At 44.0% G+C, this 144,179-nt stretch overlaps 1 protein-coding gene across 3 annotated transcripts; it reads right to left on the reverse strand.

Moving 5' to 3' along the window:
• Positions 1–29,087: 29,087 nt before the first annotated feature.
• On the reverse strand, positions 29,088–84,041 carry LOC122945765 (lipopolysaccharide-induced tumor necrosis factor-alpha factor homolog). Of its 3 annotated transcripts, none has more exons than XM_044304942.1 (5): positions 83,950–84,041; positions 38,832–38,900; positions 35,635–35,694; positions 31,654–31,816; positions 29,088–29,806 (listed from the first exon to the last, which is right to left on the reverse strand). In XM_044304942.1, exons 2-5 carry the CDS (start codon positions 38,884–38,886, stop codon positions 29,698–29,700), a joined length of 387 nt encoding a protein of 128 aa, XP_044160877.1. In that variant the 5' UTR covers positions 38,887–38,900; positions 83,950–84,041; the 3' UTR covers positions 29,088–29,697. The 3 variants fall into 3 exon arrangements, with proteins under 3 accessions (XP_044160877.1, XP_044160878.1, XP_044160879.1); XM_044304943.1 differs by lacking the exon at positions 83,950–84,041 and adding an exon at positions 72,419–72,519; XM_044304944.1 differs by lacking the exon at positions 83,950–84,041 and adding an exon at positions 46,901–46,963.
• Between the last annotated feature and the right edge of the window lie 60,138 nt (positions 84,042–144,179).

Here is a 144,179-nt window from a genome sequence, read left to right on the forward strand (position 1 = left end):
CTATAAATCCGTTTAGGCGATATGCCCCTTTCCGAGAGACAGGCACAGCTACTGCAGAACACCAACCTCCCGAACTGGATACAAAATAGCACTCCAAACTGGAACCTCGCGAGTAGCTGTCAGCAGGCGAACAGGAAAAGCGTACAGTCAGCTTACACTCCTGGCAATCAGTCTCCAACAGCATACAGGGAATCCCCCCAATAACGAGACAAGGCTCCGTGTTGAGGGTCAAGCAGTGATCTGAAGTGCTGGCACACCCAGCCTGGTTTTTATTACAGTTTGTTGCAGATACAACATATCCCCACAATGCATCATGGTTTCCTCCCCTCTGTCCCGGAGACGACCAAAGACAATCCAATTATCTCTCAGGACAAAGGGGAGATCACCAATACACATGTGGAGACAACAGGACAGGAATCACCACCCAAACACACAATGGCACACCCCCACAGCAAACACAGACATTTAACATATCCCCAGATAGCTCAAGTCTGAGTGCATATCATTAGGTGAATGGCACTCAGAATACACGAATACAATACTATTAGCTATCTGGGTGCCTCACATAACATACAATTTAACCGAACGCATAATAACATAAAATACAATTCTACAGACAGATTTAAGCTGTGCGGCCGGTCTGTTTTCTCCTTTACAGTTACTATGGGCCATAATCCTGAGGCAAGAGGCTTTTAAACAGTCCTCTCCAAAACCCAGTGGCGAGGTTGGTTTCGCCACAATATATATATATATATATATATATATATATACTGTATGCATTTTTCTATCCTAATCACATATGGATATATATACAAGTAAACTAGTACTACTATCGAAGTCGAGGTCAAAACTCTGATTATAATCTGTAAATTATATGTAAATCTACAGTTTTATACACACATACCATGGTTCTTTCCTATCAGTATATTTTAGATGATAACTTATTTGTGACAATTTTTTTTTTACGTTATCAGTGTATTACATATTTTAGATAAATGTATCTGTATTTATATTTGTATTTATATATTTATATCTCTATATATACTCATATATCTATAATTGTATTTTGATTTGCATCTATATCAATTTCCCCATATATGTTTATTTTAAAGTTTATTTAGATTTTTATCTTTATTCCCCTCATGTATATTCTTCAGAAGCCCCTATTCCCCTCAAACTTGTTATTCATATCCTATATACCTTTCCGATATACATATCCCACTAATACAGGGGTTAAATGTGTTGAGTCCAGGAGAGCAATGGCTGGTGACCCGCATTAGCGTTCCACGCCTCCCTCTGACTCTCTTCTGTATCCGGTGCATTCCAATTATGCGGTACACGGACTGGAAGTCAGTCTACTTCTGGTGCGCGGCCGCTGCCCCATAGCGCTACATACAGACACTCCCTCCCCCCCTGCTTTTCTATCCGACCACAAGAATCGGTGAGTGGTCGATTAATGTTGGGTAGTCCTATCTTTTATTTATAACTATTATTTTTATATTTAGAAAAACAAGTGATGTTATTCGTGCACCTCCTGGCACTCATTTTTTTTATTTTCACACCTGTCGGACATATATGTGTATATAAACCCCTGTTTGTTGTACATTTTGTATTATTGCTCCTGAGGAAGGGGTCTACAATAATCCCGAAACGCATTGAGTGGACCTATTTATTAAAGGATACCTTACTTAATAGTTGGAGTCCACCGGGTCATCTATTCGCAGGACTGCGAGGATATCTAACATTCTACAGGCGATCTCGGCGATAGGGGGTTTATGGCGTCAAGTGTCTTGAGCTTTATCTTGCGCCAGTGCACGTAAAATCCTGAATATCATTCGGGGTCATTGGCCATTGTTAAAAAAAGCATAACCAGAAATTGAGGAATTCAGTAACCCGATACTGCCATGCAACCGTAGGCCAAAAAACATGCGTGATCTGCTGGTAAGAGCTGATATAGGTTTAGCCAACCGGTGAAGTGAGTAAAAACTTATATGGATGCACACTTTTAATTGTAGCACAATATTGTGTTAGTAATATATACATTGTTTTTATTCATTATGCGCATCCATAGAACAACTGCGTAACAGCACCTCATTTTAATCCTATTTTCACAATATCATTTCTGATATTAGTATTTCATTTATCAAACGTCCACATCACCATTTGCTATCTGGCGCTCCACTGATCTTTTCATTCATCCTATTCAGCCAACAAGCTAATCTCCTGGCTCTTGAGGCTTCTATGCTTTGGCCTCTATGGGCACCAGAGCTTAAGGTGCTCTGGCTGGCGTGGGCACGTCCGGCAAAGACCCTGCACACCCTTCTCCTAGCTAGGGGTAAACTAGTTTTTTCTTAGCCGCTGGTGACAGCAGCGCCAATACCTGTGGTACTTCTCCTGTATAACATTCCCAAATATCTGTGACATTGACTGTAATTATTTCTTAATAACAAACTTTGTCGCTCCCCGTCTTTTATGCTGTTTATAGCGTTCCCATAAATCACAGCAGAATTTTGCTTCTATTGAGTTTGTATTTTATTGCTCGGTACATACAATTACGCGGCAGTGTGTGAACGTTTTCGGCTTGCAGCCCTTTATCAGACACTGAAGTATAAATATAGAAAATAAAGAAATAATCATAATTTGTGAAAACAAAATGAAAAATAAGGTACAATGGCTGATGTAGACGTGAGGATTACATATAACATATTGTAGAATGGCATCCCCTTTCAGGCTATCTCTTCTGGAATATAGATCTAAACTCCAGACTTTCTAATTGTGACAGCATTAGATTTCTGCAGAAAAACTATATATCGAACCCGATGTGCTTATACATCTATATATTGATGTTAAGGTACTTATAAATGTAACTGAAGCAACCATTATAGTATAACAATCTCTAAACGTATTATGCATTGTGGTCATCTGCATCACAACAGGTCGAAATAAGTAATACCATGACAAAATAAGATATCAATGGCCGAAATATACCGACCAGGACTCACCTGTGCCGCAACTGGGATGATAAGGCAACTTTCACACTAGCGGCACTGACCTCCGGCAGGCGGTTCCGTCTGGTGAACAGCCTGCCGGATCCGTCCTGTCGCTACTGACCGTGTGCCTCCGGACTGCCGTTCTGTCCGCATTGACTATAATGGGGCGGGGGCAGAGTTCTGGCGAGGCATGGCAGCGCACGCCAAGAGGCTGCCAGAATAAATGTCGGACATGTCGTAGTTTTACTCCGGCAGCCTCTTGCCGTGCGCTGCCGTGCTTCGTCAGAACTCCGCCCCCATTATAGTCAATGGGGATGGAGCGGCAGTCCGGAGGCACGCGGTCACTAGCCTGGAGAGTGGAGGTGTGAGGGAATTATTGCTTGTGCCCCTTTAAATAGGGCTGATAATGCGTCCATGTGAAGGGGCGTGTTGGAGACCGCGCCGGTCCATGTGTGTTCCGAGCGGCGTCCGGAGTGCATTCACATATCTATCTATATATATATATATAAAAATACACACATACGTGGACGCCGCCATGGGTACCAGGTTTGCCCCCAGTTATGCCAATTTATTTTTGGCACAATGAGAGGTCAACAACATAGACCCGGAACTGGGGGCAAGCCTGGTCCTATGGCGGCGATATATTGATGACATTATTTTTATCTGGAATGGGACACAAGAGAACCTGGATAGATTCATTATCAAAATTAATGACAATACAAACAATCTGACGTTTACTTCCAGCATTGGAGAAGAAAGGGTAGAATTTTTAGATATTTAAATTACACGAAAAAATAATAAATATGTTTGCAACACATTCCAAAAACCCACGGCTAAAAATGGTTATATTCCCTTCTCAAGTTGCCACCTACCAAGGTGGCTAATGAATGTACCCTTCGGACAGTTTTGCAGACTCAAGCTAAACTGTACCGAGGATAACAAATTTGAGGAGGAGGCCAATCTAATGAGTAACCAATTCAGAGAAAAGAATTACCCTGAACCAATTATTAATGAGGCCCTAATTAAAGTAAGGAACCTAGATAGGAAGAAGTTTTTCGAACAGACACCGAAATTCAAAAAAGGAGACAACCCAAAATTTAGAATTATTCTCCCATTTAATACTCAGGCAAAACATAGAATCTATCATTAAATCTCACTGGCATCACCTACATAATGACGAGATAATAGGGATGCTTTTGCCCCCAACCCCCAGTATTACTTATTCAAGGGCTCCAAATTTGGGGATCCAAATAGCCCCATCATTAAAAGAGAAACATAAGGGAGGTCCGACATCTAACTGGCTTCAACCAAAAGGCTTTTTTAGATGCGGCAAGTGTCTGGGTTGTAGAAAAACCAAATTCCCCAGAAAAACGACAATGGTCACTTCAACACAAAATTCTCACTCCATGACTATTAAACATTTCCTCACATGCAATTCCACTAATGTTATCTACCTAATCCAGTGTCCATGTTCGAGGCAATACATAGGAAGAACTAAACGAACCTTGAAAGTCAGGATAGCAGAACACCTGAATAACATAACAAAAGGTTATGAAAAACATTCGCTATCCAGACATTTCAAGGAGGTACATAATCAAGACCCAAGGGGTCTCTCGTTCATGGCACTGGAGAGGGTAGAGAAGCATTGGTGGGGAGGAAATCAGATTGAGAGATTGTCAAGAGCCGAGTCCAGAAAAATATACAAATTCTGCAGCCTTTTACCAAGGGGATTAAATGCTGAACTGGAAATATTCGGTTTTATTTAGGGTGGTACGTTTGGGTGTCGATGCAGAGTTGCATGTCAGGTTGTCATGTCCAGCACTGCAACTCTCCCTCTACCCCACACGTCCCCCCCCCCCCCCCATTCCACCTTTTATGATCTGAAGAATACCTTTTAGAAGTATCCAAATAAAAGTTCCCTAAAAAATAAAAGATCTACAATATGAAAAAGAAGAATCAGTCAGTGTAGGTATAAAGACAATGTCATATTAAAAAATTCAGCCATATTGGAATAGAATGATGGATGTGTTCAATTACTAGGAGGACCCGTAGGAATTTCCTTTTGATGTTACATCCGGCCTGCACATTGTTTATTTTTTATATTACTTTTTATATAGGGCATTTATTTTTATATATATGTGGTTTTAACTTATATACTAAGTGTTTATATTATATTGAGATTGTATATGCTATTATATTTTCATAGACATATGACTAAATGGAAATACGAATGGTATCCTCCCATAAAATATATTAATGCAAAAATATATATTAATGCAAAGTCTAAGACAATGTGTTGTAGTCTGCTGTTCTACATATATAAGACTGCAAACATAGAACAAAAAAACGCATCATAATATGGAAAACAGCATTGTAATCGCAATTAAACCGCAATGAAAGAACAAAAGTAAAAAACATGCACTGTTAAGATCCGGACCAGATTTTGTATACAACCAGGATCCAGAACGGAGTTTCAAAAATACCGATGGAAACTATAAACCATACACATAATGGAATCGGGGTAGTGCCACTGAGCAAGGGGACAGCGTCTCTCCGAAACGCGTTTGGTGAAAATCCTGGCAATAATCCTGGACTAGATACCCCGAACCCTATTTGGAGCAAAGTGCACTTTCCCACAAAGAGAAGGATTTCCTAAATACACATCAGAAAGGATCTGACATGTCATCCCACCAGCGCTCAGAAGCAAGTAGCTGCATACCTCACACAGGAACATCACGTGATAAACAGCGGTGAGAAACACGAAGGACGCCAATACCGCAGCCGGGACGCCGGCACACAGAGCGGAAAGAGAGACTATTCAATCAGTCCCATCGAATAGAGCGCAGGTGGAGGTAAGCCCACAATTATGGGGAAACATATAGGAGGTACAATATACCTCTATGAAAAGGTAAAACTTGTTCACGGTGAATGCCGCTATTGCCTCATGAGGAATGAACCTGCTTGATAACCGATATCACATACGGCAGTGTACTCGTGCGCAATAGGGTACAGTGATTGTGCTGTTATCCCTCCACTAAGGACTAACTTTGTTGGCAACTACAAACAGTAGAGTATCTGTTTGCAACAGTGTAAAGTTATTGCGGACATAGACACATTGTTTTACTGAAAGCACTGATTACCCGGCTATCTTGGAACTCCGTGGATACGGGACATTTCTATTACATAGAAGACCTATGGGGTGTAATCAGTTGCTGTCTGCGGGAGTAGTACATGGAAATTGGATTTTTAAGAGGAATACCATTTAGGGTGGCAGAAACCGACAGCACCATTGTCTCTCCAAGACAATATATATAATTAACATCCAGGACCACATACATCAGGTGCATAGCATAATGCATGTATTGCGCAAATATGCACATCATTAGTGCCGATTTGTGCAATCGCAAAAATTATGACTGGAGATCACAAATTCTTGTAAAATTATTTTATTAAAGGTTTTTTATATAAACAATCAAATAAAACAAAGAACGGTTTTCTACTTCGATTGGAGAACATGAAAATGACATATTGATTAATCATAATCGTATTTCTCCTTAATTCTATGTGAAAATTTAGGATTATGAAAACCAAAACCAACAATTAACATATTTAACGACACAAAAACAAACTATGCAGGGGTGCATCTTATGCCTGAGAAAGATAGTATTTACTTTTCAACCATATGTCCCATCCATAGTGAAATGTTGTAGATCTGTCTTGGATCCTCGCTACCATCTGTTCAAATGAACATGTAGTATTCACAGCTTGCCACACCTCCTTAATATGTGGAGTATCTAAGGATTTCCAATGCCTTGTCACTACTAATTTTGTAGCCATAACTACGTGCGCTACGATTGATCTGAACTCATTTGGAAGGTCATCCAATCCTAGTAACAATAGAGCAAGTTGTGGTGAGAGTGCCTTTGGCCCCACAAAGCCTCCAACATCTGTCTGACATATCTGGAAATATTAAATGCAGTTTACTCGGTGTATAATACCATCTTAAGTATGTTTTGTATAGGACCTCTTTATGGTTAGTGCTGTGGAAGAATTTGTGTATGTTGGAGAAAGAGTTATTCCAATCAGAAGAGTCTATCTTGATTTGTAGATCATGCTGCCATTTGTCTATGTGTGTGTTAGTCGATATGTTAAGTGAGTCTGTCAATTGATTATAAAAAACGGAGATACCTTTTTTCTTTTTAAACAGTGCCGAGAGTGGGGACATGTGTGTTGAAATCGTCCTGTCTGTAATGGAATATTTGTTGACAAACTCTCTAACATTCAGGAACCTGTAAAAATCATCTCTTTCCAGATTAAACCGGGTCTTAATATATGAAAAAGATGCAAACACGCCATCTACATAGAAATCCTGAAGGGAAGAAATACCTGCCACCTTCCATTCCTGAACTGGGATAAGGTCTACCCGATCTTGTAAGGCCTCTAGGTTGAAATCAGAGAGTGGGAGAAACAATTTGCCTTTCCTTAATCTAATAAATTCCTTCCATATCACATCAGAGATCTGTATTACTTTGATAGGAGGTGGAGGGAGCTGGAAACCTAGTAGTGGGGCTAATAACCTGGTCTTCAATGTATGTAGGCCACAGATATTTTTTTCAATTTTGACCCACAGCTTATCTGGGTTATCCAACCACCAGTGGGACAGCTGATCTAATAAGGTTGAAAAGTGGTAGAATTGGATGTGTGGGACTCCCAATCCACCTTTTTTCTGATGTCTAATTAGGGTCTTAAACGCCACCCTAGGCTTCTTGTAGTTCCATATGAACAGTCTTAGTTTAGCATTCAGAGACACAAAATATGTATGAGGTATTTCGATTGGAAGTGACCTGAAGAGGTATAGTAGTTTTGGCAGTAGCAGCATTTTGTAGGCCGCTATCCTGCCTAGCCAAGAGATGTTGTTTTTGGAATAATCAGCCATGTCTTTATTCATTTCAGTAACTAGTCTAGGAAAATTGTTTTCAAATAATTTAGATGAGGGATGTGACACCTGTATGCCCAGATAGGTTATCTCTGACTGCTGCCAGTCAAGTTTGTATCTTTGTTTAAGATCTTGTAGAAGAGTCATGTTAATATTAATTGGCAGGGCTTGTGATTTGTCCTGATTGATTTTGTAATATGACATTTTTCCAAAGGTTTGTGCAACATCAAAGAAGGTTTTTAAGGAAATTTGAGGATCAGTTAATGACAGTATAATGTCATCAGCAAACAAAGCCAGTTTATATTGCTCACTGCCCAGGTTTATTCCACGTATGTCTGCGTGATGTCTGATTGCCATAGCCAGTGGCTCTATTGAGAGAATGAATAGTAGGGGTGAAAAAGGGCAACCTTGCCGGGTACCATTAGTGATATCAAATGGGTCTGACAGGGAGCTATTAACATATACAGTGGCAGAAGGATTACTGTATAGGGCCCCAATCCCGGAATATATGTGTCCTGTAATACCAAATTTCTCCATTACTTTGAAAGCATATGACCAGTTGATGCGGTCAAAGGCTTTTTCTGCATCTATTGTCAGGAAAACTGATGGAATGTTGAGTTTTTCACAGTACTGGACCAGTGAAATGATGCGCCTGGTATTGTCAGGTCCTTGTCTATGCTTTAGAAAACCTACTTGATCCCTGTGTATTAATTCGGGGAGGATATTTTGAAAACGGTTGGCTATAATTTTGGCATAAAATTTGATATCAGCATTCAATAGAGATATTGGTCTATAGTTTTTCACATTTGACGGGTCTTTACCTGGTTTCGGTATTGTAACTATTGTAGCCCTCAGCATGTCTTTAGGGAATGTGCCCGTGGAGAAAGCCAAATTATAAGTTTTATGCAAATAGGGTAATAATATGTCTATGAATGTTTTATAATATTCTGTCGAGAATCCATCTGGACCTGGAGATTTTTGATTGGGAGAAGTCTTTATCACATTTGATATCTCAACCAAAGATATTGGGAGGTTTAAACGTTGCAGCTGCTCTGGGCCAATTTTTGGTATGTCCAATTTGTCTAGAAAATCTGCAATATTTTCTTCAGCTACCAGTTGATGTGGTTTTGAAGCTAAGTTATATAATTCTTCATAGTATTGTTTAAAGGCATTCGCTATATCCCTAGGGGCTAGTTTGAGTTGGTTGGTATTTGGGTGTGTCACATGGCGGATCTTAGATCTCTGTACTTTGGCTTTCAAGCGCCTTGCAAGGAGAACGCCTGCTTTATTATCATGTGAATAAAAATTGAGTTTAGTTTGTCTAAGGGATTTTTCATATCTATATAATAGTAGATTATAGAGTTTAAACCGTATTTTTTGTAACTCTTCAGTGATGCTATATGACGGGTTTATCTTGTTTTTAGCTTCCAGATCTTGAATAAGCTTCAAAGCTGCTTTAGTTTCTTTTTCCCGTTGTTTCTTTATATAGGAGCCAATAGACATAAAGGTGCCTCTAATTTTTGCAGCCCAAACTGTAAAGGGGTCTACATCAGGGGTATCGTTAAGTTCAAAATACTCTTTTAGGTCAGAACTAATTTTTTTGGCCGAGTTTTCATTCTTTAAAATGGATTGATTAACTCTCCATACGTAGTCATTAGTTTGGCGTTGATTTTTGGCAATAGTCAAAGTAACAGGGGCGTGGTCTGACCAAACAATGGTACCAATCTCAGTCTTGGATATTAAATCTATTAGAGGTTGCTCAATTAAAAAATAGTCAATTCTCGAGTATGAGTTACATTTGTTGGAAAAATGGGTATAGTCCCTTTCTGAAGCGTGTTGCAACCTCCATATGTCAAAAAGATCATTATTTTCTATTATCTTCTGGAAGGCCGAATCTCGGTATCTGCTTCCATGTGTGGAGTCCAGTGTAGAGTTGGGGACAGTGTTAAAATCACCACCTATTATTAATGTTCCCTTCTTCATAGAAGTCGTTTTTTTCAATAATTTCCTAAAGAATTTTGATTGCCCTACATTTGGAGCATATAAATTAACTAGTGTGTATAATTTGTCATCTATGTGGGCTACTAGAATTATGAACCTTCCTGCCGGGTCTAAATATTGTTCTTGGATATCGACTGAGATGGTGTCTTTAAAAGCAATTAAAACTCCCCTTTTTTTCTTTTTATAGGTGGTATAGATTATTTTAGGGAATTTCTTGTGCCGTAACTGTGGAGTGCTTTTTTCTGCAATATGAGTTTCCTGGGCATACAGTATGTCACATCTTCTATCAATTGCCTCGTTCCATAGCTGACGTCACTTAAAGGGGGAATTTAATCCCCTTGCATTAATCGAGGTCAATACAACAGCCATGGGTAAAAACTAGACATTGCTGAGTTATTCCATACCTTCAGGTCACTGTACCATACAAGTAGATTCAATAGTGGGTCCCTTTCCAAATGCGCATGTGAGGATCCAAGACAGTACAGGAGAACATCGTATTGAAAGTAAATGCAATTCCCTGCAGTGAGAACAAAACACAAACAAAACAATGTTAAAACTGAAACATATAAAGCACATGTTGCCTTGAGTAGCCCTTGAATTAACAGGGCAAAGAAAAGTAGATGAACCGGTGTCATCTACAACAATTACTGGGGCGGGTAAGTCCAGCAAACATGAAGAGAAGTCCTCCACAGTGAAAAGCTCTCAGTAGGTGCCTCAAGCGTCTTTCCTTTGTCTCTGGTGACTCATCCTTCTTTTATGATCCTGTTGTTCAGTAGGGTGTCGTCTCTCCTGAGGCCTTCTGGAGCTGCCATCTTGATAACGTGGCGGTTGCTCAATCTGTAACTTCCATTCTTTCAAAGTGGCTAGAGCTAATTCAGCGGAATTCAAGACGTGTAATTCGCCATCTTTAAAGATTAGGATTTTTACTGGGAACCCCCACCTATAGTTTATGCCGTTAGCAGCCAGGGTTCTGGTGACGGTAGCAAAGTCTCTCCTGGCCCTGATAGTGGCCGCAGATAAATCCGTGAAAAGCTTCACCCCAGCAAATTGGTCTGGGAGTTCAGGGTTTTTCCGCATTTCCCTCAACATTTGTTCCTTTACATGGAAAAAAGTCAGTCTGGCCAATACGTCTCTTGGTATATCTTTGTGGAGAAATGTTGGTTTAGGAAGTCTATGGGCCCTGTCGATACTGAGTTCGTATTCTTTTGCATGTGGGACCAAAAACTTGATCATATCTGTAATATATGGGGCTAGGTCTTTGTTAGAGACCGATTCAGGGACACCTCTAAATTTGATGTTATTTCTCCTACTACGTTCCTCCAGATCTGTAATTTTAGCTTGCAGGGATTCAATCGTATCTTCGACTATATTATGTCGATCGATTATTTCATTTTGTGAGGCAACAAACTCCCCCATTTTATTTTCAACATGAGAAACTCTATCCCCGATTTCTTCAATAGCTTGCTGAATTGGTACAATCGAAGATTTAAAATCGTTATTGATGGAGCATTTAAGTGCCAAGAGCATGTCTTTGAGCAGCCCCGCTGACAACTCTTTATCAGCCGCTTGAAAATTTTCAAAAGCGTCAGGGTTTTGATCGGATGCTCGATCAGTACTCACTGTGTCTTGTTCTCGGCATTGCTGTGATGTGTCGCCGGTCTTTTGTGGAGAAATATTCGGTGGAATAGCAGTTAAATCCATAGTAGTATGGTCGAGTTCTCCCTGTTCTCGATCGCTTTGTTCCGCTGAATCAGATGAATGGGGATTCTGTTTCTTATGAGCCATCGCGCCTTCGATGTTTTTTCCTTTGTCCAACTTGGGTGCGGTCACAGCCGTGCCGCGGCTCTCCTCTCCCTCGATATTTCCCTCGATTCTTTGACCGATTTCCCCCTTTTAAGTGGGGTACAGGGAGGCAGTTGTTTGATCCTTCGAGTAGAACTGATCGGTGTCGAATAAACTGATCTCTTTTCAGTTGCTGGGGCTCTCCTATAGCTAGAGCCCGATGAAGCGCCGGACGCTGTCCCAGCGTCGTCCCGGTCGTCCTGCTCATGGCTGGAGAAAGATCTGCTTCTTCTCATCGAACGATCGGATTTTTTCGACGCCTTCATTCTTGAGTGCCTAGACCTATTAATATTAAAGAAATGGCCCATTTTGAGGCAAAATTAGCGTTGAAATGTCGCTTTTAGAGCTATTCTGTGGAGGAGCTCCTTCCTCATGCGACCATCTCCTCCAGCAGTCAAGCCACGCCCCTGGAGATCACAAATTCTATCATTCGCAAATTTATTGCAAATATTATGCAAAAAAATTGTGAAATATCGCGAAAACTAATATTGCCTATGCCGGTCATCACTAATAATGAATGACTACATAGCATAATGAATGACTTCTATTATATAGTAGCGATCTGATGTGAGAACTAGTATAAAGGCTAAATGGGCATTATAGTGAACGCCCAAAAATTAATATGATCTACAAAAAACTGGACAGTGTCAGTGTGTATAGACCAGCCTTATGGTAATACCAGTGGTGCATCACCAATGAGGCCAGGTGAGGCAATCACCTCAGGCAGAAGCAGGTAGGGGCAAGAGGGGGCAGCCTAAGGCCTCATGCACACGACAGTATTTTTTCACTGTCCGCAAAACGGGGTTCCGTTGGTCCGTGATCCGTGACCGTTTTTTCGTCCGTGGGTTTTCCTTGATTTTTGGAGGATCCACGGACATGAAAAAAAGTCGTTTTGGTGTCCGCCTGGCCGTGCGGAGCCAAACGGATCCGTCCTGAATTACAATGAAAGTCAATGGGGACGGATCCGTTTGACGTTGACACAATATGGTGCAATTGCAAACGGATCCGTCCCCATTGACTTTCAATGTAAAGTCTGGAGTCCCTTTATACCATCTGATTGGAGTTTTCTCCAATCCAATGGTATATTTTAACTTGAAGCGTCCCCAGCACCATGGGAACGCCAGTGTGCGCCCCCCCCCCGCCCCCCCTCCCTCCCTCTATTTTAATAATAGCATTGGTGGCACAGTGTGCGGCCCCCCCCTCTATTGCATTAACATTGGTGGCAGTGTGCGCCCCCCCGGCCCCCTACCTCCCTCTATTGTTTTAATACATTGGTGGCAGTGTGCGCCCCCCCCTTCCTCCCTCTATTGTTTTAATACATTGGTGGCAGTGTGCGGCCCCCTACCTCCCTCTATTGTTGTGCAGCACCTGAGGGGTTAATTGTACGGATCACGGCCCCCTGTAAGAGATCAGGTGCTGCCAGGCAGCAGGGGGCAGTCATGTACACAGTTCGTTGTATATTCTAACTAGAAGCGTCCCCATCACCATTGGAACGCCTCTGTGTTAGAATATACTGTCGGATCTGAGTTTTCACGAAGTGAAAACTCAGCTCTGAAAAAGCTTTTATGCAGACGGATCTTCGGATCCGTCTGTATGAAAGTAACCTACGGCCACGGATCACGGACACGGATGCCAATCTTGAGAGTAACCGTGTTCTTTCACGGACCCATTGACTTGAATGGGTCTGTGAACCGTTGTCCGTCAAAAAAATAGGACAGGTCCTATTTTTTTGATGGACAGAATACACGGATCACGGTCTTGGCTGCAAAACAGTGCATTTTCCGATTTTTCCACGGACCCATTGAAAGTCAATGGGTCCGCGAAAAAAAACTGAAAACGGCACAACGGCCACGGATGCACACAACGGTCGTGTGCATGAGGCCTAAGGGTCATGGGCAATGAGCGCTTTCATTCTGGTGAAGCAGTTAGGTTAAGTTTTCGCCTCAGGCAGCAGAAAGGCTAAGTGCACCCCTGGGTAATACTTGTCAGTTTCTTCATACATTTCCAGGATAAATAACAGAAGAATTGTACAACATTACGTTCTAAGAAAATAGTTGTATTATGGCGAATACTTAGCATTTTTTTTCTTAGGTGAGGAAATTGACCTGCCGTGTGGATTTCGAAATCAGCAGCATGTCAATTGTTGTTGCATTTTTCTTGTGCAGAATTTACCCTTTTCAGTGGAAGGGTGAGATCTGCAGAAGATCTGCATCAAATACGCACCAAAAACCGCATAAAAACCCACACATTTATAAGCCACCAGTTTGTTGCAGATTTCATGCTGATTTTCTAGATATAAATCTGCACCATGTGCAGCCACCCTTGGCAAAACGCTTTTACATCACTGCGTAGAAAAAGGGGGTCAGTCAGCACATCCCAGGTGCGCGCTGCTATGGCTAGAAACACGATGAAAAAAATACAATGCAACAGCAAACTACACTGAACAAAAATATAAACAAAACACTTGGTTTTTCTCTCATTTTGCATGAGCTGAACTCAAAGATCTGAAACATTTTCTACATACACAAAAGACCCATTGCTCTCAAATATTATTTACAAATCTGTCTAAATCTGTGTTAGTGAGCACTTCTCCTTTGCCGAGATAATCCATCCCACCTCACAGGTGTGGCATATCAAGGTGCTGATTAGACAGCAGGAATATTGCACCGATGTGCCTTAGAGTTCCCACAATAAAAGGACACTCTGAAATGTGCACAGTTTTGACTCACGGGGGGGGATTAGAAAACCAGTCAGTATCTGGTGTGGCCACCATTTGCCTGACGCAGTGCAACACATCTCCGTCGCATAGAGTTGATCAGGTTGTTGATTGTGGCCTGTGGAATGTTGTTCCACTCCTCTTCAATAGCTGTGCGAAGTTGCAGAATATTGGCAGGAACTGGAACACGCTGTCATATACGCCGATCCAGAGCATCTCAAACATGCTCAATGGGTGACATGTCCGGTGAGTATGCTGGCCATGCAAGAACTGGAATGTTTTCAGCTTCCAGGAATTGTGTACAGATCCTTGCAATATGGGGCCATGCATTATCATGCTGCAACATGAGGTGATGGTCGTGGATGAATGGCACAACAATGGGCCTCAGGATCTCGTCATGGTATCTCTGTGCATTCAAAATGCCATCAATAAAATGCACCTGTGTTCGTTGTCCATGACATACCCCTGCCCATACCATAACCCCACTGCCACTATGGGCCACTCGATTCACGATGCCACGCACGCTGTCTGCCATCTACATCTAAACAGTGAAAACCGGGACTCATCCGTGAACAGAACGCCTCTCCAACGTGCCAGGCGCCATCGAATGTGAGCATTTCGCCACTCAAGTCGGTTATGATGACGAACTGCAGTCAGGTCCAGACCCCGATGAGGACGACGAGCATGCAGATGAGCTTCCCTGAGACGGTTTCTGACAGTTTGTGCAGAAATTCTTTGGTTATTTACAAAACAAGCGTAGCATTAGCACCAGAATATGTTCTATAACTGTGGCATTATTGTACTTTATTTGGAGTGCTGTTGTATTGTGGTTTTTTTCTTCACTTTTACATCAGTTATAAAGAAAATGGCAAAGAAAAGGGACATATTGTATACATCAACATATTCAATATAGTTGCTCGGAGACCCTGTGGCAATGGTGTCAGCTGCCCAAACTAGTTCTTGGTAACCATTACACATGGATCTGCTATAGTGGGGAGCAGTTTGTTTGCCTAGTGACAAACCAGTCACACCTGATCCCTTTGTATAAGGGCAAGAACATGTTTGTTATGTAAGAGGATACAGTAAGTTACCCTAGAAATTCTGACTTGTAGGCAGTGAAAGATGACTTATGAGCTTAACTAATACAGTAGCCATACCCCATGAAATAACATTTCTGGAGTATATTTTCTTTGAACTCTGATTCATGCTATTCCTATATTATTCCTTCAAATTTGTCAGCTGAGCATTTTCCATTCCCCTTGTCAGTTAGGCTATTCATGCCGGAAAGTTGGAGGACCCTATTACAGTGAATGGGATCCTGCGGGTCCAGCTATGGCAGATGTGGCAGAATATCCAGAACAGAATACTGGAATGTCTGCCGCAGAGGTGGACTTAGCCTAAGCAGTGTCTGTACAGTTTGACACCGTTAGCATTGACTGAAAAAACGTCCGGGTGTTTGGAGATTTGCCTAATTCATTGAAGGGGGATATTACATTTAGTAAATGTATCCATACAGAGGAATGACATAATGCAGAGTTCTAAAAAATATGTTCCAGAATGTAGAATTCTTAAATACAAGAATTTACTAAAGCAGTCATTTCAGGAGAGTTTAATGATTGTAGGGTCACACAATTCCATTTAATAGAGAATGGTGTAACCAGAAAAAATCTAAATCTCTTCATTTCAAAAATATGCCTGCATCCACCTAAAAAAGCTGTAAAGTCATGGCCACTAGGAGTCTCACTTCCGCCTAAGATGCAGTCCATTGCCTGTTGTCCGGCAATATCCAGCTGAGAGGAAGCAGGGGCATGTGTGAGCTAGCTGAGATCCTGGCCCTGATAAAACAACTGCTTCTACACTGTTTCTGAAGATAGGAGCCTTCTTATCTGTTCTGTGAGCTTTGGAGCTGAAAATAAACATAGTAGGAAGTAGGGAAAAGATGTCATAGTAGTACAGTGCTGGTAGAAGGGAGACGTTGCCTGCTTCTGAGTGAAATGCATCTAGCTGTGCAGCTGAAACAGTAAATAATAAGGCTGAAAAAAAAACATTAGGGAAGCACAAACATAACTGCTTCTTAACAGTTTATTATTGTACAAAGAAGCACATCCATTGTTCAAACTTTTTTCTGAAAACTCAGGTACGCTTTAAGGCCTCTTTCACACGAGTGATACGGATTGTGTCAGGATCTATTCAGGAAATAACTGATGGTTTTGCATGCAAGTTGAATAAGTTTTTTCTGCAATTGCATTTTTTTCTGTCCGGATTGTATCTGGATTGCATGCGTTTTTCGTACACGTAAAGAAATACTGAAAAATAAAATGCATAATAAAAACAATCTACATCTCTTAGCAACCATCAGTGCAAAACACATTACATCCAGATTCCATTTTTCACTCAAGCCCCATTCACTTTTATGGGGCCAGGGCTAAGTGAACAAACACTTTTTTCCTGAACGCAGAGATGATAAGTGAAAAATTACACACGTACACAAACTAATTGAAATTAATGGGTCAGCATTCAGTCCAGATGCTAAGCGTTCACAACACGCATTGCATCCAGACGGAATCGCTTGCGTGAAAGAGGTCTAAAGGTACGTTTATAAGGTTCAAATTCACGGCAGAAAAATATGTAGTAGATCAGTAGCTCAAAACAGGTCATTTTTGGTTGTGTTTTAGTAATTTGGTGGCCTTTTCAGAGGAGTTTTTACAAGTGTTTAAGAAGAGTTTTTGAGGGAGGTTTTCTGTTTCCACATTGACTTCTATGGAAGTCCACTATCAAATCTGCTTCAAAGATCTAACATGTCACTTTTGAATCGGATTTGAAACCAGCTATGGGAAAAAAGCACCCCCTTGTACACATGATGGCAGTTTTTTCTATTAAAGTCAATGAGAAGCTGTTGGTGGTGTTTTTTTGGGCGGATTTACTATGTGTGACCCGAAATATCCTATTCTCAGGCTTTTTACTGGACAATGTAAATGTTGTGATTCCTCAGTGGGACATTGGAGGAACAATATTGTTAGTGTTTGGAGTCACTGAAAATATTCTGCATGATTTGTGGGTCGTGTGCTGCAATGATATTGACGACTTATCCTCAGGATAGTTTAAAAATATCAGATCGGCAGGGGTCCAACTCCTTGCACCCCGCCAATCAGCTGTTTAAATGGGTTGTGACACTTGTGCAAAGGCTACATCCCCCTCTATGATTATCTGCACATCATCTAGATTGTATCAGTGGAGCAGTATACAGTCAGGTCCATAAATATTGTGACAGTGACACAATTTTAACATTTTGGGCTCTATACACCACCACAATGGATTAGAAATGAAACAAACAAGATGTGCTTTAACTGCTCTGCCAGGCCTCTATTGCAACTGTCTTCAGTTCCTGCTTGTTCTTGGGGCATTTTCCCTTCAGTTTTGTCTTCAGCAAGTGAAATGCATGCTCAATCGGATTCAGGTCAGGTGATTGACTTGGCCATTGCATAACATTCCACTTCTTTCCTTTAAAAATCTCTTTGGTTGCTTTTGCAGTATGCTTCGGGTCATTGTCCATCTGCACTGTGAAGCACCATCCAATGAGTTCTGAAGCATTTGGCTGAATATGAGCAGATAATATTGCCCGAAACACTTCAGAATTTATCCTGCTGCTTTTTGTCAGCAGTCACATTATCAATAAATACAAGAGAACCAGTTCCATTGGCAGCCATACATGCCCACGCCATGACACTACCACCACAATGCTTCACTGATGAGGTGGTATGCTTAGGATCATGAGCAGTTCCTTTCCTTCTCCATACTCTTCTCTTCTCATCACTCTGGTACAAGTTGATCTTGGTCTCATCTGTTCATAGGATGTTGTTCCAGAACTGTGAAGGCTTTTTTAGATGTCGTTTGACAAACTCTAATCTGGCCTTCCTGTTTTTGAGTCTCACCAATGGTTTACATCTTGTGGTGAACCCTCCGTATTCACTCTGGTGAAGTCTTCTCTTGATTGTTTTGACACACATACACCTACCTCCTGGAGAGTGTTCTTGATCTGGCCAAGAATTCTTCAGTCATCCACCACAGTCGTTTTCTGTGGTCTTCTGGGTCTTATGTTGTTGCTAGGCTCACCGGTGCGTTCCTTCTTTTTAAGAATGTTCCAAACAGTTGTTTTGGACACGCCTAATGTTTTTGTTTATGCTTCACTGATAGTGACAGATCTTTGAATCTCATCTTGAGAGTTGACAGCAACAGATTCCAAATGCAAATAGCACACTTGAAATGAACTCTGGACCTTTTATCTGCTCATTGTAATTGGGATCATGAGGGAATAACACACACCTGGCTTTGGAACAGCTGAGAAGCCAATTGTCCAATTACCTTTGGTCCCTTAACAAGTGGGAGGCACATATGCAAACTGTTGTAATTCCTACACCGTTCACCTGATTTGGATGTAAATACCCTCAAATTAAAGCTGACAGTCTGCAGTTCAAGCACATCTTGTTTGTTTCATTTCAAATCCATTGTGGTGGTGTATAGAGCCAAAAGTCTTAGAATTGTGTTGATGTCCCAATATTTATGGACCTGACTGTAGTTACAATTTTTCTCATTCAACTGTAATCAGCTGATTGTCAGAGGTGCTTAAAGTTGGACCCCCGCCGGTCTGATATTGATGACCTATCCTGAGCTCTGATGGGACCTGGGGACAGATGATGCTATACTCTGGTACAGACCTTTTTGTTCCTTGGAAATAACATCACATCTTTTATGTGACACTACTACCATGCTTAGCTACAATAAAAGTACTTATGCTGTTAATGCATTAATACAGTTCAGATTCCTATGGTGTAGGGTCCATTCCTGATTGAACTATTGTGCTCCTGATCTGCAGCATCACTCTACCATGATGTTGCCTGAAGAGATGAAAAGAAACTCAATGGGGGTCATTTACGAATATTTTTACACCAGTTTTTGGCATAAAAAGTCATAAGACCCCTTTTTTGCAACTTTTAAATCCCCATATGACTATATTTGGTCTAACCTGTGTTTTTCCACTGTCCTCGCCACTTAGGAGTAACAGGGGCGAGAACATCGGCCCAGCTCGCCTCCGCACGGACAGGCGGACAGCTGAACGCTGCTTGCAGCGTTCGGGTGTCCGCCTGGCCGTGCGGAGGCGTGCGGATCCGTGCGGATCCGTCCAGACTTACAATGTAAGTCAATAGGGACGGATCCGTTTGAAGATGCCACAATATGGCTCAATCTTCAGGCGGATCCGTCCCCCATTGACTTTACATTGAAAGTCTGGACGGATCCGTACGAGGCTATTTTCACACTTAGCTGTTATATGCTAAAAATAATGCAGACGGATCCGTTCTGAACGGAGCCTCCGTCTGCATTATTATGATCGGATCCGTTCAGAACGGATCCGATCGAACGCTAGTGTGAAAGTAGCCTAAATGTGGGCGAATAACAAATCAACTCAAGGGTAGATGCGCCTAAGGCCTCATGCACACGACCGTTGTGTGCATCCGTGGCCAATATGCCGTTTTACGTTTTTTTTCGCGGACCCATTGACTTTCAATGGGTCCGTGGAAAAATCGGAAAATGCACCGTTTTGCAGCCGCATCCATGATCCGTGTTTCCTATCCGTCAAAAAAATATGACCTGTCCTATTTTATGGACGGACAACGGTTCACGGACCCATTCAAGTCAATGGGTCCGTGAAAAAACACGGATGCACACAAAATTGGCATCCGCGCCCGTGGTCCGTGGCCGTAGGCTACTTTTACACAGATGGATCCACAGATCCGTCTGCATAAAAGCTTTTTCAGAGCTGAGTTTTCACTTTGTGAAAACTCAGATCCGACAGTATATTCTAACACAGAGGCGTTCCCATGGTGATGGGGATGCTTCAGGTTAGAATATACTACGAACTGTGTACATAACTGCCCCCTGCTGCCTGGCAGCAGGGGGCAGACCCCCCCTCCCCCCCTGTAGTTAACTCATTGGTGGCCAGTGCGGCCGGCCCCCCTCCCTCCCCTGTAGTTAACTCATTGGTGGCCAGTGCGGCCGGCCCCCCTCCCTCCCCTGTAGTTAACTCATTGGTGGCCAGTGCGGCGGGGCCCCCCCTCCCTCCCCTGTAGTTAACTCATTGGTGGCCAGTGCAGCCGGCGCCCCCTCCCGCCCCTGTAGTTAACTCATTGGTGGCCAGTGCGGCCGGCCCCCCCTCCCTCCCCTGTAGTTAACTCATTGGTGGCCAGTGGGCCCCCCCTCCCTCCCCCTCCTTATTAAAATATCCCCCCCTATCATTGGTGGCAGCGGAGAGTACCGATCGGAGTCCCAGTTTAATCGCTGGGGCTCCGATCGGTAACCATGGCAACCAGGATGCTACTGTAGTCCTGGTTGCCATGGTTACTTAGCAATTTGTAGAAGCATTATACTTACCTGCGAGCTGCGATGTCTGTGTCTGGCCGGGAGCTCCTCCTACTGGTAAGTGACAGATCATTAAGCAATGCGCCGCACAGACCTGTCACTTACCAGTAGGAGGAGCGCCCGGCCGGACACAGACATCGCAGCTCGCAGGTAAGTATGATGCTTCTACAAATGGCAACCGGGCTGCAGTAGCGTCCTGGTTGCCATGGTTACCGATCGGAGCCCCAGTGATTAAACTGGGACTCCGATCGGTACTCTCCGCTGCCACCAATGATAGGGGGGGAGATTTTAATTAGGAAGGGGGAGGGAGGGGGACCCACTGGCCACCAATGAGTTAACTACAGGGGAGGGAGGGGGGGCCGGCCGCACTGGCCACCAATGAGTTAACTACAGGGGAGGGAGGGGGGGCCCCACTGCACTGGCCACCAATGAGTTAACTACAGGGGAGGGAGGGGGAGCCGGCCGCACTGGCCACCAATGAGTTAACTACAGCAGGGGGCAGTCATGTACACAGTTCTTTTAGTATATTCTAACCTGAAGCGTCCCCGTCACCATGGGAACGCCTCTGTGTTAGAATATACTGTCGGATCTGAGTTTCACGATCTAACTCAAATCCGATGGTATATTCTAACATACAGGCGTTCCCATGGTGATGGGGACGCTTCAAGTTAAAATATACCATCGGATTGGCGAAAACTCTGATCCGATGGTATAAAAGGGACTCCTGACTTTACATTGAAAGTTAATGGGGACGGATCCGTTTGCAATAGCACCATATTGTGTCAACGTCAAACGGATCCGTCCCCATTGACTTGCATTGTAATTCAGGACGGATCCGTTTGGCTCCGTGCGGCCAGGCGGACACCAAAACGACTTTTTTTTCATGTCTGTGGAACCTCCAAAAATCAAGGAAGACCCACGGACGAAAAAACGGTCACGGATCACAAACCTACGGACCCCGTTTTTGCGGACCTTAAAAAAAACGTGTGCATGAGGCCTAATTCACACCATTTCCTAAATTCATGCACATCCTTTGGCAGCTCTTAAATACCAGTGTATACCAGGAATTAAAGACCAGTGTAAAAAAAAATGACCACCCGCCCCAACTGTCTGGTATCAAAAGGAGATGTCCATGGACTGAACGGAATAGTGCCAGAATACCTTATACACCGTATGTCTTTGCGCTCTCTCCTGTGGGTGCGGAATATGTTAATGGAGTGTAGGGTAGATGGGTCCTCTAAGCAGGCCACTCTGAGTGGATTTATTGGTTTCAGGAACAGAATTAGGAAACATTATCAATAAATCCTCACTTCTAATTTCCAAGCATCATACTCTGCATCTAAGGGTCCCGGTACACGGCCACAGCAAGTTGCACAACAAAAAAGGGGTATGGCTACATGGCACAATGTGTCACATAACATTTGATAGAATCTATGACGTGTTGCAACTTGGGTAGATTTTTGCGACTGTTGCGTCACAACGTGTGGCATTTCGCATTGCGACACCATTGAAATGCATCACATGAAATGTCACCCTGTAGCTGGACCCTAAACCTAATATAACAATAGCCCTGTCTCTAAATACCACGGCAAAGCAGCTTGTAGATGCCTCTCTTTGCAACAGGTACAGGCACTGCCAGACCCTCCTTCAGATACATACTGTAGGCAAGACACGAGGTCACAACCACTACTATTTCATAGGGATGAATATATTCACATACACACATGGTAATGGGGAGGGTTGTAGAAATTGGCAACCATATTTGCCCAGAATGCCTTTACAAACAGTATGTGGAGTGGTAATACACACATTAGGCACCACATGCACCAATGTTTTGTGCCTCCATGTGGCACCGTTTCCATAATGATTTTTTTCTAGCACAAACTCTTGAAACTCCAGCATGTGTGCCTTCTGAAAGGCCAGAGGCATATTATGGGCCTATAAACAGGGTAACAGTGCTGTTTTTGAATTCTGTGTTAGAAAAAGGCTCCAAGCACAGTCCTGGTCCTAGGCAGGGGGGTAGCTAAAGAGGAATCAGAGGAGGTGGCTGCTTTGGGGCCCTTCTAGGATGAGGACTAAAAGATTTTGTAAGGGTCCCTCAACAGTATTATACAATGACATTATATACAGTGACACTGTAGGAAACGGACGGCCGTCTGACTAGCCACAGGAGTGAAGGCTGCGAAGAAGTTGCGACAGGGCCCCCCTTGCCAGTAGTACTGTACTTTTCCCTTTATAAGATGCAGTGTATCTTATAAAGAAAATACTAGTGAGCGCTTCCATAATCGAAGCGCTCACTAGTATGCAGGAGGAGGAGGTGGGGGTGAAGCGCTGTACTCACCCCTCCTCCTGCTCACTCTTCTCAGGTCCCATGCTGCTGTATCCTGGCTGCCTGCAGCGTCAGAACGTACAGAGCGCACTCTGACCTGATGCTGCAGGAGGTCAGGTGACTGCAGTGAGGGACCTGAGAAGAGAACCAGGACAGCGAGAGTGGTGGCAGGAGATAGGAGAGGTAAGTTATTTTATTATTTTACAGTCTGATCTGAGGTCTGATATGGAGGTCTTATTGGGGGTCTGGAGAGGTTTAATGGGGAGTCTGAAGGTCTTACTGGGGGTCTGAAGTGGTCTGGAGAGGTCTAATGGGGGTTCTAGAGGTCTCATTGGGGATCTGGAGTGGTCTCACTTGGGGGGTCTGGAGTGGTCTGACTGGGGGGTCTGTAGGTCGGACTGGGGGTTTGGAGAGGTCTAATGGGGGGTCTGGAGGTCTGACTGGGGATCTGAAGAGGTCTAATGGGGTTATAGACATCTGATTGGGGGTCTGGAGAGGTCTAATTGGTGTATATATGTCTGATTGGGGTTCTGGAGAGGTCTAATGGGGGTCTGGAAGTCTTACTGGGGTCCGGAGAGGTCTAATGGGAGGTCTGCCGGGGTCTGAAAGTCTGTCTAGGTGGTCTGGAGAGGTCTAATGGGTGTATAGATGTCTGATTGGGGGACTGAAGAGGTCTAATGGGGGTCTTATATGAGGTCTGATATTGGGTTGGGGTCTTAGATGGAGGTCTAATGGGTGGGTCTGATATGAGGTCTAAAACTGGGGTCTGACATCTGTGTGGTACCAGTATTTTCAGGTGGACTGTTTCTGCAGGATAACATTGGGGACACAGTGGACACAGTATTGGGGGTGGCAGAATGGGGTGTTGAAAAGGCGAGGAGGAGGATGGAAAAGTATGAAAGTAATGTCTGTTTATTAAACTCTGCAGAGACAACACGAGGCTGAAAGAAGTCACTATGACGGTCTGGTCTGAGAGCAGAAGAAGAGAAAAGTGAATAGCTACATCAGAGAAGAGAAGTCACTGGATGGAAGAGGTACATATGTGGGGCTGTATGACCCTGTATGTTCTGTAGCGCTGTATGTAATGTTTTCCATGTATGTCTTTAAAGGGGTTGTCTGCTTTTTTTTCCGTACGAGCGCTGCCTTCTCTGCTCTGTTTACCTGCTTACCACTGCAAATGCTACAGCGAGCAGGTGAACAGAACAGAGAAGCAGCTCTCATATGAGCGTTGCCCTCTCTTCAAACAGCTGATTGGCAGGGGTGCTGGGGGACCCTGCCAATCTAATATTGATGACCTATCTTGAGAAAAGGTCATCTGTAGTAAATAGAGGACAACCCTCTTTAACAGTAGGACTGGAGGGAAGGAGTTGAGGTTGAGAATTTGGCATGGATGGGGGGGGGGGCATTTCAGTTTTTGCCTCGGGCAGCATTAAAGCTTGGTGCACCAGTGCTGAGTAAAGGTGCGGAGTCAGTAATTATGCTTTGGGTGGAGTTAGAAGCGTGGCCTGGTATTGCGTGCTGCACATATTGTTTCTCTTTGCAATTTTCAAAAGTTGGGAGGTATGTAGTGTAAGAAGGTACCTGGAATCATCGTGGGTGGAAGGTATGTGTCACTGAGGTTGCTGGCCTCCGTGAAGCAAGAGCCGGTATTTTATGTGTCAACAGCAGCTATAGCTGTCTATAATGGGGTTATAGACATCTGATTGGGGGTCTGGAGAGGTCTAATTGGTGTATATATGTCTGATTGGGGTTCTGGAGAGGTCTAATGGGGGTCTGGAAGTCTTACTGGGGTCCGGAGAGGTCTAATGGGAGGTCTGCCGGGGTCTGAAAGTCTGTCTAGGTGGTCTGGAGAGGTCTAATGGGTGTATAGATGTCTGATTGGGGGACTGAAGAGGTCTAATGGGGGTCTTATATGAGGTCTGATATTGGGTTGGGGTCTTAGATGGAGGTCTAATGGGTGGGTCTGATATGAGGTCTAAAACTGGGGTCTGACATCTGTGTGGTACCAGTATTTTCAGGTGGACTGTTTCTGCAGGATAACATTGGGGACACAGTGGACACAGTATTGGGGGTGGCAGAATGGGGTGTTGAAAAGGCGAGGAGGAGGATGGAAAAGTATGAAAGTAATGTCTGTTTATTAAACTCTGCAGAGACAACACGAGGCTGAAAGAAGTCACTATGACGGTCTGGTCTGAGAGCAGAAGAAGAGAAAAGTGAATAGCTACATCAGAGAAGAGAAGTCACTGGATGGAAGAGGTACATATGTGGGGCTGTATGACCCTGTATGTTCTGTAGCGCTGTATGTAATGTTTTCCATGTATGTCTTTAAAGGGGTTGTCTGCTTTTTTTTCCGTACGAGCGCTGCCTTCTCTGCTCTGTTTACCTGCTTACCACTGCAAATGCTACAGCGAGCAGGTGAACAGAACAGAGAAGCAGCTCTCATATGAGCGTTGCCCTCTCTTCAAACAGCTGATTGGCAGGGGTGCTGGGGGACCCTGCCAATCTAATATTGATGACCTATCTTGAGAAAAGGTCATCTGTAGTAAATAGAGGACAACCCTCTTTAACAGTAGGACTGGAGGGAAGGAGTTGAGGTTGAGAATTTGGCATGGATGGGGGGGGGGGGGGCATTTCAGTTTTTGCCTCGGGCAGCATTAAAGCTTGGTGCACCAGTGCTGAGTAAAGGTGCGGAGTCAGTAATTATGCTTTGGGTGGAGTTAGAAGCGTGGCCTGGTATTGCGTGCTGCACATATTGTTTCTCTTTGCAATTTTCAAAAGTTGGGAGGTATGTAGTGTAAGAAGGTACCTGGAATCATCGTGGGTGGAAGGTATGTGTCACTGAGGTTGCTGGCCTCCGTGAAGCAAGAGCCGGTATTTTATGTGTCAACAGCAGCTATAGCTAATTGACACCTTGAGATTTAGCATGGCTGTCATAGCTGATCCTGGACGGCTCTTACTGGAAGTAGTCAAAGTGCTGGGTGGGTGACTACTCCTCATGTTCCAGGCTGGGTTTTGCCAGGCATAAAAAACAGCCAGCACTGCCAGGTGGGTGGATTTACCTCCCTCTGACAGTGGAGCTCAGGAGTCTGTGTGCTCTGAACTGAGGGCTATGCTAGGATTTGAGGCTTGAGCTGGGCTGGAGGACTCAGGCCCCTCTAAAGACGAACAAGCCGCCTATCGATTATCGAGCTACTATTTGAGAGAATCGCTATGGATCTCGTAGGCCCAGTACCGAAGTCCGCTAGGGGGCACCAACACATCTTGGTCATCTTGGACTACGCCACTCGGTACCTGGAGGTAGTGCCACTGCGACATACATTGGCCAAACTAAAAGCAAAAGAGTTAATTGAGATGTTTTCCCAAGAGGGGATACCCAAAGAGGTTCTGACTGACCAGGGGACTCCTTTTATGTCCAAGGTCATGCGGGAGCTCTGTAAGTTGCTGAATATCAAACAGATACGGATATCCATCTATCACCTGCAAACTGACGGCCTAGTAGAAAGATTTAATCAAACGTTAAAAACTATGTTAAAACAAGTAGTAGCTAAGGATGGAAGGGACCTCCTTCTGCCCTATCTTATGTTCGCATTGCGAGAAGTGCCCCAGGCCTCTACTGGGTTCTTGCCCTTCGAACTACAATATAGCAGACATCCATGTGGTCTCTTAGACATAGCCAAAAATGCCTGGGAGCAACAACCCACACCATATAAAAGTGTTGTTGAATGCGTCACCCAGATGCAGGAATGTATGGAAACTGCCTTGCCACTAGTAAAGGAACATATGGAGGCAGCTCAGCAAGCTCAATGTTGTGTGTATAATCGGCAGGCTCTGGTCCGGATCTTTAACCCGGGAGATCGGGTTTTGGTTCTGGTACCGACAGTGGACAGCAAGTTACTGGCTAGGTGGCAGGGACCCTACGAGGTACTCGAAAAGCTTGGAGAAGTAAACTACAAGGTACACCAGCCAGGGTGGTGGAAGCTGGAGCAAGTGTACCATGTGAATTTACTCAAACTGTGGAAGGATAGGGAGACCATTACTGACGATAGCCCACGGCCTAGTTTTCTAGAGTGAGAGGTTCCGGACCCTAAGTCTGATGTAAGGGAAGCAGTTGCCACAGCAAAGATTGTTGACAGTCTCTCCTCTAAACAGACTCAGGAGGCCAGGGAGTTCATCAGCAGGAACACAGATGTGTTCTCAGACCTCCCTGGACGCACTTCCATAATCCAGCATGACATTGTCACTGAGCCTCCGACCAAAATCCAGTTGAAACCATACCAGGTACCCGAGGCTCGGCGACAGGCCATCTCTGAGGAAGTGCAACTAGACGTCATCGAGGGCTCTAGAAGTGAGTGGGCCAGCCCTATAGAACAGATACCCAAACCGATTTTCGAAGTTTGACGCATATGCCCCAGGTAGACGAGCTGATTGAGAGGTTAGGACAAGCTTGGTATTTTTCTGTTTTGGAGCTCACCAAAGGGTACTGACAGGTAGACCTTAACGGAGGCTGCCAAAGAGAAAACGGCCTTCATCACACCGGAGGCGATAAGAAATTGGCCCCGACCTGTTACCACTAAACAAGTAAAGTCGTTCCTAAAAATGATAGGCTATTACATGAGATTTGTTCCCCACTTTGCCACTTTAGCCGTGTCCTTGACAGATCTCTTGAATGTACGAAAATCAGTGATGGTTCGCTGGGATGAGCGGGCGGAAGAGGCTTTTTCCACTTTGAAGTTGGTCCTGTGCAGGCTCACCGGTTTTGGTGACGCCCGACTTCAATAGGGAGTTCGTGGTACAGACAGATGCCTTCGAAGTAGACATCGGTGCTGTACTCTCTCAGGAAGTCAACTGGGAGGAGCATCCCAGCTGAAACCAGGTATAGTATAGTGAAGACAGAGTGCCTGGCTATCAAGTGGGAACTTAAGTCTCTCAGCTACTATTTCTTGGGGAGAAAGTTCCACCTGGTGACTGACCACTCCCCTCTCAAGTGGACAAGCCAGGCCAATGAGAGAAATGTCCGAGTCACCAGGTGGTTCCTGTCCTTACAGAACTTGAAGTTCTCTGTGGAACATAGGGCAGGCCAGTTGCACGGAAACGCGGATGCCCTGTCCGGGGTATACTGTATGGCAGGTGTTGACCCCCTCAGGGTTTAACAAAGAGGGGGGTATATAAGAAGGTACCTGGAATCATCAAGGATGTAAGGTATGTGTCACCGAGGATCCTGGCCTTGGTGAAGCAAGAGCCAGTATTTTATGTGTCAGCAGCAGCTATTGCTAATTGACACCTTGAGATTTAGCATGGCTGTCATAGCTGATCCTGGATGGCTCTTACTGGGAGTAGTCAAAGTGCTGGATGGTTGACTACTCACCATGTTCCAGGCCGGGTTTTGCCAGGCATAAATACCAGCCAGCACTGCCAGGTGGATGGATTTACCTCCCTCTGACAGTGGAGCTCAGGAGTCTGTGTGCTGTGAACTGAGGGCTGTGCTTGGATTTGAAGGTTTGAGCCGGGCTGGAGGACTCAGGCTCCTCTAAAGGCGAACAGTCCACCTATGGACTTGATAAGGCTGAACTGCTAACAGGGTGTGTTTTAACACCCAGGAGAAAAGGTCGCTTTTATTGTTTATGGACTTTCCTTGTGTGTGAACAAACACCAAGTTAACTGCGTTTTGTGATACACCTTATCTGCATTTTGTTATACACCAATGTGTGAATAAACACCGCTGTTTGATTCAAGAACTGTGTACTTTGCCTGTATACTGCATCCGCTAGTCCTAACTACCAGAGCGAATCCCCACAGTAGTTATAAACTATATATGTAACATGGTTATTTTTTCCTAATTGCAAATTACGTCACAGTGTAATAATTATAAGCAGCATATGCCTTTAATAATAAATTCAAATCTGACAGCAGAGTTAGAGATAATACTTTATAAAAGCTTGAATTTTTTTATAAAAGAACATGTAAAGAGATATAAACAACGAAAACTGAAAAGTACACTTTAACATATAAAGATGCACTCAGACAAAAGTGTTATCTTTTGTTTCAACTGTAATTTTCTCTTCAGTGCTTTATTTCTAAATTAATCAGCCTCTGTTAAATTCCATGACCAACAGCCTGGCTCTCCAAATCCACAGCTCTTTAGTCTGGACTAGTAGTCAGTTTCACTCAATGCGAGTTTCCTAGAAATGCATCCAGAGACTGAGTCCTGATCCACACTGAAGTGCGGGCCACATGGTACAATGGAGGAGCAGAACACAGGCTGATAAAGAGCACTATCTACCTGATGTGCATTACAAAAGGACTAAAAGTGCTTCTTTAATACATGATCCACTACACATATGATTATTAAGCCAGATCATATATTTAAGGAGCTCAGACAAGGTAATCATTTATATACTGAATATGTTGGTGTAAAATCTTCACATTATAGTGCATTCTTTTTATTTCCTGCATAGCCAAGGAATTTCATTCAGAGCCTTTTATATTTTGATAGGTGATGATTGCAGTTGGGGCAATAGTGGTCGACATCCTTACAGCTGTCCAAGCAGAAAGGAATCAGGCAGCATCCTAACCAGCAACTATAGAAGAAGAGACAATTAGATAAGAAATAAATCAAGAGTTCACAGAAAACAAGCCGCCCCAATCCTGGATGGGATTCATGACGGGTTTGAATGTATGTCACTTATTGTTGATCAGATAATTTGCAATAATGTCATGAGTGAAGTATTTAAAAATTCGAGTCGGCTGCTTCGCCAAATTTTACAAAAGAAAGAGCATCTCTTTGTAAGGAGTAGTTGCAATGATTGCGATTGATCAGCTCCTTGACCTTGTGCCCCTCAGATGCCGTGTTCATAGCTGATCGCAGCATCTGACAGTAATAGAGTGTGAAATTAAAAAAGAAAATCATCCATTTGATTGCGACGAGCCAGCCACCCATATCTTGATTGAAGATCTAGCGGGAAATCTCTTTTGGCCTGTGATGACATCATCACGTCAGCCAGCATGGTGACATCATAAGTCATCACGCACAGAATTTCATGAGAGATCTTCAAGATGGCAGCGGAAGCGGACAGCTCTTCGCGATCAAGTGGATGAGGCAAGTATGATTTATTTCTTTTTTACCGCCATTCAGGGAATAATTCAACTTTGGGGTGAATCCAATTTTCTATGAAATTCGGGTCTAAGTCCACTTTGTGGACTTCGATTCGCTCAACACTAGTAAATGTAGCAAGGCTAATTCTGAGGAGTTGCTATACGGGGTGCAGAGGTAGCAGTCGCTGCCAGGCCCTGGTCCTTGAGGAGGTCCAGAGGTTCTTCTACTCCCATTTGTATTAGTCAGAGGTCTTATAAAAGATTTTACATTTGGGAACTGGATCTGAGCTCAATCTACCAACAGAAATAACATTTTGGGATGTGTATGGTTTGATTGGATTCCAGAAAATTTGGCTTGTCCAGGCTTTAAGTACGGCTTATATAAAACCTCCCCGATAAATAGGCAGCCCTGTCTGGTTTGCCCATGCCCAAGGCAGGGCTTAAATGCCTTGAAGTTACCAATAGAAATGTTGGCAAGTACGTGAAATACGTCATACATTTGGGTATGACTTTTTTGTTTTCAATCAGCCCTGAATTTAGCTCTGCTTTGCATTTTTTTTTTTATTGCACCAAACCTGCCCAGTTTCTATAAAGCATTGAAAGGGTTGTCCGTTTTTGGGAGTAACACACAGCACTTGGGATGCCCCTGCAATAAAGTATAGATGATCACTTACCTGCAGATCCCACGCTTCCTCCCTGGGCCAGGCTTTTAGCCCAACTGCAGCAGTGACATCACATTGACAACATATGACCACTGCAGCCAATCACTGATGGTGGAACAATAAGGCCATTTATTGGCTACCGAGGTCACATGTTGTCGATGTGATGTCACCACTGCAGCTGGGTAAACAGAGCCCAGGGTGGGATTTTATAGGTAAGTATTCATCTATTCTTTATTGCAGGCACATCCTAAGTGTTGTCTTGTTTCTTTCTAAAACCGGACAACCCCTTTAAATGCTTTAGATGCTTTATTTTTTCCATTTTTTTTTTTTAAGGATTTACTAGGGTACAGCCAAAGGTAGTGAGTTGCACTGAAACAGGCTGTTGCTGCAGTGGCAATTCTGCCAGGATCACAGCGGGTCTTCGGCTGCATTCAACATTGGCATTGCAAAGTCTGAAGGCGGTGGGAAAAACGCAAAGCATAAGTTGACATACTGCGGATCGATAACCCAGGACTTCTCAGCAGTGCATGGATCAGTTACTGCAATCTCATCCACATCGCTGGTACTGTAAATGCTGCAGACTTTCCACATGAACTTCCACGGTGGAGAATCTATAGCATTTACGCTGCGTGCAGCCATATGTTAATATTCTCTTTCATTAGAGTGCTTACCCAAGCAGACAGAGGATGCCAAAGATCAGCCAGACAAGGAGTCCAGTGTTATATTCTATACGCGTCACTATGTTCTGCCGACAAACAGGACAGGTGCATGATGCTGGCGTGTCCGTGAATGATGTTCCCATGATCACTGTTGTGGTTACAGGGGCCATAACCACTGTGAGAGAGAAGATTAAAAAAAATATATAAATGTAGAGTTATAGCAGAGGCAACAGAGCTGGGTCCAGCATACCAACATTAAAGAAGCCACTCAAGAAAAAACACACCGCCGTCTCACATATACAAGTAAAACAACACATAGGAAAAACAGGTTTACATAACTTACATTTTTACTACAATAACCTATCTAGGCACTGCAGTATATTATGCACTAAATCAGACAAGTGTGAACATATCCTTAGGCAGCAAAACTGCAGCGTACGCAATGATAGTAGATTTATTAAAGCAGGTCATAAATTTAAAGGTTATGGTATGGACACATTTTGGTGCAATTTTTTGTATTATTGCATTCTACTCATTTTAAGCTAAAATTATTTTTTCAAGTGGTCTATAAGTTTTCCTCTACAGCTTTCAATTTCAGTGCATGTGCAAGCTAGCAGGCTCTCTGCTCACACTGAATCCATCAGAGAACCGCACTGATGGCTCAATCTGTAATCCTTATACCTGAAAGGGGTTATACCATGACTAATGTAAACAATGAAAATCAGACATCATATAGTACACAACAATCTCTTTCTAACAAAGCCAGAACCAGCCCTGTACCTCACATGGATCCAGAGATCTCCCCATTCATTTCTCTGCTAGATTTATATCAAGCTGGCTGCTCAGAGGGTGTGTCTTTTCTGCTGCAGCTCAGGGGGCGTGTCTCAGCTCTCCCTATCACAGCTCAGGGGGCGTGTCTCAGCTCTCCCTATCACAGCTCAGGAGGCAGTTGAAGGATGACACTGAGCATGTGCGACCATTTCAGTGAGCAGGATATAGAAATAAGAAAAAGCAAACAGGTGGCGCTATACAGGTACATGTTATTGAATAACTCAGCGGTTGTGCTAAAATTTTTATTACATGAAATTACAAAAGTGTTCAGATCCAGGGGCTGTTTTGAAAACTGTAGAATACTTTTCATGGGACAACCCCTTTAACTTCTGACTGCTCATAAACACCTTTTTAAGCTAAATTCTTATGAGTTTAAGAATTTAGTTATAATGGGTGTTTATTAGCTATTAGGAAAACATAGGTAATGGCTACAGATCCAGCTGACAGTAGTTATCTGACAAGTTAGTGTAAAGATAGTCTATAAATGCATTGAAAGTAAATGCTATAGAGGAAAACTGTTGAAATTTTTGAATAAAGGCCAAATGGAAAAAATAATCTTAATTGTCTTAATGGGACAACCCCTTCATTCATGCTGTGAAATATCCATGTATGTATATGTGTGGCCATAAGAGACACAGCTGGAGCCTATTAACTAATTGCAACTACATTGTTTCTTCAGTCTTGATTGTTAAAGGGGTTGTCTGGCTTCCGGAGAAAAGTAGACAATCCCCGGCATCCCCTGGAAATAAAGAACCGGTACGTGTGTACCTGACAGATCCTGCACTGCCTCTCCAGTTCTCCCAGCCAGGCTTTATTTACCAGGCTACAGCCGTGATGTCATATCATCAACACATGATCACTGCAGCCACTCACTGGCCTCAGCAGTGATGTGCACAGGCGTGGGATTTCAGATGTAGAAGAGAGTGACATCAGGAAGATACTGGGCTGGCTGAAAGCTAAGCAGGGGAGGAGTTATCCACAAGTAACGCCAGGCGGCCTGAGTACTTGCAGCAATGGGCACCTCCCCTGGGCACTTGTGATCCTCATTTGCATATACCTTCAAAGTTCATTTTTTTGGAGCTTTAAAGACACAGAAAAGCCAAAGAAAGGTACCAGTTGTTTCCTGTATATGTGTCCACAAAGCGTTGTGAGCTGTTTGAGACATGTAAAGTTGCTGACAAACTCACCTTCAGAGATGAGGCTGGGAAGATCAATCGCTGCAACATTACAGAGGTCGTCTCACTTCAGCCAGTGGCATTTGTCATGTAGAGAAAGTTAATACAAGACACTTACTAATGTATTGTTATCCATATTGCATCCTTTGCTGGCTCATATTATACACTGCTTGTTTCCATGGTTACGACCACCCTGCAATCCATCAGCAGTGGCCGTGCTTGCACACTATAGGAAAAAGCACTCTTGTAATCCCGGCCACCAGAAAGGCCGACGCTTTTTCCTATAGTGTGCAAGCACGACCACCACTGATGGATTGCAGGGCGGTCGTAACCATGGAAATGACCAGTGTATAATGTGAATCATGCCATCAAAGAAGGCAATATGGACAATCACAATACATTAGTAAGTGCCTTGTATGTACTTTCTCTACATGATAAATGCCACTTGCTGAAGTGAGACGACCCCTTTAAGAATCTGGGGCTCAGCAACCCATGTGTCCTTTTAGAGCACATAAGGGACTCACGTAAAGTGAACGTGTCCTGTCACAGATATAGGAAGATGGAAGATCTGCCAAACCTAGGCTATAAACAGGACGGTGCTTCTCCTTTCCAGATCGATGTTTATCGATACCTGAATGAAAGTTTACCGGAACTTTGGATCAGCCGCGCTGTAGTAAACGATTAACCAATGTTGCTCTGGCCTCCATGATCACCAGATCTAACACCCTGCACCTTCTTAGGCCTCTTTCACACGGGCATCATGTTTTTTGCCCGGATAAGAGGCGGGTGCGTTGCGGGAAAATGCGCGATTTTTCCGCTGCGAGTGCAAAACATTGTCATGCGTTTTGCACTCGCGTGAGAAAAATCGCGCATGTTTGGTACCCAAACCCGAACTTCTTCACAGAAGTTCGGGCTTGGGATTGATGTTCTGAAGATTGTATTATTTTCCCTTATAACATGGTTATAAGGGAAAATAATAGCATTCTGAATACAGAATGCTTAGTATAATAGTGCTGGAAGGGGTAAAAATAATAAAAAAGTTAACTCACCTTCTCCTCTTGTTCGCTGTAGATCCCGGTCTGTTCTTTAGCTGTGGGCTGAAGGACCTGTGGTGATGTCAGATCACATGCTCCAATCACATGGTCCATCACAATGGTGATGGAGCATGTGATCTGACATCACCATCAGGTCCTTCAGCCCACAGCTAAAGAACAGACCGGCATCTACGCGAACAAGAGGAGAAGGTGAGTTAACTTTTTTATTATTTTTAACCCTTCCAGCACTATTATACTAAGCATTCTGTATTCAGAATGCTATTATTTTCCCTTATAACCATGTTATAAGGGAAAATAATACAGTGAATAGACTGTCACCTAGAACCCATGCGTGAAAATCGCACCGCATCCGCACTTGCTTGCGGATGCATGCGATTTTCACGCAACCCCATTCATTTCTATAGAGCCTGCGTTACGTGAAAAACGCACAAAGAGGAGCATGCTGCGATTTTCATGCAACGCACAAGTGATGCGTGAAAATCACCGCTCGTGTGCACAGTCCCATAGAAATGAATGGGTCAGGATTCAGTGCGGGTGCAATGCGTTCACCGCACGCATCGCACCCGCACGGAAAACTCGCCCGTGTGAAAGGGGCCTTACTGTGGGGCTACATCAAGAACTCAGTCCCCCTTCCCCCAGCCACAGAATCTGGATGATGTTTTACTAAAAAACTGCTTTCCATATCCAAGGATATACTGGAACGTGTCTGGCAGAACTGAACTACCGCCTAGACATCTTCTGTGTCACCAATGGAATTTTGCACCATTCTATAATATAATGCATTATAGCGGACATGCTGGACTACTAATTGCTGCTCTCCCTCTGCTTTTCTTTCAGACCACCAATTCTGCTATTGGAAACTTATTGCAAAGTTATTCTGTTTAGTATATTTGCTAAATAAAAACTGATTTAGTGTGAGTATTGCACTCTACCTGTGGGTTGTGGTCCTCCAGCTCCATAAGGTGGGGGGGGTGGATAAGCTCCGCCAACACCTATATGAAAAACAAAACGAGAGATACTCACACTGAGATATGGAAAAATGTTCTATGAAACAGCATTGTCTAAATGTAACAATGACATTTTAATATTTCCATAACATGATAAAGGTGTCACCTGGCTGGGAATATTTGTCTCTTTTTTCTCTTTTCGCCGAACATGCGAACATATGGAGAAATTTGCGCCCGCCATATTCTTTTACATTGTGAAGAACTTTGACCCATGACACATCCAGCAGGTGGTACAGGACAGCCAATTGAGACATTTCAGCACATGGACAAACCCCCTACCTTATAAATAAACCTGACCTGGCCGCCATTTTGCATTTAGTGTTTTGCCAGTGTAGGGAGAGGTTGCTGTGTGGAGCAGGGACAGGCTGTTAGGGACACCAAATGCTAGCTAATAGGGCCACAAAAGTCCTTTTAAGGACTGGTATAGGTGTGCTATCGATAGGTGTGATACACAGAGGGGTGCGATATACTTATAATATACTTTTATAATGAGTCAAAAACACATAGATCTATATAGTGATCACCTGGAAGTCAGGGGCCTGTGGTCTAGAGGCTTACTAGGGCCATTTATATATAGGGTAAAGTTCCGGATGGGGTCGCTCTTATCAGGGCAGGTGGTCTGTGGTTAGGCTATCAGGGCCAGAATAGCACCCCCCCCCTGTAGGGCAATATCAGGGGCGGTTCTTTGCCCACCCTGTCCTTCAATACCACATAATCATTTAGCCCAGGGATAGATGTTTTTTGCTTTCCCTCCTGGATTCATCGATGTGCACTGGAACCCCCCGGATTGTGGTAGGACATATGGTTTCTGATTTGGTGCCGCCGAGCACTTGTTATTGCGACCACATCTATGCTTTTTGCTTAACTTTAATATTTTTATTTATTTTCATTTTGAGGGATATCTTTTCCATTCACACGTCTGCAAAATGGGTCCGCATCCGTTCCGCAATTTTGCGGAACGGGTGCCGACCCATTAATTTTTTATGGAGCCATAATGTGCTGTCCGCATCCGCAATTGCGGATCCACATCCGCGTCTGTGCTTCCGTTTCCGCCAAAAAATAGAACATGTCCTATTCTTGTTCGCAATTGCAGACAAGATTAGGCATTTTCTATTCTAGTGCCGTCTATTTTCTGTCCACAAATTGCGGAATGCACATTGCCTGTGTCCGTGTTTTGCGGATCCGCAAAACACTTACGGACGTGTGAATGGACCCTCATAGTAACATTATTAAAGGTTACGTTTTATCTTTATGTGTATTCTAATGGATTGCCTTCCTTGTACAATGTGATAATATACTTTCTATGTCAGAAAGTATATTATAGTGCATTTGTATTGTGCGGCAGTTGTGTGCGGTTCTGCTGCGATACTGCAGGTATATAGAGTGACAAGCGTTATTGGAACAAATAATTTCTACTGGTGTGATATACCCGTCGTCTCCCCAAAAAACTGATTGAAGCGGGGTGTTATATACCAATATACTTTCTTTATAGTGCATTTTGGTACTGTATAGTGCATTTGCGCATGTGCGTACACGAAAATGATATTGCCGATATTTTGCATAATTTTTTTTTTTTTTAGGGAGATCGCTACTTCGAATAATACATCTGGTATGTCACTGTCCATGTTGTGGGACTATTTGTGCACTTCTAGTAATTATTTCTTGGCTGCAAATATGAGCTGAAGGTTTTTCAGGTTTGCATGATATTAAAAGGAATGGGACCCGTCGCGAACTTGCGGTTCGCGAACATTTGATCGCGTTAGCAAACCGTCCCAGCAGATGTTCGTCCATCACTACTCATTTCACCGATAACACTCCCAGAAAATGACCACTCAGCCAATCACTAGCCACAGTGGTGGCCTACTTCGGTCAGTGACTGTATGAGTGGACCAGGAAGAGGAGACCAGGTGGAGTAACGTTTTTCATAGGTGTGAAAGATATAAAGGGGTTAAAGGAGGATTTCCAAATTAGTTATAAATGTCTGATAGATACAGGTACAATAGTTGCCAACAGTCCTGAATTTGCTGAGACTGTCCCTAATTCTCAGAGCCAGTTCTGACCATTTTGGGCTGTCCTAGGGCCAAAAAAGGTGGGCCGTATGTAAGCCCCACCAGTATATGGGTAGTCCCTGTGGGACTGGGTGTTTCTGGGGGCTTGGCGCTTATATGTCCAAATTTTACCAACTGCAATGTTGGTTTGGATGGGGTCCTACCTCTCGGACCCGCACATTCCTCCATCCTGGCTGGTGAGCCAGTCTTAAGCCATTGCACCCAAGCAGAGTAGGAGTGGAGAAGTGGTCATGCAGGTTTCTGGCTTTCTGCATTCACTACTACAGGAATTACAGAAAAATATGAGCAAGCATGCGCAGCTGTTTCCTCGTCTCCCATAAAAGGGAGTGGAGACGCACATTCACAGCCGCCTCTCCATTAACTCCCCGGTTCACCAGGCAAGATGGGGGTAGACAGTTCTCACCAACACTCCATAAAATAATACTGACGGAGAATCTTTTCATATAACTCTACACTGTGCCATTCCTCTGTTATTCCTTCTGGAGGAGCATGTAGAAATTGAGAATGACCACTGTCAATTGGTCTTGTTCCTACTCATTCTAAAACCGTACAATCAATGCTGACTGTATTACAGTGTGGACAGATGACCCCCACTGACAAGCTGAAGGAAACGCAGAGTTGTCAATTTATTTATACATATTCAGTAGGAAATTCAAACAAATCGAATTTACTACGATAAGCTTATTACCAGATAAGTGGCAATTGCTCATTGTTATGAAAGTCTTCTGCACTGTCTGCATGATGCGTCCATTCTCAACATGGCTGCTGATGGAGAAGACCTGTCCACCAGCCTCCTCCATTGAAAACCACTGCGCATGGGAAACTAGCGCCTGTGCAGCGTGAGAAAGCTAAGGAACGAGTCTGGTCACGTGTCCTTCTCTCAGCAGCCATGTGAGGAATGGGAGCACTGTTCAGACAGTGCAGAAGGCTTTAGTGACAAAAGATTATCGCTGAACTGGTAATACGTTTATATCAACATTTCTCAATATAGCAGTAAAAATAAGAGGCCAAGCCCCTTTAAATAATCACTTGATGAAACATTGGTAAACCCACCTGGTTGTGAATAAGCTGGAGTGGCAGTTGGGTACCCCTTATCTGGATTATACATGATTTAATTTTCACCTGCATCAGAAAAGAAAAGGAAAGAAAGATCAGAATTTGAAAAATTATTCCATGGTTTTCCCATCTCATTAAAAGGTCATATATAGCTCGGATAGATCAATACTATCTGATAAGTATGGGTCTCTCTAGGACCCCCACCAATTCTTAGAATGAAGGAGCTGCGACTATCATCTAACAGGCCTTTCATACTCAGGATTGGTGGTAGACCCAGAAGTGGGACCTCCGCTAATCACAAAGTGATGGCATATTGCTAGAATATGCCATCACTTTATGCATTGGAAAGACAGATAATTACTTTATTGTTAAAGGCTATTGACATTGGACACCTGTAGGGAAATCTTTTTTTATGATTAGAATTTTACTCATTTCGGGCTAGAAATCACTATTTCAATTGGTCTTTATTAAAATGTTCAGCCCCTTTTGAGATACAGGGGTTACAAATCTGTCTGTTTGCAGAGTATTCACTTCTCAGTCCCTACAGCTGACATACAGCTCTTATCTCCTGACCTCAAAAATACTCCTCATAGCTAAACTGTTATAAAACTGATAAGGATATGGCGTAATTGAGTGTTTATGAGGTCTAGAGATCAGTGTCACATGAGCTGTCAGCTGATTGAACCCAGGAAGGACAGGATTTCTAGCCACATTTCTCAAAAATGTTCTCACAATTTTTAATAAAGACCAAATAAAAAAAAAGATTTTTAGTCCAAGGTGACCATAGCCTTTAAAATCATTTGTTTATTTAAAGGGGTATTCCCATCTAGATTCTAGGATATGCCATCAATGTCAGATAGGAGCGGTTCCCAGACATGGAACCCACACCTAGCTCCAGAAAAAGACCTCTGAAGTTAACAAGCAAAGCAAAAAATAAAAAAGATGGAGACAGCACGTCCAATATGTAGAAATTTATTACTGATGCAACATTTCGGCTGGAGAGCCTTTGTCAAGGCTCTCCAGCCGAAACGTTGCATATGGAATGCATTTCCATACAATGGACGTGCTGTCTCCATCTTTTTTATTTTTTGCTTTGCTTGTTAACTTCAGAGGTCTTTTTCTGGAGCTAGGTGTGGGTTCCATGTCTGGGAACCGCTCCTATCTGACATTGATGGCATATCCTAGAATCTAGATGGGAATACCCCTTTAAATAAACAAATGATTTTAAAGGCTATGGTCACCTTGGACTAAAAATCTTTTTTTTTATTTGGTCTTTATTAAAAATTGTGAGAACATTTTTGAGAAATGTGGCTAGAAATCCTGTCCTTCCTGGGTCCATCTTTTTTATTTTTTGCTTTGCAGAGTATCCTAATTTTATTAGGAAACCTACCACTTCGCCAGGAGACGTGCACCCGTCACCCATATTGTAGGAGTGCTGTTCATGTGGTTTTATTTCAACTTCCTGAAGTGAGCAAAGAGCAGCAGCATATGCGCAACCACCCTCCGTTCACTGCTTGGGCCTCCTAATAATAGCTGAGCTTGCTCACTCGGCTATTTTCGGGACTCCCACAGCGATGAATGGAGAGCACAATGTTCATGTGCTGCATACTCTCAATTAAGGGCCCAGTTCTTTAGATTGGTGCAGGTCCCAGAGGTGGGACCCACACCTATGTGACATTGATGGCATATCCTATCGATAGGACAACCCCTTTAAAACTAAATATTTATTTGCCACTACATGTAATACACAGGTAAAACAGCACAGTGGTAGCAGGGGAGGGTAAATGTTTTTTGGGACACAAGCTACATTTAATTGAACTGGGCCTGCCTCTTCCTGAGGCTCATGCACTCAACTGTTGCTTGTTTTATGGTCCGCAAAACACGGATACCGACCGTGTGCATTCTGCATTTCGCAGAATGTCCAGCCCATAATAGAACAGTTTTGCGGACAAGAATAGAACATGTTCTATTTTTACGCAGTACCATCTACTTCCACAACCCAGTATGTGGAGCTGTCCTCTATATGCACCATGGTTCCCATTTATAACAAAAACCATGACACACAACTATGGATAGCAATGGTACTCAATAGACCCCACTGACTTATAATGAAGTTCAGCAGGGTCCTCTGAGGTGTCTATATATAAAGGGATATGCTCCTGATGCATCTTCCAGTGCAGTTGTGAAGAAAGTCTTTGGCTAGTGCAAAATAAATGGCAAGAAGACATGGGGGTGGGATGATTTACTAAAACCCACTTTTTGCGCTGGTCTTAGGCTACTTTCACACTTACGCTAGCTGGGTGGCAGGTGAACAGCCTGCTAGATCCGTACTAACGCTAGCCCATGTGTGCCGCCGGTCTGCTCCGGACCCATTCATGCTGAGAGGCAGCCGGACAAAAACTGCAGCAGTGGGTCAATGGATTTAAATCAAAACAATATCAAAAGCACCTTGTGTTAAATGGGGTTATCCTGGAAATAACATTGATAAGACCATCAATATCAGATCGGCAGAGGTCCAACAAGCGGGACCCCCACTGATCAGCTATTAGGAGAAGCCGAGTGCTCCGTGAAGGCCACTGCCTCTTCTTAGGCCATATGATGTCACCATAAATCAGTCACGTGGCCTAGTAGCAGCCCCAAGTGAATGGGGCCGAGTTGCAATGCCAAGCACAGCCACTGTATATTGTATGGCGCTGTGTTTGGTGGGGTGCCAGGAGCCAACGTTCAGACAAAATTTATACAATTCTTAGTTCTGAGGCACATGAAGAATGGTGGTTGCAATAAACATATTTACAAGGCATATAGGTTTAGGCCTCTTTCACACGTCCGTTTCTGTAGTTGATCCATAAAGATGTCCACGAAGGATCCATGTTTGGCGTGTTTTTTTTCCCTCCATGTGTCATCTGTGTTCCACGAACACTACTAGGCTATAAATTAATTTATAGAGCATTTCCTATCGATAGTCTGCAAAAATCACTGACAGAACACAGGTGCCATCCTTGTTATGTCAAAGTTTTCACAGACCCTTAGTGGCACATTTACATACCTCCCAACTGTCCCGGATCCGGCAGAACTGTCACGGATTTCAGTGGCTGTCCCGGGGTCCCGGTACCGTGGAGGTATGTCCCGCTCTCTGGCAGCTGTCTTCCATGGGAAGTAGAGACAGCTGTCTGTAATGATGAAGCAGAGGGGCATCCATCCGCTCTCTGCTCCATCATTCCTCCCCCTGTCAGCGCTCCACACTGCAGGTCTGGGCAGGTGGTGGGGCTGGCCGGGAGCTCCGTGCATTCTGCCTGCTGCAGCTGGGGAACAAGGTGAGTATGTGGAGTTTATTCTTTAGTTTTTTTTACTGCCTGTGAAGGGGGCACTTTACTGGGCATATTACTATGAGGGGGCACATAACTGGGCATAACTACTGTGAGGTGGCACAGCTGGGCATAACTACTGTGAGGTGGCACCGCTGGGCATATTACCATGAGGGGACACATAACTGGGCATATTACTGTGAGGGGGCAAATAACTGGGCATCGCTATTGTGAGGGGGCACATATCTGGGCATAACTACTGGGAGGTGGCACATAAATGGGCATAACTACTGTGAACGTGAACAAATGGGCATAACTACTGTGTGGGGGCATATAACTGGGCATATTACTGTGAGGGGACAAATCTGGGCATCACTATTGTGAGGGGGCACAATCTTGGGCATATTACTGTGAGGGGGCACATATCTGGGCATCGCTACTGTGAGGGAGCAAATATCTGGACATAACTAGTGTCAGGTGGCACATATCTGGGCATAATCTGTGAAGGGGGCACAATGCTGGCATAACTACTGTGTGGTGGCATAAAGGGGGAATAATTACTATGTGGAGGCATTTAGAGGACTGGGTGGGATTAGGTGTTTAGTTATGTTTTGGGTGGAGTTAGAGGTGTGGCCTAATGCAGAAAAAATTGTCCCTCTTCCTCCTTTTCTAAAGTTGGGAGGTATGCATTTACAAAAACTGGTGTTTCTTTGTTTCCCCGAAGGATTCCACCTTTAATTTTCCAAAGGAGTTCTGAAAAATGAAAGGTGGAATCTGATTGGTTGCTATGGGCAACTAAGTCAGTTTTCCTTTACACCAGTTTTCCTTTTCACTAAATCTCCTCCATTAAAATCAATCAGTGCGTGGACTGTCTGTAGGAATACAGTTTACTGACGTGTGAAAGAGGCCTTCCGGTTAGAGCATCTGTATTAGGAACCAAAATGAGTATTGGGAGAGATTTATCAAAACTGGTATGAAAGAAAACTGACTTAGTTGCCCACAGCAACCAATCAGATTCCACCTTTCATTTTCAAAAGGAGCTCTGAAAAATGAGAGGTGGAATCTGATTGGTTGCTAGGGGCAACAGGTTCAATTTTCCTTCACACCAGTTTTGATAAATCTCCCCTATTGACATTGATAAAAGACAACAGGAGTTTCTTCCAATTGTATGTGTGTGACCAGCACTTTCTTAGCATGGAAGACTTCAGTCTGATTTGCCAACAAGACAAAGAAACGGTCTCAAAAGAACAACTGTTCTGTAATATGATCTGTTACAGTAAAGAAAGCCTCTGAACTTGACAGTCTCCTGCCGCGGTAAATCTATTTACAGGCGCAAATAGAAGCTAAAAATTACGCCAGCCAGGGGCTACAGGCGCACGGGCTGCCACAGGCAGATTTTAAGGCAGCGCAGAGTGGAAATCTAAGACCAACATCTTAGTTTTCCCCTAAAATAGTTGCAGGTCAAAACAGCAACCTAACAGCGCTGTTGTTCCCAGCATTTAGACTGTGCTACCTGTCCATAGGAGCCGGATGGCGCCACAAGCATCCAGTTATGGACAGTCCCAGTAAGGCCCCATTGACATTATTGTATTTTTGGGTTGGCATTTTGTGAGGATTGCACACAGACCCATTTATTTCAATCGGCTGTTAAAAATGCGGAGAGCATACTGTGTGCTGTCCGCATCCCTATGTCCATTCCGTAGTCCAGCAAAAAAGATAGAACGTCCTATTTGTATCCATTTTGCAGACAAGAATAGGCAATGTTACAATGCGTCAGCATAAAAAAAAAAACAGATGCAACATAAACATTATCCGTATTTTTTGCAGAATTAAGTTTTGCGAACCGCAAAATACATACGGTCATGTGAGTGAACCCTAAAACACATAACTGAGCATAACTACTGTGAGGTGGCACATAACTGAACATCACTACTGGGAGGTGGCACATAAATGGGCATAACTACTGTGTGGGGGCATATAACTGGGCATATTACTGTGAGGGGACAAATCTGGGCATCACTATTGTGAGGGGGCACAATCTTGGGCATATTACTGTGAGGGGGCACATATCTGGGCATCGCTACTGTGAGGGAGCAAATATCTAGACATAACTAGTGTCAGGTGGCACATATCTGGGCATAATCTGTGAAGGGGGCACAATGCTGGCATAACTACTGTGTGGATTGCATTTTGCAGACAAGAATAGGCGATGTTACAATGCGTCAGCATAAAAAAAAAAAAACAGATACAACATGAACATTATCCGTATTATTTGCAGAATTAAGCTTTGCGAACAGCAAAATACATACGGTCATGTGAGTGAACCCTAAAACACATATACAATATATAGAGCTCAATGAGCTGTATACATTATAGGGCTATTGGTCATAAAGGGAAGGTTCACAGGAGTGCTGTCCGCATCTTTTGCAGCCCCATTGAAGTGAATAGCTCCACATCCGACCTGCAAAAAATGCGGACCTAAAATATATTTGTGCACATGAGCCCTTAGACAGATTCATATTCACTTACACTGGTTTAATTTACTTGCGCATGAAAAAACTCTCATCTTTGCGGAGAAAAGGGAAAGTGACACTTCTAATGCACAAAAAAGTCGCACTTCACCACTTAAAACTGACGAAGAAAAGTATGCCAGCCCCAGAGTGGAGTAGACGAATGGTACTGACATATTGTCCTGATGAAGGGGGCAGTCCGCCCTTGAAACGCGTAGGCTAATACAAATAAAGACCCACTTTATTTTACCTACCTGAGTCCTGTTTTCTGCAGCAGCGCCGCTTTATACAAGGTTCACCTTTCTTTTAAACCTATTGAATATTCTCTATACCCCGGATACCGTGCTCCACGGCAACGGGTAAGAACCTGGGCAGCAGCAGCAGTCTTCCCCGCAAGCTGGACGGGCTTATACCAGCACAAGCGATTCATAGGAGTTGTGACTCATCACAACCCAATACGGTAAGTGCAATCAGTGCTTGTTTGTTTTTAATATTTTCATGCGGTTCTACACACGAGGCGCTGCCTCCTGTCTCTTTCTTTTTATTTATATATTGTTTCAGTGTCCGATGCGTTTTTTTTGCGGATAGGATGCGGACCCATTCATTTCAATGGGTCCGCAAAAAACAAGGACAGCACACAGTGTGCTGTCCGCATCAGTATGTCCGTTCCGTTGCTCCACTAAAAAAATTGTGCATGTCCTATTTTTTTCTAGTTTGCGGACAAGGATAGGCATTATTACAATGGATCCGTAAAAAAACCGGATCCGCAAAAAAAAAAAACGGATGCCATACGTAACATCATCCGTTTTTTTGCGGATCCGCAATTTGTGGACCGCAAAGCACATACGGTCGTGTGCATGTAGCCTAGCTAGGAGGAATAGATAAGCAAGGCTTTGAGTATCTATATGCTTAAAGTGGTTGCCCAAATTATTTTTTTATTCTATGTTTCTAACTAGGTAAATGTAACAGCTTTCCAATTAACTCACTTTATCTCCAGTGGCTGACCACGCCCCCCTGCACTGCTTGCTGCTGCTTATTGTTCTTTCCCAGGATTCTTAACCCCTTCAGCTGCACAGACTCAGGGCTGAAGTGTTTACTGTGTAGCTGCAGGCAGTGAGGAGACAAATGCTGGGCACAGGAGCAGAAAGAGAAGTTCTGCAGAGCATTGCAGGTAGGGGGAAGCTGGGACTTCTATACATGCAACATGCTGCTGAGTCTCTGCCTGTGTCACTCAGGGCAGCACTTCTGTTCACTCCCTTAGCAGTGTCATTATACAGCTGGGACTTGTAGTTCTACACATACAACATGCTGCAGAGTCTCCCAGCAGGCAGACATGTCACTCAGGGCAGCTCTTGTATTCACTCCCTTAGCAGTGTCTTTATACAGCTGGGACTTGTAGTTCTACACATACAACATGCTGCAGAGTCTCCCAGCACGCAGACATGTCACTCAGGGCAGCTCTTGTATTCACTCCCTTAGCAGTGTCTTTATACAGCTGGGACTTGTAGTTCTACACATACAACATGCTGCAGAGTCTCCCAGCAGGCAGACATGTCACTCAGGGCAGCTCTTGTATTCACTCCCTTAGCAGTGTCATTATACAGCTGGGACTTGTAGTTCTACACATACAACATGCTGCAGAGTCTCGCAGCAGGCAGACATGTCACTCAGGGCAGCTCTTGTATTCACTCCCTTAGCAGTGTCTTTATACAGCTGGGACTTGTAGTTCTACACATACAACATGCTGCTGAGTCTCCCAGCAGGCAGACATGTCACTCAGGGCAGCTCTTGTATTCACTCCCTTAGCAGTGTCTTTATACAGCTGGGACTTGTAGTTCTACACATACAACATGCTGCTGAGTCTCCCAGCAGGCAGACATGTCACTCAGGGTAGCTCTTGTATTCACTCCCTTAGCAGTGTCTTTATACAGCTGGGACTTGTAGTTCTACACATACAACATGCTGCTGAGGAATATTACTCACACCCACCCCAAATAGGGCTACAAAGGCATAAGTAGACATGAAAACGTATTCATCAACCGATACAAGTAGATAATACAACAGTCATTGGGGATCATTTACAAAGATCAGGCGTTTGACGCCCAGGCATTTAAAAAGTCCCAAAATGGGGTTTTGTGACATTTTTATGCCCTAAATTGGCGTAAAAAAAGCAAAACCACGCTGATGAAGGGTGGTTTATAATGAAGCCCATTAGGCTTTTAAATCTGGACAAATAATGGTCAATTCTTACCAACACTGCAGGTTCAATTCAAACACTTCAAAGGATGATAATATGTCAGGTATATGTAGAGCTCCCACAGCGCAGCCACACAGCACACTGCTCCCAGCCGCTCAGTCACACCTAGACTCACCTAGGCTATCAATGACCTTCCCACCCAGTTACTGGCAACAAATCCTTCTAGGACTGACATCACTCAAGAAGCCTGTAACACAGCAAATAAAATGCAAAACTTCATGCAAATTTTTTTTTTAACACTCACTTTTACACTCAGGGGCGGACACAGACAGCAGAGGGGCCCTGTGCAAAGAATGTGCCTGGGCCCCCAAACAAGTTTAACAGTTCACACAGTCCATACAGGTGCGCTGTGCTCTCTTTAGGAAACCCTTGTCATGGGTGCGACTTCCCATTCCTCCGATAGTTGCACAGGTGATGTTTTACAGTTTGGACCGTAGTATTTGGTCTCCGGCGCTGATTCCCTCCCTGCACAAACAGCCTTATCTCTCATGATTCAGAAGATCGGAAATTGATCAGAGCGGAAATCAGGAATATTCTGCCCACATACACCGTGTGGACTGTGTACTTATAGGACAGGATTGTGGTGCATTGGTTCAGTATTATTCAATGAGTTACACAGGATGAGAAAAACAGCGCCACACCTGTCCATGGGTGGTGTCTGGTATTGCAGTGTAAAGTGAATGGGACAGAGCTGTAATACAGTAGGCGAGATGCAGAGAACTTCCACTTTGTCACTTGAAAAAGGTGTAATTTCAGGTCATGTTCATTGCTGCGGCACCCCTGCTTTCTAATCCCTTACTCATCCATTTGTCATATCGCACATTCCTCCTGAAACGCCCCCCCCCTTCCATGTGTAACCTGTCATTTCACACTTTCCTCCTGTCCCATTGAGAGGAGCTGTGAATATAACAAGAGGCAGGAAGTGTGTGTTGTGTGCAGCGGGGGAGGGATGTGTTGTAGGCACACAGCCCTGGAGGAGGGGGGTTACATCCATTATAATTAGGATTATTATTGCTCCCGTCCTCTGCGTCCCCTGTCCAGCCGGTCACACATATAATGGGACGAAACGAGGGGAGATGGCGATCATTAGCGATTGATAATATGTTACTGTAACAGCATTTACCACTGGTGTAAATTTGTTTCATCAGACCTGACTGGTCGGGGACTTGATTTACTATTTATTTATATTTTTTGCTGGATTAACCCTTTGAGGGAACACAATTGCAGCAGTAAGGATCAGCGATATGTCACAAGTCGTTCCCCCCCCTATCTGCTTAACTACTTCTAACTACTTCTTCCGCTCCGTACTCGCGGCTTCCCAGGCGTGAGTTCATTGCGCAATCCCGTCGGCGCGTGCTCCCACGAGACCTGCCGCGGGAGTTCACGGGTCTCGCGGGATTGCTCAACGAGCTCACGCCTGGGCATGCCGCAAGTACAGAGCGGAAGAAGTATACAAATCACCTGTCAGACCTCATATGGTATATTGTGGCGCATTTACTAAGGGACTTGTGTACAATTTTGAGTACCCAAATGGGTGGGTAACAGTGAGTAACAAATTCAGGAATATTCGGAATGGAAGACATAAGGCTTAGAGGAGATGTAATTACCAGGTACAAATATATGACTGTAGTGTAGAGATCTCTCTAATGACCTTTTTATAGCTAGGCCTATAACCAAGACAAGCCCCATCCTCTATCCTTCACCAGGGTTCTTTACTGTAAGAGCATTAAGATTATGAATCTCTCTGCCACACAATGTTCTGGTGATTTTTGAAGTAGATCAGGAGGGGCTCGGATGACTTTCTCCAAAGACATAATATTGCACGTTATTTTTTATTTCCTCCAGATCAACTCTGCAGGATTATTTAACTTGCTTCCTTTTTTTCAACCCTATCAAGTATGTAACTACATCAGCCATTCTACTCAAGAGATACGATACATGTTTTTTGTTACATTGACAATAGTGCTTACGTGCCAAATCACATTTGGTGGCCAAAAACCAAATGCAGAACTCAACTGTAACAAAGCTCCCCCTTCTGTGTGCCTTATATAATTCTGCTATTTCATTACTGGCTCAACCGCCACTTCTGCATTTCCTATTGCCTTGGCCCTGCCTGTACCTCTGTGGCCTCCGACTTTACACAGCTACATGCTATAATAGGCTGGGTTCACACCACATTCAGTGTACATTGTGTACTGGGAACATTCTCCTGAAGAAGACATGCCCATAGACTATCATTATCATTCACAATGAGTCACACTGTAATGGAAAACATAGTGAACAGTGCTCTTTAAAGGGGTTCTCTGGGTCATTACCTAAATTGTCTCTTTCAGCTAACCCGTGGAAGGAAGAGGGTTTCCGCAGTACTTACCTTTCTGTTGCACCATTGATTTCTCAATCTTGGCTGTAATCAGGTGACTGCTCGACTGGCTGCAGACTCTTCCACTGAGGTCCCGACCGGATGTGCTCCTGTTTCTTCCTGTTCAGTTACATAATGCACATACACCTGAACAGGGGTGCACCTAGCCTTTCTGCTGACTGAGGAAAAAATTGAAATGGCGCCCCCCCACCCATCCGCATGCCAAATTCACGACCTAACCTTTTCCCTCCTAAAATTATATACAGCACTACCAAACATACAGGGCAATGTTGCCCTATACCTCTTACATCCAGTGAGTCTCCTCCGATGTAGATATTCTCTTTCCTCATCTCCTTCAGTGCAGATCACCGTGTATAGGCTGCCTGGCTCAGGCGGTGTGATGATTATGATGTCATCGCGCCGCTTGCTCTGGCCTATGATAGCCTACCGGCACTAGGCCTGAAGCCCATCAGAGGCAACGCGGGCAGGGAGATATCGCTTCCGCGCCCTACTACAGCATTCTGCTGTATCACTGTCCTGAGGACGCCGATACAGCTGAATATAGAGAGATGAGCGCTTCCACAATGGAAGGGCTCATTTCCCTCGGCCCTGCTGCTGCCCTCCACTTATCTACAGGGCCACACCGCCTGAGGCAATTGCCTTACCTTGCCTAATTGGCGGTGCAGCCCCACAGGAGCACATCCGGTGGAAGAGCCTGCAGCCATTCGGGTGGCCTCCTGATCATAACTGAGATTGCAGAATCTGTGACATGATGGAAGGGTAAATACACTGCAACTCTCTTATTTGCACAGGTTAGCTGAAAGAGATTTAGGTAAACCCCAGAAAATCCCTTTAATACAACTGTATACAAAATAAAACCTTTTTCTTCAGGGTGGGTCAAAGGCAGATTTATGCTTTTAAGACATCCCTGCATACAGTGTAAACCATGGGCATTGTGGAGGCATAAAATGCTGACATGTAGGGGCTCTATGTGCTGCTATACAGACTTTTCTGTGTGCAGGGTGAGCCCTAAAATGTTTATTTGCCTCCTAGCTGACCTGATTGTACTTAAAGGGGTTGTGCAGGGGTTTTGTATTGATGACCTATTCTAAGGATAGTACATCAATATGTTTTGCTGCACAATGCCTTTAAGTGTTAATTTTCCAAATTTCACAAGGTCTGATAGGCAGGAAGCACAACTGTCCTTCTATGGCAACCAAGCACAATATTAATGCTGTTTGTTTGCATTGAGAACGCATTCCATTGTTCATTACAAAACTGCACTTACTAGTGACAGATGGACAACAAAATGAGCTCCAAATCTGCTATTTTGTGGTTGATTGATATTGGGTTGTGATTGACCTTGGTTGCGTCGAGCCTCATTCACACATCCATGTCTGTGATGAAATCCGTGATAGGATGGTCAGTGATTCATTAGTGAAGATGTCCGTGAAGGATATATGTTTGGTTAGTGTGTCGGCTCTCAGGGTGTCATCCGTGTTTCACAGACACTGTACAGCTGAAAATAAATGTTCATAGCATCTCCTCTTAATGGTCCGTGACACATGGGTGCCATCCATGTTGCATCCGTGTTTTTCCCAGACTCATAGCCTATAATAGGCGTTATGGATCTATGAACACAGACAAAATAGAGCATGCTTTTGTGCCAAAACCACAAACCATACAAAAACACTGATGTCTGAATACACACATTAAAATGAATGGGTACATGGAGAACACGTACAGCACATGTCCATGAATCACTGACGTGTGAATTTGGCTTTACGGTGTTTGGACACGTAGGCTTTTTATTTTTATTTTTTTAAACGCTTAATATTTTGGTAACTAATTACTAAGACTGGCACATGAAACGTCTGGCTTAGTAAATATATCCCTGTGTTTTAATTCCTTGTACTTTTTAAGATCTCTGCTGTCAGTCAAAAAATAACATTTTGGTTTATATCCAGCGGCTAAAAAACGCCTCAGCAAATGGCATTTATCATGTATTAATGTATTGTTATTATCCATATTGTTACCTTTGCTGGCTGGATTCATTTTTCCATAGCAATATCTGCTCATATCCAGATGTTACAACAACCACTGCAGCACAGATACACGGAGGCCAGAACTGGAGCTGCTGTGTATCCGTGCCTATGGGCACCCCATGGTTCCTGCCACCAGAGAGGTCGGCACTTTTTCCTATAATGTACAAGCATGGTCAATGCTGCTGGACTGTAGGGTGGTCTTAACCCTTGGAAACAAGCAGCCTATAATATGATGGACAAATGTATCAAGCCAGCAAAGGATGCAATATGTACAATCACAATACATTAGTAAGTGCTTTGTATTAACTTTCTCTACATGATGAATGCTATTTGCTGAAGTCAGACGACCCCTTTAATACAGAATAAATCCTATAACTCCATATATGATTATAATGTTTTGACCCAACTAGGTCTTTCCCAAACTTGAGAAAGTTGAAATAGGTTTAAATTAGTGTAAGGCCTCATGCACACGACAGTATTTTTTCACGGTCCGCAAAAACGGGGTCCGTAGGTCCGTGATCCGTGACCGTTTTTTCGTCCGTGGGTCTTCCTTGATTTTTGGAGGATCCACGGACATGAAAAAAAAAGTTGTTTTGGTGTCCGCCTGGCCGTGCGGAGCCAAACGGATCCGTCCTGAATTACAATGCAAGTCAATGGGGACGGATCCGTTTGACGTTGACACAATATGGTGCCATTTCAAACGGATCCGTCCCCATTGACTTTCAATGTAAAGTCTGGAGTTCTTTTATACCATCGGATTGGAGTTTTCTCCAATCCGATGGTATATTTTAACTTGAAGCGTCCCCATCACCATGGTAACGCCTCTATGTTTGAATATACTGTCGGATATGAGCTACATCGTGAAACTCAGATCCGACAGTATATTCTAACACAGAGGCGTTCCCATGGTGATGGGGACGCTTCAGGTTAGAATATACAAAAAAACTGTGTACATGACTGCCCCCTGCTGCCTGGCAGGTGCTGCCAGGCAGCAGGGGGCAGACCCCCCCCTGTTTTTAACTCATTGGTGGCCAGTGGGCCCCCCCTCCCTCCCCTGTAGTTAACTCGTTGGTGGCCAGTGTGTGCCCCCCCCCTGCCCCCCCCTCCCTCTATTGTAATAATAACATTGGTGGCAGTGTGCACCCCCCCCCCCCTCCCTCTATTGTAATAATAGCATTGGTAGCAGTGTGAGGCCTCCCCCCCCCCCCCCCATCATTGGTGGCAGCGGAGTAGAAGCATCATACTTACCTGGCTGCTGGCTGCTGCGATGTCTGTGTCCGGCCGGGAGCTCCTCCTACTGGTAAGTGACAGGTCTGTGCGGCGCATTGCTGTCACTTACCAGTAGGAGGAGCTCCCGGCCGGACGCAGACATCGCAGCAGCCAGCAGGTAAGTATGAATCTTCTACTATTGCTAAGGCTAAGTAACCATGGCAACCAGGACTGCAGTAGCGTCCTCGTTGCCATGGTTACCGATCGGAGCCCCAGCGATTAAACTGGGACTCCGATCGGAACTCCGCTGCCACCAATGATCTGGGGGGGGGGGGGGGGGAGGGGAGGCCGCACACTGCCACCAATGTATTAAAAGAATAGAGGGAGGAGGGGGGGGCGCACACTGCTACCAATGTTAATGCAATAGAGGGAGGGAGGGGGGGCCGCACACTGTGCCACCAATGTTATCATTACAATAGAGGGAGGGAGGGGGGGCGCACTGGCCACCAATCAAATTTAAACTGGGGAGGGAGGGGGGTCTGCCCCCTGCTGCCTGGCAGCCCCGGATCTCTTACTGGGGGCTATGATAGCACAATTAACCCCTTCAGGTGCAGCACCTGAGGGGTTAATTGTACGGATCACAGCCCCCTGTAAGAGATCGGGTGCTGCCAGGCAGCAGGGGGCAGTCTTGTACACAGTTCGTTGTATATTCTAACTAGAAGCGTCCCCATCACCATGGGAACGCCTCTGTGTTAGAATATACTGTCGGATCTGAGTTTTCACTAAGTGAAAACTCAGCTATGAAAAAGCTTTTATGCAGACGGATCTTCAGATCCGTCTGTATGAAAGTAACCTACGGCCACGGACACGGATGCCAATCTTGTGTGCATCCGTGTTCTTTCACGGACCCCTTGACTTGAATGGGTCCGTGAACCGTTGTCCGTCAAAAAAATAGGACAGGTCATATTTTTTTGACGGACAGGATACACGGATCACGGTCTCGGCTGCAAAACGGTGCATTTTCCGATTTTTCCACGGACCCATTGAAAGTCAATGGGTCCGCGAAAAAAAACTGAAAACGGCACAACGGCCACGGATGCACACAACGGTCGTGTGCATGAGGCCTTAAGCGAGCATGCTCGGCCGAACACCAGTTCGGCTTAAGCATCGCGATGCTTGGCACATCGCAGTGTTCAACCGAATGTCTCGTGGGCTCGAACTGTAAAGTTTCTGCTGGGACTTGAACTCACAACCTTCTACATTACAGACATTAGTACAACACTTTGCGATGCTCGGGTGCACCCTGCATTGCATTTTCATAAGTGTACAGTCTTATCTGAAGATATTATAGTTTGAATGTTAATGCTCATTGCCTTTAAGAGTAAAGTCAGACTGAACCAGAGTCTAATATTTCTCTATAGAATTGAAATAGGCAAAGATGAGTTCATGCTGATTTCAATTTGGGTAACATGTTTGTAATGGACATAGAGTGTATTTTCTTAAAAATTATTGTGAGCAGATGTAGTGTATCTGTTGGTAATATGAGTCCTACAGACATGTGTCTGTGAGAGATAACCATTTGAATAGCAATGTATTATTTTACTTCATTACAAAGTAATTTAGGAGGTCATACTTTATGGAAAGCGTTGGGTGTGTGAATGTCCCATTCATGTCTTCATAATTATATTCTATATATTCCTGTGTGGTGTATTTAGATTTGCAACATATCTTAACCAATGGTTTATATAATGCGTCATCTATGTGTAACGTTGTGTTGATATATACAGTACAGACCAAAAGTTTGGACACACCTTCTCATTCAAAGAGTTTTCTTTATTTTTATGACTATGAAAATTGTAGATTCACACTGAAGGCATCAAAACTATGAATTAACACATGTGGAATTATATACATAACAAAAAAGTGTGAAACAACTGAAAATATGTCATATTCTAGGTTCTTCAAAGTAGCCACGTTTTGCTTTGATTACTGCTTTGCACACTCTTGGCATTCTCTTGATGAGCTTCAAGAGGTAGTCACCTGAAATGGTCTTCCAACAGTCTTGAAGGAGTTCCCAGAGATGCTTAGCACTTGTTGGCCCTTTTGCCTTCACTCTGCGGTCCAGCTCACCCCAAACCATCTCGATTGGGTTCAGGTCCGGTGACTGTGGAGGCCAGGTCATCTGGCGCAGCACCCCATCACTCTCCTTCATGGTCAAATAGCCCTTATACAGCCAGGAGGTGTGTTTGGGGTCATTGTCCTGTTGAAAAATAAATGATGGTCCAACTAAACGCAAACCGGATGGAATAGCATGCCGCTGCAAGATGCTGTGGTAGCCATGCTGGTTCAGTATGCCTTCAATTTTGAATAAATCCCCAACAGTGTCACCAGCAAAGCACCCCCACACCATCACACCTCCTCCTCCATGCTTCACGGTGGGAACCAGGCATGTAGAGTCCATCCGTTCACCTTTTCTGTGTCGCACAAAGACACGGTGGTTGGAACCAAAGATCTTAAATTTGGACTCATCAGACCAAAGCACAGATTTCCACTGGTCTAATGTCCATTCCTTGTGTTCTTTAGCCCAAACAAGTCTCTTCTGCTTGTTGCCTGTCCTTAGCAGTGGTTTCCTAGCAGATATTCTACCATGAAGGCCTGATTCACACAGTCTCCTCTTAACAGTTTGTCTAGAGATGTGTCTGCTGCTAGAACTCTGATGAACTTATCCTCCGCAGCAGAGGTGACTCTTGGTCTTCCTTTCCTGGGGCGGTCCGCATGTGAGCCAGTTTCTTTGTAGCGCTTGATGGTTTTTGTGACTGCACTTGGGGACACATTCTAAGTTTTCCGAATTTTTCGGACTGACTGACCTTTATTTCTTAAAGTAATGATGGCCACTCCTTTTTGCAACTTCTAACAGTCTATTCAGTAGGACTATCAGCTGTGTATCCACCTGACTTCTCCACAACGCAACTGATGGTCCCAACCCCATTTATAAGGCAGAAATCCCACTTATTAAACCTGACAGGGCACACCTGTGAAGTGAAAACCATTTCAGGTGACTACCTCTTGAAGCTCAACAAGAGAATGCCAAGAGTGTGTAAAGCAGTAATCAAAGCAAAAGGTGGCTACTTTGAAGAACCTGGAATATGACATATTTTCAGTTGTTTCACACTTTTTTGTTATGTATATAATTCCACATGTGTTAATTCATAGTTTTGATGCCTTCAGTGTGAATCTACAATTTTCATAGTCATGAAAATAAAGAAAACTCTTTGAATGAGAAGGTGTGTCTAAACTTTTGGTCTGTACTGTATATCGTTTAGAATATATATTTTATGCCATGTATATTTCACTGACTGGATATAAACTTTTTAAGGTTTAGAAAGTATTGAAGTTGTCTTCCTACTAAATGGATTTCATGAGGAGAGCTGAATGTATTAGCCAGCCATGTGGGCAAGTTAATGAACCAGGATGTCAAGTAAAAGGGCCCATTGTCCATTGTCCCTGAAGAAACAGTAGAAGATGGTGACTCCAACATGTCTAGATTATGGGTAATTAAAAGTGTCAGGAAGAAACCCTTAATACTGATGCATATTGGGGAGGTTAAAAAGGTAATGTGAATGTATTATTAGGTATTTAGAATTAATGTTGAAATTGTTATGTGGTACAACAGTGCCATCTAGAGGTAGATGGATGATATTATATTATTTTATAACTTGTTTTCTCCAGCATATCAAGGGCTAAGACTACATCATAGTAGTATTAAAATACGTTACACCCTCGTCAGTTGATTGGGAGATCATAATCCAGGAGGAGGTAATGTAAGATATCAGGGAGGATAAGTAGGGCTGTGTTAAACACCTCCCTAAATGCTAATTGTCCTCTTAGCAAAGATGCATATTGCTAATGGGAGATTAGACATTGTCTGAGTAGAGGAAAAACTCTGGAAAATTATATTTCCATAGTCTGATTGCCGAGTAGGATATAATATCATATTAATATCATTTATATTTTTGATTGTCATAGGCTGAGACAGAGTCAAGGGACAACATTTATTGTTCTTGTATTAATCTGTATTTTGTCATGTTATAACCTGTTGGTAAACAGAAAATCCTGAGCTTTTCTTGATGTGTTAATTATTGGTCTGTTTGATAAGGATATAGCATTTATATCTTATCATATGTAACTTTAAATAATTCTGTGCTGGTGAGAAAGTGATAGTGGGTTACACCACCATCTAGTGGTGGTTTGTTGGTACTGCGTCAATTTATCTATCCATTGATCTTATGTCTGTTTTATATTGGATTTTTACTCATTTATAAATAAATTATTACTTATATTTTGCATAATTAATTGCCCCTTTGTTTTCATTAATTGCATAAATTAAATTTAGAGTCTCAAGATAAAAGAAAAGGCGTTTTATATCCGCCTAGTGGATTTCCTGACTGATTTCCATATTTTATTGACATTTTATTTTTTATATAAAATATTTGACAACCCTAGCACAATGGAAGTCACCTAGCATTAAACCAGGCACTCCCTGCTCTGAAGAGGGGAGAGTGCTGGGTCCCACTGAGGTCTATGCAGAAGATCGCTGTACAGTGAGGGAATCCCCAGTGCGAGTCCACGGCTTAGGCGTCCTTGCTCTGAATCGATATATAGCTATGTCAATATATGGAGCCAGTGCTTGGGGACACCCAGTGTATTTAAATCTAATTTAGCCTCTTTTTTTGAAAAGTTTCTCCTTGGATTTGAACTCACAAGCTTCTATATTAGAGGCAAGGACTTTTACCCACACAGCTATAAAGCTGAATGATAAACTATGTCAGAAAAACCTCATAGTAGTTTGTCATATAGTAAGTATTCCTATACAGCAGAAGTATCATTTCATGTTTGACTGTAGGTTAACATGTAGCTGTATAGCGTAGTGGACGAGGTTCTTACTCTAATGTAGAAGGTTGTGGGATCAAATCCCGGCAGAAACTTTTCAGAAATAGAGGCTAAATTAAATTTAAACATATACTTATATACAAGTTTTTAGCCATAATATATTCACATATATTATATATTTAGAATATATAATATATTATGGCTAAAAACATCAGTAGTAGTTTCACACATATTATGCATTCATATATATCAGAAGTATAAATATATATATATATATATATTCTGTGTGTGTGTGTATGTATATATATATATATATATATATATTTTTTTTTTACACATTTATAATACTAATAAACTTTAGAGAAGCTCAACCAGCAAACTACTGGAGATTAGATACAGATACATCTGCACCACTGTGGGGATACATTACCGTGAGAAGTCATAGTTCACTATTGGAGTACTCCAAGTTTAGTTTTAAATCATATGCGTGAGCTCCGCATTTTTTATATGTTTACTGTTGCTGGAACGGATTAATGATCACATTATACATGACTTTTATTTTTTATTAAATGTGTTAGTATAATTGTTATATTAATAAATAGCATTTGTATGCAAAAATACTGTGAGCCAGCCATTTATTATATTGTTTTTTATATGATAACAGCCAGCTGGTAACTGGTAGGCTGAGCTCTAGCAGTTTGCTGGTTGAGCTTCTCTAAAGTTTATTAGTATTAGGCTACTTTCACACTTGCGTTTGATCGGATCCGTTCTGAACGGATCCGATCATATTAATGCAGACGGAGGCTCCGTTCAGTACGGATCCGTCTGCATTAATAACTTAGAAAAATTTCTAAGTACGAAAGTAGCCTGAGCGGATCCGTTCAGACTTTCAATGTAAAGTCAATGGGGGACGGATCCGCTTGAAGATTGAGCCATATGGTGTCATCTTCAAGCGGATCCGTTCCCATTGACTTACATTGTAAGTCTGGACGGATCCGCACGCCTCCGCACGGTCAGGCGGACAGCTGTCCGCCTGGCCGTGCGGAGGCGAGCGGAGCGGAGGCTGAACGCCGCCAGACTGATGCAGTCTGAGCGGATCCGCATCCATTCAGACTGCATCAGGGCTGGACGGAAGCGTTCTGCTCCGCTCGTGAGCTCCTTCAAACGGAGCTCACGAGCGGACAGCAGAACGCTAGTGTGAAAGTAGCCTTATAAATGTGTAAAAAACAAAAAACAAACATATATATATAATTATACTTCTGATATATATCTTAATGCATAATATGTGGGAAACTACTACTGATGTTCTGCAGATGTTTTGTGTAATTAGACATCTAGTGCTGCAATTTCTGTGATGTGTTGAGGGTCTAAGGGACCATGACCAGTGATGGATTGCTGGTGTCTGGCTACCTACACAAGGGAGGTATGATGTAGAGTAGATCTTTTTTGTCCCATACACTTTAAGATAGCTGTCAAACTCCTCTAGTAGTAGCTTATCTCTCGTGCAACAAAGGATTAAGCATGTTGAAGTCCAACATGCCAGATCCCTTTTCACCCTCATGTATGGTTCCAGGGAGAGTCTTATGACCCACATAAACACTGGATAAATGAAATTGGTAGGTTGACATTTAGCTCATTGGCTGACCTTTACCTAATGTGTATAGGTACCTTTAGTGCTGGAGGACTTCATATTACATAATCTCATATTATATAGTAGTTCTTTATATTGTGTGTATAGGTTGACAATGAAAACATTTATATTCTTGGTGACCTTTATTGCTGGGTGTGATGTTCTAAATGACCTAGTGGAAAATAACAAATTAACAAAAGAGGAAATGGCATTGAGAGTTTTGGTTTGACTAAGTATTCTGCACACTTGAGTCAACAAAGTCAACAAAAGGCAGGTACTCTGTAAAACTGCACCTGTGTGTAGGTATAAAGGTGGCCGTATGTAAAGATGAATGTCAGCTGAACCTGCCAATTTACCCCTAGGGAAGGAAAGGTCAGGACTGTTGGATTTCAATATACCTGACCTTTTTGTTTTCAAGAGAGATAAGCTGCTTTACCATGATAGATCATCTTCTCTCACACAGGACAAATCTGTTTCATTGTCTTTGTGCAGTACTCCAGTGGGGCACTGCAGACAGTCAGTTAAATTACAGTTTCTTAGTGAAATGTTGTTATTTATGGTTAAAATGTTTGTTCCCCCCATGTTATGTAAGCCCAATGGTAAGTGTACAGGCAACTGAAAGGTTAAATCCTTGTTTACCTATTGGGTTGCTAGGGTGATGAACCCAGGTCCACTAACAATTAGTCAGAGAGTGTTTGCAGAGGAGAAAAGAGGTGTGTGAGAAAGCTCTACATGCAAGGCCTCAAGTTCCAGAGAAATGCTGTTCCTGAGACTTCAACTGTTAAAGAACAACTTCTATATCAAAGTACTCCAGAGAGAAGGAGAACAGACCTCTTGAGAACCTGCAAGGGCGTGAAAGATAATATTATTAAGGTACAGACTGTTCATGGCATACAACTTCACTGCTATGGGAGGTAAATCTAGTTCAGGTCCCTACTACACTGGGATCCAGGTTGGCCACCTAAATCTTAATCTGCATCCCTCAGTTCAGGAACTGCAGAAGGAGGATTACCAAGCCCAGTATAGCATTGAAAAGATTGTAAAGATGAAGAGAGAGACTAGGAGTACTACAACTACCATTGTTGTTGGCTCCACACTGGGGATACTACTTCTCTGGGAAATACCTCTGAACTACAACTTTGCTAACACCTGTACTACTACTCTCATCATCAACTGATTAAAGAGACTTTATTCATTACAAGAAAGGGCCTAATCATTGCCTCCATACTTCTGTCAGCCCTACACCTGCACTCATGCCTAGCACCCAGCCAAACACCCACCGAACACCACAGGCACCCCAACTATCGCCAAGCAGGAGCCCCAATACAAGGGAATGCCTCAAGGGAAAAAAAAGGGTGTGCCCTCCATTCACTGCACAGCCCCAGGGAGCACCAGAAGTAGGATTTTCAGAGCAACAACCACCACTCCCATTGTGCCTGCCCTGTGCTTCCCCAGCTGGTCACTGCAAATGTTGCTTTATATGTTCCCCTTTAATCCTTTATGTCAGCTGAGTACTTTATATATGTATTCTATATTTGTTTTTATGTTGTACATTGGGTTGTTGTTGAGGCTGCATGTATTTGACACAAGGTTTTAGGTCCATTTTATTTTGTACATTTATTCATGCCTCCCAAGGGTCCCTCTTTTGGAAGGACAGTCCATCTTTTTGACCCAAGTCTCTCTATGCTCTTTTAAGCTACCTGCGGACATCTCTCTGTGTTTCGCACCAAATCCACACCGTATTTAACATGTGTTCACTTGCAGATTTTGTTGTAAATTTTTATGTGGATTTTCCCCGATCTCACCCTTTGCATTGCAAAGGATAAAATCCACACTGAAAATCCACAGAAAGAGTCGACATGCTGCAGATTTAAAAATCCACACGGCAGGTCAATTACAGCACAGAAGACCTACGCAAAGTGTTAAATCTTATTCGTTCTGCTAGTGCTGTATTAGGCCTCTTGCACACGAACGTTTATCTTTTCCGTTTCCATTCCATTTTTGTGGATTCCATTTGCGGGCCATATGTAGAACAATTCACTTCAATAGGTCCGCAAAAACAACGGAAGGTACTCCAGTATGCATTCCGTTTACGTATTTCAGTTCTGTTCAAAGATAGAACATGTCCTATTATTGCCCGCAAATCACGTTCCGTGGTTCCATTCAAGTCAATTGTTCCGCAAGAAAAACGGAATGCAACCGTATGTCTTCCATATTCGTTCCATTTTTGCTGAACCATCTATTAAAAATGTTATGCCCAGCCCAATTTTTTTATGTACTTATTAATGTACTTATTGTTTAAACATTATTGTATGCTTATGTTTCCGTTTGTGATCCGGAAAAAAACGGAACGGCAAAACGGAACTGAAGCGGAACAGAAACCCTACTAAAATAAAAAACTGAAAAACGTATCCATTTAAAACGGACCGCAAAACCATACGTCGTGTGCAAGAGGCCTTATGCTGCATTTTTCCTGCATGAAAATCCGCATGGAAAGACCATGTGAAATCCGAAAAGTGTGCAGGTAGCCTAAATGTTTCTATTTTGTCTTTTTTTTACCTAAATGTAGAAATAAAATTGCATTAATAGACTTACTATACTGCTCCAGAAACTCTCTCTGGTTCCTTCCTGGATATTACCTCATCTTTTATATCTTTTCACTATTTAGTATGATTTGGACCTCTAAGTGTCATCTAAGCTACATTTATAGCCACCTTACTGGTTCCCCGCCACTGCAGGTGTGACTGTGCGGGGTACCCACTGCGCCTCACTTCCTGCTACTCTATTGACACAGCAGGAAAGGGATGTGATTGCTGGGCTTACCATATCATATCATACCACATCAGGGCAATATCGTGGTCTCAGGAGCTGGATGGCAGCTCTTAAATTAATACTGGGGTACACAGCGAGATGTGCCGCATGACAGCAAATGTTAGAAAGAGTTAAGCAACAAATAGCATTTGTTTGACTTTTTTGCAACCTGCTGTCATGCGACTATTTAAGAATGGTAATTTGGCTCTTAAAAACCCCCACAACCATATTGCAGAAAAGTTGCAGGTAATTGTGTAACACCCCGGAGTGGTGTTACCACTCCTACACCATGCTACTGTCTTGGTCTAATGGTCTAACCTAAATGCCATCTTATGTATTTTTGTCCAGGTCATCTACATGGTGCAATGATAATATCTATGATATGCAACTGTTTTATTACATGTAAAGTGCCTGGTTCACCAGCAGGTGGCAGTGCAAATGGCAGAGATATAGTTAGAGAGAATGGAACTCACCATTCCACTCTTCCCCCTTTGGGCACAAGTGGGCCAGTTCTGCTTCCTGCCGGAAAGGTAGGGCAGAAGTTTCCAGTTAGAGTTAGTCTAGTTCTAGACAGGAGAGGAGTGTGAGCAGGGACACACTCAGGCGTGCCAACGCCAGGCAGAGCACCCTTAGCTCTGCTGGCCATGAATAAAGATGTCTGGAAGCCATAGGGGTCAGAGGAATAGTTATTTGGCAACCATAAGAGAAATCAGCAAGAGGAAGAGTTCTTCGGCTGAAAATAAGTTGTTTGAGTGTCAGGAGGGGAATAACAGTCGACGGTATCCCATTCAAAGATACCAGGATGGTCCTAAAGTACGGAAACCAGATTTAAAGGGAACCTGTCACCGGGATTTTGTGTATAGAACTGAGGACATGGGTTGCTAGATGGCCGCTAGCACATCCGCAATACCCAGTCCCAATAGCTCTGTGTGCTTTTATTGTGTAAAAAAAAACGATTTGATACATATGCAAATTAACTTTAGTCCTGTACGTGAGATGAGTCAGGGACAGGACTCATCTCAGGTTAATTTGCATATGTATCAAATCGTTTTTTTTACACAATAAAAGCACACAGAGCTATGGGGACTGGGTATTGCGGATGTGCTAGCGGCCATCTAGCAACCCATGTCCTCAGCTCTGTATCCAAAATCCTGGTGACAGGTTCCCTTTAAGCAGAATTTAGTGCAGCTTAAAGAAAGAAAGCAAAGTATTTGGTCAAACCTGTCAGTACAGCAGAAAAAGGGAGCAAGCAGAGTTATTGAAGAAGCCTGACAGTTTATGCTAACACCTGCTGGGACCAAGATAAAGCTTAAAGATTGTTTTGGATGAACTTTTACTCAAGTAAAACTGCTGTTCAACTACATACAAAGTCTGGACTCAATCTTTCTTTTATCCCTCAATTATATTCCCCTTTTTATTGCTTCGAAGCCAAAGCCCAGGGGTCCAGCAGTCTCCAGGTAGGAGCACCGTGACACACAATAAGAGACATTTAGGCTACACTATTACATCACTCGACACTTCCTACTACACCTGGGAAGCGATAGGGGCCCTGGGAGGGCGGCGCACAGTTTTAATTGCAATTGCACGCAACTAGTATTGTGGTCTATGATAGCAAACTCTCATGCAACTTGCACCCTGCAACCAGAAATCCAGCATACCTCCCAACGTTTAAAAATCGCAAAGAGGGACAATATATGCCGGTGTTCTGCCACTTTTCTATACCCGGACAAAAGTCTATACCCGGAAGTGATGTAGCTGCACCGGAAGTCACTGTGGACGTGTTGGAATCAGCTGGAGGAGGGGGTGTGCGAGCTGCGCAAGCGCATTCGGGTAAAGTATAGTAATCTGGCAGACCGCTGCGAGCCTGTAATCTACATTAATTTGTACCCTCGCGGGCTCAGCCTCGCTGCGCTCGGCATTTGCTAAAGCTAGCTCTATGCCGCCATTGATACTAAAGAAAGAAATGGATGGTAAAGAAAGAGATGGATAGTAAAGAAATGGAGGGCTGGGAAAATGCAGGGGCGTTCTGCCAGATTAACATACTTTAGCCAAATGCGCTTGCGCAGCGCGCACACCCCCTCCTCCAGCTGATTCCAACACGTCCACGCGACTTCCGATGCAGCTACAGAACTTTTGGGTACAGAATTTTGTCCGGGTATAGAAAAGTGGCAGAACACCGGCATACATTGTGGGTTTTTTTCATACTAGGCCATGCCTCTAACTACGCCCAAAGCATAATTACTAACCCCAGTCACAACTGCAGCAGCCGGGGACCGGAAAGGTGAGTATAAGCTCCTTCATATTTTACAGCATGTGGAGCCTCTGGGACAATTTTTTTTTTTTCTTGCGCTTCAATATCCATTTAAATATTAGCACATGAATTATACAGATTATAGATATTTTAAGTTAGAAATTGCACACAATAATGAAGTTCTGGTCTAATATACAGGTAGAAACCATACAGATAGCTTAGTAAGAAGCTATTCAGTAAATTTATAAATAGACATTTATGCATTAATTCCCCAGGTCAAAAAGGGGGACATTTAATGATCAAAGAGGGACTTGGGTGAAAAAGAGGCACTGTCCCTCCAAAAGAGGGACACTTGGGAGGCACGCAGTTGCAGTATGTCGTGTGTTGCACTGCAACAACATTGATGCAATGTCACCATGTGATCCCAGCCTAAAGGTAGAGAATCCTAAAAAAGTGGACATTTCTGCGTCAGCTGCTTGAGTTAAATCAAAACTCAAAAGTGATGAATATTGCTTCTTTTTTCTTTTGCACATGTACAGGGGTTGCTGAGTTTGTATTTATAGGGTCAGCAGTGAGTTTTTGTCATAGAGACATATCAAAAGTATGGATTAGTGGGGGTCTGAGTGCTGAGACTCCCGCCGATTGCTAGAATGAGGAGAGAGAAGTGCCCACATATGCAGCTCCCTCCCCTTGCTGCAGGGCCGGGCCCGTAGACTTTGTGTTGAGTTCATCTTGCTTCATCTCCTGTGGAGAGGAGAGAGCGCGTGATGTAGAAGCGCCTCTCTCTCCTCGTTCTAACCATTATTGGGGGTCTCAGCCCTCAAACCTCCACTGATCAAAACGTTTGATGTCTCTATGACATATTAAAAGTTTGCTGAAAACTCAGTGACCCTTTAACTCGGACACTTTTTTTTATTTCTACTCTTTAAAATCTCCAGAGCTGTTCATTACGTAAGCCTTATGTCATTTCTATTGAAATCCTGCAAACCTCTTTTGGTTTGAACGAGAAGCAGGTGGATAACGTATATGCGTGTATATGCCGGTGCGGCGTATCTGCTCTTCCATATATAAACCTCTATATGAACAAAAGCCATTATTTAAGTTTCCACCTCTCTTTCTGCCCATGACCTTAGTTAAGCTTCTCACAGGAAGAATAGTACTAGTGTTTTTTCTGTCTCTCTGAATTAAAGGGTGCTCACTGCCTACTAAGACGGTTTAACCCCTTCAGGACCCTGCCATTTTTCACCTTAAGGACCAGGCAATTTATAGCAAATCTGACATGTCACTTTATGTGGTGATAACTTTAAAATGCTTTTAATTATCCAGGCCATTCTGAGACTGTTTTCTCATTACATATTGTACTTCATGACAGTGGTACATTTGAGTAAAAAAAATGTCATTTTTATTTATAAAAAAATAAAAAATTTACCCCAAAAAATGGAAAAATTAGCAAATTTCCAAATTTCTATTTCTCCACTTTTATAATAGATAGTAATACCTCCAAAAATAGTTATTACTTTAAATTCCCCATATGTCTACTTCATGTTTGGATCATTTTGTATATTACATTTTATTTTTTGGGGACGTTAGAAGGCTTAGAAGTTTAGGCTACTTTCACACTTGCGTTTGGGGTTCCGCTTGTGAGTTCCGTTTGAAGGCTCTCACAAGCGGCCCCGAACGCATCAGTATGGCTCCGTTTGGCCTCCGTTCCGCTCAGCAGACGGACACCGAAACGCTGCTTGCAGCGTTTTCGTGTCCGCCTGGCCATGCGGAGCCAAAAGGATCCGTCCTGAATTACAATGCAAGTGAATGGAGACGGATCCGTTTGACATTGACACAAGATGGTGCAATTTCAAACTGATCCGTCCCCCATTGACTTTCAATGTAAAGTCTGGACGGATCCGTCTAACAATTAGACTTAGACTTTTTTTCTGAAATATAATGCAGACGGATCCGTTCTGAACGGATACCATCGTTTGCAAAGTGTGAAAAGTAGCCTAAGAACCAAATCTTAAAATTTTTAAGAACATTTCCAAACCCCAATCTTTTCAGGACCAGTTCAGTTTTGAAGTCATTTTCTAGGGCTTACATAATAGAAACCACCCATAAATTGACCCATTTTAGAAACTACACCCCTCAAGCTATTCAAAACTTTTTACAAACTTTACAAACCCTTTAGGTGCCCCACGAGAATTAAATGAAAATGGGAATGAAATTTCAAAATTTCACTTTATTTAGCAGACTTTAAATTTTAATCAATTTTTTTCTGCAACACATCAAGGGTTAACAGACAAACAAAGCTCAAAATCTATTACCCTGAATCTGTAGTTTACAGAAACACCCCCCTGTGTGCTAAAAAAATGATGTATGGGCGCACGGCAGGCTTCAGAGTGGAAGGAGCACCATATGGCATTAGGAGGGAGGATTTAGCTGGAATGGTAATTGGGAGCTATGTCACATTTCCTCCCGAATACGCCAACACCCCATATGTGCTCAAAAAATGATGTATGGGCGCATCGCAGGTCTCTAGATACGACTAAGTCACGTCCAGTAGCGGCGTACATGTACGGCGTGGGTCCTCTACAGGTTAGGCTCCATTCACACGTCCGCAAATGGGTCCGCATCCGTTCCACAATTTTGCGGAACGGGTGCGGACCCATTCATTTTCAAAGGGGCCGGAATGGATGCGGACAGCACACAGTGTGCTGTCCGCATCCGCATTTGCGGAGTGCGGCCCTGATCTTCGGGTCCACAGCTCCGCAAAAGAAAGAACATGTCCTATTCTTGTCCGCAGCTGCGGACAAGAATAGGCATTTCTATAGAGGTGCCGAGCGGGTGTGTTGTGGGTCTGCAACACACCACGGACGTGTGAATGGAGCCTTAAAAGAAGAAAATAATAACAAACTTTATTACAGATAATTACACCGCACAACAATGATTTTGCTACTGAGAGAAAAACATGTGATTTTTACTAAAATCGGCGCGCTGATTCCAAATATGAACTTGGAATTTGCCTGACATGTCTAGATTTTAACCCCTTGAGGACCCTGGGATTTTCCATTTTTTCGTTTTCGTTTTTCACTCCCTGCCTTCCCATAGTCCTAACTTTTTTATTTTTCCATTCACATAGCCTTATAAGCGCTTATTGTTTGCAGGACAAGTTGTACTTTCTAATGGCACCATTTACGGTTGCATACCTTGTAATAGGAAGCGGTAAAAAAATTTATGCGATCAACCTTATGGCCATGTTTGGGGACCAGACTTCCGCCGTAAATGTAGGTCTTTAAGGGTTAAGGATTAAAGGGGTTAAGTTATACATGCAAAGCCTATTCAGTTATAATATTAATGCATTATACTGGAGATAATCCAATGGACATGTCCAGATCTGTTCGGACACACTCAGGCTGATGTCAGCAGTAAGTACAGTACAGACCAAAAGTTTGGAGACACCTTCTCATTCAAAAAGTTTTCTTTATTTTCATGACTATGAAAATAGTAGATTCACACTGAAGGCATCAAAACTATGAATTAACACATGTGGAATTATATACATAACAACAAAGTGTGAAACAACTGAAAATATGTCATATTCTAGGTTCTTCAAAGTAGCCACCTTTTGCTTTGATTACTGCTTTGCACACTCTTGGCATTCTCTTGTTGAGCTTCAAGAGATAGTCACCTGAAATGGCTTTCACTTCACAGGTGTGCCCTGTCAGGTTTAATAAGTGGGATTTCTTGCCTTATAAATAGGGTTGGGACCATCAGTTGCGTTGTGGAGAAGTCAGGGTGGATACACAGCTGATAGTCCTACTGAATAGACTGTTAGAATTTGTATTATGGCAAGAAAAAAGCACCTAAGTAAAGAAAAACGAGTGGCCATCATTACTTTAAGAAATGAAGGTCAGTCAGTCCGAAAAATTGGGAAAACGTTGAAAGTGTCCCCAAGTGCAGTCACAAAAACCATCAAGCGCTACAAAGAAACTGGCTCACATGCGGACCGCCCCAGGAAAGCCGTCACCTCTGCTGCGGAGGATAAGTTCATCCGAGTCACCAGCCTCAGAAATCGCAGGTTAACAGCAGCTCAGATTAGAGACCAGGTCAATGCCACACAGAGTTCTAGCAGCAGACACATCTCTAGAACAACTGTTTAGAGGAGACTGTGTGAATCAGGCCCTCATGGTAGAATATCTGCTAGGAAACCACTGCTAAGGGCAGGCAACAAGCAGAAGAGACTTGTTTGGGCTAAAGAACACAAGGAATGGACATTAGACCAGTGGAAATCTGTGCTTTGGTCTGATGAGTCCAAATTTGAGATCTTTGGTTCCAACCACCATGTCTTTGTGCAACGCAGAAAAGGTGAACGGATGGACTCTACATGCCTGGTTCCCACCATGAAGCATGGAGGAGGAGGTGTGATGGTGTGGGGGTGCTTTGCTGGTGACACTGTTGGGGATTTATTCAAAATTGAAGGCATACTGAACCAGCATGGCTACCACAGCATCTTGCAGCGGCATGCTATTCCATCCGGTTTGCGTTTAGTTGGACCATCATTTATTTTTCAACAGGACAATGACCCCAAACACACCTCCAGGCTGTGTAAGGGCTATTTGACCATGAAGGAGAGTGATGGGGTGCTGCGCCAGATGACCTGGCCTCCACAGTCACCGGACCTGAACCCAATCGAGATGGTTTGGGGTGAGCTGGACCGCAGAGTGAAGGCAAAAGGGCCAACAAGTGCTAAGCATCTCTGGGAACTCTGGGACCATTTCAGGTGACTACCTCTTGAAGCTCATCAAGAGAATGCCAAGAGTGTGCAAAGCAGTAATCAAAGCAAAAGGTGGCTACTTTGAAGAACCTAGAATATGACAAATTTTCAGTTGTTTCACACTTTTTTGTTATGTATATAATTCCACATGTGTTAATTCATAGTTTTGATGCCTACAGTGTGAATCTACTATTTTCATAGTCATGAAAATAAAGAAAACTCTTTGAATGAGAAGGTGTGTCCAAACTTTTGGTCTGTACTGTATATAAGGCAAGCTGGACAGAGTTTGATAAAGTGATCTGTTATAGTGCTATCAGTTTTGAAACTTAAAGGGAACCTGTCACCGGGATTTTGTGCATAGAGCTGAGGACATGGGTTGCTAGATGGCCGCTAGCACATCTGCAGTACCCAGTCCCCATAGCTCTGTGTGCTTTTATTGTGTAAAAAAACTATTTGATGCATATGCAAATTAACCTGAGATGAGTCCTGTCCCTGACTCATCTCATATACAGGACTCATCTCAGGTTAATTTGCATATGTATCAAATAGTTTTTTTTTACACAATAAAAGCACACAGAGCTATGGGGACTGGATATTGCGGATGTGCTAGCGGCCATCTAGCAACCCATGTCCTCAGCTCTATACACAAAATCCTGGTGACAGGTTCCCTTTAAGATGGATAAACGCAATTACACCCTGTGTGTATTTTAGGCAGACTGTAAAAGCAGGCCATGATGCGAAAATCCATCTCACCTTTATTGACAAGATGAGTGGTATATGCTTCTTTAACTATGGCCCCCAGAAATTTACAATACTGATCGAGAGGATTTTCACGTAAGATCTCGTAGCATTGGCCATCCAATAAAATATTCTCGCACATGGCTATGTATTGTTGTCTGTCAAGGATCACTATGTTCCCTCCTTTATCAGATGGTTTATCCCTTTCCAGTGAAAGAAGTCCCTTTAACTTCTGTTTATCAATATTCGGGTGGCATGGGATCTGTCCCTCGAGATGATGTAACTCTTGTGTGACCACCTCCAGAAACATGACTAGAGGTGAGTTGTCACTGACTGGGGGCATAGGCTTGCGCATGGGGTGTGTCGGGTGTGCCTGGGCACACCCTAATCAAGCCTGCTGGCCGACAAATACAGAGTACTTCCATTTTGGAAGCGCTCATTAGTACCAGATAACCAGGAAGTGGTGAACGCTATGTACTTACCACTTCCTGGTCCTCGGCCGTTGGCTGTGCAGGGCTGCTCACAACGTGAGGTGCTTTGTGATGTCGCGCTGTGTGAGTCAGGGCGGTAATGAGCGGCGGAGCCCAGGAGCAGAGAGGTAAGTGTTTTTTTATTTTATAAAATATGAGGCTGCTGGGGGCATAATGGGGGCTAAGAGAGGCCTAATGAGGGCTAATGAGGCATAAGGGCTGATAATGGGGGCTAATGGCATATAGGCTATACACATCTATACATACACACGCGCGGTGTGTGTGTTTGTGCTTTAGGGTGCACACCCTAATGCAACAGACAGCGCACGCCTATGTGGGGGGGGGGGGGGGTTTGAGTAGATGGTAGCCTAAGGTTGGTAAACAGACCCTCTCCTAAATTCTTTTGTCCCTCTGTCCAGAAGTCTGACGATATTTGTACATCTGACATATCCTCCAGAGAGATCGCTATTTTGGCTCACTGCCGTTGATCATGGTTATGGAAGAATTTCTTCCATTTTAACTTCCGGATGAATAGATTAATGTCTTTAACCCATTCGAAGGTTTTAAACTTATGGGAGGGTACAAAAGACAAGCCTTTCTGTAAAAGAGAAATCTCTCCTTCAGTCGGGGTCCGTTAAGAGAGGTTAATAATCTTTAGGCTATCTGTACCAGTAATCCTTGGGCAGCACATTGTTATTGATTTGTCCTGGAGATAATCCATGACTTTAGTTGCACAAATGCGAACATACCCCCCACCCCCACACACACTTTTCTTCCCGTGACTCAGGAACGTGATTGCTGATATGGACTTTACAACATTTACTAACTACACAACAATTCTCTAAAATGATCATGATCATAAAAATTACAACTTAAACACCACTTCCCCTATAAAACCGCTGGTCCAAACCCAGGCATTTAATAGCAATCACTCACATGACAAGAAGGAGGATATGTTTTGAGAACAGGAGTCTCTGGTTGCAGCTATAATAATAATAACAATATGGGTCCATTCACACGTCCGTAGAACGGGTCCGCATCCGTTCCGCAAATTGCGGAACGGGTGCGGACCCATTCATTCTCTGTGGGGCAGGAATGGATGCGGACAGCACACAGTGTGCTGTCCGCATCCGCATTTCTGGAGCGCGCCCCCAATCTTCAGATCCGCGGCTCCGGAAAAAAATAGAACATGTCCTATTCTTGTCCACATGCATGGCTGCCTTGCCTTCACTTTGGGTGCCCTGTTCTGGAGATAGATGCATGTCCCAGCTCTGGGTCCTGCATCTATCTGACATTTTTGGTGTATTGAGCCACTAGCAATGAGCCACTAATGTTAAGATGGGAAAATCTCTTTAACCCCTTCCTGACCACCCACCATAAATTTATGGCAGAAGTCGGGAATTTAAATATGGCACTTGCTTGCAAGTGCAGTGCCCCCCATAGCAGCCGGTTGCCTGCTGTCTTAAACAGCAGACACCTGGAGCTAATGTCTTCAACTGGCAATAATACAGATCGCAGACATTTAACCCTGCAGATGCAGTTGTCAAATGTAGCGCTTGGGAAGCTGTTCATTCTCTGCAGCAGCCTCAGTCTCCCTGAAGAAACCAAGGATGCCACAGCAATGATCCTATGGAGACCCTGCCTTATACCACTGAAGTCTCGTAGACTCCAGTGGTAATGCATTAGTCTAAGAGAGAAGCGATCTGATGGTCATGTTCAAGTGCCCTAGGGGAATTTTTAAAAAATTTAAAAGGGAAAAAAAAAGTTTTTAAATATATAAAAATTCAAATCACCCCCTTTCACCAAAATTTCAATAAAAATAAACAATTAAAAACACATCATAAGCATAGCCTCTTACGAAATCGCACGTACTATTATAATCCCATAAGGCAAATGGTATAATGGAAAAAAACATCACAATGACTATTCTCCATTCTTTTGTCACTTCATTCCCCCAAAAAATGTAATAAAAACTGATGAAAATGTCATTCACACTCCAAAATATATTAGTAAAAACTACAAATTGTCACACAAAAAATAAGCCCTCATTGTCACAATAAGCCGGTGTTGACCCACTGAGCAACGTGACCTACCCTTTGTTCTTAACAGTACCCCAGATGGTGGGGAAAGACTTTCCCGAGGAGAGCATTAGGTCACTAACTCTTGCAGGGGGTTGATATACGAAGCAGCTGGCCCATACCGACTAGGGGGTACCAGTGCAAGGCACCAGAGGTATGCATGTAATCAACAGGGCAAATCATAACCAGGAGCAACAATGCAGGACAGAAGGGTTGGGCAGAGGAAAAGTTGTATAAGCAAAAGGTAAGGGAGGCGGCATACATACAGGCCAGGCAATCCGGATCAGCAACAGGAGAGTCAAAACAGGCAAGTATCAGACCGGTAGTGGAATCCAGAAGGCAGCCACAAGTCAAGAGTTCAGGAACACTGGAATGTATGAATGCAGACCTTAGTAGGGCACATGGACCTATAACACTCAGGCAACTGGAAAGAGGGCTGTACCACTTAATATAGGTGCAGGAAGACTGGGATTGGTCAGAACAGATCACATGTGCTGGCCCTTTAAACTACAGGAAATGACATAGAAACATAGAATGTGTCGGCAGATAAGAACCATTTGGCCCATCTAGTCTGCTCAATATACTAAATACTATGGATAGCCCCTGGCCCTATCTTATATGAAGGATGGCCTTATGCCTATCCCATGCATGCTTAAACTCCTTCACTGTATTTGCAGCTACCACTTCTGCAGGAAGGCTATTCCATGCATCCACTACTCTCTCAGTAAAGTAATACTTCTGATATTACTTTTAAACCTTTGCCCCTCTAATTTAAAACTATGTCCTCTTGTAGCAGTTTTTCTTCTTTTAAATATTCTCTCCTCTTTTACCTTGTTGATTCCCTTTATGTATTTAAAAGTTTCTATCATATCCCCTCTGTCTCGTCTTTCTTCCAAGCTATACATGTTAAGGTCCTTTAATCTTTCCTGGTAAGTTTTATCCTGCAATCCATGTACTAGTTTAGTAGCTCTTCTCTGAACTCTCTCCAAAGTATCAATATCCTTCTGGAGATATGGTCTCCAGTACTGAGCACAATACTCCAAATGAGGTCTCACTAGTGCTCTGTAGAGCGGCATGAGCACCTCCCTCTTTCTACTGGTAATGCCTCTTCCTATACACCAAAGCATTCTGCTAGCATTTCCTGCTGCTCTGTGACATTGTTTGCCTACCTTTAAGTCTTCTGAAATAATGACCCCTAAATCCCTTTCCTCAGATACTGAGGTTAGGACTGTATCACTGATTTTATATTCTGCTCTTGGGTTTTTACATCCCAGGTGCATTATCTTGCACTTATCAACATTACATTTTAGTTGCCAGATTTTTGACCATTCCTCTAGTTTTTCTAAGTCCTTTTCCATTTAGTGTATCCCTCCAGGAACATCAACCCTGTTACAAATCTTTGTGTCATCAGCAAAAAGACACACCTTACCATCGAGGCCTTCTGCAATTTCGCTGATAAAAATATTAAACAATATGGGACCCAGAACAGATCCCTGAGGTACCCCACTGGTAACAAGACCTTGGTCTGAATATACATTATTGACTACAACCCTCTGTTGTCTGTCCCTCAGCCACTGCCTAATCTATTCAACAATCTGGGAGTCCACGCACAAAGACTGCAATTTATTGATCAGCCTTCTATGTGGGACAGTATCAAAAGCCTTACTAATAAAAGTCTAGATAAGCGATCTCTACTGCACCTCCTCCATCTATTATTTTAGTCACCCAATCAAAAAAATCAATAGGATTAGTTTGACATGATCTCCCTGAAGTAAACCCATGCTGTTTTTCATCTTTCAATCCATGGGATTTTAGATGTTCCACAATCCTCTCCTTAAGTATGGTTTCCATTAATTTCCCAACTATTGATGTCAGGCTTACTGGCCTATAGTTGCCCAATTCCTCCCTACTACCTTTCTTGTGAATGGGCACAACATTTGCTAATTTCCAATCTTCTGGGACGACTCCTGTTGCCAGTGATTGGTTAAATAAATCTGTTAATGGTTTTGCTAGTTCACCGCTGAGCTCTTTTAATAGCTTTGGGTGCATCCCATCAGGCCCCTGTGACTTATTTGTATTAATTTTAGACAGTTGACTTAGAACCTCTTCCTCTGTAAAGACACATGCATCAAAAGATTTATTAGTGCATGACATGCACTGTCCCTTTAAAATGCGCCCTACGGGAAGCAGGTTGAGAGACATGCCACGGCGGAGGCAGCTGAGTAGGACAGTTTTCGCTTGGATAGAGCCCAGGACCGCAGTGGTGAACAGGGGAATGCCGGTGGCTGACCATCGCCACTACATGCCATGCAATCTGACTGGAACAGTGCTCACCCGAACAGAGAGCCCGAGACTGCGGTGGTGAGTAGGGGAGCATCAAGGGAAAGTTACCACCGGTACACTCATACATTTGCGTTGACATAAAAATGTAAAAATTATGGGGCTCAGAATATAGCAATGCAAAGGAAAACTTTTTTTTCTAAGTTTTTATTTTTTTCAGCATTAAAACACAAGAAAAACTATATAAATGGTATCATTGTAATTGTTCTGACCTGGAGACTCAAAGGAACAGGTCAGTTTTACCACATAAGAAACGCTGTAGAAACAAAACCCATAAAACTGTGGCAGAATTGCATTTTTTTCAAAATTTAACCCATTACAATTTTTTTTGTCCAGCTTTTCACTACATTGTATGTAACAGTAAGGCCCCTTTCACACGGGCGAGTATTCCGCGCGGGTGCAATGCGTGAAGTGAACGCATTGCACCCGCACTGAATCCTGACCCATTCATTTCTATGGGGCTGTTCACATGAGCGGTGATTTTCACGCATCACTTGTGCATTGCGTGAAAATCGCAGCATGCTCCTCTTTGTGCGTTTTTTATGCAATGCAGGGCCCATAGAAGTGAATGGGGTTGCGTGAAAATCGCAAGCATCCGCAGACAAGTGCGGATGCGGTGTGATTTTCACGCACAATTGCTAGGAGACGATCGGGATGGAGACCCGATCATTATTATTTCCCCTTATAACATGGTTATAAGGGAAAATAATAGCATTTTGAATACAGAATGCATAGTACAATAGCGCTGGAGGGGTTAAAAAATAAATAAAAATAATTTAACTCACCTTAAGCCACTTGCTTGCGCAGCCCGGCATCTCCTTCTGTCTTGATTTTAGCTGTGTGTAGCAACAAGGACCTTTGGTGACGTCACTCCGGTCATCACATGATGGATCATGTGATGACCGGAGTGATGTCACCACAGGTCCTGTTGCTACACAAAGCTAAGATGAAGACAGAAGGAGATGCCGGCTACGCGAACAAGTGGACTAAGGTGAGTTAAATTTTTATTTTATTTTTTTAACCCCTCCAGCACTATTGTACTATGCATTCTGTATTCAGAATGCTACTATTTTCCCTTATAACCATGTTATAAGGGAAAATAATACAATCTACAGAACACCGATCCCAAGCACTCGCGCGGAAAAATCACGGGTGTTCCCGCATCGCACCCACACATTTTCCCGCAACGCCCGTCTGAAAGAGGCCTAAATGGTGCCATTAGCAAGTACAAGTTGTCCCGCAATAAACAAGCCCTCATGTTGCTATGTGAATGAAAAAATAGTTATGGCACTGGGAAGGCTAGAAGTAAAAAAAATAAAAAATATGAAAATGGCCTGGTCTTGGCTGGCGTCTTTTTTTGGCTAACATTTATGCCTAGGCTATTCCAGGCTAAATATTGTCACACGACCAGTTAAAAAGGGGGACTTGTGGACTATTTTACACCTAAAATAGTTGCAAGTCCCTTAATAAGTGTGACCAATTGGGGCACATTTACTAAAGTGTTTGCGTCTGTTTTTAGTCTTAAAAAATGCTAATAAAGGTGCGCCTAGTCTAATTCATCAACGGCTGTGCGACTTTTAATAAATAGTCAGGGACCCCTGCCGTTCAGCTGTTTTGAGAAGACACTGGCACTCCTGTGAGCACTGCGGCCTTCTGGCAGCTTAAGATAGGTCATCAGTATCAAAATCCCGAAAAACCCCTTTAATGAAGCTGCATATTTATTTGGTGTATAGTCAAACATGAATTCTTCAACCATTTCTAAATGATTGCAATTACTTATTATTATTACTTATACATGAAAATATACTTATCCTATAACCGACTAGGACACTTTGCATGGCTCAATAAACAGAGGAAACTTAAAAGATTACATATTAAATACTTTTACTACATGGGTGTGCTCATTTTACTGCTGCACATTAACCAATGCAAGAGATGCAGGTTTGTGTATTTACCAGGTTCCTTTTATTTGCCCTGAAACCAGTTGACGTGATGTGTTCAGGGTACTAGTCTGAAATAAAGAACATAGTGAGCCCTCCAGCAGAAGTTACAACCAGGCTTCTCTCCTGCTGCCGGCTCACATCATAGGGTAGGAGAAAGGGGCAGCACTCCAATTTCTTGCAAATAAATCCTACTCTTTAATTCCGAGGCCTTTTTCAAGCACAGGTTCAAGCTTGTTAAAAAGGGCCAAAATGTGGCATCTAGGGATTAAAGAGTAGCGTTTATTTTCAGCTAATTGGAGTGCAGCCTCTATCCCTGTTCCTTTTGGACTATCTGTAGTGGGGTGAGTTGGCCCAAATCCGCTTGAGGCAAGCACCCACACATTCTGACTACTGGGAGCGCTGTCCGCTGCATACGATTGTCTAGCAGGAGGGCTGGCCCTGCACTGGTTCACCTCAACCTTGCCCGTCTCTTACATAAGATAAGGACAGGATGATGACTAATGTGCTCACCTTGCTGCGTAGGTGGCCAAAGCCAAAAACTCTTCTTGCAGTACTGGTGACCAGGGGCGTACATAGAAATCACTGGGCCCCATAGCAAGCATCTGAATTGGGCCCCCTAACCCCACCCACTATCCACCCCTGGCCCGTCCCACCTCCTGTCCTGGCTCCTCCCATGCCACACCCCCATTAAAGAATCCCTAATGCCCCCCAAAATGCCCGGGGGGAAGGAGTAGGAGAGCACACTGTCCACTATGAGCCCCCCAAACCCTTAATGCCCCCCAAAATGCTCAGGACAGTGTGCTATCCTTCTACTTCTCTTCCCCCTGGGCATTTTGGGGTAATGGGGGCATAAGGGGGGCTCATAGAGAATTCAGGGGGGAGGCTCATACAGGACAGAGTAGGAGGAAAGCAGACTGTCCTCTATGAGCCCCCCAAACCCTTAATGCCCCCCAAAATGCTCAGGACAGTGCTTTCCTTCTACTCCTCTCCCCCCTGGCATTTTGTGGGGCATTAGGGGTTGAGGGGCTCATAGAGGACAGTCTGCTTTCCTCCTACTCTTCCCCGAACCTGGACATTTTGGGGTAATGGGGGCATTAGGGGGGCTCATAAAGGATTCAGGGGGGGGGGGCTCATACAGGAAAGAGTAAGAGGAAAGGCGGGACATCATATAAGGATTTCTTGGTCTGCAGGTATCTGTTACTTCTTTACAATGTGCCCCCGTTGCCTGTCACTGCAGGGAGCTCGGCCCATATGCTGCAACTACATGCAGCATATGGGCCGAGCTCCCTGCAGTGACAGGCAACGGGGGCACATTGTAAAGAAGTAACAGATATCACCCTGCCCCCCAGAGATTTGTAAACTAATACGGGCCTCAGGCAGCATAATATATAATATAGTCAGAGTCGGCCGGGCCAGGCACTGCTGCAGGGAGTGCAGCCGGCAGTGACACGGCAGGACGAACGAACGGTACTTGTTCTGAGTCTGAGTGACTTACTTCAGGCCAGCCAGCCAGGGACACAGCCGGGCCCGGTGCTTCAGAATCTTCTCCTCAGCTCAGGCACTCTGGCGACGGCGAAGTTCGAGCCGATTCTCCCGCCCCCTTGCGCCACTGGCCAATCAGCAGCTGCCTCAACAGAGTTACCTTCTGCTGATTGGCCAGCGGCTCGAGCACTACAGGCTGGCTTGATCCCGATTCCGCGTCAGCAGACTGTCAGGGTCAGGTCAGGATCAGGTCAAACGGGGGGGGGGACTTGGCGGCGATTGCGGAAGATGAATTGGGGCTGGAGAAAAGCAGCCGCATAGCCGGCTGCAATTCATGAGTGGGCGGGGCCAAATAGTGTGGGCGGGGCCTTCTCTGCACTACGGGCCCCCCAGTGCCGCGGGCCCCATAGCAGTGGCGTGGTCTGCCTCTATGGGCGGTACGCCACTGCTGGTGACTATCCTATATCTAAAGATGCTTTAAGATAAGGTCATACATGGATCTTTTCCCCCCATTTTTATATTTTTGGATAAATAAGGCATAGAAGGCCTATTGTACTTTTTGTGATGTGCTTCTGTAAATCAGGGACCTGTTGACGTCATAATATATACATATGTATATTAATACATTATTCATTGTAATGCACATTTTATACCCTCACATTTTATGATTCAATAAGTTGCTTGAAGGGGTTGGCACATCTCAGACATTGATGGGATATCAGTAGGCTATGCTATCAGAATCAGATAGGTGCAGGCCCTGCTCCTATCTCTAGAACGCACCCGCAGAAGTAAAGGAGAGAACACCACGTGGCTGCTCTTCATTCACTGGAGTATTGAAAATAGTGACCATGGTCGGCCATTTTCAGAAGTCCCATAGTGGTGAACGGAGAGCACACTGCGCACGCATGGCACGGCTGGAAATAGCCGAGCCAGCACTCAGCTATTTCCGGAATCCCCGAAGCAGTGAATGGAGGGTGGCTGCAATTGCGTGATGTACTTTCCTTCACTTCGGGGGGCCTATTCTTGAGCTAGGTGCAGGTCCCAGAGATGGGACCAACACCTTTCTGACACTGATGGCATAGTTAGTGATGGGGGAATACCCCTTTAATCCTACATTTATGGTAGACAAGTTTATTTACCAAAATATACCCCAGTCCTCAGTTCCTAGTAATCAAGCAGCGTTTTTGAGTGCGTCATGGGATGCGGAGCAAGACGGATCCGGCATGAAACGCAATATAAGTCAATGGTGCCAGATGCGTTTTCTCGGATACAAAATAAAACAGATCCAGCGCCCATTAACTTACAATGGTTTTAGTGACGGATCCCTCATGGCTATTTTAGAGATAAGGCAAGCAGATAAGTTCATAATGGATGCAGATGGTTGTATTGTCCTAACGGAAGTGTTTTTGCTGATCCATGACAAATCCAGCAAAAACGCAGATGTGAAAGTGGCCTAAGTAATGTTTTACGTAATAGTGCTACACTTTCAGGTCAGAGGGAACTAACTCTCCGTAGGGAGAGAGCACACTTTGGCATGCTGGTTTTGAAAAGAAAATCTAATAAGCTGGTTCCACTAACCCCGTCCACAATATATCTTTTAGAGCAGGCATGCTCAACCTGCGGCCCTCCAGCTGTTGCAAAACTACAACTCCCATCATTCCCTGACAACCTACAGCTACTATCCTACAGGAGGGCATTGTGGGAGTTGTAGTAGCTGGAGGGCCGCAGGTTGAGCATCCCTGTTTTAGAGAACTAATACTATATATGCATATAATAATGTAGAAATATTAAGATTTATTGAAAGAGAACTCCAGGAATAGCAAAAGAATAAATGTAATATAAAACTATTGCAATTAAATTGTAATCAATTCTCCCCTGAATAGTAATAATTGCTGCAGGGCTTTAAATATGTTTCCTCCCCTGCATAATGGAAACGGGACGGATCCGTTTTGCAGCCCATAGACCTCTAAAAGCATTCCACTATGCATTGCGTCATAGAATTGCGTTCTGGTCCGTGGCAACGGAATTTATAACGCAATTCACCTTTTACCAACAAACGAAGCGCAAACGAATTTCATAAGCGGAAATTCACTCATCTCTAATTATTACTATTTAAAGGGAGAATTGATTCCATTTTAATTGCAATAGTTTAACATTACATTTATTCTTTTGCTATTCCTGGAATACTCTTTTAATAGATCTACATATTGCAGGGCGTGGATGCCTTCAGATGAGCCATTACATGTTTATGGGCCACAAAGACTCCAATATTTCATAACTCTAGTACTGCACATCATGACATGTTTATAGCCTCGTTACAGTGGAAGTTGTTTTTTCAGGCATTTTAACCTTCATTAAAGGGGTTGTCTCGCTTCAGCAAATGGCATTTATCATGTAAAGAAAGTTAATGCAAGGCACTTACTAATGTATTATTCATATTGCTTCCTTTGCTGGCTGGATTCATTTTTCCATCACATTATACACTGCTTGTTTCCATGGTTACAACCACCTTGCAATCGGTGGCTGTGCTTGCACACTATAGGAAAAAGCCTTGGCCATCGCCGCTGGATTGCAGGTTGTCTGTAACCCCTAAAAAGGAGCAGTGTATAATGTGATGGAAAAATGAATCCAGCCAGCAAAGGGTGGCATTTAAGCCCTTCTGGAATGTCCACCCGTCAGCAGGGAAGAGTCTCATTTTCCCGGCCACTTATGGCAGGCATTTAATGGTAAACTGACCTAATCAGCTCATCGTCATAAACCAGATAAGATTGTCACTTTACCAGTTCCCACCATATTGCCCAACACATAATAGTCAAAGATTTCAGAAAACAAACCTAAAACTTTACGGAACAAAATAACAGTTTTAGTTATTGGTGCCTAAAAGTAACAAGTGGGGAGTTGGTAAAGGAACAGAGATCACCTTTTGGATCCCTCTACTGTAAGACTGTAAACCAGGCTATCTTTCACCTGGGGCACACATTCAGTTTGGGGCACTCCCTTGCAGAATAAAGGGCTTTTTAGACAGGTCAATGATGGGGAAGGAGCTGATTATTCGACCAAGTAAATACCCCACAATCAGCCGACAAAAGAGCAAAATGCTTATTTGCTGGCTGAATGAAACTTTTATGAAAGTATTAAAATGCTTGCTGGTCAGTAGTATATCCCCCAAGTAAACAGGGAATGTCCTGCTGACATAATGTACGGTGTATGGGCAGGGCCGGCACTTCCATAGAGGCAAAGAGGGCAATTGCCCCCGGCCCCCGAGTCCTTAGGGGCCCCCTGCGCCAGCCTGTAAATAGACTAGTCTATAATTCTGTTGTTGTGGCGGCCCTGCAGGCTAACAGCGCTAAGCGCATGGAGTCCCCCCGGTCCGGACTAATGAAAAGGCTGAGGAGGGGCCTGCGGCCGCTCTGAGCCCCGCTCTGCTGCCTGCCTGGCTCTTTAAGAGAGCAGTGGCTGCTGGAGCGTCCCGCCGCTGCCGCACAGGCACATCTTTGCGTCTGACGTAGAAGGAGTGTGCGCCAGCCTGCCACAGACTCTGCCAGGGAAGGCCCACAGCCGCCCCACACAGCCAAGTTCCAAGTTCCAACAGCAACAGAAGAACAGGAGGTAGCAGGTTAGGTACAAATAACAACTGGATCCCATCTCACCCATCCCAGTGCCAGTGGCATGTGGCAGTGGGAGCAGTCTGTACTAGCCATGGACTGGAGAAATGTCATGTGCATTTGGGGGGGGGGGGGTGATTAGAATGACTCATGATGAGAGTCTGAGAGATGTGCATGTGCTGGTGGAGAAATGTGCCATGGGGGGGGGGGAGAAAGAAGGAGAGATGTGCTGCTGCCAAGTGCCACTGGGCCATGGAGGGGGAGAAATGTGCCATGGGGGGGAGAGATGTTCTGCTGCCAAGTGCCACTGGGCCATGGAGGGGGAGAAATGTGCCATGGGGGGGAGGGAAAGAAGGAGAGATGTGCTGCTGCCAAGTGCCACTGGGCCATGGAGGGGGAGAAATGTGCCATGGGGGGGGGGGAGATGTTCTGCTGCCAAGTGCCACTGGGCCATGGAGGGGGAGAAATGTGCCATGGGGGGGAGGAGAGATGTGCTGCTGCCAAGTGCCACTGGGCCATGGAGGGGGAGAAATGTGCCATGAAGGGGGGGGGGGGAGAGATGTGCTGCTGCCAAGTGCCACTGGGCCATGGAGGGGGAGAAATGTGCCATGGGGGGGGGGGAGAGATGTGCTGCTGCCAAGTGCCACTGTGCCATGGAGGGGGAGAAATGTGCCATGGGGGGGGGGGGAGATGTGCACTGCCACTTGCATTTGGTTAAAGTCAGCAGGTGTCATATTCTTGTTGCTGTTAAAGTGGTGCCCATTCCCACTCCACACCCAGCAAGTGAGGCGTCATCTCCCCAGCTACACCCATGTCTATAAATTCCTTATATAGGATATAACAGCAAAGAAGAAATTATTTGTTATCTACTCTTATTATCTAATTTCATAAAGCACTTCCTTCTAATTGTCCTTGCTTCCCACAGCTCCATGGTAGTTAATACCCATGTGTTAGCCAACTATTTGCTGTTATGTACATTCATTCTGGTTGGCCCCATAAATACCTAATCGCCAGCCATGCTATTAATCCCTATGTAAATCGCCAGTAACTAATATCAGAAACTGCACCTGCAGAGTTTAAAAGGGTTGTCCAGGAGGAGAAGAAAACTGCACCTTAGCAGTCCGAAGGCTGTACATGTACATGGTAATGCCACTCATCCCCATCCAATTCAATACAGCTGAGCTTCAATGCCACTCACAACCTTTGGGCAGGAGTGGCACTGTGTCTGGCAGAAAGCGGCCATGTTTATGTAATTCTGGACATCTCCTTTAAGATATACGCATACATGCAATATATACAGTACATAGCCCCTGTAAATGACATGACAAACATCTGTAATGTGCTTTTCTCACAGGGACTCAAAGCGCAGGGAAGTCAGTGGCTGACATTTAGGCACTGAACCCCAACACACAACGCATACTAGGGCCAATTTCATAGGAAGCCCATATGCCTATTTGTGTATTTTTGGAGTAAACCAGAAGAAAACCCGCGCAAACACGACTCAGGACCCCAGGGCTGCAAGGCACCAGTGCCAACCACTGAGCCGCACGTTCGCTGACACATCTCACAGAGGCACCACACGACGCCACGACCTCAGACACTGCTCGCACTACTATAGAGCTGTCATCCATCTGATCGCTACCTCTAGTAAGTGGGTTATGGATACAGAGAGTCTCTTCGGTCTTTTCTTCTTCTATATTCCTATGACTCTGTTCCTATAATAAGGTAGGTGCGGCCACAAAGCTTTTTATTTCAGGGAGAACAAAGCAGAAGCCAGGTGTACACCTTCTGTCATTTAAGAACGCGTTTATTGCTGATATACTTATAGCATATATTAAGTTTCTGAACTTAAAGGGTTATTCCAGGATAGACTTGTTTTTTTTAAATTCCGTCCCATTCTGTTGGACCTGTGAAGTATGCCTCCCCTTTACAGGTCCAGCTGCGTGGGGCTGAAATGAAAAGGAAATACGCAGAATAAGCCTTTACATGGGGTGCTCAGGGGTAAAGAATATCATTTTCTTTCAGTCCCTAAGCAAATGGTGCCGTATAGATATTTGGTGTGCAGTAGAATCATTGTAAAACGTGTCCATAAACTGCGCTCTGTAGGTCGACATGGCAAACCTAATGCACGCTGTACTTTAAGGCTATTTCGCCATTGTTTCTTACTGCCATGGACATCCCCTTTAAGCTTGTTCCGTTCAGGATAACCCTTCCAGTGGTTACATTCGTATTACTAGAATTACAAGGTAACAAACCTGCTTACTACATACTACCAGACACACAAACCTAATCAAACTGTCCATACCTCTGAAAGGCAAGGAAAGACAAAAATTACTTTTTTGTTTTTTAAATATGGATGACCAATAAGAAAATCATTTAATGTAAATGGAGGTAATATCTACAGAAAAAAGAGAGACAGAGACTCACCGGCAGACTCTTCGGGCTCTGCAGCTCACAGAGGACTGGCTAATCAAGAATGGAGAGGGAGGATAATCTACAGGACTTTCATTGTGAAGTCACTTATTGGATTACTGCTCACGATGTACTCTGTAACTTTGAGTCATGGCAGGCCGGATATTGGCTAACTATTACATTAAAATATGACGTATGACTTTTTATACGGTTATAATATAATTATTGACAAATATCTTCTTTTTCACAATTGTGATGTTGAAACAGGCCAGAGGAATGGAAAAGGTGACTGATACAAAGTAGCAAACCTAAAAGCAGCGATATTAGGGCAGCGATCCGACTACAACCAGACGCTCCTGAACCTCACTTGCTGCTGATGTCTTTGGGAAATTCCTGACAAGGGTTCTAAGTCGAGGAACACTTAGGCCGGCGGCACAAGGAATATTACAGAATTATTTTATAGGGGTTGTGCGGGATTTTAAGATACTTTAAAGGGGTTTTTGGACAGTTTATTTTTTTACTGGCGACCTATCCTAGGCGCAGCTTATCCCTATTGAAGTGAATGGGACTGAGCTGTGATACCAAGCACGGCTGCTATACAATGTAATTGGACTCGCTGTGCTTGGTGTGCAGAGAGAAGGTTGTGATCAGTGATGGCCAGTTCGCAGTGTTCGCCGACGAACACATGCGATCTACCATCTTCACTCCCAAGCCCGGCGATGCAGAGGTAAGTCTTTACCTGTGCCTGCGCCGCGAGCCGCTCTGAAACACATGCGGTCACCGGGAGCCTTCATCGGGCTGTTCTCGGAACTGCCTGCTCCCGGTGACCGCATGTGTTTCAGAGCAGCTCGCGGCGCAGGCACAGGTAAAGACTTACCTCTGCATCGCCGGACTTGGGAGTGAGGATGGTAGATCGCATGTGTTCGTCGGCGAACTCTGCGAACTGGCCATCACTGGTTGTGATGCTACTGCGAGTGCCGCTGCCTTCTCAACCAGCTGATCGGCTGGGATTCCAGGTGTTGGACCCCCACTGATGACCTTTCCAGAGTATAGTTTAAAAGTAAAAAAACTCATGGAAAATCCCTTTAAGGCTACTTTCACACTAGCGTTTTTTGCGGATCCGTCATGGATCTGCAAAAATGCTTCAATTACAATAATACAACCGCATGCATCCGTCATGAACGGATCCGGTTGTATTACGTCTTCTATAGCCATGACGGGTCCGTCTTGAACACCATTTGAAAGTCAATAGAGGACGGATCTGTTTTCTATTGTGCCAGATTGTGACAGAGAAAACGGATCCGTCCCCAATGACTTACATTGTGTGTCAGAACGGATCCGTTTGGATCCGCTTCGTCAGGCAGACAGCAAAACGCTGCAGGCAGCGTTTTGTTGTCCGCCTCCAGAGCAGAATGGAGACTGAACGGAGTCAAACTGATGCATTCTCAGCAGATCCTTTTCCATTCAGAATGCATTAAGTCAAAACTGATCCATTTTGGATCTCTTTTGAGAGCCCATGACGGATCTCACAAACGGAAAGCCAAAACGCTAGTGTGAAAGTAGCCTAAGTGGTAGTATATATTTTACTTATTGATTTTACTCATATAGCACTCATATATTTGCTTTACAGACATTATCATTGCTTGCTGTCTCCAATGGTCCTTGTTGCTGGTTGGGCAGTCATGAGACCATGAACATAATTCATGTGACTGCAGAGTCATATGAATAAGGTACATGAAGTCATCTCTGTAGGGCTGGCACGAACTACCAAAGTGGCAGCTCATGTGTGGGTGGGGAATTTAACATGAGGAATATAGGTAATGCTATTTTCACACTAGCGTTAAAAGGATCCGGCACACTATTCCCTGGCATTGCCAGGTTCTACCTGAATGCTTGCCAGCCCATTAACTACGAAACAGCCTGCCGGATCTCTGTAACGCTAGTGTGGAACAAGCCTACGGTCATTTCTTAATTTTATACCATTTCCTGCATTTCCTCAAGTTTCTCATTATCCCAGATAACCCCTGTAATATGACAATGGAAAGTTACTGTAAATCGTCACTTTTTAATAATTTCCCACATCTCAGTGATAAAGTGGAAGCCGAGCATTAAATATTTACAAGTAGAAACAGAGCAAGAAACTGAACAGACGCTTATTTTTTGGCCGTACTAGGTACAGTGCCTTGAAAAAGTATTCATACCCCTTGAACATTTCCACATTTTTTTCACGTTACACCCAACACAAAGTAGCAAGTATGTGTGAAGTGACAAGAAAATGATACATGGTTTTCAAAATTTTTTATAAAAAAATTCTGAAAAGTGTGGTGTGCATTTGTATTCAGCCACCTGTACTTTGATACCCCTAAATAAAATCCAGTGTAACTGCCATCAGAAGTCACCAAATTAGTAAATAGAGTCCTTCTGTGTTTAATTAATTGTCTGTATAACTACAGCTGTTCTGTGAAGGCCTCAGAGGTTTGTTAGAGAACATTAGTGATCAAAAAGCATCATGAAAACCAAGGAACACACCAGACAGGTCAGGGATAATGTTGTGAAGAAGTGTAAAGCAGGGTTAGGTTATAAACAAATATCCCAAGCTCTGAAGATCTAACGGAGTACTGTTCAATCCATCATCGGAAAAAAGAAGGCTTATGGCACAACTGCAAACCTACCAAGATATAGTAGCCGTCCACCTAAACTGACAGCCAAGACAAGGAGAGCACTAATTAGAGAAGCAGCCAAGAGGCCCATGGTCACTCTGGAGGAGCTGCAGAAATCCACAGCTCAGGTGGGAGAATCTATGCACAGGACAACTATTAGTTATGCACTCCACAAATCTGGCCTTTGTGGAAGAGTGGCAAGAAGAAACTCATTTTTGAAAGCAAGCCATAAGAAGTCCCATTTGCAGTTTGCCACAAACCATGTAGTATACAATGCTAACATGTGGAAGAAGGTGCTCTGTTCCGATGAGACTTTTTGGCCTAAATGAAAAAACGCTATGTGTGGTGGAAAACTAACACTGCACCTCAACCTGAACGCACTATCCCCACCATGAAACATGGTGGTGGCAGGCATCATGCTGTGGGAATTATTTTCTTCAGCAGTGACAGAAAAGCTGGTTGGAGTTTATCGGATGAAAGATAAAGCTAAATACACTTCAATCCTGGAGAAAAACCTGTTAGAGGCTGGAAAAGACATGAGACTGGGGCCGAGGTTCACTTTCCAGCAGGACAAGGACCCTAAACATACAGCCAGAGCTGCAATGGAATGGTTTTCATGTGTTAGAATGGCCCAGCCAAGACCTAAATCCCATTGAGAATCTGTGGCAAGACTTGAAAATTGCTATTCACAGATGCTCTTCATCCAATCTTAACAACTGCAAAAAATGTCAGCCTCTAGATTTGCAAAGCTGTTAGAGACATACCCCAAAAGACTTGCAACTGTAATATTAAAGTGGTTTTCTGGGATTTTGATACTGATTACCTATCCTCATTCACTTCAATACCAAGCACAGCTGGTATAATATGTATGGGGCTGTGCTTGTCATGCATGGAGAAGGCCGTGGGTTCCAGTGCCAGCTGATCAGTGGAGGTACCAGGTGTTAGACCCCCGCCGATCAGATACTGATGACCTATCCTCAGTATTAAAATCCAGGAAAACCCCTTTAACACAGGGGAGTACAACTCTACACCACTTTTGAAAACCATGTATCATTTTCTTTTCACTTCACACATACTTGTTACTTTGTGTTGGTCTATCACTATGGATGAGCGAACCTGAACTTCATCGGGTTTGGTGTCCGGGTGGGTTAGGGAAACAAAATATAATGAAATTCGTACACAGAATGCAAAACAGAAGCGTTTTTAACAGCTATAGACTTCTATTATGACAGATCAAAATGGAATGCATCTTAAAGGCTTCCATTTTGCATTCTGTCTACGAATTCCGTTATGTTCCGTTACCCTAAACCATCCGAACACCGAACCTAAGTTCGGGTTCTCTTATCACATAAAATCTCAATAAAATAAATTTAAGATAATTCAGTTATTGTGTTCATCTTCTGGACAGCCATCTTCTCCTGTATACTAAGATTCTGTTCACATTTGTGTTCTGATTTCTGTTTATAATAGAATCCAAAATGCTTACTGCATCCATCACATGATGTACTCCACTGGGACCCCATTGCTTTAACAGGAAAAACTGCGCAACCTGCTGTGCTATTTATTCCAGTGAATATGACAAAATCTGCAAGAAAGGCTCCAGAAGGGGCTTCTGATGCAGATGTGAACATATCCTTTAACCGGCAGCTAAATGATTAAAAGACTCTTACAATACTCACCTTTAAAATCTCTTTGTTCCCTGACATCTTTACATAGATGTAGTGGTTTGTATAGCCGTATAGAGTGCCCTTGTACAAGAGCCGATCGTCGAAAAAAGGGCACATTCGGAGACTCATTCCCAATCATTGCTCTGTGTAAGCAGGGTAGTAATTGGCCGCTTCAATTGATTATGCACGCAGGAAAATGCTCGCTGGTCGGCAGCACATCTCCCCAGGCAAACAGGGCTTATTCTGCCTACATAACACATGTATTTAGGATGAACAATCACTCTAACAATCGATCATGCCCCATCACTAGGTGCAGGGGTGTAGTGAGGGGGCAGCCAAGGTAAGTGCCCTTGGTGCAGAGGCTAGGGGGAGAACACACAGTCGGTTCATTTGCATCTGTCCGTCCACTCCCTGCTTCACCCTTCTGCTGATCATCAGCGCTACCCTGCAGGCTGAACATTGTGCTGCTGGCTGTATAGGAGGACAGGTGAAAGCCCAGGAATCAGCCTCCTGCACAGCCAGCTGGATGTGTTGATCATCAGGGAACAGGTATTTTTATTTTTTTGTCATGGAACTGGAGAGGGCACTAGAGGCCAAAGGGGGAGAGGGGCACAGGGAGGACATAACCACTCTGAAGAGACATAAAAGTAGGCTTAACTACTGTGAAGGGGCACAAAAGTGGGCATAACTGCTGTAAGGGGGCACAAAGGTAGGCATAACTAGTGTGAGGGGGCACAAAGGTGGGCATAAATACTGTGAAGGAGCACAAATGTGGGCATAACTACTGTGAAGGGGCACAAAGACGGGCATAACTACTGTGAAGGGGCCACAAAGTAGGCATAACTACTGTGAAGGGACACAAAGCTGGGCATTAGTATTGTGTGGTAGCACTAATGGGAAAGGCTCTAGATTAACTAGGTTATACATTGGAATGGCTTGGTCTTACAGGCCAGCACAGCACCCCCTACTGGGGATTTAACATGGTAAGTTACCATATCTTCCTTATGTGATTATCCTTCATCCTCTGTCACAACAGTGACCTTGTTCCGGATCCAGCGGATATCATGCTGACATGCCAGCGACTCCCTGGTAGGACCAGTTGGTTCTTTCACTTATTGCACAACGTATTGGTACCGCCGTGTACCTTATTTATGATAGATTTTATTAGGTGGGACTGGGTGAGTATAGTTATCCATAGGAGTTAGAGGAATGCCTTAGTGTAAAAGAAATTTGCTGTAACGCGCACCACTTAACTTTTTCCTCTTTATGCAAATTTGAGTGGCACATGTGCAGGGGAAAGTGGCACTATCCTGAATCCTTGCTCCATGTGCAGGAAAGCCTAGCTACACCTCTGACACGATGTGAGGGCTCTTTTGTCGAGCAGTGCTTGTTTAGGGCTTCAGTCAAGTAAATAGACACCAGTGGGGACTATGGGACTTGCGTCACTGGAGCTACAAAGGAATTTAGAGGGTGAGTGCTTTTTTGTTATTGTATGCCACATGCAACAGCCAGTCTGTTTTAGTTTAAGCCTAGAAAACCTCATTTAAAAAGGGAACAATTGTATTTATCTACGACGGACCGCATAATTAATGGTTACTGTTGGGTAGATGTGGTTTCTGGAACGTCTATATATAGTTCTTCTCTATGTCCAGAACAATGGTCCGATTATATTGTATATATCTTTTTTAGCAGACATTCACTCTTACCCATTTTACAGTAAGACAGTATTCTTAAAGGGGTTATTTTCGGCGGCTCCATAGAAATGAATGGAGGGCGGCTGCGAATGCACAGTGCACCCTCCTCAAGTTTCTCCGCTTCGTTCTGCTTGTAGGTGCGGGTCCCAGCCGTGGGACCCGCACCTATCAGACAATGGGGGCGTATCCTAGCGATAGGCCCCCATTGTCTATGATGGGATAACCCCTTTAAGGAACCAGAAAATTATGAAAAGTAAACATATTAAGAGACTACACAATAAAGACAAATATAATGGCTTAGCGTACTTCCACACTTGCGGCAGAGTGATCCGGCAAGCAGTTCCGACAATCTGCATGCAAACGGACAGCATTTGTAGAAGGATCGGGATGCGGCAATCTGCATGCAAACGGACAGCATTTGTAGACGGATCCAGATGCGGATCCGTCTCACAAATACATTGCAAGAACGGATCCGTCTGTCCGTTTGTCATGCGAACAAATGAATCAGTTTACTTTTTTTCTTCACATTTTTAAAGTCCTGCGCATGCGCAGACCGGTAGGGTGGATCCGGCATTCCGGTATTTTTAATGCCGGATCTGGCACTAATACAATCCTATGGAAAGTGTTCAGTTTCAGCATGCTGCGGTATTATCTCCATCCTGAACAGTCAAAAAGACTGAACTGAAGACATCCTGATGCATCCTGAATGGATTGCTCTTCCTTCAGAATGCATTAGGATAAAACTAATCAGTTCTTTTCCGGTATTGAGCCCCTAGGACGGAACTCGGTGCCGGAAAAAAAAAACGCTAGTGTGAAAGTACCCTTATATTTAACCTTTTTTTACATAGAGCTGTCATCTTCAAGATTCTCTACACTAGCAAGAACATTTTAGTTCATGCAATCCCATTAAAGGGGTAGTCTCATCTTGTAATGTTATGACATAATGGTAGGATATGCCATAACAATATGAATGGTGAAGGTCGAACTTCTAGGAACCCTGCTTATTTTAGAAACAAATTGACTGAGTTATCTTTCCACCAGCATATCTGGCCATCTGCTGTGCAGAAAACAAGTGAATGTATCTATGCTGCAAGTAAGGCATGGGGGCTAGGCAGAATAGGCAGTTGCCTTGGGTGCCAGTGAGAAGATGGGTAAATGTTTGCTAGGGAAAGGTGCCATAGTGGCAATTAATGCATAAGGGCTCATGCACAATAACGCATGCCGGCCGGGCCCTTGCTGCTGACGGTAATTTGCAGTCCGCAATGCACAGGCCCCGATAGTAGGGCCACCGCATGCAGATGCAGGACCTTTTCACTTGAATGGGGTCCGCGATTCGCACCCGACGGGCCGCACCGCAAAAAAGAAGCGCACCTTCAAGATTGTGAAAACATTCAAGTGAATAGGTCTGCATCCATGATGCGGTGTAGAAACGGCGGGTGCTCGTTTAATGCAGACATATTAGCCGCAATATGGGCATGGGCCGTCAACAGTCGTGTGCGTGAGCCCTAATGCTAAGCTTCAGGGAGTGGGAGTGCAGCAAGTCACTAAGGAGCTGGAGCAGAGGATAGGAGTGGTGGTGGCACTGGCCAAAACAGTCAATCACAGTGGCTTTCCTCACACCTCTGCTACCTAAGGCCATACAAATAAAGGAGGGCGCACCCTTTCTTCACTCGGGTCACACCTTGGTTCGGGGCTAAATGCTGTTGTTTTGACCTGATTTTGCAAAGACACAGGGGTACATTTATGAAAACTGGTGTAAAGGAGAATTGGCTTAGTTGCCCAAAGCAACCAATCAGATTCCACCTTTTATTTATCAGAGCCAGAGCTCCCTTGGAAAATGAAAGGTGGAATCTGATTGGTTGCTATGGGTAACTAAGCCAATTCTCCTTTACACCAGTTTGATAAATCTCCCCCACAGTGTTTTTACAAGGTTTTGCTGTACTTGTAGTAAATAATAAACTGCAACATGTCAGCAATGTCTAAATATACTCTAAGAGCCCTAGTACTGCAGTGTCCCACAACAGTTAACATCACTGTGCAAGGAAAAATTATGAAGGGGCGGCAGTGCTTAAAAGGGTTTTCCGAGACTTAAATACTCATGACCTATCCTCTGGATAGGTCATCAGTATCTGATGGGTGGGGGTCCAACACCTGGGACCAGGGGCGTAGCTAGAAATGCATGGGCCCCATAGCAAAAAAAAATTATGGCCCCCCCCCCCCCCCCCCCAATAACAGTGTCCCTGATAGTGACTGACCCCGGCAACTATTGTAAGACGGACGCCGCGTTCCTTATGTAAGTGAGCTTAAAGGGAATCTGTCACCAAAAAATCGCTTATTAAGCTGTAAATAGTACCTTATAGTGTTGCATAGTAGTTTCCTAATGCACTTTTTCTTCGTTTAGCCGCATTTAGCCTCCTTGAGAAATCAATGTTTTATTCAGCCGCTGCCCCGTGCTTCAAGTCAGGTTTGAAGTCAAGGGGGCAGCGGCCTAGGCGTCTCCAATCCTGCTCTCCTCGCCTCCCGCCGCCTTTATTGACACACTGGATCTCAGTCCCGGGACCGCGCTCCCAGCCCGCATGCGCAGTAAAGGACTGCTGTAGCCTGTACCGCGATCCCGGCTCCGGCTCGTACACTCAGCCGGCTTCAGTTTCGCTACTACGCATGCGCCCGCCAGCCTTACATACTAGCGCAGTTACAGAAGATGCCGGGCACATGCGCAGTAGCGAAACTGAAGCCGGCTGAGTGTACGAGCTGGAGCCGGGATCACGCTACAGGCTACAGCAGCCCTTTACTGCGCATGCGGGCTGGGAGAACGGTCCCAGCACTAAGATCCGGCTTGTCAATAAAGGCGGCGGGAGGCGGGGAGAGCAGCATTGGAGACACCTAGGCCGCTGCCCCCTTGACTTCAAACCTGACTTGAAGCACGGGGCAGCGACTGAATAAAACATTGATTTCTCAAGGAGGCTAAATGCGGCTAAACAAAGAAAAAGTGCATTAGGAAACTACTCTGCAGCACTATAAGGTACTACATACTAGTACATACTTTGCACAAGTTTATTATTTACAACTTAAAGGGAACCTGTCACCAAAAAAATCGCTTATTAAGCTGTTAATAGTATTAACAGCTTAATAAGCGATTTCTTTGGTGACAGGTTCCCTTTAAGTTGTAAATAATAAACTTGTGCAAAGTATGTACTAGTATGTATACTACTATCTAATAATCCTTATCTATCACTTGACACTTCACTAACTTACTGGGGAGTCGGGGACAGTCAGGACTCCTCTCCACTCCAGACTTTTTCTTTTTACTGTGGCAGACTGCTGGCAGTGCAGAAAAGAAGATCATCAGAATCCATTCACTTCTGGCCTACTGGGCATGGGCAGTTAGGCACACTGGGCACGGGCGGGCAGGCAGGCTCCCACTCTTCACATTCAAAATAGGCAGCCGGCGGCAGCGTGACGTCACTCACTCCGTCACGCCGCACACGCATGCTCCTCCCACTTTAGAAGCAGGCGGAGCAGGCGCGTGACGTCGGAGTGAGTGACGTTACGACGCCGGCCGCCGGGAGTCTGAGACAAGGAGGCGGTGCACATGACCTGACTACTCCTTTGTTTCCCAATCCCCAGCCAGGCCCGAGCCGCGGACCGCCCGCCAGGGGCGTAGCTAAAGGCTCATGGGCCCTGGTGCAAGAGTTCAGCTTGGGCCCCCCTTCCCTCAGTGCTTTCTGGCCAGGGGCAGGTAAGCACATAGCCTTTGTGCTGCCTAAGGCTACTTTCACGCTAGCGTTTTAGTTTTCCGGTATGGAGATCCGTCATAGGGGCTCAATACCGGAAAAAAAAAGCTTCAGTTTTGTCCCCATTTATCGTCAATGGGGACAAAACTGAACTGAACAGAACGGAATGCTCCAAAATGCATTTCGTTCCGTTTAGTTGCGTTCCCATACCGGAGAGGAAACCGCAACATGTTGTAGTTTACTTTCCGTCCTGGGATGCGGAGCAAGACGGATCCGGCATGAACCCCAATGCAAGTCAATGAGTACGGATCTGTTTTCTCTGCCACAATAGAAAACGGATCCGTCCCCCATTGACTTTCAATGGAGTTCATGATGGATCCGCCTTGGCTATGTTACAGATAATACAACCGGATCCGTTCAGAACGGGTGCAGATGGTTGTATTATCAGTAATGGAAGCGTTTTTACTGAACCCTGCCGGATCCAGTAAAAACGCTAGGGTGAAAGTAGCCTAAGGCAAAAATTGAAACGGTCCCCCCATGCCTAATTCTTGACCTAACCCCTTCCCTCCAGTCAGAGGTGTATTTTGACCAGCATGCACTTTCTATTATACTGTATCTTCTTATGTGACACAAGGGTCTTTGGGCCCCCTCAGGCCCGGTAGCGACTGCTACCTCTGCAGCCCCTATAGCTACGCCCCTGATTCTATACTGTATTGGACCCCTGCTTTTATCTTCTCAGTTGGACCCCTCCTTCCATCTTCTCAGCTGGAACCCTCCATCCATCTTCTCAGTTGGACCCCTCCTTCCATCTTTTCAGTTGGACCATTCCTTCCATCTTTTTATTCGGATGACTCCTTCCATATTCTCATTTGGACCCCTCCTTTCATCTTCTCAGTTGAACCCATTCTTCCATCTTCTCAGCTGGACCCCTCCCTCCATCTTCTCATGTGGACCCCTCCTTCCATCTTCTCAGCTTGACCCCTCCTTTCATCTTCTCAGTTGGACCATTTCTTCCATCTTCTCAGTTGGACCCCTCCTTCTATCTTCCCTGCTGGGCTCCTCCTTCCATCTTCTGAGCTGGCCTCATGCAAACGACTGTATGTATTTGTGGTCTGCAAATTGCCGATCCACAAAATACGAATGATGTCCATGTTGCATCTTTTTTTTTGTGTGGCCCCATTGACTTCAATGGGCCTGTGGTCCACATTTTGCAGCCAAGTATAGGACATGTTCTATCTTTTTTACCAATGATCTGTGTGCTTTGTGCATCTGTATGTTCAGTCTGCAAAAGATAGAACATTGGCTATTCTTGGCTGCAAAATGTGGACCACGGGCCCATTGAAGTCATCCGTATTTTGCAGATCCACGTTTTGTGGACTGCAAAGTTCATACAGTTGTGTGCATGAGGCCTTATAATGAGAGGAGAGGACACTTCTATATCTTCCGTGCTTGAGCGGCACACCGCCCTACTATTAAACATGGCTGCACTATCCAGCAGCATCAATGTTTGAGCATGACTTTCCGGAGGTGAATCTTTCCTGGTGTGTTTTGGCCCCTGTCTTATGGTAAGACAATAGTTTACATAAAGAGGACCTGCCGTGTCCTCACAGAACTGTAACTGTAAACCTTTACAGATCTAGCTCATCACTGGTTCCAGTGCTTTCTTTATTCTCTATTTTTGCCCCCCTATGTTTGCCCGCAATTGGTGCCGTTAGTTTCAGAGCCCAAAGCTAGTAAATTATCAGGTAGATGATCTTCACCTCCCAGTGTCAGTGGTTGACGTGACGTTCCATCGACACTGAGCAGTGGAGGCCACCACCTCACTCACTTGCGAGTCGCATCTTCTCCTCCACGTCCGGCCAGTACTGCCACGGGAGCGGGACCTCCCTCCTCTGGCTCAGCCTCCGCCCCATATGGTTAGGGGGTGCTTCTTCCAGCAACCGCATACTGCAACTAATGTCATTTTCAAGAGCGCGCCTCCCCAGTCAGTCTGCCTCCTCCTCTATAAAAATAAAAAACAAAAAAATAATAAAATAAAAATGACAAAAGTAAAGCCAAGAAAGGCACAAAAATGATTTACATAACCAAAAAAGGTTATGACTTTCAAATTCGCATTGATAGAAAGAATGTAAAATGCGCCTGCCCAGGAAGGAGGGTAAATTGCCTGGTCTGGAAGTGGTTAACGGGGTTTTCCGAGATGTAAAGAGGACCTTTCACCACTCCTGACATGCCTGTTTTAATAGCTTCATTCATTCCACGTGTAGTAACAATTCTAAAGCATCTATTCTTATGACTCTATGTTGGGATATTCCTTTATTATTTTTACCAGAAGTTATGAATGAATTGCTATTAGCCTTCAGTAAGGGTACAGAGGGGAGGTAACCAGTTGGGGGGGTGTACCTGCACAGTCTGAACATGGCAGCACTGATTGGATAGAGTAAGTCTGAGCAGGTACACGCCCCCAACTGGTTACCTCCCCTCTGTACCCTTACTGAAGGCTAATAGCAATTCATTCAGAACTTCTGGTATAAATAATAAAGGAATGTCCCAACATAGAGCCATAAGAATAGATGCTTTAGAATTGTTTCTACACGTGGAATGAATGAAGCTATTAAAACAGGCATGTCAGGAGTGGTGAAAGGTCCTCTTTACAGGGACAGGCCCTATGAACAATACCATTGCTGCACAGAGTCGAAGTTCTCCAAAGTATCTTCATCCGGATCATATTTGAAACATCGTTATTGGACTAGGTCCCCTGCGCTAAAACCGGATCTCAGTAGACAAACCTACAGTGGATCTGGTAAGATTTTTCAAATATTTCATTTTGTTTGGACAAAAGTTTTTGTTATCACTACCAGTACCGGGATACTCCCTATTTGTGGATCCCTTGTATCTTATATTTTTAAGTACTACACTAGTGGGGGTTTTTCAATATTTTTAATGTACCTGTATATCTAATAAAAGCTATATTTTATCATTTAAATCAAACTCCCTCTAGTTTTGAGGAATTACATTTTTATTTTTATAACCAGAAAAATTTGAGAAAAAGAGGAAAAACTGCCTGTTTTTCACATTTAATTTATTTATATTTTTAAAGGGGTATTTCAAGACTTTTATTTCATGACCTATGGATAGGTCATCAGCATCTGATAGGTGGGGATATGACACCCGTGACCCCCACCAATCAGCTGTTTGAGAAGGTACAGGCGCTCGCAGTAGCACTCCGGCTTAGTCGCAGCTTTGCCTAGGCCAGTGATGGCGAACCTTTTACAGTGCCCAAACAGGCAACCCAAAGCTCATTTACCGTATTTTTTCGACCTATAAGACACACCAGCCCATAAGACGCACCTAGGTTTAGGAGGACAATAAGAAAAAAATATTATTCATTAGACCTCTGGTCACACCACCAATCAGACCCCCAATGTTAATCAGACCTCAGCTGACAGCCCCAATCAGACCCCCAATCAGATCTCAGCTCATTAGATGTTAATAAGACCACAATAAGACCTCAGATCAGACCCCCAATCAGATCTCAGCTCAGACCCCAATGTGAATGACCCCCCATTCAGACTTCAGATAAGAGCCCCATGCTTCTCATCAGCCCCCATCCCATATGCCTCATATCATCCCCCATTGCCATATGCCTCATATTAGCCCCCATTGCCGCTCATCAGCCCCCAGCAGCCTCCTATCAGCCCCATTGCCTCTCCCCAGCCCCCAGCAGCCTCCTATCAGCCTCCATTGTTTCTCACCAGACCAGCCCCCAGCAGCATTATTTCAGCCCCTATTACCTCTCACCAGCCCCCAGCAGTGCTAACAGGCTGACTATAGACCTCAGCCTCTTCTTTAGGCTGTAATTCACTTGGTAGTCTGGTCTGTCTCTAGCTTTGTCCAGGGAACACTTTACTCCTGGCTTCAGAGGCTCTTTGCTGTGGCCTGCAGGTCCAGCTGAGCTGAAGGTGCTCCAGCTGGCCTGTACAGGGCTCGTCCAACAGGGACCTGCTTCTGCTTCCTTCCCCTAGCAGGGGGTATACTAGACTGACGCTAAACTAGATTCCTCCCTGCAGCAAGGGGGACAAGCCACCACACCACAGAGGGGGGTGTCGAATGGAATAGAAAGCTCCATTCTCTGTATCTGTAGCTCTGCCATTTATGCTGCCACCTGCTGGTGAACCAGGCATATTACACTTTAACAGTTACAAAACAAGATTATGAATACACATTGTATGAGACCTGGGAATTAATACATAGAATGACATTAGGTTAACCATAGAAGATAGTAGCATGGTGCAAAGGTGGTAATGCACCTCTGGGGCGTTACATACACATAGACTGTTTGGACGTGCACCTGATTTATCAGAGTGGCTCAGGATGGATGATACATTTCATGCATGGCCAAATATTTTTGTCTGATTCTACACAAACTATTGGTGGGTTTAGTTTGAGATAGAATTTTACACCAAAATTATGGCACCATTTTTGCACTACATATTACGCCATGCACAGCCCCTTCCAGGAGGCCATGCCCACTTGACAGATTAGGCACAGAAAATGTCTCTAAACCTAGATGTGCCAAATTGTTCCACATTTTGGCACAATTTACACCAGAATCCAGGTGCATTCACATTAGTAAATGTGGGACACTGTACAATAATTTATTCTTCCATCTAGGCAAATACAAGCGATGGAGGATATTTATGACATATGTTACCCATAGTAACCAATCACCATTGAGCTGTCATTACTCAAGAGCACCATATGGGCCAATTCACACTGTTTTTGGTGCAGTTTTTTGCCCCTTTTCCACGCCAAAACGCCTCTAAACAGCCTCCCATTTAATTTAATGGGAAGCAGCACTTGCTTTTTTTTTATGTGGCAAAAAAGCATCATGCTCTATCTTAGCGCAGAATCCACACTGATTTTCCCATTGAAATTAATCTGAAAATTCAGTTTTGCATTGAAGTAAACACACATTGGTTAAAAAAAAATAATCGGTTGAAAAACTGCATTAAAAACGCAGTACAGATGCTGAAAAAAACATGTGCAGATTCCACAGTGAAGTTTGTAAGTGGATTTCAAAATCAATTGTGTGAACATACCCTAAAACAGGAAAACTGCACACCATGGGCCACATTTACTCTTGCACTTGCAACACTTTTAGATGTAAAAAGTACCTTGTGTCGCACAGACGGTTTTGCGCCTTGAAAGTCAGTTGGAAGTGACAGGGGTTAGGGGGGAGCGTGTCGGCGCTGTGCTGGGGCTGGGATTTTAGCCCCGTAAAATTGACTTACATTTACACCTGGAAACAGGCGTAGTTTTTAGTCCAGGTGCACAGACGCCTTGTCATAATTTAAAGGTATCTAGCGGCAGCGCAGAGGAGGAAACTGAAAAGACGGTCTTAGTAAATGTGCCCCTGTAAGACCCATAAGCTTCTACTCTGTAATCACTAATGCTGTTCCTCATCCATACAGACATTCCATTAGTTATAACTGCAACAACTGCCTAGTGACATAATCCACTCCTTAACATTGAAATTGCAACGCCAAGAAGGAAAAATTATAAGATTATGCAAATCAAAGTATCCACAGGTGACACTAGGATCAGGAAAATCCATGAATTTCGAGACATTGGTTTACAACTCTAGCAGATAACTTCACACCTAGGCCGAGATGGCATCACTGTTTAATGTTTTGTGTCCCAGTGGATGGGAGAACAATGATTAACTGGAATGGAAAACCTCTGCACGGACACATAGTCTGATTAGAAGAATGGCGTGTAGTGATTCATTCTGAACTGCAAATACAATTCGATGTCATATCCCAAGCTTAGGGTGGCAAACGGTATCTAAATAAAACCATCAGAAGGTTTTGCACGACATTGGACTATGAGTCAGATGTCCAGTTACAGGTGTTCTATTGACCTTACGCCACCGCTCTCAAAGGCTATCATAATGCATACTATATACCACCTACAAATTGCTTAGAAAAAGCTCCCTCGCAAAGAACTATTATAATCAATAATTTCTTTATTAGACATCCATCAAGGTATATCATAAAACACATACAGGAAGACAGTAGTTCTAGTAGAACAAAAGTGTTACAAACATATATATAAAAACAGAGAGAGCTCCAGACCCACAACAGGGACTAGTATCCCCCCCCCCCCCCCCCACCCACAGCAATAGCAATTCCAGTTGAGTGAGGCTCATATAAAGTGTACACAGAGCATATGTAGCAACACACAATAGCCAATGCGGCTATGTGAGCCTGTGTGCCACCCCACACAACCAAACTGCAGGGGGGAGAGATAAAAAAGGGTTAGTGCATATAATACAGCAATATCAATTCCTTACTGACCCAGGTCTGGAGCAGCCGCCCGATCGTTTCGCTTCACGCTTCCTCTAGGGGCATAAGGTAGCATGATGGCAATGGAGGAGAGAGTGGAGGTCTATAATTTTCAGCAATGGGTCCGGCTTTTGTCTTGAACACAATTATAGCTATGATTGATCTACTGTGTGAAGACTTTTTTTTTTTTTTTTTGAATATTTTATTATTTCAATACAAATTTCTAAATCCTTATTACATACTCCATGAGTCCACCATTTCCAATCCTTAAACATAATTAACAATAATTTCATACAAATATCCCTAACAGTGTTAACATTAAAGAGAAAAACAAAAAACAAAGGGAGGTCTCCTAGAGGGGAGGGTACCAGGTCCACCCAGCATCCATGGCTTAATGAAATAGATGAACTCTCAGCCCAAGTTCTATGTGGCTATAGGGATAGAGGTCCGACGTCCAGACATCCACCAAGCAATGAGCGCCACTCGCGCACACCCTCACCCAGACACAGAAAAATACAAGCCAAGAGGTTGGCACCAGTGTGACCAATCGCTTGATATTCCCATACTACCTGTAGGCGAACTTGCAGCGATCTTTAATCGCAAGCCTTTAATAAAGCAAAAACCAAGAAGAGGGGGTCCAGCAGTCTCACCACAGTGGTCGAAAACCCACTCACATATTTCACTGCCTCATCCCCGTATGATTAATCATATCAGAGCCATAGTTCGCCATACCTTACGTACATTCACATAGATATTTCATGCAGCAGGGAACTCAAATCGAATGTCAGATACTGGCAGCTGAAAAAGGAAATATAAACAGAGAACAGAGCCTGAAATCAGCTCTGTCTCCTTAAAAGGGCACACAATAGCGTGCTCGTCACGTATGATCCATCCCTGCCTGCGCTCGAACTCCGTATCCAACGGGAAGAGCCGTACCCCGAGCCGCGCCCAGCACCCGGGGACCCCCGGACTCCAAGCCGCGACCCCACACCCACATATCGCTCGGTATTTTAAATAGCTGAGAGCTCCCAACATCATTTAATGCCGGGAAGTCCCCCCTCCACCATCCTGGAGACCCACCCGTGCTCGGATATACCTTCACATTCTTCATCAATAAAGTACATAAGGAAACACCGGACAGATTGAATTTTCCCCAGCTCACCCCTCCCACCCATCCCCCACCTTGCAGGAAACAACAAAACAAAAAAAAAACAAAAACAAAAAAAAAGGGAAAAAGTCCTAATTAGTTGCCATGTCCCAATCTTTCCATAAGCTATTCCACTTTGAATAAGATCCTCTTTGTCTATGTAGGATCCTCTCATAGCTTTTCACTTTTTCCACCAGGCTCAGCCAATTACAGTCTGGGGCGGGAGAGCAGAGCCACGATCTTGAAATCAGGAGCCTAGCCAAGAACATCACCTTAACCAACAAGTGACTTTTTATAGGTTGATGGTTAACCTCAGATAAGTCTCCCAGGACCCAGATCCTGGGGGACAGGGGAACAACAATTTTAAGTTTGCGCGCCAAATTCTTTTGGACCAAACTCCAGTACCTGCTCACCATTGGGCAGTCCCAGAACAGATGTAAATGATCTGCCTCGGGATCGCCACAGCGTGGGCAGTCAGAGGAGGCCCGGAATCCTTTTCTATATAACCATACAGGTGTCACATACATTTTGTGCAAAATATCACTGTGTGAAGACTTCATGATAGAACATCACACTGATCTTACTTCTGGGATTATGGTGTGATATATGGTAGCTGGACTCCTCTAGTCTTCATTTCAGGTAGGCTAACAGCTTGGCATTACATTATTTGATCGTGGAACCAGTGGTATAGTCATTTCTCCAAAGTGTTCCAGGAGCCGTTTTTCAACAGGGCAACGTTGGGCCAAATTTGCTTATGCCACTGTGAACAGCCACTTGGCTTAAACGTGCTACTGTGGCCTGTGGAATCTCTGGACTTGCCTGCCATTGTGCACATCTGGGATGTCATTGGTTGGCAATTGCAATTGCAAAGGGAGTTGGGATCTTGATGAGGTGCCCAAGTGCATTCAACTTGGCAGCACATTTCTCAGACAACCATTAATAACCTCAATGATAGCATGCCAAAGCGTGTAAGTGCATGTCATTTTGCTCATACAAGATGAGATGTTTTGAATATTTATTGCCAGATTCATATGCCTCTGTTCACATTGCTTATGCTTTAGCTACACCACAATATCCATTTTATTTGATGCCTTATGTGTTCCTTTTCTGTAATGACAGATCCAGATCGGTTTTTCTCTATGTACCACAAAAAAAGGTCTGGTACATGGGTGTAAACCTTTTTGCTTTTAAATAGTATATACATGTATTAAGTTGTACTTTGATTGCAATAGCTTTCTGTATAATTGGTAGTGAAGCTGCATAAGTGCTACTAATGGTCAAGCAGGAGGCATTGTGAGATGCATCACTGGGCACTTTGTAGGATGTGTAGTATGCTGTATTATTGCTACTAAACTGCTTTTCTGGGCTGTCAATCCAGATGGGAACTACCGTATATAGCTGAATGTGAGAGAGGATACATTGAACAGGGTGATAGCTATCGGGGTTGTAGAGGTAGCAGTCGCTACCAGGCCCAGGGGCCTGATGGGCCCAAAGACCCTTGTGACACATAAGACGCTGGTATTATAGAAAGTGCATGCTAGGAGGGCTCTGTGATAGATTTTGCACTGGGGCCCAGAAAGTTAGTTCTCCGGCTGAAGGAATGGGTTAGGTCAAGAATTTGGCATTGGGGTTGGGACGCTGTTTCAATTTTTGCCTCAGGCAGCAGGAAGGCTCAAAGAACTAAGGGAAAGGGGGCCCAAGCTGAACTCTTGCACCAGGGCCCATGAGCCTTTAGCTACGCCACTGACTTTGAATATATGGTTGTCCTTTCAAATGAGTTTGTCAGAGAGCACATCTCTAGCAATCAGCATGCCTCAGAAATAACTTTGGGAAGGCAAGGAGCATAGGGTATGGCTACTTTGGTGCTGATGTTTAGTCACTGCAATGCAGAAAGTTATGCAGAAGAGGCCACCGGAAGACGCTGACATGTAACTTAATGCTCCAGTGCTGTACAGGCCTGCTTTTGAGTGCGCCCTACCATTGGGAACCCCAACAATACCAAAACAGGATCCCAGCTGATGGCAGAGCTTGACTGTTCCCATAGACAATGAATGAAGCTGCAGGGTGCACGCTTAACTGCTGCTCCATTCAAATCATTTTTCACTGCGGCCGTACATTAGAAATCCAAAGCAAGCTCAGGACCCCCATTCTAGGACCGTGTGGATAGGCGATAAATGTCCTGTGTGGGGGGAAACCTCATTAAAGAAGAAAAGGGAAGAAGTTTTGCCTGCGACGTTGCCTAGCAAACACTGCAACTCATACCAGCTATTTACAGAACATTTTCTTTATTGTAGTGAAACTTCCTGTTAAAACAAAGGGCGGTGCCAGGTTTTAGCTTTAAACACTGATGACAAATACATTTTCCCCTAGACTTCCAATTATGCAAATCAGCTCCTTGGCTTGCTTTTGTGCTTCCTGTTTCCATGAGAAAACTATCTTAGTTAGGCCTCTTGCACACGGCTGTAGTGCTCCCGTGGCCTTATTGCGAGCCACATACGGCGGTTCCTCAATACATAGAGCATGTATTCACTTGAACGGGTACGCAAATCCGGAGATGCGGTGTGGAACAGAAGCACTAAAAAAATATAACTTGTTCTATCTTTTTGCGGAACAGATGGATCACGGACCCATTCAAGTTGAATAGGTCTGGATCCGTCCCGGCCGCCACACGGACGTTGCCTGTGCATTGGGGACCGCAAATTACGGAACGGAACCAATACGTTCATGTGCAAGAGGCCTTAAGTTGAGGGAAAAAAGTTTCTCAACATTTAATTACTCCAGGCTGCGTGATTTTATTTTTGTGGAGGCTTAGATATTTTTCCTTTCAACAGAATACTTTAAGGGCCTAGAATAGACATGTTTTTATTCATTAAAACCATAAACTAAAACATGTTCCTTTACTAATCTATTGTGTGAGCGTAGATTTTTTTAATTCTATTTTTGGTTCATGATAGGTGCAGCTTTAACTCATCTATAGAGAAGCTAACATGGAAAATTCAACTTAACACTCCAACACTAAAGAAAATCTGTTTAACTTAAAACCCGATTTAAACAATAGGTCATTTTCCCTTTTTTGTGGTGTTTATCCGATTAATTTTATTTGGGAGATCATAAAATAAAAACAAATTCAGCTTTCAAATTCATTTTCTGTAGAAAATCATTTATAAACATTTGCTATGAGCCAAGCCTTTATCACAAAATGACAGCTGTATATTACACCATCTATTACATAATACTTCGGCTGAGTTGCTGTCCTCCTCTGGTCTTGTGGATTAAAAAAATGCTCCCGGCAGAGGGTCCTCTGTTATTGGACCACTACTATCCATTTGAAATAAAAGGGTAAAGCAACTTTGCAAACAGTATTTTGTGTATATATATCACAAATAAAGATATATGTTTCTCCAGTATGATCCTACATGTGTTACTCTCTTCCTTCTGCCCCCTTCTGCTGGAGCAAAGAGAGGGGGCAAAGTGAATGGCATAACCCATGACTGCAGGTTCAGACTACAGAGGGATTATTTGTAGTCTGTTGCCACAGAGACACATAAGTGTGCATAGTATCTGTATACACAAAAACAGAAGGATTTTAATACATTTTGTTTGCACATTTACATGATTTGCTCAATCTACTGTGCAGCTTCCAGGACAGTGGACGGAACCTTGTGTTTCTGACACCAATGGCTGTCTAAAATAGCTGACCGGTGGAGGTGCGAGGTGTCAGTCCCCCACTAAATTGATATTGACTAGGGATGAGCGAATCAACTTCAGATGAAACATCCAAAGTTGATTTGCATAAAACTTCATTTCAATACTGTACGGAGCGAGCGATGAGCTGAAGTTACTTGGAACTGAACCCGAGTTAGGGAAATGTTTTTTTACAGTATAAATCAATTTCTTAAGTTATTATGCGAAGTCTTGAAGTAATAACTTTGGATCATCTGAGCCAATACATTCTAATACTGTACAGAGCGCTCGTTCTATACAGTATTGAAATGAAGTTTTATGCAAATCGACTGCAGATGTTTCACCCAAAGTCGATTCGCTCAACCCTAATATTAACCTATCCTGAGGATAGGTCACCAATATCTAAGTCCCGGGAATCCCCTTTAATGTCCATCTCATACTTCCTACTCATAACTCCTACATAAATCAATAGTATAAGTGATCAGTGAGAAATCTCTAGTTCTCCTGTTATCAGCTGTCTACCAGCTCCCCCCTGATAAATGCTTTTTGAAAAGTTGCCTTTATCCGGTCCATCACAGGATCATCTCTGCATGAATATCAAATTACGTATGTCAATGCAAGTCTATGGAGAGGAGCGAGGAGAAATACACAGACAAGCAGACTGAAGAGCTACATAGGAGGCTTATAGCTCATCACTAGAGATGAATGCGAATCTCCTCGTGCTCTGTAGTAATGAATTGCATTTTTCCTAAAATGGCAGCTGCACGTGTGAGGACATAAAGAAAGTAAGTCTGGGAAGGGGGGGATCACCCATACTAACATGCATGCAGCCAATTATCAGCCAGCCCTGTAATGTCACAGCCGTATAAATATGGCAGCCATCTTAGATTCTACAATTCACCAGCGTACTTAGTGCAGGGAGAGACGTGCAGGCGCTAGGGACATTGATAGAAAAATCGTCATTGTGCAAAAAAAAAAAAGGTTTACAAGTGCAGGGAAAGATAATTCAAGGTGTAGGGAAAGGATAGGGAGGAATTATTCCACTGCATTTCTGTTGAACAGGGTTCAGTCGGGAAGGTGACAGCCTGGGAAATAGGAACAATCAGATTATACTTTAATGCTTGCGATACAAATTGCCATTATACAGCTCTGTAATCCCAGCAAACCGTTCTTATTAGGGTGCAAGTGCTGTTTGATACAGGCATTAACTGGGTTCATTACAAAGAAAATATTTCTACATTTTATTTGCCCTAGTGCAGTGCAGTTACACAGTGTCTTGCAAAAGTATTCACACCCTTGACTTTTTTGTATTTTGTTACATTACAGCCTTAACTTCTATGTTTCGTTAATCTGAATTTTATGTGATGGATCAGAACACAATAGTCTAAGTCGGTGAAGTGAAATGAGAAAAATATATAAATAAAACTACTGTTCAGAAATAGAAAACAGAAAATTGGCATGTGCGCATGTATTCACCCCCTTTGTTAGAAAGCCCCCCAAAAAGCTCTGGTACAACTAATTACCTTCAGAAGTCACATAATTAGTGAAATGATGTCCACCTGCGTACAATCTAAGTGTCACATGATCTGTCATTACATATACACACCTTTTTTGAAAGGCCCCAGAGGCTGCAACACTCTTGAGCAAAACCTGTACCACTCTGTGTGTGATTTGAGGCTGCAAGAGGTGCAAGAGGCATCACTAACCAAACACTGCCATGGAGAGTCAGCGTTAGGTTATAAAAAAAATATCCAAATCTTTGATGATCCCCAGGAGCTCCATCAAATCTATCATAACCAAATGGAAAGAACATGGCACAACAGCAAACCTGACAAGAGACGGCCGCCCACCAAAACTCATGGACAGGGCAAGGAGGGCATTAATCAGAGAGGCAGCACAGAGACCTAGGGTAACCCTAGAGAAGGTGCAGAGTTCAACAGCAGAGACTGGAGTATCTATACATAGGATGACAATAAGCCGTACACTCCATAGAGTTGGGCTTTATGGCAGAGTGACCAGAAGAAAGCCATTACTTTCAGCTAAAAACAAAAAGGCACATTGTGCATTTGCGAAAAGGGAATGTGGGAGACTCCCAAAATGTATGGAGGAAGGTGCTCTGTCTGATCAGACTAAAATTGAACTTTTCGGCCATCAAAGAAAACGCTATGTCTGGCGCAAACCCAACACATCACATCACCCAAAGAACACCATCCCCACAGTGAGACATGGTGGTGGCAGCATCATGCTGTGGGGATGTTTTTTAGCAGCCGGGATTGGAAAACTGGTCAGAGTTAAAGGGGTTATCCCATCTTAGACAATGGGGGCATATCGCTAGGATATGCCCCCATTGTCTGATAGGTGCGGGTCCCACCACTGGGACCCGCACCTACAAGGAGAATGGAGCGGAGAAAGTGGAGGAGGGCACACTGCGCATGCGCAGCCGCCCTCCATTCATATCTATGGAGCCGCCGAAAATAGCCGAGCGCTGGCTCGGCTATTTCCGTCGGCCCCATAGAAAGGAATGGGGGCGGTGGCCGGGCATGCGCAGTGCGCTCCCATTCACTTCAATGGGAGAGGCGGGGAGCTGTGCCTGGTGGTGGACGGACCCTGGGAAACCCGGGGTCCTTCAGCCACAACTCTCCCCGGCTCCGTTCTCGTTGTAGGTGCTGGTCCCAGAGGTGGGACCTGCACCTATCAGACAATGGGGGCATATCCTAGTGATATGCCCCCATTGTCTAAAATGGGATAACCCCTTTAAGGGAAAGATGGATGGTGCTAAATACAGGGATACTCTTGAGTAAAACCTGTACCTCTCTGTGTGTGATTTGAGGCTACGACGTAGGTTCACATTCCAGTAGGACAATGACCCCAAACACACTGCTAAATCAACACTTGAGTGGTTTAAGGGTAAACGTGTAAGGCTACTTTCACACTTGCGTTCAGAGCGGATCTGTCTGGGGTCTGCCCAGACGGATCCGCTCATATAATGCAGACGATGGTATCCGTTCAGAACGGATCCGTCTGCATTATATTGTAGAAAAATTTCTAAGTGTTAAAGTAGCTTCAGACGGATCCGTCCAGACGTTACATTGAAAGTCAACGGGGGACTGATCCGTTTGAAAAGTCTGGACGGATCCTTTTGCCTCCGCCCGGCCAGCTGAGCGGAGGACAAACGGTGCCAGACGTATGCATTCTGAATAGGTCCACATCCACTCAGAATGCATTAGGGCAGTACGGATGCGTTCGGGGCCGCTTGTGAGAGCCTTCAAACGGAACTCACAAGCGGAACCCCGAACGCTAGTGTGAAAGTAGCCTAAATATGTTGGAATGGCCTAGTCAAAGCCCAGATCACAATACAATAGAAAATCTGTGGTCAGACTTAAAGATTGCTGTTGACAAGTGCAAACCATCCAACTTGAAGGAGCTGGAGCAGTTTTGCAAGAAGGAATGGGCAAAAATCCCAGTGGTAAGATGTGGCAAGCTCATAGAGACTTATTGAAAGCGACTTGGAGCTGTGATTGCCACAAAAGGTGGATCTACAAAGTATTGACTTTAGAGGGGTGAATAGTTATGCACATTGACTTTTTCTGTTATTTTGTCCTATTTGTTGTATGCTTCACAATAAAAAAAAAAAAAAAAAAACACCTTCAAAGTTGTGGGCATGTTCTGTAAATTAAATGATGGAAATCCTCAAACAATGTTAATTCCAGGTTGTGAGGCACCAAAATATGAAAAAAGTCAAGAGGGGCGAATACTTTTGCAGGGCACTGTATGTTCTAAAGCATTTTTTGGCTTTTATTAGTGGGGGGAAAAGGGCTTATTAGCCATTGTGTGGTGAAGTGCAAAAATTACAGCCCTTTTTGTTGTGTATTAGTGCCACCTCCACAATCTCTTGTCATTGTGCTACTCTGGCCTCCTCATGCTGCTGACACCTCAACACTTTGTCGTCGTGCGACTCTGTGCTGCTTCCACCTCCAGAATCTCACGTCGTCATGCTACTCTGGCCTCCTCATGCTGCTGCCACCTCCACAATCTCTCATCGTTGTGCCACTCTATGTCCTTTTCCCGATGCCGCCGCCACCCCCAGGCTCTGTCATTGGGCCACTCTGTCATCTCCTCATGGTGCTTCCACCCTCCCCACTTAATGACTGGGCCACTATTTAGCCTTTTTGGCTTGTTTGACATCATCATTTATTTGACCCTTCTTCTGATCTGTCAGAAGGAAGGAAAAATTTGATGCACAACAGATCGGTCTGTGTAGCATCTGTAAGGCCTGTATGATCCCTTTAGAATTGGCTTGTGATTTGGTAGCCAAAAGCTGTAGTGGGTACAAAACACAGAAGACATGCAAATATTCAGATCACGTGTCATCTGTTTTGGATCCACTCCTGTTTTTTTTTGGCATAAGCAATACTGAAGGATTGCTGACCAAATGCTGACTGAGTGAGGGCTCCACAGACAGGATCAGTTTTTTTGGGTTATTGTTCTGAAGAATCAGAGGAAGGGCAAAAGAATCAGTGACATCAACACAGACCTACTGCTGACACCCTCTCCACTCTGTCGGGGGGCTCTACTTGTTTAAGCGTTTAATAGAACAAGTTCTGTAGACATCTATATGGAATCAGCTTACGACAGTGTAAAATGAGTTCGCTCTTTCACACTACAGTACGATCTTGGGCCTCTGCAGGGTTCTTTATACCTGACTCCAACATCGACCTGTAAGGCTGAGTTCATACTTGAGTTATTTGGTCAGTTTTGGCCCCGTGACTGACCAGCGCAGTACAGGAGGAGCAGGCAAAGGATTGTGAGGGAACAGGATCAGGTGAGTAATTCGTAGTCCAACAAATAGCCAGGAACCTAGAATTAACAGGCAACCTGTGGCCAGCAGGCTGCCTGTATTTATAGTGGGGTCTGAGGGTCATGTGACGTGGCCAGCGTCACATGATCGACAGACAGACAAGTCGAGCACCGAGTGATCAGCTCGGCGCTCAAGGCCGACCTAGGAACAGGGAGCCTCCCAGCTAGCATAACCGCCCTGGGAACGAGGCCAAACACAGATCCTCGCTCTCAAAGCTAAGCAGCAGGTCTGCAGCTGATGGGAGCCCGAGTGCACCTTTGGCGGCCCGTGACAGTAAATTTGAGTTACATGCAGTTTCCAAGAAGAAAAAAAAATAACATCAGTACTTTTTAATACATATGATTCCTGGCAGACTTTTATAGAAATGGGTTGCAAAACAAAACTATTACATATATAGATATTAGAACACTGGATACAAAGCTATTCTTTAAAGAGGTTGTCTGCTTTTTTATATTGATGACCTATTCTCAGGATAGGTCATCAAAATCAGATTGGCAGGGGTCCGACTCCCGACACCCCTGCGATCAGCTGTTTGAAGAGAAAGCAGCGCTTGTATGAATGCTGCCTTCTATTCTCTGTTTACGAATGTAGTGATGAGCAGTGTAATTACATCTCAGGAATCCCATTCATTTCAAAGGGATGACTTATTCAAGTGAATACTACAGAGCCATCCCATTGATAGGGAGCAGGTAAACAGAGAAGAGAAGGCAGGGTTCTTCAAACAGCTGATGGGTGGGGATGTCGTGAGTCGGCCCCCGCCAATCTGATTTTGATGACCTATCCTCAAGTAGCTTGTGAGGCTCCCCGACTCCTTGCAGTTCACAGACTGAGTATAAGGGGTTCAACAGCTAAAGGCTCATCGATACCAGAACCTCTAAAAAGTCCAGTAACCACACTGAATTCAGAGATTAGCACTGCAGAGAGAGAGAGAGAGAGAGAGAGAGAGAAAGGAAAGTATTCAAGTTCACCTGCCAGTATATACTTAGCCTGCTGGAGCCAAGAAAAAGATCAAATATCGTTTCGATGACACCAGTTTATTACAAGGTTGTTCAAGTAAAACCGGTAAACTTCACCAAGTCTGGACTCTACTTATTCTACCAACTACAACTCTTTTGTTGCTACAGAGTCTAGCTCCGGGGAGAGACAGTATCTAGGTAGGAGCACCGGGACACAAAACTGTCAGGCCACATAACAGCTTGGCATTCCTAAACACTGGGACTCGATCGCCCTTGGGGGTCTCCCATTGCACATCTATTCATGTATCTTAGAATTATGTATCTTAAAAGCATTCAGGGGGAAGGGGCTGTAAACCTTTCTGTGTTGCTGGGGGCTTCACTGAATAAACATTTTATAGACTGTCCAGTGACCGATCACCTTGGAATGTGGCGGGGGAGGCAGGACAGCATGGACTTCATCACCTTCTGATCTTGGACCCTTCAGGAGATGCTGCGTGGTTGGGGGTTGGTAGTTGCTCCCACCCCTACCTAACAATTGGTAGATAAGTAACTTGGATAAGTAAAAGTGTTCCAAAGTTATTACCACATAAAGTGAGATACACTCACCTAAAGAATTATTAGGAACACAATACTAATACGGTGTTGGACCCCCTTTTGCCTTCAGAACTGCCTTAATTCTACGTGGAATTGATTAAACAAGGTGCTGATAGCATTCTTTAGAAATGTTGGCCCATATTAATAGGATAGCATCTTGCAGTTGATGGAGATTTGAGGGATGTACATCCAGGGCACGAAGCTCCCGTTCCACCACATCCCAAAGATGCTCTATTAGGTTGAGATCTGGTGACTGTGGGGGCCATTTTAGTACAGTGAACTCATTGTCATGTTCAAGAAACCAATTTGAAATGATTCGAGCTTTGTGACATGGTGCATTATCCTTCTGGAAGTAGCCATCAGAGGATGGGTACATGGTGGTCATGAAGGGATGGACATGGTCAGAAACAATGCTCAGGTAGCCCGTGGCATTTAAACAATGGCCAATTGTAACTAAGGGGCCTAAAGTGTGCCCAGAAAACATCCCCCACACCATTACACCACCAGCCTGCACAGTGGTAACAAGGCATGATGGATACATGTTCTCATTCTGTTTACGTTAAATTCGGACTATACCATTTGAATGTCTCAACAGAAATCGAGACTCATCAGACCAGGCAACATTTTTCCAGTCTTCAACAGTCCAATTTTGGTGAGCTTGTGCAAATTGTAGGCTCTTTTTCCTATTTGTAGTGGAGATGAGTGGTACCCGGTGGGGTCTTCTGCTGTTGTAGCCCACCTTTCTTTCCCATTCTGACATTCAGTTTGGAGTTCAGGAAATTGTCTTGACCAGGACCACAACCCTACATGCATTGAATCAAGTGCCATGTGATTGGTTGACTAGATAATCACATTAATGAGAAATAGAACAGGTGTTCCTAATAATTCTTTAGGTGAGTGTATGTCAGATTTGCAAAATTAGGCCTGGTCAGAAAGGGGGCAAATGGCCCGGAGGGGAAGTGGTTAAATACAGAAGATCATTTGTTCCTTTGTTTTTTCTTCAATTTCCAATTATCTACACTGCTCGCTATATAGAAAAACGCACTTGAAGGCCAGACCCCAGGACCCAGGAGAAACAAACCTGCCCATATCACGTGGGACGCCACGTGGAATTTTTAAATCGCGAGAGACGCCACGGGGGACCCGGTAAATAGGCAAGCGGGCAAGAGCAGTTAAGGAATTAGGGGGTACATGGATCCCACAGGACTGGTAAAGTACCCTGTACTGCGTATATGGTAAAGTACCCTACCCTATACGTGAAAAGTGACACTATTCCTGAAACGCTAATTTAATAGCTAAAAGTTCCCTGTTGCCTATATCATATTTCTGCTCGGCTGCCGACAATTTCTTAGAAAAGAAAGCACAGGGATGCCATTTACTTGGAGACAGACCCTTGGACAGTACAGCCCCCACCTCCGATGCATCACCCTCCACAATAAAAGGTTAAGAAACATCAGGCTGGACCAGTATGGGTGCCGAGATGAAACTCTCCTTCAGAGAGGAAAAAGCCAGTTTAACAGCGTTAGACCATTTAGAAAAATCAATCCCCTTCTTTGTCATGTCTGTAAATGGTTTGACAATCACAGAATAGTTCGGAATTAATTTTATATAGAAATTGGCAAAACCCAAAAAAAACTCTGCAGCACTTTTAGGTTCTCAGGAAGATCACATTCTAGGATCGCGCTGACCTTCCCAGGAATTATACCTCCTGTACGGCGAATACACATTTCTCTAATTTAGCATATAACTTATTCATGCGTAAGATCTGCAACACCTGCCTGACATGTACCTTGTGTGTCTCCAGATCGGGTGAATAGATCAAAATATCGTTGATAAAGTGTTGAAAGACAGCAGGAGCAATAGTCAGGCCGAATGGCATGACCAGGTTTTCATAATGCCCCTCAGGAGTGTTAAACTTTGTCTTCCACTCATCCCCCTCTTTGATGCGAGTCAGATTGTTGGCTCCCCTTAAATCTATTTTGGAAAACCATTTTGTACCCACAATCTGATTGAAGAGGTCGTGAATGAGAGGAAGAGGATAGGGGTCTCGGATAGTTATCCGATTTAGTTCACGAAAATCTAGGCAAGGACGCAAGCCCCCTTCTTTCTTCTTCACAAAATAAAACCCTGCAGCCACGGGTGAAGAAGAGGGTCTGATATATCCTTTAACCAGACTCTCGGAAATATAGTCCTTCATGGCTTGTTTTTTGGTGCCAGAAAGATTATATAACCTGATTTTAGGTAACTTTGCTCCAGGGAGCAGGGTAACTGGGCAATCATATGGACGATGGAGTGGTAACTCCTGACACCCCTTCTCAGTGAAAACATCTTCAAAATCAGACACAAATGCTGGTAAGGTTGTAATGGAGGTGGCTGCGCAACTGCTACTTAAGCAATTGTACCCTACAATGCTCACTCCACTCCAATATCTCCCTGGCCTGCCAATCAACAACAGGATTGTGCGCTACCAACCAGGGAAGACCCAATACCATAGGAGTAGGAAGACCTTCAAGGACATAGCACGAAATAAACTCATTATGGAGGCCCCCACCCGAAGATGTTTGTTATGTACAATGTGTGTCAGGCTCCCCTGAGTAAGAGAAGCAGAGTCGATAGCGAATATGGGGATAGATCTCGGTAAAGGACTAAAAGAAAAACCCAGAGTCTGAGCGAATCAGTCATCCACCTAATTGACCCCCGCCCCACTGTCTCCAACCCTAGTTAATCAAGTTTACATCATCCAAATAATATACTTCTTCTTTTTTTTTTTTTTTGCAACACCCAGGTGTAACAATCGGTAAGTGTAATGATTTTTCCCTTCCCCCACAACAGCACCACAGAGAGAGTTACAGAGAAAAGAACCTTCTTTAGGGTGGGACTACCGCTTTCAGAACCTTTCTACCAAAAGAAAGATCAGAAGAGGAGTTGAGATCCAAACGATAGTGACGGAAAAGGTAGAGGAATAAGACCACATGGCAGCTCTACAAATTTGTTCAATAGTTGCACAAGATCTCTCAGCCAAAGATGTAGAAACAGAACGAGTGGAATGTGCTTTCACCAACAATGGAGGAGACAGACCAGCCTCCAAGTAAGCCAGGGAGATTCCAAGTCTAATCCATCTAGAAAAGGAACTCTTTGTAGCCTTCTTACCCTTGTTTGGCCTAGATGAAAGGACAAACAAAGCTGAAGACTTTTGCCAATTCTCAGTAGATTGAAGAGTGCAATAAACAGCGTCTCACATCTAAAGACTTGGGATTATTACAGAAAGAGGGAAGCACTATTTCTTGCGATCTATGAAATTGCGAGGGAACTTTTGGTAGAAAAGATGGATCTGGTTGGATAATAACTCTATCCTCCAAAATGGTTGTAAAAGGAGGATTCTTGGAAATTGCCTGCAATTCACTAATTCTACGGGCAGAAGTAAGTGCCACTAATAAGATAAAATTAAATTCAAGGTCAGATGGATAATACTACACGACTCGATAGGTTCAAAGAGAACAGAAAGAGCAGAAACCTGAACCTTTAGGGTGTTTTTGGCCAAACCTAAAGCTAGACCTTTCTGGAGGAATTTTAGAATATGAGATGTAGACACAGAACTAGGCAAACTGTTAGGATTTAAACCATAACAATCAATAAAATTCCTCCAAACCCTCGCATAAATTGATATAGTTACTTCCTTTTTACTTTTAAGAAGGGTGGCTATATGCTCCTGAGAAAAACCCTTTTTAGCTAATAAGCCCCTTTCAAATTCCATGCCGTCAAACGAAGACCCCGGACCGCTGGATGACAAACCGGGCCCTGAGACAGTAGGTCCGAGTTCTCTGGAAGGACCCAAGGATCGAAAACAGACATCGTTCTGAGAAGAGTAAACCAAGCCCTTCTGGGCCAGAAGGGCGCAATCAGAATCACTCTTGCCCTGTCTCTCCTGATTTTCTTTAATACCAGGGGTAATAACTGGAATGGAGGGAAGGTGTATGCTAGAGAGAAGTCCCATCTTAGGAGAAGGGCACCCTATAAGGAGATTCTTTGAGCTTTAGAGAACAAAACTACTCTACCTTCCTGTTCTGATGGTAGGGAAAAAAACTATTACAGGCATACCCCAAAGCTCTGTGATACTTGAAAAAATTGATTGGTTCAAAGACCATTCTCCCTGTTTCAGTTGACATCTGTTCAAAATCCACCAGAATATTCTCCTTCCCCTTTATATAAAGAGCTGAGATATGGCAGATCTGCCCTTCCGAGTTCTGCAACAACCAATTTGCTTCTAACCAGAGAGTGGCTGACTTTGTTCTCCCCTGACGATTGATATATGCCACCGTCGATTGATTGTCCTATAGGATTCTTATATGGCTTGACCCTACCAAAGTCTGGGACGCTTCTGTGGCAAAACCAACCTCGCCACGGTGTTTTGGAGGGGGCTGTTTGCCAGCCTCCTGCCCTGGGATTATGGTCCCTTAAGTTATTGGGTCTTAAGGCACTTGGGACTGAGCCCTCTGTCCCTGTATTGCATCATTTGCCTTACTTGCTTGGATTTTACTATCCCCATGGTGAGAACAATGGATGAAGCACATGGTGAGAACAATAGATAGCTGCCATTTTAACTCACAGACACTGTTCTGACTTTTCAACACGGTGCTATCTTGCCTGTGTTTGGTGCACAGAGACATCATTCAGTAGTTTGAAACTACCAAACAGGGGACACATTTATTAGTGACTATTTTCTGTATAACTTGTATATTTTCGGTGTAACTGGCATAAAACTGTATCTTCTAAACTACTGAACAGATGTGGGTGAATTTTGGATATGCGGTTCACCCAGATCCCCCAGTTCCGAGGATATATTGGTTATGGGGTTATTGCATGTTTTGGGGTTCCTGTGATATGTTTTATAAAACTGTATTTCTCTGCCTTTGATAATTATATTCGCCAGTGTGTTCAATAATCATCACCGGCAGAGGGGAGGATTTTGTGTGGGTGTGTTTCTATTGTCCCATTGTGTGTTTAAATGGTGATGTCTGTCCTGTTGTCTCCACATGTGTATTGGCGATTTCCCTTTGTCCTGAGAGATAATTGGATTACTTCTCGGTTGTCTCTGGGACAGAGAGGAGGAAACCATGATGCATTGTGGGGATGTGTTGTATCTGTCCTGTATTTGCAACAACTTTAATAAAAACCAGGCTGGGTGTGCCAGCACGTCAGACCACTGCTTGACCCTCAACACGGAGCCTTGTCTCGTTATTGGGGGGATTCCCTGTATGCTGTTAGAGACTGATTGCCAGGAGTGTAAGCTGATTGTATGCTTTTCCTGTTCGTCTGCTAGCAGCTATTTGCGAAGTTCCAGTTTGGAGTGCTATTTTGTATCCAGTTCGGGAGTTTGGTGTTCTGCAGTAGCTGGGCCTGTCTCTCAGAAAGGGGAATATCGCCTAAACGGATTTTAACCCCTTGTCTGCTCAAACGGTCCGTTACATCTTCCAAGGCTAACCTTACTGCTAGAAGTTCCTTCCTGTTAGAGGTAAATGACTTCTGAGCCTGGGACCAAAGACCCTGAAAACTGTGACCCAGAATAAGAGCTCCCAACCCCCAAGGGCTTGCATCTGTAGTGGACCTGTAGAACTTCACGGGATTCCCTGAACTAGATTTCCTCTGTTCTCCCACCAGGCTAGATGACTTATTGTTTTGGCTGAAATCTGAAGTCTGGCTTCTAGGAACCCGTTCTTTTTGATGGATGCCAAAATTTGCAGCTGACGGGAGTGTGGCTGTGCCCATTCGACTGCCGGAATACAGGACACTAGGGAACTGAGAACTGACATTACCTTTCAAATTGTCAATCTGGGGGATGAAAAAGACCGTACCTGAGAGTGAATTTTGACCACTTTCTCTTCTGGTAAAAACACTCTCTGAGACCTCGAGTCTAGGATGAGTCCCAGAAACTTCTGACGTTTGTCTGGAATCGGTCTGGACTTTTTCTCATTGACTATCCAACCCAACCCCTGGAAGGTACTCACTACCTCTTGAACTGCATCCTTGCAGCTCTGATAGGGCCCTGCTATGATCAAGAAATAGTCCAGGTATGGAACTAGCATAATGTCCTTTAGCCTTATGAAGAACGCCATCTCTGATACTATTTTGGTGAAAATCCTCGGGGCCATAGACAAGCCGAAAGGTAGGGCCTGAAATTGAAAGTGGCATAGACAATCTTCCATGTATACTGCAATCCAGAGAAGTTTCTGAAAGCCCAGGTGGATCGGAATATGGTAGTAGGCATCCTTCAGATCTATAACCGCCATGTTACAATCCGGAAATAGAAGTTGAATTGCTGATCTCATCGTTTCCATTTTGAATTTTCTCAATACCAGAAACCTGTTTAGATTCCTTAAATTGATTATAGTTCTGAAGCAACCGTCTGGCTTTGGTACTAGAAAAAGAGGGGAGAAATATCCTTCTGATTGTTCTAGAACTGGAAATGGAATTAACATATCTTTGTCTATAAGTTCTTGAACCTCCTTTATTATAGGGGAAATTCCCTGTTTTACAGAACGTATTTTTGCAATAACAAACCTTCTTGGCGGTAAAGAACGAAATTCTGGTTTTAAACCAAAACAGATAATATTTGGAGCCCATTGTACTGCCATTTTTTTCCAGGCTGGAGAGGAAAAAGCGTAACCTTCCTCCCACCTTTGGTCTGGCGTCATTGTTGGGAGGGTTTTTTATTTGCAGAGGAAGAATTCCCAAAGAGGAAACACTTCCCTGCAAAACCTCTGGACTTGTATCTTTGATCCTGATCTATGAATTATCTTTTCCCTGCAAGCCCCCCAGAGGACCGAAAGGACCGCCTAGGTCTGAAGGAGGAAAAGGTGGAAGAGTAAGAGCTAGGGAACCTCTTCTTCCTATCAGCCGCTTTTTCTAGCAGATCATCCAAATCTGGCCCAAAAAGCAACTCACCCTGACAGGAAATACCACATAGCTTTTGTTTTGAGGCAATATCCCTACTGCAACAATTCTTAAACCAGAGAGCCCTACAAACAGAATTAGTCAGGGAAGAGGCCTGGGCTCCAAGTCTAACCGCATCTACTGATGCATCTGCTAAAAAGTCAGCTGCTTTTTGCAAGGTAGGCAAAGAAGACAAAATCTGATCCCTAGGACATTTTTCTCTTAATTGGACTTCTAACTGTTCTAACCAAGGATCTGGCAGTAACTGTGGCCGCTATGCTATTTTTATGGACTAGACGCTTCTTTTCCTGCAACCCCTCAAACATGGAATCCACTACAAATCTATCCTTCTTAACCTCTTCTATATTCATAGTGGATCTAATTGCTTTAAGCAATTTTTCAGTATCCTCTGGCGGAAAGCAAGCTTTTCCTTCAATTTCTTCATCTAAAGAAGATGATATTCCTGAAGGAAAGGCTTCAAGAGGGAAGTCACTGTCCTGTGAAGATTCATCTTGAGATAAATTACTATCTTCTGTCACCTTCTGTTTTTTACTGGACTTAGGAGTATTCTTGACCTCCGACCTAATACGAGTTTTAATATTCTTCAAAAATGAGGGAGATTCTTCAGCTACTGTCTTGTCAATACATTGTTGACATAATTTCTTCTCATATGAAGATGAAAGAGCCATCCTACACAAGGCACACTATTTATCTTAGCACCTTTTTAGGCTTGCTCTAAAATATAAGGCTCCTTTCACACTAGCGTTCGCTGGTCCGCTCGTGAGCTCCGTTTGAAGGGGCTCACGAGCGGACCCGAACGCAGCCGTCCAGCCCTGATGCAGTCTGAATGGAGCAGATCCGCTCAGACTGCATCAGTCTGGCGGCGTTCAGCCTCCGCTCCGCTCGCCTCCGCACGGACAGGCGGACAGCTGAACGCTGCTTGCAGCGTTCGGGTGTCCGCCTGGCCGTGCGGAGGCGTGCGGATCCGTCCAGACTTACAATGTAAGTCAATGGGGACGGATCCGTTTGAAGATGCCACAATGTGGCTCAATCTTCAAGCGGATCCGTCCCCCATTGACTTTACATTGAAAGTCTGGACGGATCCGTCCGAGGCTATTTTCACACTTAGCTTTTTTTTTGCCATTTTAATGCAGACGGATCCGTTCTGAACGGAGCCTCCGTCTGCATTATTATGAGCGGATCCGTTCAGAACGGATCCGCCCGAACGCTAGTGTGAAAGTAGCCTTAGTCATACAAAAAATATAGTGAGGAATAGATGCAAACTGCATGGTAACTCACTCAGAACTCCACTGTGCCTAAAGTACCAGAACCTGTGTCACATTCTCTCTCTCTGCAGACTTCTATCTCTTGTCCTCCTTCATTATGCCAGCTCAGAAAGAGAACCTGCTGAAGAGGTACAAAATCCCATTTATCACAGTGTTCAGATTGATACCCTGGGCCCCCCTCTGCTTTAGAGCCCAGAGATGGGAAAAGGGAGAAAATCAGGTACATAACCGAGCTTCCCATAACCTTGGAAGCTTGAGTGTCTGTCACGCCGTCCCGGAAGGAGAGAGGGAGAGCGTGCACCCACTAGTCTGCCACCCACGAACCTGTCCCTGTCTACTTGCACTTACCCGTCCTAGGCGACGGAGAATCTATGGCCCACCTTCAAAACTCGGAACAATAACCGATCTCCCTGCTGAAGCCGACGTATTCTAGACTCCGCTAGGGAGACTCGGTCAGGGACATCGTATATGAGACCAGGGGCCTCAAAAAACTAATTTAATGACCGGAGGGCCTAGGTACCAGCTGGCAATGAAAAAGCCCAGGATTGAGGATCTCCTTGGAGAAGGGAGATAACAATCCCCACCCGCTGTTCCTCATTACCAGAGTAATTTGGGCGCAGCCTGAAATATAATTTACAGGCTTCTCGGAACACCACAAATTTGTCTCTCCCTCCAGAAAATATGTCTGGGAGAGCAACTTTAGGTTCCGGATTGGCCTGGTTACCCATAGCAACCACTGGACTTGAGGTCTGCTGCAGCTGCTGAAGAACTAATGCCCTCAATTCTATCACAACAAGAGACATACCTTGCAACTGCTTTGCCAAAGCAGCAATAGGATCCATAGTGGATCTTAAAAAAAAATATATGATATGGCAGGTAACAGATGTGCGGCACAGAGGGGAGGGAAGGAGAGTACCTTTTCACTAGTGAGAGGGAGGAGTGGTAACCCCTAACTCACCTAGCACTGGCACCTGGCTGCCTTGACGTCCCTAGATGGGCTGCTAACCCGTACGCTGATCACATGCCTCGTCCCTGGCTTACCCCAAAATAAGCCCTAGGTAGTGAATAGGGTGGTGGGAGCACTAGTCCTCACCACTGACACCTAGGGTAACAACAGGGAAAGGACAAACAACACAAACAATCCCCAAAGGGAGACAACAAACAGGAGAGAACTGGAGTTCCAACATCTCCACAGCAACCACTCCACCGGAGGTCAGAATAGAAGATCTGGAAAGAAGGTCTACTTTCACACTTGCGTTCGGGGTTCCGCTTGTGAGTTCCGTTTAAAGGCTCTCACAAGCGGCCCCGAACGGATCCATACGGCCCCAATGCATTCTGAGTGGATGCGGATCCGCTCAGAATGCATCAGTATGGCTTCATTTGGCCTCCGTTCCGCTCAGCAGGCAGACACCCGAATGCAGCGTTTTCGTGTCCGCCTGGACGTGCGGAGCCAAACGGATCCGTCCAGACTTACAATGCAAGTCAATGGGGACGGATCCGTTTGACGTTGACACAATATGGTGCAATTGCAAACGGATCCGTACCCCATTGACTTTCAATGTAAAGTCAGGAGTCCCTATTAATATACCATCGGGTCGGAGTTTTCTCCAATCCGATGGTATATTTTAACTTGAAGCGTCTCCATCCCCATGGGACTGCCTCTAGGTTAGAATATACCATGGGATTTGAGTTAGATCGTGAGGGGGGATCGTGAGGGAGGGAGAGGGGGGCCGCACTGGCCACCAATGAATTTAATACTGGGGAGGGAGGTGGGGCCCCACTGGCCACCAATGAATTTAATACTGGGGAGGGAGGTGGGGCCGCACTGGCCACCAATGAATTTAATACTGGGGAGGGGGGAAGGGGGGGGCCGCAATGACCACCAATGAATTTAATACTAGGGAGGGAGGGAGAGGGGGCCGCACTGGCCACCAATGAATTTAATACTGGGGGAGGGAGGGGGGCCGCACTGGCCACCAATGAATTTAATACTGGGGAGGGAGGGGGGCTGCACTGGCCACCAATGAATTTTATACTGGGGAGGGAGGGGGGCCGCACTGGCCACCAATGAATTTAATACTGGGGAAGGAGGGAGGGGGGGCGCACTGGCCACCAATGAATTTAATACTGGGGAGGGAGGAAGGGCGGCCGCACTGGCCACCAATTAATTTAATACTGGGGAGGGAGGGAGGGGGGCCGCACTGGCCACCAATGAATTTAATACTGGGGAGGGAGGGAGGGGGGGCGCACTGGCAACCAATGAATTTAATACTGGGGAGGGAGAGAGGGGGGACGCACACGCCCACCAATAAATTTAAAACTGGGGAGGGAGAGGGGTCTGGCCCCCTGCTGCCTGGCAGCACCCGATCTCTTACAGGGGGCTATAATACGCACAATTAACCCCTCAGGTGCGGCACCTGAGGGGGTTAATTGTGCGGATCACAGACCCCTGTAAGATATCCGGTGCTGCCAGGCAGCAGGGGGCAGTCATGTACACAGTCACTTAGTATATTCTAACTTGAAGTGTCCCCATCACTATGTGAACGCCTCTGTGTTAGAATATACTGTCGGATCTGAGTTTACACGATGTGTCTAATGCAGACGGATCCGTTCTGAGCGGATGCAAGCGTTTGCATTATAGGTGCGGATCTGTCTGTTCAGATACCAGACGGATCCGCACCAAACGCAAGTGTGAAAGTAGCCTATATCTGGCAACAAGGGAAGCAGAAAGGGAGAATATATAGTAGCTGGGAGTGGCTGACAGAGAACAGCTGTAAGGAAAAGCTACAGATTCCTAAATGGGACAAAAAGGATCGCAAACCTGAGCAAGAAAACCTGGATTGGAATCCATCCCCACCACTAGGTCATGGAGCAATATCTTGAAACCGAGTAAGTAGCCACCTGCTGCAACCTTCTAACCCCAGGCAAAACAGGGACAGCGATAGGTCGTGACACCCTCATGACAATTTCTAGTAAATGAAATTGTATGAAAGTAATGTGACCCTTTAAATCTATACATAGAGGGGATACCTCAGGACTGGTCTGTAGTGCTATTAGTAAAGTTATTTGAACTATTAGAGGAGGGGAAAACTGTAGGAAAAAACTTGGGAATCGCAAAGTTTTTTGGATTGTTTGTTCTCCACCAGACAACCTAGGGTCTTAACCAGAAGCAGGATGTTATTACTCATTGCTAAGGTGTTTTCATTTGTACTCTTTTTGCCTTTTGTATTGAAAGTTGGTTTTCATTCACTTTATAATGGCATACATGCGATATTGCAGCCACGAGTAATAATGAAAGAATGCTGTTATTATATAATGATGTATAAAGCTTACCATGGAGTATTGGAATAGAAGGAACCATATACGAGCTATTTTGGCTACTATTGTTTTAATTATAATAGTTTAATATGGTTTATAGATCCAGTTTTGCTAGAGGTTAATACATGTTTTTCCTGAATTTCTGCTGCAATTCTTTCATTGGGTAGTAACTTCCATTACTTGTCTCTTGAAACCTGTGTACATATCAAAGTTTTATTGAGTTGGAGCTTTTGCCCGAAATGCATCAGAAATTGCCTCTCCTGTCCGTATGCGTTTTTTTTAAAAAAGGGTTCAAATACAAACTCTGTTTAATATTGTATGAAGATGTGTTTTCTACAGCATACTGTGTTTGCAGGAAAAGTAAAAAAAAAAAGAGGGGCAGAGTCCAACAGAGAATTGGTGCTGGAGCAGCAGTCAATTTGACTGGTTAGAAATATTGTATTTGGTTTGTTATTTTATGGATTTCTTAAAAACTACTTCCCCAGACAACCAGACGACTTCTTTGACTGAATCATGACCAGCTGCAGGGATTTATATTGGTATATTTGGTTTGTAAGGTATGGATCAGAATCTATTAAAAGACTGACTTGCCTGTGTATTGGTGAGTACAATTATGCTGCCATCTTGTGGCTGTATTCAGAAATTGTTAGGGCTCGGAACCAATATGAATGCATCACAATTGCTAAATTTATTAAGCGGCTGATCCAATAATAAGCGATCAAGGTAGCAAAAAATGATGCCGTTTAGTGCAAGCTGAGTTGACATGGGTTGTTCTGAAAGAACCATTGATTGCTGATGCCCCACAACAAGAACGTGCATACCATAGAGGCAGATCATAGAGGCAGATCATACATCCAGTATGCGGCTCTCGGAGAGAATTTGTTGTGACATCTCTTTTACTATGTATATTCGGTGGTAAGAACCTGTGTAGGACTCCCCTCTTTATAGGAAATGCATTGTAAGCAAACAATGGGAGTTGGAGAATTGGCTTTAGCTTCATAGAATGAAGAAAAGTGTCGTCCACAGATATCCCCCCCTTCAGTGTCGTTTACAGATATCCCCCCCCCCCCCACCCAGAAGCCAGGAAGACGGTGCATGAGCACTTCAATGCCTCTGCCAGTGCGCCTGTGCGAGATTACGGAATTCCTCTTCAATTTCACAATGACAAGTGGAGTGAATAAATTAGCTAGGAGGCAGGGCTGGGCGGGGAGATTGCAGGCACAGGAAGCATCGCTTTGCTGCCTGTGCCGTTCGCAGCGCTCCCTGAGCTGATAAAGTCCAGGTCACTGCGCGGGCCGCATTTGGCCCGTGGGCCGTAGGCTGGGCGTCACTGTAGTAGACTAACTTCACTACATATAGATAGGAGGCATACAGCACTCCAGCCTATGTTTATGTAAAACTGGGTAAATTATTTAGCAAACTACCCAGTTTATTATTATACATGCATCAGATGGCTGAGATTAGAGATGGCCTTGCGGTTCGCCCAGCGGTCGTTTCACGGCAAAATTTGCTCGTTCGCCGAACATGCGAACATTAAGAGATGTCCGCCGAAGCCATATTCTTTTACATTGTGAAGAACTTTGACCCATGACACATCCATCAGGTGGTACAGGACAGCCAATTGAGACATTTCAGCACGTGGACATACCCCCTACCTTATAAATAAACCTGATCTGGCCGACATTACGTCTTTTGCCGGTGTAGGGAGAGGTTGCTGTGTAGAGCAGGAACAGACTGTTAGGGACACCAAATGCTAGCTAACAGGGCCACAAAAGTCCTTTTAAGGACTGGTATAGGTGTGCTATCAATAGGTGTGACATACTGAGGGGTGTAATATACTTAGAATATACTTTCTAACATAGAAAGTATATTATAGTGCATTTGTATTGTGCAGCAGTTGTGTGCGGTTCTGCTGCGATACTGCAGCTATACAGAGTGCCAAACACTATTGGAACAAATAATTTCTACTGGGGTGATATACCAGTTGCCCCCCCCCCCCCCCCCCCAAAAAAAAAAAACTGACTGAAGCAGGGGTGTTATATACCAATAATATACTTTCTATATAGTGCATTTAGGCTACTTTCACACTGGCATTTTGGATTTCCGTTTGTGAGATCCGTTTCAGGGCTCTCAAAAGCGGTCCAAAACGGATCAGTTTTGCCCCAATGCATTCTGAATGGAAAAGGATTCGCTCAGAATGCATCAGTTTGCCTCTGTTCCGTCTCCATTCCACTTTGGAGGCGGACAGGTGTCCGTCTGACGAAACTGAGCCAAACAGATCCGTTCTGACACACAATGTAAGTCAATGGGGACGGATCCGTTTTTTATGGCACAATAGAAAACGGATCCGTCCTCCATTGACTTTCAATGGTGTTCAAGATGGATTCGTCTTGGCTGTGTTAAAGATAATACAAACAGATCTGTTCTGAACGGATGCAGACGTTTGTATTATCTGAATGGATCCGTCTGTGCAGATCCATGACGGATCCGCACCAAACGCGAGTGTGGAAGTAGCCTTAGGTAGTGCATCATTTGTATGCGGTTTTACTGCGTTACCGCAGCTACAGATAGTGACAAACACCATTGTAACAAATTATTTCTACTGGTGTGATATACCAGTTGCCCCCCAAAAAACTGATTGAGCAGTGGTGAGCTATACCAATAATATACTTTCTATACAGTGCATTTGGGTAGTGCAGCATTTGTTTGCGGTTTTGCTGCGTTACCTCAGCTATCAACTATTATCATTAGTTTTTTTTTCAAGAGGGGGGATTTCGTTTATCATGTTTTTAATCCAATTTTATATTTTTTGTTCTTTTAAACATATGTATTTGACATGTATTTGTACTGGCCTGCAGTACAATTGTGTTCCATTGACTGTGTAATATATTTCCGGCCACATAATCGCTTGATCTGTTCTGTCAATTTTTATCCATTGACCGCATAATGTACCTTGAGCCACATAATCAGAATTTCTTTTATGTCAGGTGAATGCCTAATTTTTAAAGGGGTTGTCCCACTTCATTAAATAGGTTTTAACTAATTCATTTCCCCCCACTGAACATATCCTCCTATATATGTAATTTTCTAAAAGTTACCATTCGTCCTAAAAAAGGTTCTATGAGAACCCTTTGTTTACTATTGTCTCCCATGGATACGGCCTCATCTCGCCGGCCGCATCCATGTGCCGCGCCTGCGCACCACAGCCGAAGACATTCATCGGCCAGCCTCTTCAGTATTACGAGAACGCGCACGTCCGCGCATGCGCAGTATATCCAGCGCGTCTGAGATAGAGCTGCGCATGCGCGGGCATCCGAACAGTTCGGGCGAGTTAGCGGAGTGAGCGGACGGACGTCAGAGGAACGGGATACTATTTCCTAAAAGGTAAGTATAATATCTACTGGCCCACTAATCCACCAACGAATTTTGAATACTGGGCAATAAAGGGGGGCAACTCTATGCTATGTATGGACACCTGGGGGGTACTCCTGTGGCCTAAAATAAAACATTTCTAGGCTCCAGCAGGGCACATTTCTGAGAGATTCCCTTGATTAAGATACATATTTTTTGTTGGAATTTTTGTCATTGATCCCCCTCTTGTCACTGTCCATGTTGTGGGACTATTTGTAAACTTCTACTAAGTATTTGGTGGCTGCAAATATGAGCTGAAGGTTTTTCAGGTTTGCCTGCCATTAAATTGAATGGGGGCCGCCGCGAACTTGCAGTTCGCAAACATTCGATCGTGTTTGCGCACCGTCCCAGCCGATGTTCGTCTATCACTAGCTCAGATGACATAGGTACAGACAAAGGCCAGCCAGTATCCTGTTATTCCAGGGAGTTGCCTTCTCAAAGTCAGGATCAGGGACTTAGATTCAAGAGTGGAGCCTGCAGAGTCACACTGGACCTCCCTCTGTCAGTACTCCTTCCTGAAACTACAGGGAGTGCAGAATTATTAGGCAAGTTGTATTTTTGAGGATTAATTTTATTATTGAACAACAACCATGTTCTCAATGAACCCAAAAAACTCATTAATATCAAAGCTGAATATTTTTGGAAGTAGTTTTTAGTTTGTTTTAAGTTTTAGCTATTTTGGGGGATATCTGTGTGTGCAGGTGACTATTACTGTACATAATTATTAGGCAACTTAACAAAAAACAAATATATACCCATTTCAATTATTTATTTTTACCAGTGAAACCAATATAACATCTCAACATTCACAAATATACATTTCTGACATTCAAAAACAAAACAAAAACAAATCAGTGGCCAATATAGCCACCTTTCTTTGCAAGGACACTCAAAAGCCTGCCATCCATGGATTCGGTCAGTGTTTTGATCTGTTCACCATCAACATTGCGTGCAGCAGCAACCACAGCCTCCCAGACACTGTTCAGAGAGGTGTACTGTTTTCCCTCCTTGTAAATCTCACATTTGATGATGGACCACAGGTTCTCAATGGGGTTCAGATCAGGTGAACAAGGAGGCCATGTCATTATATTTTCTTGCCAGCCACGTTGTGGAGTACTTGGACGCGTGTGATGGAGCATTGTCCTGCATGAAAATCATGTTTTTCTTATCTTGCAGACTTCTTCCTGTACCACTGCTTGAAGAAGGTGTCTTCCAGAAACTGGCAGTAGGACTGGGAGTTGAGCTTGACTCCATCCTCAACCCAAAAAGGCCCCACAAGCTCATCTTTGATGATACCAGCCCAAACCAGTACTCCACCTCCACCTTGCTGGCGTCTGAGTCGGACTGGAGCTCTCTGCCCTTTACCAATCCAGCCATCTGGCCCATCAAGACTCACTCTCATTTCATCAGTCCATAAAACCTTAGAAAAATCAGTCTTGAGATATTTCTTGGCCCAGTCTTGACGTTTCAGCTTGTGTGTCTTGTTCAGTGGTGGTCGTCTTTCAGCCTTTCTTACCTTGGCCATGTCTCTGAGTATTGCACACCTTGTGCTTTTGGGCACTCCAGTGATGTTGCAGCTCTGAAATATGGCCAAACTGGTGGCAAGTGGCATCTTGGCAGCTGCACGCTTGACTTTTCTCAATTCATGGGCAGTTATTTTGCGCCTTGGTTTTTCCACACGCTTCTTGCGACCCTGTTGACTATTTTGAATGAAACGCTTGATTGTTCGATGATCACGCTTCAGAAGCTTTGCAATTTTAAGAGTGCTGCATCCCTCTGCAAGATATCTCACTATTTTTGACTTTTCTGAGCCTGTCAAGTCCTTCTTTTGACCCATTTTGCCAAAGGAAAGGAAGTTGCCTAATAATTATGCACACCTGATATAGGGTGTTGATGTCATTAGACCACACCCCTTCTCATTACAGAGATGCACATCACCTAATATGCTTAATTGGTAGTAGGCTTTCGAGCCTATACAGCTTGGAGTAAGACAACATGCATAAAGAGGATGATGTGGTCAAAATACTCATTTGCCTAATAATTCTGCACGTAGTGTAATCAATCGCTGCCACCTCAGGCTGACAAGACACCTTTTCCATAGAATAACACCTAAGTAGTCTCTACATTGAGCGCATTGCACCCGCACTAAATCTGGACACATTCACTTCAATAGGGCTGTTCAGATGAGCAGTGATTTTCACCCATCACTTGTGCGTTGCGTGAAAATAGCAGCATGTTCTATATAATGCAACGCAGGCCCTATAGAAATGAATGGGTCTGCGTGAAAATTGCAAGCATCCGCAAGCAAGTGCGGATGCGGTGCGATTTTCACGCATGGTTGCTAGGAGACAATGTAAGTAAATTGATAAGTAAATTTACTGTATTATTATCCCTTATAACATGGTTATAAAGGGAAAATAATAGCATGCTTAATACAGAATGCTTACTAAAATGTGGCTTTAGGGGTTAAAAAATAAATAAAAAATGACTCCCCTCATCCTGTTGATCGCCAGCCGGCATCATCTTCTTTCTTCTTCTTTCAGGACCTGCAAAAGGACCTTTCATGACGTAGCGAGCGCGGTGACATCAGCGCAGGTATTGCTGAATGAAGATAGAAGATTTCATGTGTGACCCTGGCTGGAAAGGAAACTAGCCTTTTCCTGACCCCTCTAACGGTTCTGTTCTGTATAACACTGGTATAACACTGGTATCTGACATCTTCACATGTCATGATAGGGATCTGGTATGATCTTTCAAACCACAATGATATGAAACTTCATTAATACTGGCAGCAGGAACCCTAGAAGATTCACACGCTGCCAGAGAAGAGTCACGGTTATTCATGATCTCCCTTTCTACCTGCCCACCCGCTGATGATTGACAGTTTTTTCCTAGGAAGAAGACAAAGGAAGGAACCAGCGATCACGAGAGAGGTAGCTCATGAATAAGGCTACTTTCACACTTGCGTTCAGAGCGGATCCGCTTATATAATGCAGACGATGGATCCGTTCAGAACGGATCCGTCTGCATTATATTGTAAGATAAATTCTAAGTGTGAAAGTAGCCTGAACGGATCCGTCCAGACTTTACATTTAAAGTCAATGGGGGGCGGATCCGTTTGAAAAATGAGCCATATTGTGTCAAATTCAAACGGATCCGCCCCCATTGACTTACATTGTAAGTCTGGACGGATCCGTTTGCCTCCGCACGGGAAGGCTATGCAAGTAGGAGCTCCCAGTTCTAGGGATTCCAAGCCAGAATCTTGTCTCGGCTGAGACAAAAGATCACCATTCCCAGTCTGAGCCCTTCAGCCTCAGCTGGTGGAAAGCAAGCAGCCACCTCCAGAACTCCAGGAAGAACCATACCCTGTGAGCACAACTGTGAGTACCATCCAGAGACCAGGAGAAGCCAAATTCCTCCTCAGCTAGTCAGTCCCCAATACAGCAGAAAATAGACAGAGCAGAAGATAGTAATTCCTGCCACATATTGCCAATACCTGCTGGGAACCTAGACTATTCCTGTATCTCACATGGATTACTGCTGCATTAAGTAAAGACCAGTTAGAATTATATTCCAAATCTGGATCTCATTCATTGCTACCAAGTTCCTCAATTACTCCTACTAGCAACACTCTTTTTTTGCAAGTGAGCCAGGATCCAGGAGTCCAGCCGTACCAAGGTAGGAGACACCGTTGACACTATTACTATTACCAAACAGAGACATTACACCACTCTGGCATTCCTAACCTGGTACGTGAGTTGCAACACCTTAAAGTGCCCTGCGACAGTACCCTGCGCACGCTGCAATTGGCGTCACAAACAAAAACCATAGACTATTATACACATATCCTGACCCACTGCATAATTGGTGTCCGTGTAACTGCCCCTCTTGGTCCGGCTCATTGCACATACAGAAAGAGAAGAAAGTTCAGCACATATGTGAATAAAGGGATTTCAATTTGTCAGATAACCCCTTTAAATGGTTTCTCTAGTCTTAAGTAAATAAATGCTGAAAGGGAATCAGTCACCTCTGACAGACCCTAATAAGTACATTAATACATACAGTATACAGAATACCTGTCTGTGACTTCATATTCACCCTCACTCCACCGCAAACCAGCCATGGAATGCATTGAGAGGACTCCTGTTGCAGCATTCTGCTCCAAGAGTCGCCATCCACTGCAAACTGCAAAAGAAAGTGGAAATAAGATATTTCAGTGTAAAGTATACTTATGGTGTATTTTTTGTATGCACATGTTACTAAAAGGCCATATTCCTAGCCACCATTAGATGGGGCAGGTGTTACCCTCTGTATAAATAGAGGAGAGAGAACATTCTGGTTTAGTCTAGTTTAGCCTAGCCTAGCTAGAGCTAGGAGGAGGAAGCTTATGTAAGAAACTGACGGCCAAGCTCATCCTGGACCTGGTACCACCCAGGATAGAGCCAGAACCACATGAAAGAAGAGGTGCAGATAAAGTACAGTAGAGATAACTGTCTATAACGGACTCAAAGGCTTTACGGCACCTGTGTCCAGAAGAAGCCTATTGTGCCTGGATAGACACCTAAGCAGCTTAATCACGTGTGTGAATTTCAAAATTCTAATGTGGGTTTAGAAAACTGTCTAAATAATAGAGAAGAAGAATTTGCCTGCCACAAGGGAGAACTACCCCATGCTGTTGCTTTGCATTTATCTAAGATACTACCCCTCATGTCTGGATACTTAACAGGGTTGTTTCACTTCAGCAAATAGCATTTATTATATAGAGAGACTTAATACAAGGCACTGTCACGACCATGGTCATGGCCGTGACTCCTGGAACCGCATGCAGTTGCTGGCGGTCTTGTCTTGTTGTTCAATCACAGGTGTGGGTTGAAGTAGTTTGCCTCACGTGTGGTTGCCGCTGGCAACATGATCTTATTTGGCAATATAGCAGCCGGAGCAGTCGCTAGGCAACTTGCTGTCAAGTGCATGCGGTTGCACCTGTCTATGTATGTGTGCACTTTCCCGGTCTGGTGTTGGAAGGGTTAATTCCCTTTCCAGTGTGTGTCTGTGTGGGTGTGGCTACTTGGGCTATTTAGCCTCAGTTGAGACCTGAAGCTGAGGGGTACTCCAGCCTTGTGGTAAGCTGGAGTCATCCTCCTGGTCTTATACCATCTGCCAGTGAGGGTCACCCTTGTGGTCATAAAAGTTATGCGTGATGTTTATTTTATGTTCTTGTGATGTCTTATCTTACTGCAGCTATGGATCTGGGTTCCTGTGTGTTTATGTGTGCGTGATGTGTCCTTTATGTTTGGTGTGGACAACAGCATGTGAGCACGGGATCCAGTCAGTGTGTCTGTGGCAGGTAGGTGTGGAAGTGGTTTCACTTACCTGCCATATCCATAGGCTGTTGATGTTCCCCTTCCTTGCAGTTTGGCCAGTTTAGACTCCTGTTCCTCCGTGTCTAGGAGGAACAGGTTGTCTTACCCAGCTCCTAGCTCAGAGATCTGCTGAGGGCTAGTAGGGACCAAGGTTCCTGAGTATGAGCCCTCCTACCATCTGGTTTGGCTCATATAGCTAGGAGTCAGGGTCAGAGTTAGGGACGCTGTAGGAGGTGACCTGCTCCCTAATTCTGTTGTCCTGGCCATGCAGCTTCTACATACGTGTAACATCGCACGGCTGAGGGTTTCCCCCATCCTCAGTTGTGACAGGCACTTACTAATGTACTGTTATTATCCATATTGCCTCCTTTGCTAGCTGGATTCATTTTTCCTTCTCATTATACACTGCTCATTTCCATGGTTATGACCACCCTGCAATACAGCAGCAATAAAGCACCACACTATGTGAACTCTGACGGTCCCAGCCACCAGAGAGGTCGGCACTTTTTACTATAGTGTGCAAGCATGACCACCACTGATGGATTGCAGGGTGGACGTAACCATGGAAATGAGCAGTGTATAATGTGATGGAAAAATCAATCCAGCCAGCAAAGGAAGCAATATGGATAATAAGAAAACATTAGTAAGTGCCTTGTATTAACTTATCTCTACGTGATAAAGGCCACTTGCTAAAGTGAGACAACCTGTCACGAAAGGCAGACGGCGGGCTTCCTGTTCCCTGCGCCGCCGTCGGCCTCTGATCTCGCAGCAGCCAGGACATTCTAGTCTCCTGGATGCGCTCTACTATCTGCGGCGTCCCGGTTGCTATGGTGACGGGGGAGGCGTTCCTCCTGCAGGAGCGGCCGACGCTCCCCGCCACCATGGGGAACAGCTGGGGCTAGGCACTCGGCGCTCGGCTACTGTCAGGGAGGAGGGATCATGTGACGTTGGCCACGTCACATGACTCCTTCCATCCACTATTTAAACAGGCAACCTGCTGGCCACAGCTTGCCTGTGATTTTCGTCCCTTAGGCTGTGTATAGTTGTTATTTGCTGACCTCTGGAATTGACCCTTGACTTGCTTCCTGACACCTCTTCTGCCTTCTCCCTGAACCTTGACGTGACCTCCCGGAATTTGGACCTTGGCTTGCCTTCTGATTTTGTCTTGTCTCCTCCCTTGTACCGACGTGACCTCCTGGACTGACCTCAGCTAGTTGACCTGCCTTGCCCTTCCGTTTTTGGAGGTACTTGCTTGTTCTACCTCTCTGTCCGCTCTAGTGCTGCGTCTCATTGCCTGTCCGCTTCCCTGCTGTCTCTATCTCTCTGCTTGCACTTATGCAGGTCAGGGACTGTCGCCCAGTTGTGCCCCGCCACCTAGGGCGGGTGGTGCAAGTAGGCAGGGACAGGGGACCAGGTGGCAGCTCAGGGGGTGCACTTCTGCTTTATCCTACTACCACTATCCGTGACACAACCCTTTAAGTCAGAGTTAGCTTTGTCCTATTTAAATGAATGAGTCCTCCACCGATCTTATATTGATAAGCCATTATTATTGTGACCCAGAAAAAAACATCAAACTCATGATTTTCTGCAACATATAGGGCATGGATCACAGATTTTTTTACATTTTCCTATGTGCAGGTTGGACGGCGTAACTGCTACGCATGGTATTCCACTTATTCCAGTAAGGGCTGATTCACTTGACCGCATTTAGTCCAGGAAAAATGGGCCATGTGTCGGCCGCATTTCCCAGACTGACCTTGGCTTCACTGTCCTCAATTGAATGTACAATGTAATTTCTGATACGGTCAGTTCCTATCTGATTGCGGATCTTTTGTGGTATACTCATATCATCTATTAGAGTACAATACAATACAGCCATAATCCGATTGGAACTCACCGTTTTCAGAAATCACTGTGATGAAATTGGTTTGGGTCAGAGGGGCCAGGGTTGTTCTTGGACATGTTGCCAGTGTTTCCCAGTCCAAGCATGGTCGTATGAATCAACCCTTAGGGCCCTTGCATGCAGACGAGCGTTGGTCACATTGCGAATCCGCAGCGCAGCAACCGGCCTAAACTCCCAACGCTGCCGGGGGTCACATGGCATTATATTGATTTATGATGCTATGTAACCCTTATAGTTCTGGAATGTATTGGATGAAATTGACATAATGCTGCCAGTGTTATCCAATACATTCAGAACTGTAAGGCCCCCTTCACACGGGCATTACGGGTGACGGATGCATTCAGGGTGCATTGCCGGAAACCCGCGTGAGTAGGCATGCAATTGCAGTCAGTTTTATCTGCGATTGTGTTCCGATGTTCAGTTTTTTTCCACGCAAGTGCAATGCATTTTGCACGCGCGTGAGAAAAAACTGAATGTGGTACCCCGACCCAAACCTGGACTTCTTCACTGAAGTTCGGGTTTGGGGTTCTGTATATTTTATAATTTTCCTCTATAACATTGTTATAATGGAAAATAATAGCATTCTTTAATACAGAATGCTAAGTATAATGTCAATTGAGAGTTAAAACATTATAAAAACATAACTCACCTCATCCACTTGATTGCGCAGCCGACATAGTCTTCTTTCTTCTTCTTTCAGGACCTGCAAAAGGATCTTTGATGACGTAATTGCGCTCACCAGGTGGTGAGCATGGTGACGTCAGCGCAGGTCCTGCTGAATGAAGATAGAAGGATCTTCATTCAGAAGGACCTGCGCTGACGTCACAGAACTCACCACGTGGTGAGCGAGATTATGTAATCAAAGGTCCTTTTGCAGGTCCTGAAAGAAGAAGAAAGAAGATGATGCCGGCTGTGCAATCAAGTGGATGAGGTGAGTTAATTTTTTTTATTTTTCAACCCCTCAAGGCACATTTTACTAAGCATTCTGTATTAAGAATGCTATTATTTTCCCTTATAACAATGTTATAAGGGAAAATAATACAGTGAATAGACTTTAATGGGGTCCGGGGTTGCTCATCCCTATCATCTCCTAGCAACCATGAGTGAAAATCGCACTGCATCCGCACTTGCTTGTGGATGCTTGCAATTTTCACGCAGCCCCATTAATTAATTTTCTTTGGGGCCTGCGTCGCGTAAAAAACGCAGAATATAGAACGTGCTGTGATTTTCACTCAATGCATAACTGATGCGTGAAAAACACCACTCATCTACACAGCCCTATTGAAGTGAATGGGTCCGGATTTAGTGCGGGTGCAATGCGTTCGCCTCACGCATTGCACCCGCGTGGAATTCTCGTCCTTAGGGGCCTAAGGGTTACATAGCATCATAAATCAATATAATGCTATGTGACCCCCGGCAGCGCTGGGAGGTCAGGCCGGGTGCCGCGCTGCAGACTCACAGCGTGACCAACGCTCGTCTGCAAGGACCCTTAGTAGTGTGAAAACTACACGCTTTGTATACATAATTTGGGAATTTGATTGTGAATCAGTCAGTGAATAGAATCTGTACACAGAGCTGTGTAGTATGTTCAAGCTATAATACTTTGCAGCTATAATGAGTGAAAAAAACACATAGTAGGTATGGTGGATCTGGGTTTAAGTAGTAGATATAAACAATAGCACTCCGAATGTATGCAGAATTCAATCTTTATTTGTAAGGCAACTTCACAATAAAGTGACATTTTGGTCAACTCTGAACTTTTTCAAACACTGTGAGACAATAAGAATAAAAATAAATATATACTAGTCAAAGTAGGATGACATCAAGTGTGAACATGTTTCAAAACAATAAATAAACGTTCAGTTTCCATCATAGAAATTATCAGGTCTGAATACTAAATTGTAGACATTGTTTTCATGTCATACGCCGTAGTGGCTAGGTATATCAAAATAAATCTTAAAGCTAATAAAGCAAAGAAAGCTGAATATACAGAGTTTATGTTGAGCCCAGTATGAATGGCTTAGTAATAACAATATAGAATGCGCAGAAAATGTCTGGTAAAGCATGACAGATCAACCAAAGCAAATCACTACTTTGAGCGAGGAATCGGTTGCCCCCATGTGGGGTTGGACTTACCAAGTTGCCAGAGAAGTGAAGTAGTAAATAAAAAGAATTTCTTATAGAAAAATCAAGCTTAGGAATGATGTATACACATCTATGTGTAAGCTAGCCCTCATGGAGTGAAGCTCCCTTAAAAGGTGGAAGGTGGAAGGTGGAATGCATACCCACAATGGAAAACAAAGACATGGATTCTCCAAAATTAAGTCTATGTTCAATATAGATGGGTGCCGGTATAGGCACTCATATGGGTATGGCTCTATACTAGTAAAAAGGATCCCATGGGCTGCTATTGTGTGCAGAGGGTTCCGGTGCGTTCCACAGTGGAAGTAAGCTGAGGTCCGGCTGATAATGGCCAAAGCATGTAGAGGTAGCGTTGCGTTTCACAGTGGAACGCATCGCTAATCTGTGGGACGCGTGTAGGAGGGAAATATAAGTGTGTATGAAGCAGCAATCAATGTAGGACTATTATTAAAACGGCTGGACTGCAATGAGTGAAATGAGTGTGTATGTGTTCTAATTCTACTCACTCACTGTTTTGCTAATAAATGAGCCCTTATAATAAGAAATAAGGAAAAAGGGAGATAGAAAAAAAGATTGAAAATAGGAACGGAAGAAAAAGGGGGAAAAATATGTGGTAAGGAAAATGGAGGTGTAACGAGGAGTTTAGAATATAGGTGAAAAAATAAATAAAAGTAAAATTAAAATAGAGAAAATAGAATTCGAATTGGTAATAAAGTCACCAGAATAAATAGAGTGAAGAGGATGAGAGTATAGCCTTCAGAAAACTATGAATTAACAGGGGATAACAAGATAGGGGTTAGATGATGTATAAAAGGATACATCGAAAGCGGCAAACGAGGTGGGGGTCCGGTTCCTAATGGATCTGGAAAAAAGAAGGCAGAGTATCAGTATCTCAGATTAATTAGTGGTATACAATTTACAGTTAGTGCATGAGATCAGATGAAAGCTGACAACTCGCATTCTCTATTGAGACCCCTCGGTTCCAGGGTTTGTAGCCTGTGTATCTAATAGGCTTCAGTTTTTGTTGTTGATTGCCCCCTCGCCTTGGCATCCTTATCTGTTCTATGACCGGGAACTTAAGTTGGGATATATTGTGCTTCATTTTGTGAAAATGGTGTGGGACTGGAAGTAGGAGGTTTTGGCAGCGGACCGTGGATTTGTGCTGGCAGACCCTATCTCTGTTGGAGAAAAAGGGTGGGTGGGTATATATATTCTTTTTCGAAACGGGCCATGTAGCTATTAGCGTAAGGTGGTGCTGCATGTGAACCCACAGCGGTTCCTTGTTTTTTAATCTAAAAATAATCCTCAAACATAAAAAATTCTTCTGTAAGATAATGGTTAGAAGATCAATAGAAAATTCAATAAAATGAGGTGACATATTAGCTTCTTTCAATAGAAGTCTGGTGGCCCTGATCCCTTTAGTATGCTATATAGCGGTATACAGGCTGTTTACATCCCAGGTTACAAGCCTGGAACCGAGGGGTCTTAATAGAGAATACAAGTTGTCAGCTTTCATCTGATCTCATGCACTAACTGTACATTGTATACCACTAATTCTCTGCCTTCTTTTTTCCAGATCCATTAGGAACCGGACCCCAACCTCGTTTGCCACTTTCGATGTATCCTTTTATACATCATCTCACCCCTATTTTGTTATCCTTTGTTAATTTATAGATTCCTTAAGGTTATACTCTCATTCTTTTTCCATTCTGGGTATGCTTTCCACCTTGGAACGCATCCCACTTCCCGGTTCCCGGGACATTTAAGGGAGCTTCACTCCATGAGGGCTAGCTTACACATAGATGTGTATACATCATTCCTAAGCTCTATTTTTCTATAAGAAATTCCTTCCATTTACTACTTCACTTCTCTGGCAACTTGGTAAGTCCAACCCCACATGGGGGCAACCGGATCCTCGCTCAAAGTAGTGATTTGCTTTGGTTGATCTGCCATGCTTTAGAATAGACTTAAATATGGATTATTCACATATAATCACTCACATAAATCTTTGAAATCGTATTTTAGTGATCTGGATAAATTAAAACTTAGCTTTTATTATAGCTCTATAAGATGAATGAGATTTTGTTCCTCAAAGTGGAAATAAAGAAGGTAGGTAATCACAAATTGCTCGCAGTGTCCCACGGTCTATTGGGATTTGTACTGAGGGCAACACTAGAATGTCCACAAAGGCACGGAAAGAAACAACTGATGTACTCCAGACTTGATGCCCCAAGGTCTAGGCAACAAGGATGGTGCACATCATTATTCAAACCACAGAGTAGTCAGGGTTGGCACACATTGGCGCCAATATCTGACACATCAAGGTGGACATATGACAAGTATTAAACAACAGAAAAAATAAGCACAACGACAAACACAACACAAAGAATGACATGGATGCATAGATATCCGTATTACATATTGTACACTGATGCATCCACAACATATAGGTGCACGGCGGCACCGCTCGAAAGAAAGACACACCACCAGGTGTCCTACCGTACAGATTTGGTGTACTCGGGGCACCTTTGTTCTTGAGTCTTTATCAGGCAGGGTGGTCCTTTTACGGCAGTTGGAGGATACTTAAAGGGAATAGAAATAAAGATTTTCTTTCCTATCCCTAATTGGCCCTCGCAGCCCTAGAATAAGCCTCCAAAACTAACCACGAGGTGTCCCACTATTTGGGCCCCCGTCCGGAACCTAGCCCTGGAATTGTGGTCCCTAAAAAGGCCCTACAGGGATCTGCCATGCTTTACCAGACATTTCTGTGCATTCTAAGGCCTGTATCTCTGTGTGTCCTTAACGATTTTAGTTAGATATGCAAATCTACATGCATTATTGTTTTGTCTTGGATATCGTTGTGTTTCTGATGTATCATTCATTTTCTTAGATCTCGTATATTTTACTCCTCACGTATAGCTCATTCAGCTAATTCTATATTGTTATTACTAAGCCATTCATACTGGGCTCAAAATAAACTCTGTATATTCAGTTTTCTTTGTTTTAGTAGCTTTAAGATTTCTTTTGATATACCTAGCCAATACGGCGTACGACATGAAAAAAATGTCTACAATTTAGCATTCAGACCTGATCATTTCTATGATGCAAACTGAACGTTTATTTATTGTTTTGAAACATGTTCACACTTGATGCCATTCTACTTTGTCATTCTGATGTCATTCTAAATATTTATTTTTATTCTTATTGTCTCACAGTGTTTGAAAAAGGTCAGAGTTGACCGAAACGTCACTTTATTGTGAAGTTGCCTTATAAATAAAGATTGAATTCTGCATACATTCGGAGTGCTATTTTTTATATCTACTACTTGTATCAGGCTGGGAAGCCATAATGATTAGCACCCAAGACAGAATAGACCAGAATGCCGCGTCACTAATATACAATGGATCTGTGTTTAAATTTGACACAGTTATATATGATATTACAGTAGAGGTTTTTATGGGACTTCAGAAATAGTTATTGTAAAGTGCATTGTGAGCTGTGACATCTAGGGGGCAGAAGACCGCTGCAGGTAAAGCTGCATGACGTGAATATATTCTACATGCCCTATAACTGTAAGGCCTTATACAAACGACTATTCTTTTTTCCGTATCCGATCCACATTTTGTGCAGATTTGATACGGACCCATTTATTTCAATGGGGGCGCAAAAAATCCAGACAGCACACATGTGCTGTCCGCCTCCATATGTCTGCATTCCCATTCCGAAAAAAATAGAACATGTCCTATTCTTGTCCATTTTGCGAGCAAGAATAGGTATTTTTTACAATGGAGCCAGTGGAAATTGTGGGATGCACACGGCAGTTTGCAGACCGCAGAATACATCCGGTCGTGCAGGAGGCTGAAAGTCACAGAGGCTTCTATAACAGATCCTGCTGAAGATGTTTGTGACAAATAAAAACCAGCCAACAATGGTTCATCGTGAGTCAGCTTTTCTGTAGCATGCATTTAATGATGGCGACCCTTTGTTTTTCCAGTGTCACCTTTTCCATCCTACACACTGATAAGCGGCTATGTTCACGGGAGATAAAATGGTAATCACTGAATCATTCTTTATAAGATACAAATATTGTAACAATTGAATGATTGAATCACAGAACAAAAGAAATGAATCACCTCGCAAAGTGCGGCTAATACGTCACACAGGTGCCACTGTGTGCATAGCTGCGTGTGTATCTGTGTGTGTGATGATGTGGGTTGCTGGCTTATGTATATGTTTGTGGGTATGTTTGTCATGTTTTTGGTGCAGTTCATTTGAGCAGATCTGTGATCAGGCCAGGACACTTGTCCACAATATGGAGGGGTGCACCTAGCCTTTCTGCTGTCTGATTCAAAAGGTAAAAAGCCCCCCTTCTCTCCCCCCCCCCCCAAAAAAAATAATAATAATAATAACAATAATAATGTTGCAGATCTGGCCTTGGGAAAAACTCCATGGCAAAACCCACTTTAGAACATTCAGATTTTGCTGCCAATTTCGGGAGTGTGTCCTCAGCAAAAAAAAAAACTTGAACTATGTGTATTATAATCTTTTGTGGCTGCTACTTAAAGGGTTAAAGGCCTATTGAAGGGAATGAGTACCTGGTGCCCGATGGTTACTGACCTGCTCAGGCTCCAGTGCTGTCTACTGCTCCAATCCTTGGGTTTACAGGGTACCCATGTGCTATGCCAGGATTTAGTAAACCTCTGGGGGGCACGGGCAGGAGGAGCAATGTGTGCTCCTGCCCGTACTCCATGCGCTGCAGCCCCATTCATAAATTGTAGAGCCCGTACTCCATACACCGCTGAAAAGTCAGCAGTGTACAGAAAAGTGGATTTTAAGCGCACAGGGAATGGTGCGCTTTAGGAGGGGATATGTCTATTAAAAATTCTAAATACATTAGAAAGTATAAAGTACATTACAAAATGTATTATTAGGGACATTTTACCAAAAAGTTAATTAAAAGTTTAGTTACTCTTTAAAGTGGTTGTATGGGAATTAAGAAAATGAAAATACTTAAATATGACTTTATTATAAATATATTCTCAAATACCTTTCATTATTTATAATGGCTCATTTTGTCTGAGGAGCAATCATCAGGGGAAACAAAATGGCCTCTGTCCCATTCATTCACACAAAATCTGTCCTGATCACACATGAAGACAAGTTACTTTACAACGCTAAGGTAAAGAGCTGCTTCATCCTTTTCTCTACGTGTCAGGGATTATCATCCTGAATACAGCTGATAGAATCTTCAGCAAAATCTCTGGGGGGGGGAATTTAGTTCATGAGACATGAAGTACAGAGAGGACGGACAGGCTTTGGTAATGGAGACTGTAAACAAGTGCTGCTGCTCATTATCCACACCTCGCCCTCCTCTCATGTCTCCTCATCATCTTCATTCCCACTGAGATTCACCTGTATTCAGGATCATGAATCCTGACAAGCGGAGAAGTGAGGAGGATGAGGCAGCACTATGGCTCATTGTGGTGAAGTAACTTGTCCTCCTGTGTGATTAGGGTTTTTGTGTACTGATAGGACGGCCGCCATTTTATTTCCCCAAGCCATTCTAAGTAATGAGAGGTATTTGTGAATATATTTATTATAAAATAATATTTAAGTATTTTCATTTTTTTCATTCCTGGAGAACCCCTTTAAGTCAATGGGTCAGTAAAAAAAAACCTGAAACACAATTTATTTTCCACCGATGATTGCTAGGAGTTTATCTAACACTGGACTAACCCTTTAGGCTATCATTTCACACAAGAGAGTTTTCCGTTTTGTGAATGGACGGATTCCGGACTGAATTCTGACCAACTAATTGCAATGAGTATACACATATCAGCATTGTTTTTCACTGATCATCTTCGCATTCAGGAAACATTGCAGCATGTTCTTTATTGTCTGATTTTCATGTAGCCATTTTCTCATAAAAATGAATGTGGATGTGTGAAAAACGGAAGGCATCCAGATGCAATGCTTTTTTCCCTGATGGTTGCTAGGGGATGTTGAGTGTTAATTCTTCAGTTTATTTTTTTTTCATCACAAGCGTGAAAAATGGATGCAAAACCCATTCAAATAGCAGACAATACTTAATGGACTTGCCATAAAGCCCCTTCGTTTTTCACTGAACAGACCCTGACACTTTTCATATCACTCATGTGAAAGAGGCTTAAACTCATGTTTTCCTGCAACATAAAGGGGACGGGTCACAGATTTTTTCCATTTTCCTCTGTTCAGGATGGACGGCATAACTGCTTAACAGGCTATTCCAGTTAGCAGTGTGAAAACTACATGTCTGCCAGAGACAGTTTAGGCATTTGGTTGTGTGTCCCACTTAGGATAGGAATTATTGCCAGTTAATAGAATCTGTATGTGGAGCTCTGCAGTATGTTCAGGGTCGGACTGGAGTTCCATGGGCCCACCATAGGGGGGCCCAACCCTCATATCAATAAAGTCTAATAGGTTTTGATTCAAAGTAGACCCTAGTAGCAATCTATTGTCTCCAAAGGCAGCTCCAAATATTTGTTTTTGTGAACTTTTGGGGCCCACTATGGGATTAGAGCCTGGGCCCACCAGAGGATCCTCTGGTACTCTGGTGGACCAGTCTGAACGCTGAGTATGTTGAAACTACTAATTTCACAAGAACGTGTTCAGTGTGGGAAATACGTTCCATGTGACAGCGGTATTTTCCGGGCTGAACAGTGCTACTGTGACATGAACTCACAGCATTAGAATTATTTATAATACTGTTTTTCCGCACTGAATAGTACTCACATTATGCCACCAGTACAATTCAGTACAGCCGAGGTGGAGCAGGAGCACACAATGTTATAAATCATTCGTGTTTAGCCGGGGGAATACTGCTGTCCTGGGGGGCATATTTCCCGCACTGAATACGATAGTGATACATTAGCCTATTACTGTGAAGCTAATAGAAATAGTTATTATGGTGGAGCTGGGTATACCATTTGGCCCAGTAACAGTTCATTATGATAATACAATATAACTTTGTTTTTCCAAATAATTAGGAAAGATCTTGTGTATATTTGCTTCTTCCTGTTTGAATATCTTGATTTTCTTCATATTAATCAACAAATTGTTGATTTGCCATAAAAAAAAACACATTGCGTTTGTTATGCGTTTTCCATGTGTTTTTTTTGCATACCAAGGCAAAATTAAGATATTCAAACAGGAAGAAGCAAATATACACAAGATCTTTCCTGATTATTTGGAAAAACAAAGCTGGCAAAAAATGAGGAAAAAAAAAAATCCAGTTTGGGTTTTTATGATGACAATAAAGGGGGATATAAAAGTGGGCAGGATGTTCAGGTGTTTACTGCCACTGAGGAAGGAGTTAGTCTAAACTCCGAAATGCGTCTGGCGTGACATAGGATCCAGGACCCACTTACTAAATATCTATGGATATGTAAAGAATATACTGTTTCATCAAAAGAGTTGTGGAGCACTCCACAGATACTGTCCCCTATCTTTGAAAAAAACTGGGCAGTTAGAGGTTGGCTTGGTGAGACACGTGGGACGCCAAGCACCGCATCAGCTACCAAGCACCGCATCAGCTACCAAGCACCGCAGCAGCTACCAAGCACCGCAGCAGCTACCAAGCACCGCAGCAGCTACCAAGCACCGCAGCAGCTACCAAGCACCGCATCAGCTACCAAGCACAGCATCAGCTACCAAGCACCGCATCAGCTACCAAGCACCGCATCAGCTACCAAGCACCGCAGCAGCTACCAAGCACCGCAGCAGCTACCAAGCACCGCATCGGCTACCAAGCACCGCAGCAGCTACCAAGCACCGCAGCAGCTACCAAGCACCGCAGCAGCTACCAAGCACCGCGTCAGCTACCAAGCACCGCAGCAGCTACCAAGCACCGCATCAGCTACCAAGCACAGCAGCAGCTACCAAGCACAGCATCAGCTACCAAGCACCGCAGCAGCTACCAAGCACCGCAGCAGCTACCAAGCACCGCATCGGCTACCAAGCACCGCATCGGCTACCAAGCACCGCATCGGCTACCAAGCACCGCGTCAGCTACCAAGCACCGCAGCAGCTACCAAGCACCGCATCAGCTACCAAGCACCGCATCAGCTACCAAGCACCGCATCAGCTACCAAGCACCGCAGCAGCTACAGAGCCTGTAAAAAAAAAAAAACACAGTGAGTAAGGTAACATTACCTGCACTCAACACAGAAACACAGAGGTGGAAGTGAGTTTTCAAATCACCAGGTGAGATACCGCGGGGGGCATACATCAGCCGCTAACAGAGAGTATCCATTACCGACCACTGTTGGAGACATATCGATATAAATAATTAGTGCTAATAGAAGCCAAATGGAACTATAAATGTAAGGTTGAAACAATATAAAAAAAGAACATTTGAATGTATCGCTTTATTATTTTTGCTGCATTGAACAAGCCAATAGACTCATTATAGTAACACCCTTACTGAGCGCAAGTAGCGCAGACTATTCATCTTTATAAACAGAATCCCTGCACATTGCTTAAAACCAGTATCTTTGCTTGCTTATATGAACAAATAGAA

This window comes from Bufo gargarizans, chromosome 8, assembly GCF_014858855.1.
Source record: "Bufo gargarizans isolate SCDJY-AF-19 chromosome 8, ASM1485885v1, whole genome shotgun sequence".
NCBI lineage: Eukaryota > Metazoa > Chordata > Amphibia > Anura > Bufonidae > Bufo > Bufo gargarizans.

Bases quoted from the DNA above. Each gene is read 5' to 3' on its own strand.
- LOC122945765 (XM_044304942.1), bottom strand. From the start codon at position 38,886: ATGTATAATCCAGATAAGGGGTACCCAACTGCCACTCCAGCTTATTCA. The intron at 35,695-38,831 runs GTGGGTTTACCA...TTTTTCATATAG, and splicing joins TCCAGCTTATTCACAACCAG to GTGTTGGCGGAGCTTATCCA. The intron at 29,807-31,653 runs GTAAGCACTCTA...CTTCTTCTATAG, and splicing joins GGCATCCTCTGTCTGCTTGG to TTGCTGGTTAGGATGCTGCC.